General features: G+C 44.5%; 2 protein-coding genes and 1 pseudogene across 8 annotated transcripts; 2 read left to right on the forward strand and 1 right to left on the reverse strand.

Moving 5' to 3' along the window:
- Window positions 1-31,222: 31,222 nt before the first annotated feature.
- Window positions 31,223-110,078, forward strand: MPP2 (MAGUK p55 scaffold protein 2). Of its 4 annotated transcripts, none has more exons than XM_061589335.1 (13): window positions 31,223-31,317; window positions 51,752-51,859; window positions 69,275-69,393; window positions 74,105-74,257; window positions 78,990-79,139; window positions 80,993-81,220; window positions 91,990-92,121; window positions 94,661-94,766; window positions 96,491-96,559; window positions 98,202-98,363; window positions 99,502-99,704; window positions 102,013-102,141; window positions 103,249-110,078. In XM_061589335.1, exons 2-13 carry the CDS (start codon window positions 51,829-51,831, stop codon window positions 103,423-103,425), a joined length of 1,659 nt encoding a protein of 552 aa, XP_061445319.1. In that variant the 5' UTR covers window positions 31,223-31,317; window positions 51,752-51,828; the 3' UTR covers window positions 103,426-110,078. The 4 variants fall into 4 exon arrangements, with proteins under 4 accessions (XP_061445319.1, XP_061445321.1, XP_061445322.1 ...); XM_061589337.1 differs by having other exon boundaries at window positions 69,275-69,375; XM_061589338.1 differs by having other exon boundaries at window positions 102,013-102,201; window positions 103,249-103,335.
- On the reverse strand, window positions 95,933-96,051 carry LOC133368174 (5S ribosomal RNA; annotated as a pseudogene).
- Window positions 110,079-116,436: 6,358 nt separating the features above from the next.
- LOC133366613 (all-trans-retinol 13,14-reductase-like) lies at window positions 116,437-138,571 on the forward strand. 4 transcript variants are annotated; one of them, XM_061589894.1, is made up of 11 exons: window positions 116,438-116,835; window positions 120,788-120,970; window positions 123,754-123,983; window positions 126,678-126,873; window positions 129,589-129,786; window positions 130,955-131,077; window positions 131,468-131,606; window positions 133,013-133,122; window positions 134,708-134,874; window positions 136,962-137,121; window positions 137,513-138,571. In XM_061589894.1, the coding sequence occupies exons 1-11, from the start codon at window positions 116,667-116,669 to the stop codon at window positions 137,656-137,658; spliced, it is 1,821 nt and encodes a 606-aa protein (XP_061445878.1). In that variant the 5' UTR covers window positions 116,438-116,666; the 3' UTR covers window positions 137,659-138,571. The 4 variants fall into 4 exon arrangements, with proteins under 4 accessions (XP_061445880.1, XP_061445881.1, XP_061445878.1 ...); XM_061589895.1 differs by having other exon boundaries at window positions 138,347-138,571; XM_061589896.1 differs by lacking the exon at window positions 134,708-134,874 and having other exon boundaries at window positions 116,437-116,835; window positions 136,966-137,121.
- Window positions 138,572-144,179: the final 5,608 nt, after the last annotated feature.

The raw sequence follows: 144,179 nt of genomic DNA on the forward strand, positions 1-144,179 counted from the left end.
CAAGTGGAGGGGCATCTGGAGGGCCCCTAAATTGTGGGTATTTGTGGCCATCCGTCTTGAAGAGTAACTGCCTATCTGTGCACTGCAGACATAAACTGTGTAGAAGTGATGCTGGGCAAACTCAGGAGGAAAAAGAAAAACAAATGTTATTGCAGCCCTGGGCTCCTACTGGGAGAAAGGGCGGGGTATAAATCTAACAAATAAATAATATGGAATGTAAGACTATTGCAAGAGATTACTGTGTAAGCCTCTAAGTACTAACTTGTACCTCTCCTCTGCTTTGTTTTATCTGGATTTTTAATGTTCATCTATATCTAGTGTTTGCTAATAATAACAGTTCTTTTAAAAAACACTTCCTTCCTTCCCTCCTTCCTTCTTTCCTTCCTTCCTATGAGCAAGCCAGAAAGGAAGATTTGGAAATCCCCTTGAAAGTCTTATTGTTCTATTATGGTAATTTTTAAAAAAGAAAAGGTACCGAATATTGAGAAGAACCCATTTGTGATAAATTACATGAAATCCATTAAATTATAAACTGAGAATTTGAAGACTTTAAGACTTGAGAAGGGTTGGGAAAGGGCAGGATACGCTAGAATTAAACACTTCCCCCTCACCCCAAGAATCAAGAGGTTAGGCATTATAATAAAATGTGGGAAATTCTGGGTAGTGCTCATTCAATATTTCCAAATAATAATTTTGTGGGGACAGGAGGGTAATTTTGATATTAAGACTACTTTTTCAACATAAAAAGCATGTAAAAAGTAGAAAATTTGGGATGGGTGGGCAATAATCGCCTGGAGGAGGGGTGGGCATATTCAGGGAAGTGGACCCATGGAGAGAATATTGTTGGCGCCCACATCCAACTATAAAACTGGCATTGATAGAAACACACTCTCCAGTTTCTGTTAATAGGTATTTAATAGGGCCAGTGTACCTATTCTCTCCTGCTGTGTATCTAATCTGTATTTTGGGTCTGGAATATTTCCTCCCAATGTGCTGATCTGGATGGCTAAGCTGAGCATCATGTTTTATGCTTCAGTACCAGAACCCACTGTGAACTGAAATTTGGAAAATGTGAGATATGGTGACATGGTTTTATTGACTAATTCAAATGCAAAATTCCCTAATTCTTACTTGCTCTTGCTGTTGTTTGTGTGCATCTGTCTTGGGTCTGAGGTCATAATTAGATGAGTTACTTCCCTTCGCCCCAACCTATTCTGACTCCAGTTGCATGTGATTTAATGTTGAATATTTCTTGGCCTGTGTGTAATAGCATTAGTATCTCTTGGACTCTGTGTTCTTTGCTCTTTGAGTATGTGTGAGTGACTGTATTACATGTACACAGTGTGACGATGTGCACAAGCACAATATTAGTGTTTACTTTCAGATCTCAAGAAGGTACATAGAAAGCTCCCTTATACTGAGTCAAACCAATGGCCCATCTAGCTCAAGATCATCTACACAGACTGGCAGCAGCTCCCTGAGGCAGGGTGGGCACCAGACTGCAGCAGGCCTTTGGGAACCAGACTTTAGCGGGCCCCTGGTGCCCTGTCATGCGTGTATGCACACTTAAATACACCCGGTTGCACCACATCTTGTGTTGCTGCATCAGTGTGCTTGCCTGTCATCACCCCCACCGCCTTCTAGGGTGATGGGAGACATGCGTGTGGCTACACAAGAGGTGGCATGACCAGATGTATTTAAGCATGTGCTGGCTGTGCACACGTGTTGCAGTGGTATTGCCTGGGAGAGTGGAGCTCCCATTCCCCGATCTGTGCCACAGTCCAGTCGTGATATGCAATCACACCCTGTAACCCGTTGCTGGTGGGGATCACAGAGCGTGAACTCCACCCTCCCAGCCCCAGCAACAGGGGCCCTTGGTCAGCCGCAGGAGCTCTGGGCCAGCTGCGGGAGCCCTCGGCCAGTGCCTGACCTGGCCGCCTGCTGGTACCAGGCCTGCTGTGGAGTTTCAGGCAGGAAGTGTTTCCCAGCCCTACCTGCTGGGGATTTAATGTGGGACCTTCTGCATGCAAGGTGGACACTCTCGCACCAAGCTACAACATTCTACTAAGGAGGAAACAGGGACATGGCAGGACAATTTCTGGAGAAGAAACAGTGATGGAAAGATGGGTTCTCCCTCCCCCAAATTAAGTTTTAAAGATTCCTAGAACAAAAATCCCAGCACCTATTTGTCTGAAATTTGGCTGGATTTCTATCTATAAGTGTGTATATATATTCAAAAAGGCATTCCCCATCTTAGGGCCAAACTCGATGTGATATGATAACCACCTTTCACCCCCTTCATGTGCAAATCATGCAGCAATAGTGGAAAGGAGGAAGAGGGAATGGCCACATTCAGGGAGGTGGGCCCACTGAGAGAATCTTGCCTCCCAACCCGAATCGAGCATTGACAACACCACGATCTCCAGTTTTTCTTAATAGGTATTTAATAGGGCCAGTGTACCCATTTTGTCCCACTGTGTGCCTAATCTGTATCTTTTGCGTGGAACATATCCTCCCAGTGTGCTGATTTGGATGGCTGAACACCACCTTTTATGCTTTACTACTGGAATCCATTGTGAATTGAAATTTGGAAAATGACAGATTTCAGAGGCATGGTTTTCTCGACTAATACAAATACAGAGGTTTCATGATTGATGTGACAGGTAGCTACGATTACCAAAACTGTCCTAGCTTTCTCAGATGCCCCCTTCATGACTAGAGGTGGACAGATTGGTCTATTTCCAGTCTGTCAACTTCCCGGGTGCTCATCTTTAAATTTGTCCCATCCTGTTTCTGTTCTAATATGAACATTTTCTTTTCAAATTCATAATCAAATATGTATTTTATCTCAATGTATACATGTTCTGCCTTCCCTGTTGAAAGCAGTATGCCTCTGAATACCAGTTGCTAAGAATGACAAATGGGAAGAGGGCTGTTGTGCAGTACTCAGGTCCTGCTTGAGGGCTTCCCATCGGCATCAGGTTGGCTACCTTGAGGACAGGATGCTGGACTAGATGGACCTTTGGCCTGATCCAGCAAGGCTTGTCTTATGTTATAAACATATTATATTTCTCTGCAATAGCTCCCCATATTTGGAACGGCCTCCCCAGGGAGGCATGCTTTCCGCCTACTTTACTATACTGTTTGCACCACCAGGTAAAAATGTTTTCATTCTCCTGTGCTTATGGGCCAGTCTAATTATACTGTTGTTACAGTTACTCAATCTGGGCTTTAGCATATTTTTTTAACCAGTATTATGTATTGTTTTCTATGTTTTAACATGTTTTATTGTATGCTGTATATTGTCAATTGCTTCGAGACTCTTTGTTTAATAAAGCAATATAAAAGATGAATAAATCAAATCAAACCTGTTATCCTAAAGTACACCTTTTTAGCACATTTTGGGTAAAGTATTTTTTTGGGGGGTACCTAAAGGAAGGCACCCCACACAACCAAATGAGGGTTGAGCATTTTCAGGAATCCTGGCTGAATGTTTGGGTGGAGGCAGGAACCTGGGGAGGGGGGATGGAATGAAGTGTCTGGCGGTAGCTGTCGTGGGGTAGGGGTGGGGAGGTGCTGCTTATCTGGCTTCCCAATGCTGGAGTCACTGCTGATTACCAAGAGGGGGAGGTGAAAGGCAGCAAAGAGGTTGCCATGGTGCGGGCACAGCAGCAAAATCAATTACACACTCCTGACACTGCACCCATGCTGCGGCAACCTCCCTGGTGCCTTGCCCCTCTCCCTCTTGGTAACTGGCAGAGTGTTGGGAAGCCATTATGGTAACCACTGCCGCCTGATTCCACACTGCCTCACTGACTGCTGCAGGCTGGTTGGAATCCAGAAGGACAGAATTCCACAGTGCGTCATTTCGCTGTAGAATCCACTTGCCATTACTAACATTTCCCCACTGATTTCAGTGGGGCTGCAATCCTAATCCCGCTTACCTGGAAGTAAGCTCCAGTGAATTCGATAGGCATGGTTAGGATTGCGCTGCAATTTGACTTTTTGCCAAGTGTGTCCTCAAACCTAGAGCGTGCTTTGATTTAGTGTATTGGGAGTTTGGAGACGGCAGTTGCTCAGTGATAAGGAAAAGGCGCTCTTACTTGTGACTGGTCCAGTGGGTGGCACTGACTGTCAACTTCCTCTTAAACTTAGCACTGCTGACTTTGTAAAACTCAGCAAGAAGGACAATTTGGGCAAAACTAGAATTACTGGACTCTGCTTGTGATTGGCTCTGCCTCCTCCTGTGATTGGATCTGGCCCCACCCACTGCTGAGCTCCCATTCCACAATCTGTGGCAGCTTTGGCTCCCAACCCTGCCACAGATCACAGAGAGGGAGCTCCCAGGCACCCCCCTACAACCGTGCAGGTGCCAGCCTGCACGGGCCGCTTACGTCTCCTGTTGGGGTGACTGCTGGCCGTGCATGTATGCCATCAATGAAGATGGCGGCAGAGGCATTAGCCCCTTAGGGAAGCCTCAGTCCCAACAGGTGCCAGCCACCACTGCACTCTGTATAGTCTCAAAGGTACTTTTCTCCTACATTCCAGGTCTCAGCATCAGTATTAGAATGACATTCCTGGGCTGTCATGATGCCATCTTGGCACCAATTAACATTGGGGGGAAGGGAGGAAGTAAGGACAGCTTGGTTATAACACAGAAGAAAAGGATGTAGAGTTGTGGGAGTGAAAACTCCTCTTATTGTGAAGAGCTGCTGGACTGTGGATGGAAATTAGGAGACTACTGTGTGGAAGGGAACAGAATTACATGTTCTTTGGAGGTACTGGAGGTGGAGTCAGGTAACCACTTAAGCATTGCTAAAAGAAAAGGAAGAAGTCAAAAGAGAATACAGATTTGCATAAAATTTGCATATGCTAAATTATAAGCAAATATAATGTATTTATAAATACATTAATAGATGCAAACAGAAATAATTTTTATAATTTAGAAATTAAATTGATTGAGCAGTACATATATGTCTTAAATATAATTTAAATAGAAATATACAGTAAGGGGTTACAGCCAACTGTGTTCTACTTAGAGTAGACCCATTGAGATTGGACTACTGCAATGCACTCTATGTGGGGCTGCCTTTGAAGACAATTCGGAAACTACAGCTAGTGTAAAACGCAGCAGCCAGACTGCTGATGAGGACCAGACGGTCCACACATATAACACCTGTTCTGGTGCGTTTGCACTGGCTACCTATGTGTTTCCGGGCTAGATTCAAAGTGCTAGTTTTGACTTATAAAGCCTTACACGGTGCGGGACCACAATACCTTGCGGAACGCCTCTCCCGCTATGTACCTACCCGCTCACTACATTCAACATCTAAGGCCCTCCTCTGAGTCCCATCCCATAGGGAAGCTCGGAGGGCTGTTACTAGATCCAGGGCCTTTTCAGTGGTGGCCCCCGAATTATGGAACAGTCTTCCCGATGAGGTGCGCCTGGCGCCTACTCTTCTATCTTTTCGGCGCCAGGTTAAAACCTTTTTATTCTCCCAGGCATTTTAATGTTTAATGTTAAGTTAATTTTATACCAAGTTGTTAAATGCTCAAGCTGTATGTTTTTAGTGATTTTATCTGATTTATATTTTACTGTATTGTATTTTATTCCTTGCTGTGAACCGCCCAGAGAGCCATAGGCTAAGGGCGGTATAGAAATGGAAATAAATAAATAAATAAATAAATAAATAAATTGAAATTAATGGATCTAATGCCCATTAATTCCAGTGGGCCCACTCTGAGTAGGACTAGCTTTGGATACAACCCAATGCATCTCGCCATAGTGGGTAAAACTAACTGCGCACCTGCTCAGTTTGCTCCCCAGGTGCTCACTGTTGATGGACAATGCCAAGGCTCCTCCTCTCCCTTCTGATGGCATTTGATCTTTAAACTGTCCTTGGCCTGGACAACTGTTCAAATGGAGCACTCTTGTAAAGAGAGGACTGGACTGCCCCCATGTGGAGTTTGTGCATAAATGCAAGGGGGGGGCCTTTAATCTGAGTGGGAAACATATGATCACTCTGTAAACCCAGCATCCTACTTCTACAGGTATTGGCGGTAGACAAGAAGGAAAATTTTGTTTGCACTGTAATGTGACCCAATCAAATTCATGCTTATCCCAAACAATAGGCAAGCTGAAATGCTTCCCAAAGCAATGTGCATGCTGAATACAGCTACCCTTTGAAGTTTGTACTTTTTCAGATCTTACAACCAAGCACTGTGTATAAAAATGTGTGTCTTAAGAGGAATTGTGCATACAAAAATACATTATATTCAGGGGAGTGGCTTGCAAAATGTGTCTGTTAGAAGTGCTCACTAACATACTGATGAACTTTTATAAAGACTTTTTAAAAAAAATGCAAGTGGGTGTGCAAATGTGGCAAAGTAAAGTTAAGGTTGGAAAAATGAGAAATTGAGAGAAAATGGAAGTTGACCAATTCATCTATGCATAGCTGAATGTGGGGAGGTTACCACTGTTCAGTAATAAAGGAGAAAAAACTCTATCTATATCCAGTTGGATACCCTGGATTGTATCCCCCTAGGTTTTCTTCAGAATAGAAGCACTGAAATTAATGGACCTATGTTAATCATGTCCATTAATTCCAACAGATGCAACCCTCTATTCTTAATTGGTTTGTTTCTGTTGAACCTTTTGGCCATTAATTCACTTGACTGATCATGGGCTAGTCAACTTCTAAATGCCATGGCATACATGCAATTCAATTCATTTCTCATTTAAAGATGAACCTACCTGATTTGCACTTTCCAAAATGGAAACTCATTTGTCCTTTGGAATCCCCATTTCTCTGATGGGAAAAATGAGAAACTGGGAGAAATCAAATTGACATATTTGCCCTCCCTGCATGCAATATATGTGTGTGTGACTTTCCTTGTAGTACATAACTTGCCTCTAGCTATCTTCTTGCACATGTGTTCATTCCTTGTTTTTATACTTTTGGCACATTTGAGCTTATAAAAGTGTGTCGACCCCACCATTGTCCAGCAGCCCATGGTGTTTGGGGACCACACTCCACCCCTATCACTACCTGATTCATGCACAGGAGTGTCCTTAATTTCATCTGTTGTAAGGCCCATTTAAGGTGGGTGGAGAAAGCTTTTGGGGGTGGAGAAAGCAGGTGATATAAAATGTTCCTAACTGCACTTCAGACACAGGAGAGTGAAGAACCTGTCCAGACCAGCCAGTTTCTGGTGTCTCTGCACTGCAATCTTGGGCTTAAGGTAAAAAAAAAAGGCATTGGGGAAAGGAACTTGGTGCAGGTTCTGGAGAAGATTCCAGCTCTCTTCTCTGGGCTTGGTAGAGATCCCACATCTGCGATCACCTCTGTTGTGTCCTCCATACCCAAAGGAGGAAATCCTAGAGTAGGGGTGGGGAACTGGTGGCCCTCAGGTTTCCATCAGCCCTGTGTAGCATGGCTAATAGTCAGGTGTGGTGGGAGTTGTAGTCCAGCAGTATGTGGCGGGCCATGGACTGCTCATCCCTGCTTAGAGGATTGTCATGTGGGATAATGGGGACATTTGGTGAACCTACCAGATTCACACTTTCCAAAACCGCATGCAAACTGAAACACAGCCATCTTTCAAAGTTCGGCTCAGGGTAGGCCCAGAATTGGATACATACAACTTAATATCTGCATTTCTCTGCAATTCTTAATGCAATTCTCCAGCCAAGTAATGTACAAAAATGCATATACTAGGATGAAGTGTGCATACATATGCATGCATTAGTGAAAGTGACATGTAAAAATCCATTATGTTAGGGGAAACTGCTTTGCAAAGATGTATATATTTGAAGACATTTGCATTAAAATGCTGATGAATTATCATGAGGACTTTTTTTTTTTAATTGCAAGCTGATGTGGAGAACTGGAGATTATAAACATGAGAAACCAAAATGGATGGTTTGGCCATCCCTAATAGTTAAATGCTGCCTGCCTGTTTGGGGGTGGTGTGGGGGACAAGCATAAATCCAGGTGGGAGGAAAAATGGATTGAAGGAGCTGGAAATTGAGAAGAGAAAGAAAGACATATAGAGATAAAAAGGTTAGCGAGAACCATCTCATCATCCGGGCAGATCATTTTCTGGTTCATGCCAAGAGGCTGTTTTTAAGTGTGTCCAGGAATGGAAGTGAGCGATGTTCATAGAAAACACCAGAGAACTCCAAGATTTAAACCTAGATGCAACTGGATACGAGTTTCCTCAACCCAACCCCCCCAAAACCCCAAAGGTAGCAACAAAGGAAGGCTTCCTGCTTTAACTCCTGTTTCATAGGAAACATAGGAACCCTGCTGATGAAAATTCCAAAGCAAATGTAGCCTGTTATCCATAGCTCAAATTGGAAAGGGCTGTAGCTGGGAGAAAGCAACTAATGACAGCCCTGCAGTGCAGTTCAAACTGAATATTGTGGGCCATCCTTCTCTATGGCCATTTAGAAAAAAACCAGTCCCCGTTCCCGGTCCATTCTTCTTAGTGTGGCTGGAATGGAGGCCTTGATGTTTGCAGCTCATGGGTTGTATTAAACTAAGTCCTACTTAGAGTAGACCCATTGAAACTAATGAACCTAAATTAGTTAGGTCTATTAACTTCAGTGAGTATACTCTGTGATGGACTAGCACTGACTGAATACCATCTCATGTACAGCAAAAGCTCCTTGCTACACATATGTGTGCGTGACAGAGAGAGAGAGAGAAGGTGTCTGTGTATGTACATAATACATTTTATGGTGAGCTGCTCACAAATGTGCACATTGAGGAATGCATGTTTGAAAGCACTGTGCTTTGGAATCTTCGTATATATTTACAAAGCACATACATAATGGAGATGCTGCTTATCTATGTGATTGTTTTGCATGTGCTGAGAAATTTTGATAAACGAGTGTACTTTCAAGCAGGACCAAAACAAGCTGCTTGAATGTCAGAACCTGCTCTAAAAGACAGCACGTAGGATTTTTAATTGTAAGAGAAAGCAAGCTTGCCTGGGAGCGTGAGTTACACTCCAAGGAACTGGAAGCCTTGACCTGAAGTCCCATAAGGTTGGTGTTCGTTGTGAAGTTTACTCAGCATTTGCTCAGAAGCACCCATATTGTTAAATTAATCCACATATTCTGGGGCCAAGGCCTGGCAGGTTCGGGCTCCAATTAAGCCCAGTGTGAGATTTTAGATATTTTTTTTAATGTTCTCAGAGCACAAGACCCTCCTCTCCTTTTCAGAGGAGGGGTGGAAAGTTGCAGTGTATATGGAACAGGAATCTCTGCTCATCAAAGTGGCAACAAATCTTTTTAAAACTTTGATTTTCTTCTGTTTTCCTGTGATGCTCACCTCACCCAAAGTCTTTTACACTGGAGCCCCCTCTAGAGTCTGGAAGCTCATATTGCAGTGCTTCAGTGACCCATTTATTCTCTCTGATACTCTTCCCATCCTGAAGCACAAAGGTGGGGAACCTCACCCGTGGTTCTCTAGGTATTGCTGGACTTCAGCACCCATAATCCCTGATCATTGGCTGTGCTGGCTGGGGCTGAGGGAAGTTGGAGTCTAACTACATCTGGAGGGCCGCTGCAGATGAAGGTGGGTGGTCACCTGACTTACTACTGACCTCAGCTTAATCCAGAACAACCAGGTTCATCCTATAAACTTCCTTCAAGAACACTTGGTCTTTAACACCAGTTTGATATTTTACTACTGGCATACATTTTGCATATGGAGAAGTTCTGCCCTTCTTAAATAAATATACAGAAGAGCATCGTGCACAGTTCCCTCTCAATGTTGTCCCCCTTAAACAGATGAAAAGAGGAAGCTGGACCACTCTTTTGGCCTTCACCTGCTGTCTGGCTTTGCTGCTGGGCCACCTTGAGGGTGCCACACCACCTAGATTCCCTGGCTATGAAGTAAGCATAGACGTATTGGAACAATATTCGAAAGACTTGGAAACATTTCTGAATGGAGCAGAAAGGTAAGAAACATCACTGTGCAGTGCAGGGGTGGGCTACAACTCCCATCATCTCTGACCATTGGCTGTGCTGGCTGGGGCTGATGGGAGTTGGAGTCTGGCAGCATCAGGAGGGCCTTAGGTTCCCCACAGCTGCTCTAGCGCTTTAACCTTGTCAATTTGCTCGCCCTTCGTCTGAGGCTGTGACAGGATAGCCTACCTCACATATGGAAATAATTCACAGCTATTAGTATTTTATCTGGCTAAAACCTGTATTTGGTTGCCTGTAATAAACTGATGAGCTATAAAGCTATAAGACACACACCTTTAGATGCATGATGGTGCATATAGATCTGACGTTAACATAGGTTAAAAATGCTGCTAGCTCATTAAAGGTAATATTAAATATTATAAAAATGATGATGCCTGAAAACCTTTTTTTAAAAAAAGATGGGCAGGGGAAAGATGTTGGCCACAGAGTTTACCAAAACTGGTCTTGGAGGGATATTTTTGAAGTCTGAAAGCAAGTTCTATTTGTGTTAACTTGAGTGAGAATCATTATAAGGACCTTTGTCACTGGTATTACATCACACAACATAAATAGTAGTAGTAGTAGTAGTTCATTACGGTCAAAGACCAGACCAAATACACTCAGGGTCAAATAATCATAAAAATAATCACTAAAAGCCCAAACTCAGGTCTGTATTGGCAGTTGAGTTAATTGTGCTCTTCGAAGTGAAATAGCAGCAGCACAAAATCTCACTATCTTAATTGTGACCTGCGGAATTTGGTCAGATAAAAGATATCTAACATGGAAAGCAGCGTCCCTGCCTGGGAGACTTTGTGTGATCGGGGTGATCAACGTGTGTCAGAGATCATTATAAAGCACAGTCCAATAGAACATGTCCCACAGTCTCTACGGCACCCACTCCACAGGGGCATAATCGCTCGGCATAGGGGACTTTTTGAAATCTGCCATCTAAAAAGGCCGAGGGTAGTACATTAAACTTGGCGATCATGGATGCTTTCCGGAGCCTCGGGGTAGGAAGGGAAGCAAGGTAACATGCAGGGGTAAAGGGTCCAGGGCAAGGTATAACTCCAAAATTGGGCACTGGTTTAGAATGATGATTTTGGAGTTCAGCATCGAGGATTCATTGAGAGATTGCCTTCAGCGCCTTGGTATGGCCTAACAAAAGCACAGCAGTAGCCGAAAATCCTAGACTGGAAAGTTTCATAGTTAAAGTTTTCTTCCACCTTGACTGGAAGACGTCTGACAGGACAAGAGGGGCCAGACCCACAGGTAGAAACAGGAGTTTTAACCAGTACTTAAACTTAAGTGTCCCTATACAGGCCTCTATCAAGGGAAGCCCAGTTTCCAGGTGAAGGTAGGCATTAGGGACGCAGGATGGAATGCCCAAAATCGTCCTCAGGAATTTGGTTTGGATCACTTCGTATGGTGTGTATTTATCGTATACACTAATCTGGGAGCCATATGTCATTTGTGAGATAACTTTGGCAACAAAGACTTGTATGACAGAGGGAACATGTTGCCCACCTTTGGTGGAAAAAAAGGACAGGAGAGCCTTAATGTTCCTCTGTGCATTAGTAATGACAGTTTTAGTTTGTAGTTGCCATGATCCCGTAGAATGGAAAGTTACTCCCAGGTACCTAAACGATGGTACTTGTTCAATTTGGCGACCATTTAAGAGCCAGCGGAGCTTCAGCTTCTTTTTGGTAAACACCGCTACCTTCGACTTGGCCTGGTTAATTTCTAGCAGATCTTTTTGCAATAGTCACCAAGCGCCCTCAGCAGGCGACACAGGCCAACACTTGTTAGAGATAGAAGTACTGCGTCGTCAGCATACAGGAGAACTGACGGGTTTATTCGCCAGAGTGGGGTGATGGGAGGAGACCGACGTCAAGCTGCTGACCAGGGAGTTGATGTAAAAATTGAACAGGGAGAGGGCCAGGACACAGCCCTGTTTAACTCCCTTAAAAGTGGGAATAGGTCTAGTCAGGCTACCGGAGTTGTTGCATCTTATGCATAAGTGAGTATTTTCATGTAGCCGCCGAATAAGTAATAGCAGACGCCTGTCGATGTTTGTGGCCTCAAATTTTTCCCACAGCCTATCTCTGGGAATAAGATCAAAAGCTGATTTAAAATCTATGAAGGCGGCGTAAAGGGCTCCTCCCGATTTGGTTGAAGTATTTTTCCACCAAGTGTTGGAGCACCAGACAGTGATCAATAGTGGAACGCTTCGCCCTAAACCCAGCTTGTTCCTCAGCCAAGATGTTTTCATGGTCCAGCCAGCTTTGTAGTTTTTCCAATAGGTGGCTGGCATATAATTTACTGAAGATGTTTAACAAACTAATAGGTCTGTAGTTGGCGGGATCTAACAGGAACCTTTTTTGTAAATTGGGATAATAATTGCTGAGCCCCAGTCATCAGGAATATCAGTAGTGTGATCGATATACGTACATAGCACTGCTAGAACTGGTGCCCACCATTCAGTGTTTGATTTAAAAGCTTCCGGGGGGATAAAGCCCAGGAGCCTTAGCCGGCTTCAGCTTTGCAGTTAATATAGTAACTTCCTTAGTTGTAACTGGAGGCCATTCAGGAAGATCTTTTATAGAAATTTCAGCAAAATGAGGATGAATTTGGCCTCTAGCATAAATGTTATGAAAATGCAGTTCCCAGGAATACACGGGAATATAATAGTCCAGATTGGTGGAGGTTTTGGGCCAGCCCCTAGCCACCAACCTCCAAAAGGTGGCTGAGTCCTTAGATCTAGAGGCTTGTATCAGAGATTGCCAAAGCTGTTTCTGAGCCAGATTTTTTTTCATCTTAATTAAAAGTTTATATCTTCTCTTTAGATCTAAGCATTCAGTGGGTAATACTGGTAAATTCATGACTCTGTACAATCTGTATTTCATAATTAGCATTTTTTTCATGTCCATACATTCCCTGTCAAACCATGGTTTGGAATTGCACGAGCGTGGATGGAGCCTCGTCTAGAGCATAACAGATAGATAATTTTGGAGGTCCGCCAACAGGGCTTGATACGCAACGAGCAGGGATTCCGTAGTTACTGCATTCATCAAGGATTCATGATGGCAGAGGCATCGGGGAGAGTATAAAGTTCTCTTTAGATTGGTCTCTAGTTTGGTGGACCATTTAACGCGGGCAGCTCTTATTTCATATTCCTCTTCTGAAACCGGAACACAATCAGCATGAATGATTTAATTACCACAAAGAAGGGATAAAGAAAGGGGTAGGTGATCACTTTCGGTGTGATTACTTACTGTGCAAGAGGATATGGCGCTAAGCAGCTCGGGGGAGACAATAAAAACGTCTATGGAGGATGCCCCAGAGCCTGAAAAATAAGTAAATTTGCTGTAACGGTTGCCTTCCACTGATCCATTTAGCAGAACAAGGTTCAGTCTATGCAGCATTTGGAATAGGCAAAAGCCGGCATAATTGTATCCCAAGTCTTTTGATCGGCGATCTGGTAAATTTAGGGCCTCATCCGGAGCAGGTGGAATTTCATGAAAATGGGCATATAGCGCTATATCGTTTGGGCCTAGTCTGGCATTAAAATCGCCGGCGATCATTATCGCAGCTTTTGGGAATAATGATGTTAAGTTAGCAATATAGTCATCCAAATTTTGATTAATGGTTTTCACCAGTTTTTTTTTACATAGGGGAGGAAGATAGACATTAATCAATAGTAGCCAAGTCCATTTAAACTTGATAACAAGTGACATAGCTGGTCCCGGGAAAGGGGTTGGACTACTAATAGAGGCTCAGAGATTAGTGGGAACCATCACGCATAAGCCCCCTTTGGACCGCCCACCTTTATCACTCGGGGTAGCCTCCAGAGAGTAAAATGAAAAGCCATTTAATTCGGGCTCCTCTCTGGCCCAGGTCTCCTGGAAGAGAATAATGTCATATCTTTTCAGAAAGTCCAATAAAGATGGGTCCGAGGCTTTAGTCTTCCAGCCTGAGATATTCCAGGACAGTATAGATAGATGGGATGTAGAATAGGGTGAGATATGTCATGCTGGGAAAGATGGCCGCATAGCATTGGGTTGAGCTATAGTTGCGATCTTCCGGTCAAATATTTCTGGCGAAAAAGTTATTGTCTTTAAGTGTGGATCCAATTGGCTGACATTCATCACCACCGCTTTAGCAGGAATAAAAGTGGGGGCCATAGGAGCAAAAGCCTTTTGCGGTAAACCTTCTTCCCCCCCCCAAGTATCTCATGTCTGTCCAAGATGGAGTTGTACGTACTATAGATCTTGAGTAAGTTGTAGTAGGTATTAAGCACAACATAAATAAGATATAGACAGGAAACCTGCCTAAGTATTGGAGATGTTAGATCACTTTCAGATAGGGATAAGGGAGAAATGTGAGCCAATTCATTTAGAGGTGAACCTACCGAATTCACACTTTCAGAAACAACACTAGAATCAAAACTCAGCCATCCTTTGAAATTCACGTTTCTTTGAATTTTGCAAAGCAGTTTTTCAGACAGATAATGTGTAGAAAAATGCATATGCTAGGGTAAAGTGTCCATAAACATTATTATAGGAAAATTATTTTACAAAAATGTCTATCTTGGGCAAAATTATATACAAAAATGTGTATACTAGGAGAAATTTATATAAAAATGGTGCTGAATTTTCATGAGGTTTTTTTATTAATTTCAAACTCGTGGATTGGAAAAATAAGAAACTTAAATTGACAGATTCGCCTATCACTGCTTCCAGTTTATTGTTTATTGAGCATTCATCCTGATTTGTTTGTAGGGAGATTAGACAACATCAACTCTCTAATGAGCATTACTTCTGATATGTTTTCGGGGAGGATAGATAATGTTGCATCAAATGAAGTGTTATCCCACACTTTCCAGTGCATTTTCCCATCACTTTCCTAATTGCAAAAAAGTTCAGTCTTTCAGGAAAAGCAGATTTGTTGTGCAAGAGCTCCCTATCAACTATAATTGTGCAACATGAATTTGCTGGTATGTGACTGAATCCCACCTGGAAACAGCAACAGTCTGGAAGCACCCTTACTCTCTTTCCACAACAAACACCCTGCAAAACAGAGATACAACCTAACAACTTGGGGCCAGATGAGAAAATATTATAAAGATCTTTGACTGAATTCCCTGCCTCTTTACATTTTGGTTAAAAAGAAATTAGCCAGGGGTGCAATTGGGATCATCCTGGGGTTTTCCATGTGAAAGCTACTCTCCTCCCCAGCTGCTATATGCCCCACTTTAAACAACAACAACAACACAGAGCCAACATCTTGATCTGAAGGGGGGAGGAGAGAACAGCTGCTTTTACGTATTTTTATTTATTTATTTATTTAATATCCCGCCCTTCCTCCCAGTAGGAGCCCAGGGTGGCAAACAAAAACACTAAAAACACTCTAAAACATCATAAAAACAAACTTTAAAATATATTAAAACAAAACATCTTTAAAAATGTTAAAACAAAATGTCTTTAAAATATATTTTTTTTAAAAAAAAAGCTTTAAAAATGTCTTAAAAAGCAATTCCAACACAGTCGCAGACTGGGTAAGGTTTCTACTTAAAAGGCTTGTTGAAAGAGGAAGGTCTTCTGTAGGCGCCAAAAAGTTAGCAGAGATGGCGCCTGTCTAATATTTAAGGGGAGGGAATTCCAAAGGATAGGTGCCACTACACTAAAGGTCCGCTTCCTATGTTGTGCAGAATGTACTTCCTGATAAGATGGCATCTGCAGGAGGCCCTCATTTGCAAAGAGTAGTGATTGACTGGGTATCTAAGGGGTAAGATGATCTTTTAGGTATCCTGGTCTTAAGCTGTATAGGGCTTTGTACACCAAAACCCAAATCTTGAACTTAGTCCAGTATCTAATGGGCAGCCAGTACAATTCTTTCATCAGCAGGGTGACATGTTGGTGATACCCTGCCCCAGTGAGCAGTCTTGCCACTGTATTTTGAACCAGCTGCAGCTTACGGACCAACCTCAAGGGCAGCCCCACATAGAGTGCATTACAGTAATCCAGCCTGGAGGTTACCAGTGCATGGACAACAGTGGTCAGGCTATCCCTGTCCAGAAATGGCCACAGCTGTCTTACCAGCCGAAGCTGGTAAAAGGCACTCCTAGCCACTGAGGTCACCTGGGCCTCTAGTAACAAAGATGGATCCAGGAGTACCCCCTGACTAGAAACCTGCTCTTTCAGCAGGAGTACAACTCCATCCAAAGCAGGCAACTGACTAATTATCTGAACTCAGGAACCAACAACCCACAGCACCTCGATCTTGCTAGGATTCAGACTCAATTTATTGGCCCTCATCCAGCCCACTACTGAGTCCAGGGCTTGCATGGCCTCTCCCAATTCAGATGTTACAGAGAAACAGAGCTGTGTATCATCAGCATACTGCTGACACCTCGCTCCAAATCTTCTGATCTGCTCCCAGGGACTACAGTAGATATTAAACAGCAATGGGGACAAGATGGTACCCTGCAGCACCCCACAGCACAACTGCCAGGGGCTGAAAGACAATCGCCCAGTGCTATTATCTGAAAACGACCCTGGATATAGCATCGGAACGACTGTAAAACAGTGCCTCCAATACTATATATCACCAAGTCAGCCCAGAAAGATACCATGGTCAATGGTACCAAAAGCTGCTGAGAGATCAAGTAAGAAGAATAATAAAAATTAATAATAAAATTTTATTTATGAGTCGCCTATCTGGCTGTATGAACGGCCGCTCTAGGCGACGTACATAACACAGTAAAATACAATATAAAAACAATGAGGACCACAATCAATAATTAATCTAAACACCACCCTTCCAGTTAATAACAGCATTAAAAGCTAATCTACCCCGGAGATCCCGTAGGCCTGTCTGAACAGCCAGGTCTTCAAGGCCCGGCAGAAACCTATCAGGGAGGGGGCGTGGCGAAGATCGAAAGGAAGGGAATTCCAGAGGGTGGGGGCCACAATTGAAAATGCCCTCTCTCTGGTCCGCACCAGCCAAGCTATTTTAACTGGTGGGGCCGAGAGGAGGTCTTGTGTGGCTGATCTCGTTGGGCGGCATAATTGGTGATGCTGGAGGCGCTCCTTCAGATAAACTGGGCCAAAACCGTATAGGGCTTTAAAGGTCAACACCAACACCTTGAATTGGGCCCGGTAAACAACTGGCAGCCAGTGTAGATCTACTAACACCGGAGTAATATGATCACGGCGACGGCTGTTCTTAATCAAACGTGCCGCCGCATTCTGTATCAGCTGTAATTTCCGGACCATTTTCAAGGGTAACCCCACATAGAGCGCATTACAGTAGTCACACTCCCCCTGTCCTTCTCCTGATAAAGGTCATCCATCAGGGCAACCAAGGCTGATTCAGTCCCATAACCAGGCCTGAACCCAGATTGGAATGGGTCAAGATAAGCTGCTTTTAAACCAAAAATTAAAGAAATGGTAGATCTGATCACCAATCTGTACGATATGGTTTACAGTGTTGGATTTAATGCACAAGTTAAGTAAACAACAGTTTAGGGCCACAGCTTATGATGGGCCTTTAAGTTAAAATAAAAATAAAAATAGAAAGTGATAAATTTCATCACTTATTCAACAGCATCAATGACTTTGCTCTCAAAAATTCTTTCATGATTTTTGAGAGCTAAGTTGCTGATGATGTCCAATTATAAACTATGAAGTTTATCACCTTAGAATGTAAGAACATAGGAAGAGCCTGCTAGATCAGGCCCGTGGCCCATTTAGTCCCACATCCTGTTCTCACAGTGGCCAGCCAGATGCCTATGGGAACCCCGCAAGCAGGACCTAAGCCTAAGAGCACTCTCCCCTTCTGCAGTTCCCAGTAACTGGTATTTGGAAGCATACTGCTTTTGGCCATGGTGGCAGAGCATAACCATTTCTAATTTATCCCTTTCAAACTTTCTTTCTAGTATTTTAAATTGCCTCTTCCATTTAGTGAATGCTACACTGTGTGTTGCTGCTCACATTGCTGTACATTAAAGTATTCATATATACTAAGCATTAAATCATAACATATTTTCATCTAAAGATATCTCATATGCAGATAGGCTTATTGCAAGATACATGTTTCAAGTACATTGCTAGTTTTATTTGCATCCTTACCTATGTACAGGTATATATGCAAATATAAAATTTTTATTATTTTTATTTTCATTGCCCTTTCTGTTAGAATAATACACATTTTTTGTAACGCTGTGGAGCCTCTTAAATGTGACAGAGCTTAAGGCCTCTGGCCCTGCCTGCCTAAATTGGCCGCTAGTACTATACTCAGTAAGGGTTATATTTAGCTAAGTCCTACTCAGAGTAGACCCATTGGAATAAATGAACCTAAGTTATGTCTATTAACTTCCGTGGGTCACCTCTGAGCAGAACTAGCACTGGATACCATCCTAAAGGTTGATCTAATAATGTACAAAAAAGTCAGTCTAATCAGCTCTCTTTAATATACTATCTAGGATTCCATATGCAAACATACCAACGAAATTAAATAAAACCTATTAAGTCAAGGGGAACATTTAAAATGAAATCAGGCATTGAAGTAATAATTTGAAGCACACAGCCCCAAATTCCATATTTGAACTTTGATCCAATCTCCCCCGTGCTTGCTGTACATGGTTCAACCCCCATCTTCATCAGCAGTGCTGTCTCTTGGATTTGGGGATCCTCAGGCATGGCATCCTCAGTGAACCCCCTAAGGCGGAAGAGGTGGGGCATGCAAAGAGAGCATTGTCTTAGGTTGTATCTGATTTTCTTGGATACTCTGCGAAAAGTGACAGTAGTGGGTGGTGAGACCTCGTTAGGCCTTGGCAAATGCCCAACCTCGCCACCCTCTGGAGCTGGCCTTGTTCATCGGTAGCTATTAAACAGCACATAGCACTGCAATCTTTCATCTTCAATGTATATCCGTGAAGGATACTTTTATTTATCTATTTATTTATATCCCACCATTCTTCCCAGTAGGAGCCCAGGGCGACAAAGATCATAATACCATCTTCATAAGAACATAAGAAGAGCCCTGCTGAATCAGTCCAAAGGTCCATCATTCTCTTCTCACAGTGGCCAACCAGATGCAAGCACGACCTGAGTGCAACAGCATACTCCCTACCTGTGATTCTCAGTCATTGATATGCAGAAGCATACTGCCTTTGATTGTGGAGGCAGAACATAGCCATAATGGCTAGTAGCCTTATTCTCCATGAGTTTGTTCAACTCTTTTTTAAAGCCATTCAAGTTGGTGGCCTTCACTGCATGTTTTGGAAGCGAACTGGAGATTTGTTCTGATCCAGCAGAGCTGTTCTTATGTTCTATTGCAGGAATGGGCAACCTGTGGACCTCCAGAGGTTGTTGGATTTCATCATCCATCAGTCCCAGCCAACACAGCCAGTGGTCAGGTATGATGGGAGCTGAAGTCCAGCAACATCTGGAGAACCAGGTGTTCCCCATCCCTATTGTACAGAATTACTGCTGTCCAGCCATGCAAACATTCTTTTTCCATGCCAGGGTATTGGGTGATTTGTTTTGTTTCATTGCACAACTGCTGAGGATGACAAGTTGAAGCCGCCAGCTGTGTGAATGCAACAACCTTGGCAAGAATTGATTCTCTTGGCATGTTTTCTGTCTCTCTCTCTGTCCCAAAGAGAACATTCTAACCAGTCCGGATAGACTGTCTGACTGTTGCCCTGATTGACTGATGAACTGAAAAGGTATGTTGGATTCCGGGATCGGGGTTGGTATGGGTAGCAGTGAGGAGCTGGATTTTGGATCCAATGCTTAACTTATAAAACAAGACCAGAACTTCTGTTCCCTCCATTCAGGAAGCTCCTGCCCCTAGCCTTTGCATGTCTTATGGCAATTCATAATTGCCCAGTGGTGAGGGAATGGAACTCTGCACATGCTCAGAGGCACCCACTTATTTGCTTCTGGTCCACACACTGAAAGACTTGAAGCCGAGCTTTAATGCTGCTCTGAAGCCGGGGTTTAGCGGGCTTGGGTTCGCTCAAATCAAGTCCTTCCTTGCTGAATAAAGCTTTAAATCTTCTTCTATGATTAGTGTCAGGAAGATCACATATCCACTTGTCAACATGAAGAAAGATTTTTTTTAAAAGACACAGCTTTCGCCATCCCTAATATTGTGACTTGTACCTAACAGGGATGGAGGAGGAATCAGTTTTAAACTGATTTATACATGGAATTTGGCAGTTCTGAAACAACTGAGATTTGGTCACACTGGACCACCTCTTGTGCTTATATCTGAGCCGTTCATACATGCCGAACAAAGAGCCTTACTAATTATTTGTAAAGTAATATGGAAAAACATACATATATTAAATGTTTAAAATGTATAAAAGAGCCAGTCTCTGTGCTGCACTAAATTTCTGCATCATAATTTTAGAAGTGTGTTAATATATACATATTTTCATACAGTTACATGCGTTGTTGTAAGTATCTATTTATGTGCTGGTTATGTGATGGAGTGTTTATGCATACAATGTGCATTTAATAGGATTTGTATAAACAATGCTTTATTTGCGATGGTGCTCACCGGGACAGAGTATCGCCACCTCTTTTTTTTTTTACTGCCAATGGCAACCATTTTGTGCCAGCACCCATGGCATTTTTATCAAGGTATGAGTACCAGGAATTATTTTTTTTACCAAAAAAGCAATGTGTAGAATATTATGCATAAATATAACGTGTACAAAAATGCATATCATGTGCGAGAATGTTCATACTTTTAGTTTGAATTGGGTGTGAGGAACTTGCTTCTCATCAAGATCAAATAGGGAGATGGGAATTAGAAAAAAAACAGTGTGGATAAGGTTGACATTAAAAAAAGAAAATCCCATTGATAATGCTTAACTTGTACAAGGACCTCTGTTTCCTTTTGCAAGCACAACTGGCACCGGAGATTGGCATTATCGGGCCTCTGCCAAGGTCTCCATTCCTGCAGGGGCCCCACTTGAGTCCCATTATTTACTGGACCTGCTGCCCTTCCTTCTTGTTGTCACTTCCAGTTTATCTGCCCTCTTTTTGCACATCTGCAAAGCAGTGACAAGAGGGAGGCTGTGGAGCTATATCCTCCCTTTGCAATTATATGCAATTATATTGGCCCTACATCTAAGTACATTGTGGCAGCCATCTTGTCTCCCATACCAGGAAGGAATGGCTTATCATGATGTACTGCTGCTTCTGGGCATTTATAGATGTCTTTTCAACTCATTCTAGCTGCTCGTGTGTGCGGTGGGGGAAGGTAGAGACTGTTTTTAAAAAGAAAGAAAAGGGGCAATCTTTGGACTGCATCCTAAGTACTTTACTTTAAAAAAAGTCACGTTTTGCTAGAAGCATGCTGACCTTTTAGGATTTTTCTTTTAAAAGGCCCTGCATGGAACTGGGATGGAACAGGCTCATCAGTCAATATGTCAAAAAGAAAGGGGGGGTACATGAACTGGATTGAGATTGTTTCCACTGATACCGACTCTAAAGCAAAACAGTGCACAAATGGCCTCTTGGAATACTTCACCCAATTTGTGGGCAGCGAAACTGAGAACATTTCACCAAAAAATTCCAGGGGTAGGAGAAATTCTTCAACAGTTTATTGGGGAAAGGGCTCGCCATTAGCTGTGGCAGGAGCACAGCCTTTTGCTCCCCCCATATATGTGCCCCCCATTGCTGTGGCATCAGCAGTAACTGTGTTGGCAACCTGGCACCCATTTTGCATCCTCCACAATGTCATGGGGAACATTTGGCCCTTCATACATTCCTAACTACAACTCCCATCAGTCCCAGCAAACATGGCCAATGAACAGGGATTATGGGAGTTGTAGTTCAGCAACATCCAGAAGGTTAAAGGTTCCCCAGACCTGCCCTAGACCAGGCTTCATTCCATGGCACTGTGAGGTGGAAATGGTGACCACCATACAAAAAAAAAGATGGAAAATGTTTGGAGAACATTCTGCAAAAAGGCCTTCTTGGGGTGGGGTGGGGTAAGAGAAACAAACATCTCAGACGTTTCTTCAGAAAAATATCTGCTGAGAAATTGTGGCTCAGTCCTACTCTGAAGTAAGTGAACATAAAGTTGAAACCTGTATTAGTTATCCTGGGATGAAAAAGGTGAGATGATTCTACCTGTTCTGCCAATGGCTGCAGTCTGTGGGCAAACGTGCACAGGACATAGGAACAGAAGAAGAGTCTTGCTGGATGAAGCCGAGGACCCATTTCTCACAGTGGCCAACCAGATACTGATGGGAAGTCAGCAAGGAGGAGCTGAGTGCAGCGGCATCCGCCCCCCTGCAGTTTCCAGCAAGTGATATTCAGAGGCCATACCGCTTCTGACAATAGAGGTGGAGGAGAGGACCAGCCTTCATCTGTCATTCTATTAGTTTTTTTTGAAAAAAATTCTGGTCCATTTGTTAACACATCCTCCCTCTGAAGCCAGTGCAGAGTATTGCAATATAAATTAATATATAAGAGAGGAGAACCTTCAGCAGTGTGTCATGAGAATGAGGGAGTATGACAATGACCTTTGGAGGATCATTGCAGGATTGCAGGATAACAATATTTACAAGTACTCAGGACCTGCAACAAAATGTTGCAGTTATGAATGCTCTGTTTAGGAGTCTTGTCTTTCCACTCTATTTCATCCCCCCATTCTCCTCTTGTTTTCTGCCCCACCCCAAAAGTCAGTCAGGATTCTGTGGCCACTGAGTATGCTCAGTCATCACTGGCATGTTGGGACTCCCTTCCCCCTTCCCCCTAAATATTTGTTGTACGTCTGCAAATCTTGGGGTCCTTCAACCCTCTAATGCCTCCTTCTTTGGCAGTGCTGTTTTGGCTACATAAGCAATGACACCAAAGATTTGGAATGGTATATATGAAACTCCTTTATCACAGGTCATACTAATTGTCCATCTAGCCCAGTATTGTCTGCTCTGACTGACAGCAACTCTTCAGGCACCTCAGGCAGAGAAGGGTCTTTGCCATCACTGGTTACCTGACCCTTCTGACTGCAAATGCCAGGGACTGCAGTCAGGACCTTCCTAGAATCATAGAATGGTATAGTTGGAAGGGGCCTATAAGGCCATCAAGTCCAACCCCCTGCTCAATGCAGGAATCCAAATGAAAGCATACTTGACAGGCGGCTGTCCAGCTGCCTCTTGAATGCCTCCAGTGTTGTAGAGCCAACCACCTCCCTAGGTAATTGGTTCCATTGTTGTACTGCTCTAACAGTTAGGAAGTTTTTTCTAATGTTCAGCTGAAATCTGGCTTCCTGTAACCTGAGCACATTATTCTGTGTCCTGCACTCTGAAATCATCAAGAAGAGATCCTGGCCCTCTTCTGTGTGACAACCTTTCATGTACTGGAAGAGTGCTATCATATCTCCTCTCAGTCTTCTCTTCTCAAGGCTAAACATGCCCAGTTCTTTCAGCCTCTCCTCATAGGGCTTTGTTTCCAGTCCCCTGATCATCCTCGTTGCCCTCCTCTGAACCCTTTCCAGTTTGTCTGCATCCTCCTTAAAGTGTGGTGTCCAGAACTGGATGTAGTACTCAAGATGAGGCCTAACCACGTGATTTGGAAACCTGTTAATGCAGCCTAAAATAGCATTTGCCTTTTTTGCAGTCTCATTGCAGTGTTGGCTCATATTCGGCTTGAGATCAACTACAATTCCAAGATCCTTCTCGCATGTAATATTACTGAGCCAAGCATCCCCCATCTTTATAACTGTGCATTTGATTTCTTTTTCTTAGGTGTAGAGCATTGCACTTATCCCTGTTGAATTTCATTCTGTTGTTTTCAGCCCAATGTTCCAGCCTATCAATATCACTTTGAATTTTGTTTCTGTCCTCCAAGGTATTAGTTATCCTTCCCAATTTTGTATCATCTGCAAATTTGATAAGCATTCCCTGCAACTCCTCATCCAAGTCATTAATAACAATGTTGAAGAGCACTGGGCCCAGGACCAAGCCCTGCGGTACCCCGCTCGTTACCTCCCCCCACTTTGAGAAGGAACCATGGATAAGCACTCTTTGGGTATGATTCTGTAGCCAACTGTGGATCCACCTGATGGTTGTTCTACCCAGCCCACATTTACCTAGCTTGTTAATCAGAATATCATGGGGCATTTTATAAAAAGCTGTGCTGAAGGCGAGATATATTATGTCAACAGCATTCCCACAGTCTACCAGGAGGTTACCCAACCACTATTCAAGCACAGACACCTTTCCATTCCTTTAAGTCAGCATTGATAGAAACAGCAGCAGTATAATGCCTAGCACTGAGCTATGGAAATACACAAGTATTGCTATTTTTTTTTAATCTGGGATGACACTGGACAATAAAGTTCAGAATTCAAATGAGAGTTTTTTAATGATGGAGTTGCAAACTTTACTCTTGAATTTTTGTTTAAAAATTTCAATGCACTGATATTAAATTATCTTGCCCAAGTCAATATTTCAAATGATTAAAAAAAATGAAAATAAAAATAAGAAACCCAACTCTGACAGAATTCCTGTTTGGGATCTTGGGAAATAATCAATTAGAATACTTGCAAGAAAATTCAGATTAAGAGTGTGTTTCCCCAACTCACCAGTTTGTTTCAGTTCCACTTCCCACAAATGTCCAGTAGATGGAACTAACTGATTTTTATTAAAACTTTTTCTTGTAGAAGGAAGAAATGTATGAGAAGAAATGACTGCATGGAGAGACCAGCTGCTGCAGCAGCCTTCACCAATTCGGTGCCTTCCAGATGTTGTCGGACTACAACTCCCATCATCTCCAACCATTGATCATACTGTTACTATTATTTCTTATATTCATCTGTAGCTTATCTACAAAAGCGACTTATAATTTTTAAAAAGCGTCCAATACAAAATTTGAAATGCATAAAAATAAAAATAAATAAATAAAAGAAAATTATTAACTAAAAGTGCTCATCCTACAATAACATTAAAAAGGACACATCCAACTCCACCTAGCTAAAAGATGAATACCAATTAGGAACAAAATGTCAATACAATATACTTCATCGGACTTAACGCAAAAGAGCCACTTTCTATCTCTCTTAAGCAGGGATACTTGAGGAATTCGATTTTTTGTGATCCATGCCTCCCAAACAAAGGTGTGGATCAGAATTCAGTTACAACTGACTTTCATACTTCCTGAATGTTCTAATGCTATAATTCATTCAAAAATATATTAAAATGCATTTTTGAAGCACATTGTAAGAAATGTTTGGAAATGCATATTTTGAGAAAGTTGTGTTTAGAAATGTGTATTTTAGGAGAAAATATGTTTAAAATGCACATTGGAATGTGAATTTTCATGCAGAAATTGCAGATTAATGCAGAAATGGGACGGAACAGACTTCTGCATGAGCTGATGTGAAAATAACATGTGGCTATATCCAACATTAATTATACTCAAAGAATACCCATTGAAATGATTTGCGTAAAGGCAAGTTTGTTGTTGTTATCTGCCTTCAAATTGATTATGACTTATGGCGACCCCATGAATCAGTGACCTCCAATAGCATCTGTTATAAACCGCCCGGTTCGGATCTTGTAAGGTCAGGTCTGTGGCTTCCTTTATGGAATCAGTCCATCTCTTGTTTGGCCTTCCTCTTTTTCTAGTCCCTTCTGTTTTCCCCAGCATCATTATCTTTTCTAGTCAATCATGTCTTCTCATTATGTGTCCACGTATAAGCCACGTATAAGGCACATATAAGCCACTTAATATTTTTTTAAATCTCTAAGTGATACACAACAAACCTATCTCCATTAATTTCAGTGGATCTACTCTGAGTGGAACCTAGTTGGAGACACAACTCATGGACTGGAAACAGACTGAGCTGTGTCACAGGGCTGGATGGCAAATGGCCCTGTTTTTTTACAAGACTGGACCAAATGGTCCTTTGATAGGTGCTTGAAGGAGAGCAGTTGCAAGGAACTGGGCCGTCTCCCTTTAGGGTGGATGTGGGGAACCTTTGGCCCTCCAGATGTTGCTGAACTGCAACTCCCATTGACCCCGGCAAGAATAGCCAATGGCCTGGGATGATGGGAATTGTAGTTCAGCAACATCTGGAGGGCCAAACTTTCCCCACCCCTGTTTTATGGGAGGTGATTCACAAATGGAATAAAACAAAATGCCTGAACTGTCAAAGGCCAGGGTAAAGAGATGCATCTTCTCTGTTGTCCAGGAGGAGTAGATATTCTTTGACTGGGCTTCTTTTTTAGCTTTGTTTATTATCCTGATTTATTTCCATTTGGAGGTGGGTAAGTTCTGGATCTCCCTTTCTATGGGAGCCCACGTAGTCCTAGCTCTGATGTTCTTCCAGCATCAAGTAAAGACCTTTTTCTTTCTATAGGCATTTGGCCTGTCAAGCAGGGCCAGCACCAGGCATGCCAGGACCCTTGGGCACCACCCTGCCCTGGCCCCTGGCACATGCAAGTACACATGCATGGTCCACCTACCTACCTTTCCCTTGGTGAATGCTGCCCACACTGTGCGCGCATGCCTGCCATCAACCAAGATGGTGGCTGAGGCTTCCCTAAGGGGCTGATGTCTTTGCCACCATCTTGGTTGATAGCACACATGCATGCTACACGTGCGCATCCCTGCCATCAACCAAGATGGCTGCAGGGCCATCAGTTCCTTAGGGAAACCTTGGCTGCCAACTTGGTTGATGGCAGGCTTGCATGAGCAGTGCGACCAACATTTACGTCAAGGGAGAGGTAGGTGGGGCATGCAGGCAGGTGTCGCGGCCCTGTGTGGCAGTAGCGGGGCGTGCCTGGGAGCACCCTCTCATGATCTGTGGCAGGGTCAGGAGCCGATGCTGCTGAGAATTATGGAACGGAGTGCTACCCACCCACCCTAAGGAGGGGACCCTTGGGACCCAGGGGCCCTCAGCAAGGGCCCAACCTGGCTGCTCTCTGGTGCTGACCCTGCTGCCAAGCCAATGTGCTGCCAAGCCAATTTATCTGCTGCTGTTGGGAGTTGGAGTTCAGCAACATCTGTAGGGTCAATGGTTTCCCACACCTTCTTTAAGGAATGTTCTTCCTAGGGAGGCATTTGAATTTAACAATATTTTAGTGTTAGAATTATTTTTTTAAAGTCATTGCTATATTGATTTTAAAAATCTTTTGGTATTTTTTTATTTTTTGGGGGGAGGGGAGGGTAAGACATCCTGGATTTTTTTTTATATTGAAGGGAGGAATGGGATATAAATTAATAAAATAAATAACTACAACTCCTGCTGGCGGTGCCTAATAGATCTCTCAACTGGCTGCTTTCCAGGGCTGTGTCTAAAAAAGGTGAACTACATTGCTGTCATAGTGGGCATGTTGGGAAAGTGATCTCTTCATGATGTTCTGCCACTTCCCTTTCCCCTGATGCTTTGGTGAACCAGAGTTTTCCAAAGAAGCCATCGCCATTTCTGGAGACTCCTTTCTCTCTTCCTCAGTTCATTATGGAACAATCAGATAATTAGAATTGAGCTGAAATGAAAACTGTATTCTGTCTGTTTTATTTTCCCCTGAAATTAGATTTAATCCTAGGGAGGGGCCACAGCTCAGTGGCAGAGCATCTGCTTTGCACGCAGAAGGTCCCTGGCAGCTGCTAGCTGCATGTCCGTGAGACAGTGGAATCCACTCTGGGTCTTAGTCCAAACATTCATGGAGCTGTCCATGGTGCTTCAGCGCTTCTTGAAAGCTCGGATTAAAACCCAAAGCAGATTTCACTGCCCGACTGACATGAAACCACCAGCCGCCACTCGTCCCAGGTTCAATCCCCGGCGTCTCCAGGTAGAGCTGGGGAATGTCCCCTGCCTGAAATCCTGGAAAGCCACTGCCAGTCAGTGTCAACAATACTAAGTTAGATGGACCAACGGTGTTCCTATGGGTTCCTATGCATCTTACTTTCAGGTAAGTGTAGATAGCAAGAACAGGGAACCTGTGGCCCTCCAGACGCTGTTGGACTCTAACTCCCATCAGCTCCACCCAGCACGGCCAATGGTTACGTCAGCAGCCGCAGCTGTGAAAAAGACTTATTCCATGTTAGGAAAGGGACTGAAAATAAAACTGCCGGACAAATCTGTGGTGTGGCTGCATTTGGAATAGGCTGTGTACAATTCTGATCACCTCACCTCACAAAGGATATCGTAGAGCTGGGAAAGTTTCCAAAAAGGGCAACGAAAACAACCAAGAGGCTGCAACCATTTCCCTATGAGGGAAGGTTACATTTGGGCCTTTTTCATTTAGGAAAAAAAGCAAGCAAGGGAAGGGGGAGAGATGTGTTAGAGGTGTATAAAATCATGCATGGTGTGGAGAAAGTGGATAGGGAGAGAAAAAAGATAATCGCAGATCGTGGGGCTGTCCGACACAGCTGAACGTTGGAAGATTCAGTAATGAAAAAGAAAGGACTTTTTCACACAACCCATACTTCTTCACACAACGGGACATAGCTCAGTTGGCAGAGCATCTGTTTTGCACACAGAAGGTCCCAAGTTCAATTCCCGGCACCTCCAGGTAGGACTGGGAGAGAATCCTGCCAGAGAGCCACTGCCAGTCAGTGCAGATAACCCTGAACTAAATGAACCGTTGGTTCATCTCACTTGGTGTAAGGCAGCATCCTCTGTTCCTGTGTTCCTAACCCATACTTAAACTGTGGGATTCCCTACCACAAGATGTAGAGATGGCCACCAATATGGATGGCTTTCAAAGAGGACTAGAGAAACTCACGGATGAAAGGGCTATCAATGGTTCTCCACCATGAGGGTTACGTTCCATCTCCACTGTTGGAGGCAGTATGCCTCTGGCTGAACACCAGTTGCTGGGAATCACAAGTGGGGAAGACCACTGATGCACTCAGGTCCTCCCATCAACTCCAGCCGGCACGAAACAGAAGCAGAGATAGTTGGACCAGATTGGTGTGGATAACTCATCTGGGAACAACCCATGAAATATCTGATGGGAGAAAGGAGCTGGGGCTTATGCCACTAGCCCCCTTCATGCTCTGCCTCTGAACTCAGCAAGCTGGCTGGCTCTTCTGCACACCATTGGTATTCTGTGGTCTCCGTACAGAAGAGCTGGTCAGTGCCTGGAGGCCAGAGGGCACAGCCAGCAGGCACAGGAGGGATTTTACGTCTTCAACAGAGGGCTGGGTGGGATTGGGATTGGATCTGCTGTCCCTGGTCCTGATCTCCCAACAAAGCCTATGCATGGGTTCTGCGTACACAACAGGGAAGCCTGCCTTTTGTAGGCACTTCTCAGTTTGTTCATGCAAAGGTTTTGCCCAGAACTTTGGGTGACCATCTGAAGGTCAGAAGCAGGGACAGTTGGTGCAATTCCCCTCCCCCCGCCTTCATTAACCACAGATTCCAGCATCTAAGCAGAACCACAGCACACAGGCCTTTGCTTTTAATCCCTGCTAGTGTTACTTTGCATCCTCCTTCTATCAAGAGTATATAACGCAGACCTATCATTGCAACAACACCGTTGAGAGAGCTAAAGAAGAACAGCCCATGTTTGCTTGAGTCCAAGTGTTTGCTTAAGCCTGCACTCCTATGCATTTTTGGGGGAGCTGGCCCTATTGAACACAGTGGAATTTACTTCCAAGTAAGCACACATTGGCTGCACAGGTGGTAAAGCACCCTCAATGTTGCAGTATCCATCTATGTTTAGAAAGACAACTAAAAGGCCACAACGTTGCGAAGAGGATCGTCAACCCAAAAGACCACTCCAGAGCTGTCCGTGGCATAATGGAGGATGCAGAACCTGCGCTTGAGCAGTCACATCAGAAATAAAGCGGTGCCATACTTCAGTGAAATTGTTGGTTGACTGAGTGTTATTTAATGCTCTTAGCTCTTTGGTAACCTTTTCTATAAGTGCTACTGTCCAGACCTGCTGCCTCCAAGTGTCCAGGTTCAAATTGTCCACTTTTCCAGGTCTGGGAGATAATTAATCTTGCCACCACCAATATAAAAGTGATCAGCTCCTTGTGCAGCAGATCCTTCTGATACCTAATGAACAAGGTTGACACAGCTAACTGAGGTGTACAATGTACAGTTTTGACTTTTTTTAAAAAATAAAAAGGCTGACAGATTCCATCTGTTTTATTGTTAGCAAGGATTGATTTCTAAAAAGAGCACTGTTAGATCTCAAGAAGAGGAACCACCATTTCTCCAGCAGCATTCATCTTTTTCTGTGCATTTCAGTTGCTGACCCACAGGCAGCCATTCAACAGATGATGTTTACCTGTTTGTAGAGGCAGCTTCACCTGTTGAGTTTTTGCCTGTCACAGACCTCTTAAAGAAGCAGGAGATTTGGCAAGAGGAAAAAGTGGCATGCCCCCACCTATAGTGCCAACCATACATTCTCTTATGCCTTCACTCCAGGTGCATGCATGTGTGTCGGAGGCTGTAATTATGCACCTGTGAGAAAAATGCATCATCTCATGCTCAGAAGCACTTCACATGTACCAAGGCTGAGCTCCAGTGGCTTAGTTAGGTAATTTTAAATTCTGGTGTTGATGATATTTCCAGAGGAGAGGGGTACTCTTTAGACTTGTGAATTACTTCAAAATCTGATCAAGCCAGCCCTGCTGCATTGGGGGCCCTTTCTCCTCATTCTGCTAATTGGAGTCTGGGACTTTTGTCCCCAAGTCCTGCCCTAGGGTGACTATTTTACACATCACCAAAAAAGAGGGCACAGGTTTGCATAGAATATGCCTATCCCAATGTATAAGTTTAGATGCAAATCTAGCAAGAAACACCATCAATCCCTCTCACCACTCAGCCAGTGTGGTACAGTGGTCAGAGTGTCGGACTGGAGCCTGAAAGAGCAGGGTTCAAATCCCTACTCGGCCATAAAGTTCCCTGGGTGACCTTGGGCCAGTCAGTGTCATTCAGCCTAACCTACCTCACAGGCTTGTTGTGAGGATAAAATTGGGAAGGAGAGAATCATCTTTGCACACCACCTTGGTGGAATAGAAATGCAACATAACATATCGTGTCCTCATATTCACTTTTGATAGAAGGGGGTGTGTGTGCAAAGTAACACTAGCAGGGATTAAAAGCGACGGCCAAGGTGCTATAGTCCTGCTTAGATGCTAAAATCTGTAGTGGGGCCCAGCGAATCCAGTTTGTAGAAGCGTTGCCCCTTTAAGCCCCCCCCCCGGCCGATCCGAGCCGGTTCTGAGGCGAGCCAAGCCAAACCTCAGCGCCAGAGCCGCGAATCTGTGAGCGGCTTCGGAGATCAGCAGCGCTCAAGAGCTCATTGCACCCAGCCTCGCGCTCCGCTCGCCAGCGTGTTTGCACTGAAGCAGGTGAGTGAGGGGCTGCTGCCTTTCTTGTCTCCGTCGCAGCCATTCATGCCTTTCCTACCACTTCATGCGTGTGTGTGTGTGAGCGCGCGTGCACAGAAAAACCGCGAGTTTCCAGGGTTGTTTCTTTTGCTGCTTAGAGACCGCCGCCGCCGCTGCCTCCTCCTCCTCCTGCTATTCACGGTCTGGTCATTTCAGCGCTGATTTCCTCCCCTCCACCGGGCAGAGCTTTTCAGTGATTATCGTTTTAGTTAATGACGTTTCCTTAGCCTGGACTGGTTCTCTCGTGATGGAGGATTTGGTTATTCTTGCCTTTCTTCCTCCTCCTCGGATCGTAACACGTTCACTCTCTGTGGATCCTCCTCGGGCTTATGACGAAGATCCCTATCTTTATTTTTAAAACAAAAAGTAGCTCGCTCTCGCTCTCTTGTCAGCCCACCCCACCCCACCCCCTATTCCTCCCCCCGGGCTGCATAAATCCTTCCATTCCCTCTCTCTTTCTTCTTTTGCAATCGGTATATTTGCTAAGGGCCCCTTTCCTCTTCATCGCCCCCTGCTTTTGATGATCGCTGTACGTGTAGATTCGAGGTTGCCACACACAAACACACGCGCTCTCTTCGTGAAAGGGGGGGGGTGATGCCTGGATGCTATTGACGACTCTGAAGAAATTTTCTTGCCCGCCTCTCTAGCCCCGTCGGAGTGTTTTGCAACACAGTCCTCCACACCTCTGTACTCAGAAGTAAATCTGAGGATTTAATGGGTCTTACTCGCAGGAAGAGTATTGCACCTTCAGTTTCTGATTCTATCTTGCCCCTAAATCAAGTTGAAAAGGGTGCTTTTGTTGAGTGAAGCTTGAAGGATGGGGGGGGGTTGCTCCAAAGGGTCTTCAGAATTTTCCCCGCCCCACATATTTTAACTGTTGCAACCTGTATTTAAGCTGGTTTATTCCAGGACACTCTAGTCCAATGAACAAAATGGATGGGCTCACCCTAGAACATCATCGCTCTCTATTTTATTCCACAGTATGACAGATATATTATAGCAAGACATCTGCACCTTCTGATCTGAATGACACAAGAGTACCCCTCTTCTCCTACTGTTTTGGCAGCAGGGAGGGGGATGTATCACCCCACCCATTCCTGCCTGGTTGGCTTAGAGTTGTGCATGCTTGAAAACTAAAGAATCTGAAAATCTGCACACTAAACCAGACAGATATTAAATCTTATTTTTCAAAGTCATAGGGCTGTATCCAATGCTAGTCATACTCAGAGTAGACTCACTGAAATTAATGGACATGGCTAATTTAGGTCATTCACTTTCAATGGGTCTACTACTCTGAACAGAAGTTAGTTGGAGACAGCTCATAGTTTCTCTTGGAGACTGGAGGGTGAAGAGATGCTGGTTTTTTTGAAAAATAAGCAGCACTTGAGAGCCATAATGCCTAAACGTGGGGGTCACTTGCTCCTTTTCATTTTTAATCCCACCCTTATCCATGACATTTAGGGTGGCACATATGCTCCTCTCCTCCCCATTTTATCATCACAACAACCCTGAGAGGTTGGTGAGGCTGAGAGTGTGTGACTGGCGCAATGTCACCGTGAGCATCGTGGCTGAACAGAGATTTGAACCTGGGTCCTTCTAGCCCTAGACTGTCACTCAAACCACTATGTTGCCCTGATTCTCACTGGTGAGAGTGTCATCACCATGCTGGCGTTCTGTTTCCCTCTGGGCCTGTGATCTTTCCGGACAGAGATGGGGAACCTGGAGCCCTTTAGATGTCATTAGAGTCCAACTCCCATCAGCCCCAGCCTGGTTGGGATGATGGGAGCTGCAGTCCAGCAACATTTGGAGGGCTGCAGGTTCTCCGTTCCTGTTTAGCCTTCTTTAGATATACCTATCTAACAACATCCCTGACAAAAAATAAGAGATTGCTGACATCTGTGTGAGCCTGGCATGCCTCGGGGAACTCGATGCAGGAGAGGCAAAGCGGGAATTATGGCAGGTGCCGCCTTTTTCACACCTGAAACTCTAGGACAGGAGTGAGGAAGCTTAGGCCTGGGAACCAAATGTGGCCCTGCAGATCTCTCTGTCTGGCCCTTGGGACTCTCCCCAGGCCATACCCCTTACTGACCCTGCTTTGCACCCTGTTTTATCCTGGCAGAAATGTGCTCTTGAACTCTGGCAAGGCCTCTTGCTTGTCTGGATGGTGGATAAAGAGGGGTGTGGGAGTGTGTGTGGAAATCAGCCTACCGTACAAGGTGAACTTTAGATTCATTGCCCCGCCCATTTTTGCTTCTGGCCCCACCCACCACTGGCATTTGGGCCCTGGAAGGATGCCCAGAAGGGAGTGTGGCCCTTGGGCTGAAAGTGGCTCCTCACTCCTGCACCTGTCAAAATGTTCTCTTCTGCACAAATGTTAATGTTACTCATGGCCTAGCCCCTGTTGCAGTCTAGATGCGCACCTTCTACCCTTTGAGGAAGCTGATTAGTATTAACACTGGAGTCACTGGGAACCAGCCCCAGGATTTTGTATTTTGTTCGGTCAGATTTTTAATATGGTAGAAAAGAAAGTACCCTTTGGCTTGGCATGTGGGTAGAAAATCTGAGACTTAGAACCTCTCATTTTAAAAATTATTACTTAAATCATAATAGTACATATACTTTTATGTTTCATATATATTGCACAAAAACACTTTACCAAAATGTTTATATTCTGGTGGTGAAATAGATTGTGCGGGGTGTGGGGAGCACAGATTCTCCTAACTTAGCATTTTCTCGCACATTCAAGTTTATATTCTCATTTCAGTTCCAAGGTTTCCAGTTATGGACGTGATTCAATTTAGAGGGGGTTTGGGGGGGATGGGAGAAGATGAGGTTGTAAGCCAACACTTAAAAGTTGTCCAGAAGACAAGAGGGCTTTAGGTTTAGGAATTTTGTTTGTAACTTTTTTTTAAAAAAAAGCATCCCTTCCCAAAATGTGGAAACTCAAACTTGAATTGTATGTGAAATTTTGTATCAGCTGTACTGTGTTCATCTTCAAAATGGCTCTTTGTGATACATTTCTGTGGTTTAAAAAAACCCACGGACAATAAGGGAGCATTTGTGTGTTTTCTATGAAAACAAAGAGCCATAAACATTGAGCTTCAAGCCAGTGGATTGTAGCAGGGTCTTACATAATGAGAAATGTGGTGATAGGCTCCTAGGCTGGCAGCACAGAGCAGCTCAGTGGCCTGCTCTCTCCCTTCCCTTCCCCTCCATGGCAGGTCCCAGCTTGTCACGTGAACACATGGCCATATAATCCAGAAGTCGTGATGCTTCTGCTGTTTGAATTCTTTCAGCTGCTAAATGAAAGCTAGAGGAGATTGCTGAGTGAGTGGGTAGGGTTGTATGTGTCTGTCTCAGTGAGTGAGTGAGCTGTTGCAGTATGAGTCTGATGCTTTCCAAAAGCATGCACTCCATAGTAGCAGGCAGAAATACACATGCAGTGGTGGTTGGTGACTAGAGATGGGGGAGCAATTCAATTCAGTTCACATTTAAAGCTGAATCTATCAAATTCACACTTTCCAAAACAATATGAGAACTTAAAAACAAACATCCTTTGAAATTCGCATGTATCCGAATTTTGTGATGCAGTTGTCCAACAAAAGGATGTATACAAAAATGTATATATTAGGGGAAAGTGCATAAAATGAATATATTAGTTAAAATTACATACAAAATGCATTCTATTAGGAGACATTAGTCAAAACATCACACCAAAATGTGTTTATTAGGAGAAATTTGCATTAAAATGCTGGAAAAATTCATGAGGCTTATCTTTTTAAAAAAATTCAAATTGCTGCAGAGATGAACTGAATTTAAGAATTTAAGAAACAGAACCAAAATTGTGAGAGCCTTCTGTTTCTGTTGGTGACCATTGGAACTGGGAGGGTGGAAGGTAGAGAGCCCAAGAGGAGGTGGAGCCAGAGCCAATGACAGGAAGAGCTAACTAATTAGCTAACTAATCCTCCTTGTTTAGTTCTGCAAGGACAACACTGAGGCTAAGGAGGAGGAAGCTAACATAGTGTCACCCCTGGACTGCTTGTAAATAAGAAGGCAACCAAGTGGGGCTGGCTGCGAGCAGACTGAGGTTGGCGGGACAGTGCCCCAGTAGCCCTAATGGATAAGCCTCCACTACACACACATGCACTTTCTGATTTTCCTTGCTGTCCTCCTGTCCCCTAAACCTCATCCAGCCATCCATTCTGCTCAGATGCACCCAGCGCAAACACCTGGTCTAATTCAACTTTCTTAACAATCCTTCTCTCCAATGGCAACATTTCATCAACTCTGCTTTGGAGCTACCATATAGTGTCAGAAAGATTTTAGATAATGCCTTATACTAAAGGAAATGGAGGGGTTTTTAGAGTGTGTGACACCCCTCTTTAGCTGTCTTGCTTGTAAGGTTGATAAGCCTAGAACCTGAAGGAAACTCCTGCGATGCCACAATGGTGCCGGGGGACTCCACAACTCACAGAATTGCCCCTTCCATGCAACTCAAGAACAAAGGAGTCTCTTGACACCCAGACCTGGCATGTAGGGGTTAAAAGATCTGTCAGTTTTGGTTCTCTCAGTTTCGGATTTTTCCAATCTTAAATTCAGTTCTCCACATTTCTGCAGCAATCTGTGTGTTTTTAAAAAAATCTCATGAAAATTCTCCAGCATTTTAGTGTGAATATCTCCTAATAAATACATTTTTGTAGGCATTTTTGCCTAATGTTTTTGGCAAAAGCTTTGCAAGCAATTTCTCATTATACAATGCATTTTTGTATGTTTGTTCACGCGTATATTTATTTTTTTGCACACTTTCCCCTAATATATGCATTTTTGCAAACATTGGTTGGCGAACTGTATTGCAAAATTCAAAGAAGAGAGAATTTCAAAGGATGGATGTGTTTCAGTTCTCATATTGTTTCGGAAAGTGCAAGTTTGTGAACTGAATCAAATTTCTCACCCACCTATACTGACATGCAAATGTTTCCTTGGCTTGTTAGCTCATAAGACTCCTGTTTCCCTGTCTGCAATCTTTCCTGTCCCTTGGCCCTATGTGAGATTTTCCCCTCACTTCTTCTTGTCTGCTTTCTTTTATAGCCAAGATTCCACTCATGACTATGTGCTGAGGTCCTTTCATTTCAGGAGGAATTGCATCTGCCTAGTCTGTCTTTAGCTAGCCTGTTTTTCAGCTGGCCTCCGTGCCTGCTTAGCACCCCTCTGTCTCTCTCCATCTCCACACATCCATCTCAACAATATATAGCTTCTCTCCTTAGGTGAGAATTGGGGAACCTTGGACCTGGGAACTGAATGTGTCCCCTCAGACCTCTCTGTCTTGGGGGGTTGCATATCCCTAATTGAATTGGCTGGCAATAGTATTCAGGAAATGTGAATCAGGGTCCTGCCTTGGAATCTGTTGGTTTTGTTTAGCCTGTGAAGAGGTGAACAAGGAGGTAATATAACAGCCTCTGGGCCTGTGCAGAATACTACCAAGTAATTACAGACCACACTGCATACACCTGCGAATAGTTGTCCTGCCCGAATCCGCTGAAGTCAGCCCCTTTCTTTAGTAGGGACTTATTAAATGAGAGCATTTCTTTGTACCAAATAGACTGCTTTTACTGTTGTAATAGATTTGTAAGGTCCATATTTCATGCTCAATGGTAGCTTCAAATCTGTCGTTTCCCATTCACACAAGCAGGTGTTCCTCTGGGAAGGATTAGTGTCACTGTTTCCTTGTGGCCCTGCCCTGTAATTTTACATTTTTACTCCCTCCAGGTTGCTCAGTTACTGGACATGTGCAAATATTTTTGACCTGCGCAGTATTTCCACTCCCTCCTGCCCCCACCGCTTCCTGAAGTTTGGTGGTTGAAAAGACAATAACTCACAGGCACCTAGTTCTTTCACCACTGCCCCTTGCATTTTCTGAGTTAATTTTGGCCCGCTGGAAAGACAAATCAATATAATATTGATATTTGAAAGAAAATATTAAAGATATTGATATCAATATATTTGGCTTTTTTTAAAAATCCACTTTAGAATTTTTAGAAAAAAAATCAGAAACCAGACATGGAAAGAAGTTACTTCAAAATTATCTCTGCTAAAATCCAATGGCAATTTGTATCACTAGTTATAAGGTGTGAAGGCAGTTTGATGGGGGAGAAAGGAAGGAAAGAAGGGAGGGCTGCAGCAAACTGTGAAGGGGAAAGGAAAGAGCAGTTGAAAGTTGTTGGATTAACCACCAGAAACAAAATGGAATTCATGGGAGAGTTAGTGGGCAAAGAAAGGAGAGTAGCTGAAAGTGACGATTCACCTGCCCACTAAAAACCATCAAAGCAAATTGTCTGCAAAGATGTGTGGAGCGGAGTGGAGCCATATTGTTCTAAACTTTTTGTATTATCAGCAGATTGGGGTAGTACAGATTTACAGGGGGGAAACTGCATGATAGCTTCTGTTTGCCAGTAACATCATGTGAACCATGCAAATTAAAAGGAGACATGAGTAGCACCAAACACACTGTAAACCACCATGTAGATGAGCCCTAGGTTTAATAGGTTTCAGTTCAGAGCCCTTCATGAATCAGCTTACAGATTATACAGGGTTCAGCTTGATTACTAAAAAAACCTAGACATGACTACACTGCACTAAGATGTTGTTGCAGCAACTAGACACACCTCCTCACTAACCTTAAGGAAGGATGAGTGGGCACCCTACAGGCATGAACTGAATGTCACTGAGGGGTGTGTGCATGCAGATGAGCGCTCCTTCTCAGAAGAATAGTGAGAGCCCAGTGAGATTGCTGGCACCACCTCCTACGAGTCTGGGGAGAGGGCAGAGACTTTTATTTGTTTTATTTGTTAACGCGACGTATAAATCCTGGAACAGGAATAATACTCTGCTGTTGTTTAAGGGGGGGGGGGAAATGTGATGTTCCTATATTAATGTATATATGGTAAGTGTTGTTGTTTTAGAAGATACATGGTAAGTGGAGTGAAAGGGGGGGAGTGAATGGGCAGTAGAATGCGAGATGATTGGCTGAGTGTTTAAAATGGCTGAATGTATAAAAGGAAGAGTGAGAGTGGAATCTGGGGGGGAGAAGAGAACTGAGTGGATTGCTTGGTGGGGTTTGAGAGAGTTGTTTGCCAGGAGAGAGTGGAGAAGGAGGGAGGTGGAGTTCGGATTAGTATTGAGTAAAACCATATGCTTATGTGCCTTAAGAAGAAATCTTGTTAATCTTGTTAGCTTTGTTATCTGTAATAAATACTTAATTTGGTTTACCAAAGGCCTGATCCTTGGCTGGGGTTTCACAGACCAGAAGGGAGGGTAAGGTAATGACCAAGGCTGAAGGGGAACTGTAACAAATGGTGGCAGCGGTGAAGAGAATAACAATACCAGTATTCAGAGTCTCTGGGAATACTAGTATTGGGACGTTACTGGTGGTTGCCTAGCAGGGGGATCTGTTGAGATCTGTGCTAGAGCGGATAGGTAAACCATAAGAGAGTGCAGTCCGGACTGGTGGAGTCCCTGGTGGTGCCTAGAGACAGGCAGTAACCACGAGCAGGTAGGAACCTGACAGGGAGAGCCAGGGAAGGACGCATCACATGTGGTGGCAGTAGCGGTGGGATACGAACCAAAGAGAGTCCCAAACACAGGTGTTGGCTGTAGCAGTGAGATACGAATACTGGAGAATCCCTAGCAGTGGTGTGGCAAACAGAAATAACAAAACAAGATTACTTGTGAGAGTGACTGGCAAAGAGTGTGTGGCAAAGAGTGAGTGAACTCAAACACCATGGCTGAATATATAAAAATGAAAAGAGAGGAGCTGGTGGAGAAGTGCATAACATTCAATTTACCTCACGAGGGTAAAGGGGTAGATGAATTGAGGGTAGCACTTATAGGATTTGCAACTGCCCAGCAAAAACAACCTGTCAGGGAAGAGACCCCAGAAGGATATTTAAGCAATCCCGCTTATATAGAGTACTTGAGAGAGAAGTTAAGATGGGAGGCTGAGGAAAAAGACAAGCAGAGGGAGTTGGAAGCTGAGAGATTGAAGATGGAAGCTGAGAGATTGAGGATGGAAGCTGAGGAAAAAGACAAGCAGAGGGAGTTGGAAGCTGAGAGAATGAGATTGGGGTTTGAGGAGAGGGAGAAGCAACGAGCATTGGATGCTGAATTACAAGTAGAAAAGTTAAAATTTGATAGAGAGAAATTTCACTCTGAGGAGACAAGGAAAGACAGAGATGGAGCAAAAATAAAAATTACTCCAAAGGACTTTGCTGTCTATGAGCCTGGTCAAGATCCTCAAATTTACCTCAGCACCTTTGAAAAAGCAGCTCAGTTGTGGGGGCTACCTGAAGATAAATACATGCAGTATTTATCAAACCTGATTAAAGGGGAATTGGCTGAGGTATACCAATATTTCCCCTCAGACAGGCCCGTCACCTATGCTGAATTCAAAGAAGCAGTGTTTAAAAGATTCAGACTGGGGCCTGATTATTTTAGAAAGCTTTTCAGAAACTGCCAGATACAGACAGGGAGGTCTTTTGTGGAACTGGGAGCAAAGTTGATGGATATATTTGGAAAGTGGATGAGTAGTGCCAAAGCTCAGTCAGTGGAAGAGGTGAAAAGCCTCATGATACTGGATCAATTATACCATCAGTTACCACTGGAAATAAGGCTCCTGGTCAAAGACCGTTCCCCTACATCTGTGCAGGAGGCCGCAGAGATGGCGGATCACTTCGCCTCCAATAGAACTGGCTGGGTGGGGAAAACATCAAGAGAGTTTAAACCCAGACCATATAGTGCTGGCAGAAGGGATGTGGTACCACAGCGAGTGAGTCCTCCATTAAAATCTGAAGGGCACAGGACACCCCAGAGTGGATCTGTGTACCCTAAAAGTGAGGAGAAATTATGCTACAAATGTGGTAGACCGGGGCAGCTACGTTTTCAATGTGAGGTTGCCAACCCCATTAGTAATCCTGCTCAGACAAGGGCAGTGAAAACAGAGCCCAAGGCTTTAGAAACAGCGAAAAAGGTTCAGTTCTGCCAGATAAACTGGACAGAAGTAACAGACCTTGATTCAAGTCTGAGAGAGGAAGTGAGTGTACAAGGGGCAAATTATTGGGCATTGCTTGACACTGGTGCCGCTCAGACGTTACTGAGGCCAGATTTAATAAAATCTGAGGTAATATTACCTCAGGAAACTGTGACTATCCAAGGAGTGAGGGGTCAACCAGAAAGTTTGCCTGTGGCCCTGGTGGATATGACTTGGAGAGGCCGAGAGGGCCAATATAAAGTAGGCATTAATGCCCAGCAACAAGAACCAGTAATACTGGGAAGGGATGTAATGGGCGCCCAAAGAAAGATCTATGTAGTGACCAGACAGCAACTTGGCAGAGAAAAAGAAGCCATATTAAGGGGGGCTGAAACAAACAGGGTGGAATCTGTTAACCAGCCTCAGGTCACCATAGCAACCACTAGCAGGCCTGCTGAAGAAGACAAACTGTATCAAGTGGTCTCTGGGGAAGAAGCAGAGCAATTCAGGGAAGAGCTGCATAAAGATATAAGTTTGAAGCAGATAAAGGAACAAGCCCTGACGCAACAGATTCCTTTCACTGACAAACTGAGGAATCAAGTTGTGTGTGAGAATGGGATTTTATATAGACTGTGGTTGCCTGCTGAGAGAAAGGATGAATGTGAACTAGTGAAGCAATTGATAGTACCTAGCAAATACAGAACCAGATTGCTAGAGGTAGCCCACGATGTCCCATGTGCAGGACATCTGGGAATAAAAAAGACCAAGAGGAGATTGGCTGCACATTATTATTGGCCAAATATCTCCAAGGATGTAAAACAACATTGTCTATCTTGTGGAATATGCCAAAAGGTGGGAAAGAGTGGAGTAAAGACCAAGGCACCCTTAAAGCCCCTTCCTATAATTGGACAACCCTTTTATAGAGTGGGTATAGATTTGGTGGGCCCTTTTTCCAAACCCACAAGGCATGGCAAGAAATATCTAGTGGTGGTGGTGGATTTTGCCACCAGGTACCCAGACGCAGAAGCACTGAGATCTGTAGAAGCCCCTGTAGTGGCAGAGGCTTTATTAAAAATCTTTATGAGGCTGGGTTTCCCTCATGAAGTGCTGACAGATCAAGGCAGTGTATTCATGGGAGAAGTGATGCAATGTATGTGGAAATGTTGTGGTCTAAAACATCTAAAGACCACTACTTACCATCCCGCCACTAATGGGCTAACTGAGAGATTCAATGGAGTTTTGAAGGGCATGATAAGAAGCTATGTTCAAGATCACCCACAAGACTGGGATGAACATTTGGGATGCTTCTTATTTGCATACAGAGAAGTCCCTCAGGAGTCAACAGGCTTCTCACCCTTTGAACTAATGTTTACTAGAAAAGTGAGGGGACCTTTGGAACTGCTAAAAAATTCATGGGAAGGAACTCTGGGAGAGTACAAAACTTCTGTAGTAGATTTTATATTGGAATTCCGCAATAAATTAACATCAATGATGGAAGTAGTGAAAGAGAATTTGAGTCATGCACAGGAGAAGCAAAGTTACTGGTATGACAGAACAGCCAGAGAACGTGTGTATGATGTGGGAGATATGGTTATGGCGTTCATACCCAGGAAACATGACAAATTACAGGCTAACTGGGAAGGACCATATACCATCAGAGAAAGGCTTGACACAGTGACATATGTAATCACCACAGACCAATTAAACAAAAGCAAAGTGGTTCATGTAAATATGTTAAAGCCTTACCATACCAGGGATGCACAGGTGTTGCAAGTTACCTTATTCCCTGAGGGAAGTGGGCCTGAACTTCCAGATTTGGTACAGGAAAGCAAAGACAAAGGAGGGGTAGATCAAGTGGAATGGTCAGAGGAGGTGAAGGAGGAAGTAAAAGAAGAGATTCTGAGAGTTTTGAAAACCTATAGGAATCTCTTTAGCAACAAACCTGGCCGAACCAGTATAGTTATACATTCCATTGATACTGGAGATCATGCCCCAATCAGATCTGTGAATGGGAAAGTTTTGAATGAGATCAAAAAGGAGATGGAAGAGATGCTGGAATTAGGAGTGATCAGGGAATCCATCAGTCCCTGGGCCTCAAGTATTGTCCTGGTTCCGAAAAAAGATGGAACGACCAGGTTTTGCATTGATTATCGGCTAATCAATAAAATTACTGTCCCAGATGCGTATCCTATGCCTAGGGTAGACGCAATGTTAGAGTTATTGGGGGCAGCAACCATTATCTCTACACTAGATCTCTGTAAAGGATTTTGGCAAATGGAACTAGACGAGCAATCCAGAGCCAAAACTGCCTTCAGTACACCAGATGGGTTATATGAGTTTGTGACCTTACCCATGGGACTAAGGAACTCACCAAGTTCATTTCAGAGGCTAATCAATACTGTGTTGCGAGGCATGTCAGATTTTGCAGTGGCCTATATCGATGACGTAGCCATTTTTAGCAAGTCGGTGCCTGAGCATGTCCAACACCTGACAACAGTATTGGAGGCCTTCAGAAAAGCAGGCCTCACAATAAAAGCTAAGAAATGCCAGTTTGGACTAAAGGAAGTAATCTATTTAGGACATAAGGTGGGGAGTGGGAAAATCACCCCCTTATGGAGCAAGGTGGAGGCAATACAAGCGTGGCCGATCCCCTTAACCAAAAAACAAGTAAGGGCATTTCTGGGTGTGGCTGGATTTTATAGGAAGTTTGTGAGAAATTTTGGGGAAATAGCAACCCCCTTGCATGAATTAACAAAGAAGAAGTGTTCTGAGCGTGTGGTATGGACGGATGAATGTCAGAAGGCTTTTGATCTACTGAAGCAAGCCTTGTGCCAAGGACCCATATTAATAGCACCAGACTATGAGAAACCATTCATCGTGGCTACAGATGCGTCGGACCTCGCGCTGGGAGTCGTCTTGCTACAGGAGAGAGAAGGCACCAGACATCCAGTGGCGTACCTGAGTCGCAAGCTGACGCCGAGGGAGAAAAACTATTCGTCGGTCCAGAAGGAGTGCCTAGCGGTCGTGTGGGGACTGAACAAGTTGTGCCCATACGTGTGGGGACGAAGATTCACAGTGACTACGGATCATCGGGCCTTGTTATGGTTGCAGACTATGAAAAACCATAACACTATGCTGCAGAGGTGGTCCTGGGCCCTACAGGACTATCAAGTGGACTTCCAGTTCATCAAAGGCAAGGACAATGTACTGGCCGATGGACTTTCCAGGCAAGTGGCTGGGACTGCAGTGACGTGACCAGACAGAGGAACAAAGAAAGACATTTTCCCCATAGAGACTTTTATTTGTTAACGCGACGTATAAATCCTGGAACAGGAATAATACTCTGCTGTTGTTTAAGGGGGGGGGAAATGTGATGTTCCTATATTAATGTATATATGGTAAGTGTTGTTGTTTTAGAAGATACATGGTAAGTGGAGTGAAAGAGGGGGAGTGAATGGGCAGTAGAATGCGAGATGATTGGCTGAGTGTTTAAAATGGCTGAATGTATAAAAGGAAGAGTGAGAGTGGAATCTGGGGGGGAGAAGAGAACTGAGTGGATTGCTTGGTGGGGTTTGAGAGAGTTGTTTGTGTTGTTCAGTAAAGCAAGCTGTGAGACTCACAGACAGGGATTTTTAGTGAGAGAAGGAAACCTGCAATAAACGGGTTAAGCAGAGCAGAACAGAGCGCCAGGTTTGCCAAGGTCAGCAGCTGGTGGGCAAGTAGATAAGCAGGAACTTGCAGAAGCTCTGGTGTGGGGGAAAAGTAGTTTTGGAGTGAGAGAACTGTGTTTAGTATTTTTGTCAGTAAAGACTCTTACAAGAAACTTGCCTGGCCTGGCTCATTTACTGATCTATGCGTCCCTAGAATTTCTTCTTTGTATGATCTCTATACGCACACACCGACAGTTTGCCAGGAGAGAGTGGAGAAGGAGGGAGGTGGAGTTCGGATTAGTATTGAGTAAAACCATATGCTTATGTGCCTTAAGAAGAAATCTTGTTAATCTTGTTAGCTTTGTTATCTGTAATAAATACTTAACTTGGTTTACCAAAGGCCTGATCCTTGGCTGAGGTTTCACAGACCAGAAGGGAGGGTGAGGTAATGACCAAGGCTGAAGGGGAACTGTAACAAATGGTGGCAGCGGTGAAGAGAATAACAATACCAGTATTCAGAGTCTCTGGGAATACTAGTATTGGGACGTTACTGGTGGTTGCCTAGCAGGGGGATCTGTTGAGATCTGTGCTTGAGCGGATAGGTAAACCATAAGAGAGTGCAGTCCGGACTGGTGGAGTCCCTGGTGGTGCCTAGAGACAGGCAATAACCACGAGCAGGTAGGAACCTGACAGGGAGAGCCAGGGAAGGAGCGTCACAAGAGCCCATTGAGATTGCTGGCACCACCTCCTACGAGTCTGGGGAGAGGGCAGCTGGACCGCCTCAGTGAGATCCTCTCCAACAGGAGGAGGGGAGCTGCGTGGTGGCAATGGTGGAGCAGGCAAAGGAAGGGGGTGAAAGGTAGGAGGAGAAATATCTTCCTGGCTGGGATAGGTGTCCTCACTGGTAACTGGATCTATAGGGGCGGAACTGTCACTGGCTACAGCGTGGGAACTCACAGACTCGTGTGCACCTGAAGACACGTCACTGGTGTCTCCTTTGCACCCTAAGTCCGGCTCCTCCTCTTTGTGCACACCACCTTTTCTGCAGGACTCACGACTATAGCGGGCAGATTGCTTGACTCCTGAACCTCTTTATGTTTAGAAGGTAAAGCACTATATTGGGATGTGTTCTTTGCTTCTGTACATTTATTGAGGCTGGGAGCTGCCAATATCTGAGATGAGCTCTGCCCCTACTTTCTTTTCCTGCCCTGACAGCTTCTTTTCAATGCCAGGGTTCCTTCTTTCCCTCTCCCTCAGGAGACTGATACTGACAAAGACTTTTCTGATTCCTGAACTCCCCTCACTGCCCTGAAAGGGAATGCAAAGCCAGAAGTTCTGAAGCCCTCCCTCTCTTCCATCAATAGCTGGACTCTGCAGTCAGGGCCAGCTCCAGAGGGTGGCCAAGTTGGTGATTTGCCAGGGCTCCAAAATGAGCAGGGGTCCACAGCCATAAGACAGCTGCTCTGAACAAAGCATCCAAGAAGATCAGATGCAGCCAAAGAGAATTCTCAATTTGCATGTCCTGCCTCTTCCAGTTTAGAGGGGCTCACTGAGGATGCCATGATTGAGCCCCTCTCCCCAAATTCTGGAGCCAGATCTGCCTTCAGGCCTCACTGAACAATCTGGTCTGTGATTCCCGTAGCAAAGGGATGTGCCTGTGGTCCTGCTAAGGGCCTTCTCCACTTCCAGTGTACTGTTGTTTCCTCATTTATTGGGGGAGCTGCTGCTTATGGGAATGCTGGTTCTGTGACTGATTATTTCCCTCCATTCTGCAGATCCGGTTGAGATTTCTCTTGTGACATGTCAGTGAGGGCTGGATTACTAATGGAGCATCTTAGGGGTGACCGACCAGAGCAATTACCGTTGGTTGTAGTTTTAGTTACTTTTTAAGTATCTTGTTTAGAAAGAGAGGCTTGCAAATTCTACAGCTTCTGTTTGCTGAAACCTGGGGTCTGGAGGTAAAATGTGAAGTTCAGGAAAAGCTCATCATTACAGCCCCCCTAATGCAGAAGAATCCAAAAATGCAGACAGCAATGTTGATTGTATATAATATAAATCAGAAATTGGCAGCCTTCAGATGTTGTTGAGCTATAACCCCCATCATCTCTGACCATTGGCCATGCTGGCTAGGGCTGATGGGAGCTGAAGTGCAACAACACTGGGAGAGCCACAGATTCCCCATTCCAGATATAAATCTGAACGAGCAGTCATACAGATACCACAATACCCAACATATTAGGATTCGCTGACTGTCATAGAACGGTGAGCTGGCAAAGGATGATGTAGTGGTGGTTCAAGGGGATCACATTGCATCTGGGCAGGGCCAGATGCAAAGGTGGGTGGGGCCTGAGGGAAAAAGTGGGTGCAGCATAGACTCTTATCTATGTACAGTAGATTACATTTTAAAAAGTCAGAGGTTTCTACTTCCCACCCAGCAAAGGCATCTCCCCATCCTTAATCTTGGCAGTCAAGTGATCACAGTTCAAAGAGACAGTGGAACTAGGAAAAAACACTCAAGGAGGGGGCAGAGGGCAGGGCTAGTGAGATATGTGTCCTGGTGAGAGTGGGTGTGGCCCGGAGGAAATCCCAAGGGCCAGATAGAGAGGCCTGGAGGGCCACATTCAGCTCCCAGGCATGTGGTTCTCTGCTCCTGCTGTAGAGGTATGACTGGCACTCACACTACAATCCTTTTGGTGCCACATTGAACCCTTTTTATTTTTCTAGGCATTTCAAGTGTTGGTTATGTTGTTAGCTTGTGCTGCAGTTTTTGATTGTTTTGTTCTTCTTGTATCTTCCCTTGGTACCATTAGTTTAGTCATCCCCATTGCATACCCCCTTTGGTGTCTGAAAAATATGAAGTGGTGGTTTATAGATCTTGTAATAAAATGAATGAAATGAATGACTCCAGGTCTCCCAGTGAGCTTTATGACCAAACAAGGATCTGAACTAGTGATGAAGAAACTTAACTCTGCTTATCTTGGAACTGGACAGACTCGGAAAGAACTGAGTGATTCCCAAAAGACTTGGAAATATCTAGCTCCCCCCTTTCTAGGCCTAGCAAACAAGACACTTCTCCATTTCTTTGCTAAGGGGCAAAACCAGGTCTCGGAGAGGAATGGGGGAGAAATTCAGTCCAGTCCTGATCTTAATACAAACCTACCTAATTTGCACTTTTTGAAACAAGATGAGAACCGAAACACAGTCATCCTCTGAAATTTGCACTTCTCTGAATTTTGTGGTTTAGTTCTACAACCAAGTAACGTGTACAAATGCATATATTGGGGGAAGTGTGCATAAAATCCATATATTCAGGAAAGATAGATTCTATTACAGGTACTTGCTTGCCAAAAAGACTATCAGGCAAAACTGCATACAAAAATATGTATATTAGGAGAAATTCGCTGCTGAATTTTCAGGAGGTCTTTATTTTAAAAAAATCACAAACTGATGCAGAAATGTGGAAAACTGTGCTTAAGACTGTGAAAAGAGACAAACTGACAGATTCATATATTCCTAGTCTGATGACAAGAAAGTCCCCTGCATGGGTGGGCTTTGCCCCATAGTCCCGGTTTTCCCAGTGTCAGCTGTTCCAAGGAAGTGTGAGCCTCAAAATCTGTACTGTTCCAACTTTAATCCAAAATGGGAGAAAAATCCTGGGGGCCTCCGATGCTCATTTCTCCTGCGTGGCAAGCATTACCGAGTCCCCAAAGCTCATTTCTGGCCCTGAGCCTCAGGAACATTGGCATCTCTCATTTGAACTTGGGTATCCTTGATCTAAGTCCAACTCTGTTCCTCCTCTCCACCCTGGAGCCCTCCAGATTTAGTTGGACTACAGCTCCCCAAATCTCTGACCGCTGGCCAATTGTTTGGCTAGGGCTGATGGGAGTTGGAGTCCAGCGACATTTGGAGGGCCCCAGGTTGGGAAAGATTGCACATGATGGTAGCCTGGCTTTCTTCTGTTCATAAATAGGTGACGCTGCACAGCGCTTGAAAAGCAGCTTCACCTGCTTATGAATAGTAAATAGCATAAAACTATTTTTATGCTGGACTGTGAGCATCTGTTCTGCTCCAGCTTGAAAGAGGGAGAGGATGCAACAAAAAAAAAACCAATCCTGTGCAGGAAAAGAGGGTGGAGCAGTCTCAGCACCACCAAGAGAGAGAGGGGAAAATGGGCCAAAATGGTAAACAATGGATCAAGAGGCCCTGTTGCGGGCAAACCCTCAGAAATGGGGTCAGATGCCCTTATCTAGAGACTACATGCTGCTGCCCTCATGAGGTTCTTCATCACATTGGCAAGCAGTGACCACAACTCTGCAAATGGAATACACTGAAAGGACAGCGTCGCAAAGCAGGATCAAACTGGGGCCGGGTGGAGAGATGGCAGGAGATGAACAAATGGACTCATGTCCGTTCCCTACATGTTTGGACTACATGTTTGGACTATTAGATCTCCATAAGGTGATTGTCTCTGTTGAGATTTCCTAACGAGCCACTGACTCCTACCACTGTGGATCTTGGAAAGGTTAACTGAGGTAAAGGTTAACTTCCTTTCTGAGAGTGTTGGTCTTCAAAACATAATTGTGTCTAGTTTGCCACCCTTCCCCCAATGAATCCTAAAGACAGGTTCAGCTGCCACCATTGATTTCTTCTTTATTGCTTCACATAGGCACATTACTGTCATTCTACTGGTAATACAGAGCCAGGCAGCAAGCCGGCATCAGCAGGGCCCACCAGCATTGACTCCTTCCTTGGATCCATGGCTCTGGGATTATCAGGCAGCAGCATGCAGCCATTTTAATTTCCCACTATGCCCTGGAGTAGCATTGCTCTGGGGCATCATGGGAAATTTTAAATGGTTGTTTGCCGTTGCTGCCACCAGGTAAGCCCATGGCTAAGGCCCCACGGCCCCACCAGGGGTTCACTTTGCCCACAGCCCTCTCAAATGCCTAGAACTGGTCCTGCTAGAGTCTAGATAAAGCACTGCAGATAGGCCAGCTGTTCCAGGAGAGTCCCCATCTGTACATTTAATTCTTTTTAAGATGAGGAGCTTTTAACCGAGAAGCTTAGGCAGAAAACAGCAGGAAGTTAAAAACGCCTCTTTTGCTAATTTGCTTTATTTCCTGTTAGGATAGCAGGCTCTCCCTTGATTATGTTACCCCCACCGGAGATGTTTCCAAGACCTGAGAGCAAACTTCGTTGGCCATGCCAGTGATGGTGCCAATGACAACAATGAACCAATTGCGGATTTTGGTTTTAAAACAGAACCTTTTGGATACCTCTGATGTGTATGAGCTAGGGTCTAAATCCGATGTGTCTGCAGGAAATTAAGAGTCTCAGTGGGCAGGTTCTGCTAGCTAGGAACACAGTGAGAGAAAGGAGCCTATTGACTGCTCTCAGGAAAACTTAATCCAGTTTAGCAATCCCTAGGGAATTCACAATTTCACTGTTTTGGCACCATACATTACAAGAAGCTAAGAACGCAGAACTTTTGAATCCAGCCAGGAAGGGTTTCCTTGTACCAAATGCAACAATGATTAACAACACCTTTAAGTAGGGTCACATGCAGCCCTTGGCCTAATTGTGTGCTTGTGTGGATGGGTTGAGTGGATGGAGCCTTGAGGAGAAGAAAGACGGCATAAGGGAAAAATTGGGGAGCTCTCCGTAAGCTATCAGTTCAAACCTCTAAGCAGGAAAGGTGAAAGATGGAGGGAGGCTGAAATGGTAAGAGTGATCTGCTCCTCCTGCAACTCTCTGATAGCCAGGGAGGAAGAAGGGGAGAGAGATAAGGGAGTATCAGAAAGAAAGAAAGAAAGAAAGAAAGAAAGAAAGAAAGAAAGAAAGAAAGAAAGAAAGAAAGAAAGAAAGAAAGAAAGAAAGAAAGAAAGAAAGAAGAAAGAAAGAAAGAAAGAAAGAAAAGGGGTGGCCTTATGCCCTGCCTATCCCTGGCTTTGGCTCGCCCATCACTGACCTATGGTCGCCGATCAATTACCAGCAAGGGGAAGTGGCCCTCAAAAATGAAAGCTCAGAGCCTGGGGCTTCTGCTGGCTCTGGGCTCAGTACAATGGACCCCTGATATGAGAAATGTGATGATAACAGTTTTAGGGATGAAAAGATCTGTCAATTTCGGTTCTCTTGCTTTCTCATTTTTCCAATCTTAAATTCAGTTCTCTGCATTTCTGCATCAAATTGTGTGTTTTTTTTTAAAAAAATCTTCATTAAGATTTAATAGCATTTTAGTGCAAATTTTTACTAGTACATATTTTGGTAGGCAGTTTTGACTAATATACACATTTTTGCAGGCAATTTCTTGTCATATAATGCATTTTTTATGTTGTTTTCACTCATATACTCACTTCTAACATATGCATTTTTGTAAACATGGATTGGTTGGCAAACTGCATTGCAAAATTCAAATAAGTGAGAATTTTGAAGGATGGTTGTGTGTCAGTTCTCATGTTGTTTCAGAAAGTATGGATTTGATAGATTCAGCTTGAAATACAAACTCAATTGAATTTCTCCCCCATCCCTAGATACAGTACAGCAGACCCCCTATATAAGTGTAAAGCAGGTGTGGGAAACCTTTAGTCCTCCAGATATTGCTGAACCACAGCTCCTATCAGCCCCAGCAAGCATGGCCAAGGATGATGGGAGCTGTATGATGCAACATCTAGAAGGACAAAGATCTCCACACCTGATGCCAAATTCTACGCGTGGAGGGCCTGTTCTTGCCTTCTGCTGAACATGTGGCAGTCAGGAGCAGGGCCAGCTGGTCCAATTCTACCCCTCTTCCATGTAGTTGCTGTATGCATGAACTCAAGGTGAGAACTAGGCTGAAGGTTCCACCAAGGCAGGAGTAGCCAATGTGCCCTCCAGAAGTGGAGGACTACAACTCCCATCAGCCCTAGCTTGCACGGCTAATAACCAGGGATGGTGGGAGTTGTAGTCCAAAAGTCTGGAGGACACCATATTGTCTATCCCTGCATCAAGGACTTTTCCTTCTGATAAATGCAGAGAACTGCCTTGAGGTGCCTGCTGTTGTTTGATCTGTTTCGGCATCCAACAAAAAGAACTGTAATATACAAAAGCTCATCTTGTGAAAATTATAATAGGTTAGTGCTGTGAAGGCCAAGTCTCTTCTTTATAAACAACCAGAGCCTTGAATCATAATAGGAGTGCATTTCCATCATAGCAGCTTTCAGGTGAGAGGTCATGGGTTGCTGGTAGACTGAGATGAGTACTGCCTGCCATGGAGTAATCTTCTCTAGATCAGAGACGGCGGAAGGTAGATTGGGATTGAATGATTCGCTGTTTTTATATTGTATTATTATATTTTATCAATTGTATTCTAACAAATTTGTAAGTCGCCTAGAGTGGCCATCGGCCAGATAGGCGACAAAGAAATTAAATTTATTATTATTATTATTATTATTATTAGATCAGCAAGGGTTTCTGCCAACAAAACAACCTTTCCCCATCTAAATTAGGCTGCTGAATGGAAGAAAGTTAACCGAGAGTGGACTCTTGTGTGAAAGTCCAGTTGCAAGTCCAGTTCAGTAGTGGCCCTGGGCTCAAAGTATGCTCTGTACTTTAATTCTAACTGCACATCTTTTGCTCCCGGCTATGGTTGGTAGATCTTGGGGTTCTAGGAAAAGACAAGACAAGTGTGAAATCTGCCCACATCTGCCCTAGATCGTGCTTTATTGAATTTCTCTTCTTTTCACAGCATCACCAAGAGTACCCATCAGAAGAAGCATCAGCCACTTGTAATTCTAGTACTGCACAAACTTCCCAGCTGTTGAGATGCCTGTCGCTTCTACTGATTCTGAGACAGGTAAGGACTTGCTCCTATTTTTGCTTCCCAAAACCTACTCCACCCAAGTACAAGAAAAACTCTATTTTTTACGCTTTTTCATTTGTCTCTACAAGCATTCAGAGCTATAGCTTGAACCACATGCACAGGAACACACCTTGGAAGTCAAATCCATGTGGAAAAAGCATAGTAGGGCAGTACCTTCATTAAGCCAACCAAAAGTTTTTGATTTCTCCAGAACTCTTCATCAGGCTAGATCAGGGGTGGGGGATCTTTGGCCCTCCAGATGTTGCTGAACTACAGCTCCCATTATTCCCAGCAAGTATGGCCAATGGCCAGAGATGATGGGAATTGTAGTTCAGCAATATCTGGAAGGCCAAAGGTTTCTCACCCCTGTGCTGGATAGTAAACAGAGTAATGTGAGTCAGCAAGGCAATTGGTGGTGGTTGTTTTTTTGCTGATATTGAAACCATGGAGTTGGCATCTGATCACAGTGTTAAGATAGAATCGGGGAGGAGGTTGCAGACATTCAAATGAAGTGCTGTGTACTTTTCTTTGCCCTTGCTTTTGTTGTTGTTGAGTTGAGTGTGGGCGTTTATGAGCTTTCCCATGGTGTAATCTGATCCTGGCCTGTTCTGCTGTCTTTGTATCAGGGGTTGCTTTCCTTTTCAACAGGGCTTTGCACCAAAAGTCCTTATTATTGTCAGAGAAATACAAGCAGAACCTTAGTGAATGCTGTGGACTCTCTTAATTTCCCTCCCCTTTCTCAGAGGTGTTTTGTTTAAGGTCTCAGAGATTCATTCTGAAGAGTTTCTCATAAACCTTCTTTTGTGGTTTTCTTTTGTTGGTGCTGGTGGATTTCCACCACTTTCACCTGGAAAACCTTTAGCCTGAAGGAAGGATGTGCTCTGCCTCCCCATAGAAAAGAAACAACAGATATCCCACTTTGTACTGAAACATTATTGATTTCTTACCCAGGCAATTGATTGTTGGTAAGATATCTGTGAAGGGTGGTCCTTTAGATCAAATGGGGCATTGCCCCACCAACCTCAGTCTGCCTTCAGCCAGCCCTCACTTGCCTGTCTTTTTAGCATCCCATCCAGGCGGTGGCTCTGGCTGTCAGCTTCTTCCTCCTTCAGTCTCAATGTTGCCATTGTAGAACTCTGCAGGGGGGGGGGAGGATGGAGGCAAACCTAGAATTAGTTGGCTCTGACTCTAGCTACAGTTGGCCTGGCTTCCGCCCTCCCAGTCCCAATGGGCACCTGTCACCCCTGATAACAGTGAAGCACCTGGTTCAGCTTTCTCTATATTGGGTCATAGGTTTCCCCCCACCAGCCTGACTCTCCTGGGATAGAGTCTGGAATTGCACAGCTCCTGTTTTATCTTTTGGAGAGATTATAGGGATGTCTTTTCTTATCTAGAGATGAGCATACGAAGAGCCCTGCTGGATCCAAGCGAAGTCCTATCTAGTCCAACATCCTGTTTCCCATAGTGACCAATCGGGAGCCTGTGGGAAACCCACAAGCTGGACATGACGGCAAAGCTCCTCTCCCACTGTTGTTCCCAGCAACTGGCATCCAGAAGCATGCTGCTTCTGATCATGGAAGTATTAAACAGCCCATCGTGACTACTAGCCATTGATAGCCTTATCTTTCATGAAGCGGTCTAATCCCCTTTTAAAATCCGTCTAAGTTGGTGGACATCACCACAACTTGAGTTACCAATTTCCACAATTGTCATGGATTAGTTTCCACCATATTACCCAATGGCCCTATTAATACACAGAGACAAACCATGGTGTGTTAAGCATAAGCTTAACCATGTTTTGGGCTCATACTCTCCTCATCCTTTACACATGATGGGGAGGACATCCATTTCATCTGAATACAGGAAACTAGTTCGAACTAAGCATTGTTGGCTAATAAACCAGCATATCAAATCTTGTTATTCTGGTTGATTAATCTACTATAGTTTGATATAACCGCTATAGTTAAACTATATTTTCTTGTATTTGGATGAAATAGGAAATTGCAGTGATCAGGAGTTTTAAGTGTCCTCCTCTTGCACATGAAGGAGGGAGTAAGGTGAGGAGAAGCACATCAGCCCCAGATTTGGAGTAGCACATTCTCTTTAAGATTAATCAGGGAGGGGAAACTTGTGGACCTCCAGATGGTGTTGGACTACAACTCCCATCATCCCCGACCATTGGCCATACTGGCTGTGACTGATGGGGGTTATTGTCCAACAACATCTGGAGGGCCACAGGCTCCCCATCCCTGCACTAAACCATGGCCAAGCATTGCACCTGAATCAGGCTGTTGCTATAAAGAAAATACATTTAGAAAGATGTATTTTGAGGGGGGAAATATTCAGAAATGGCATGTTGACAAAAACATGTTCAAAATATATATTTAAATACATGTTTCATACAGATCTTTTCAAACATTGCAGATTGATGTGGAGAGAGGATGAGTAAATGTATGCAAGAATGACACAGATCAGAAATAGACTGATCCCTCCATAACTATCTTAAATGAGGTGGGAAAAGTATGTAATATCATTTTGGAAGTATTGATAGTCTATGCTCTTTGGAGGGCAATGTCTACATGTCACTGATTTCTTGCCAAGAGTTTTAGGGCTATCTACCCAGTGTCACATTTCCCAAATATTCTGACTCCAGTCTTGGCTCAAAAATGTATCAATGCATATTTTGAGAGGAACTATCTTTTAGAAATGCATAGTCAAATAACAATTTCCAGGCTGGTTTTTAAAAACATTGTCGATTAAAGCTAAAATGGAACAAAATGGACTTATGGATGAACACATGCAAAAGTGATATGGGCCAGAAACAGACTAATTCCCCCTTCTGTAGGGAAGACTCATCAGTTGCATTGACAGCATCTTCCTAAAAATGAATTAGCCTCATTGGTTTGGTAATATGTCACTGGCTTCGTGTGGGATAATTACTCTACTTTGTCTGTCCCATTAATTGCACAGTCTTCTCCCTCAGGGGTCTAGAATTTAAAATATCTGAGGTGATGTGTGCATGATGCATCTTGACTCTGTTGCCCATGCAAGTAAATCATGAGCCTAAAATGGCTGTGCGCAGCTTCAGTTCCACCCTCACCCCACGTAACTGCACATCCTGATAGTAAATGTGTTCCAGTTAAACCTATCTTAAAAGCAGAAGCAGATTCATTGTGAAGGAAACTGTTATGATGTTTTCTGGTGACACACTCAGTTTCAGAAACCTGGACTAGACAGGCTATTGTCAAGTGACTGAACAGACCAGGCAGGGGATCTTCTGCAATGTGTAATATTTGTTTGTGTGTGGAAGGAGGTGTTTCTCTGGCAGATCCTTAGCATGCAAACACTGAAGTATATATAGGGAACTGTTTAGTGACAGCAAACCCTCCTCAACTGCTCTAGGGATTTCCTGATGGGGAACTCCATAGTGCAGCCGATCCCAGTAGGGTTTGCTGTCAATGAGCCCCACTTGCAAAGTAACAATTGTTCCTTTGTAGCCACATCCTTACCTGCTGCACACCTGACATCATGATGTCAGGTGTGGGGCAGGTGTGTGTGCTTTGAGGAAAATGTCCCCATTCTTGTCTTTTTGGGACTGCTTGTTAAGTTTCTTCCCCTCTGGGAAGTTAACAGCACAATCCTATCCATTTCTACTCAGAAGTAAATCCCATTGAGGTCAATGGGCCTCACTTCCAGGTATGGATATCAGATTGCAACCTAAATCTTTGAGTAGGTGGATGATGCCTCTCCTCTCTACTGCCAAGCTAGACAAATGCACATGTATGAAAGCCAGCACTCCATGCAATGTACAGCCTCCCATTTCACATGCTGGCACAGCTCGTTTTGAATGGCTGGAAACACATAATGGAATTGTTATTATCAAGAGTATTATTTTAGCATAGCTTTTAACTCCACGAACTAACAGCCGTCTTGGCTTATCTATCAGTGGAAGATAGGCCATTAAAGGAATCCAGCTGGGTCACAAAGAGCCTTTAACAACATATATTAACAGAGGGGCTAGACACAGTAATCTTTAGCATCAGAATAGAGGGTGTTCAAGCACATCCTCAGGATGGGGAAGAAATTTGGTTCGGTTTGCAGAACATAGACGTGTATGGACCACTATGCTTGAGTGCACATGGTAGGCATTTTTAAATCTCAGGTTTAAATCTCATTGGCTAGTGGTGACTGCTGCAAGAGACAATGAAGGGAGGGGGTGTTGGAGAAATTTGGTTTGGATCACAACCTACCTATCCTGCCCCATGATTCAAACCATGCATGAATCAAAGCACAGGTATCCTTCAAAATCTGCACTTCCCCAAATTTCGTGATGTGGTTGTCCAACCCAAAGACACGCACATCAGGGGAAAGTGTGCATAAAAATGAATATATTTGTGAAAATGGCATACAAAACTGCATCGTATTAGAAAAAAACTGCTTGCAAAAACTCTTGGACAAAATTGCATACAAAAATATTTGTTAGGAGACATGAACTCTAAAATGCTGATTAATTTTTCTGAGGACTTTAAAAACAACAGTGATATGGAAGTGTGGTGAACTGATTTTGAGACTGGATAAATGAATAGCTAAGAGAAACTGAAATTGACAGATTCATCCATCCCTAGCAGATCCGTTTTCACCTGTGAAATGTTGGAGGGCATGTAAATATCTGGATAGTGTAGTGTGTGAATCTCTCAGATGACCATGTATCTTTGCTTATAAAATCTGATCCCTTCTACTTCTCGTGCCTCACAGATGCTGCTGCTTCTCATTTGGAACCCTACTGGCCCCCCTTGTAAACACAAGGCATGGATAGCCAACAGGTGGACCACAGGCCACAGTTGCCCTTCACTGTCATTTAGGAACATAGAAGTCTGATTTATACTGAGTCAGGCCATTGGTCCATTTAACTCAGTATCGTCCACACCAGGCGTGGAGAACCTCTGGCTCTCTAGATGTTGCTGAACAACAACTCCCATCAGCGCCAGCCAGCATGGCCAATGGCCAGGGATGCAGGGAGCTGTTGTTCGGCAACATCTGGAGGGCAAAGGTTCCCAACACCTGGTCTACACTGACTGGCAGCGGCTTTGCAGGGTTCCAGGTAGGAGTCTGTCTCGGCTCTACTTGGAGATGCCGGGGATTGAACCTGGGATGTTCCGCGTGCAAAGCAGATGCTCTGCCACTGAACGGTGACCCTTCCCCTCCTCTTTCGTCATCTCTACATTGCGTTTGACTGGCAAGGTATTTCATTTCCCCTGGCATGGACCCCGCCTCCAAAGGGAAATGACAAGCACGGTCCAGGAATGATCACTGTCTGCATCACAAGTAACATATGAGAGGGTGTGCTTCACTTCTTCCCCTGCCAGTGGGGAATGGGAGATTTCCCCCCTCCCTCAGGCTCCAGGGCTGATCTTCCATTTTAAGGAAGGAGGGCTACCCACTGGTATGGAAAGGGGCCCTAACTGGTTGTTCAGTTTGCAGGCTCTGGACTCGGAACTGCTGGCAGTAGATGTAGAGCTGGATCGGACTTTCTCAGAAAATGCTGTTTTGGAGAATTTTTCTTGAGAATTTTCCTTTTCAGGCTCCTACAAACTCTTGGAGAATTTTATGTTATGTTTGTTGTTACACTTGTATCCTGCTTTTCCTTTAAGGAGCTCAGGGTGGTGTACATGGTTCACTCTTTCCCCATTTTTTCCCCTCACAAGAGCCTTGCGAGGGAGGTTACGCTGGGAGCTAGCGACTGGCAAAATGCCCCCTTCCTCTCAAAATTTCTCCACCTTCACTTAAAATCTCTTTTGTTAGGTAATCTGTTCAGCAGATCAAAAAAAGCTAGTGCACTTCAGTTTCTGCCAGGCTCCACCAGTGGTGCTGTCAGGGTAGGACTTTAGGGCCGACGTTCAGGGCCCCATTCAGCAGAATGAGCAGGAGGGCCTCCAAATGCTGCAGGGTTGCCTTACTACATTTTGAAAGAAGCAGTTACCATCTAAAGAGGGGATCCCCCATAAGACCACTAAGTTCAGAATATAAAATCACCTGTTACACATTACAGACCATTCTGGTTCTATGCCAGATTCTGCACTGGTTTTGCGTTGTTTTGAGTTTACTCACATCTAGGGGTGGGCAGAATATATATTAACTGTCTTGTCTATATATATATATATAAAACTGGTGCCTCTGCAGATTATGTTTCTCCCACTGCTGAAGCACCTCAATCAGCTCTCATAGACGTGGACACAGTGTCAGTTCTGGCAGCTTGACCTGCTGGTGGATTTGGGCTCAGGGCTGCAGTCACTGTTTTGCACTCTCTTTCTCTCTTTCTCCCTCTCTCAATTTTTCTTTCATCCATCCCTGGTTTAGCGTAACCTTGGATGCAAATCTCTTTCCCCCCCCCGTTGCCACAGAAACGAGGATGTAATAGAGCAGGCGCCAGAGAAAGGGAGGAGTAAATTGGGATGGGGGAACTCGGGCAGCATTTTAAACAGATAAGAGCGCTGATGGTTTCCTGTGCAAAAAACCTGCATCAGGTGGAGCTCAGCAAGGAGGTTAGGGGAGAAGAGGGGCTCCTTGAATGGGGAAGCAGGTCATAGAAGTTACCAAGGCCTCTTTCCAAAGCCCCAATAAGGACAGTTACACAAACGATGGTCACGCTTCAGGAAAAGGGCTTGATTATAGTTTTCATTGCTGTTTATTAAATGTCAGTCCTGCCCTTCCTCCCAGAGGAGGCCAGAGCAGCAAACAACAAAACAGCAAAGCAATACAATTAAACAACACACACTTAAAAATATTTAAACCATTTACGAACACTAACAACACTTGAAAACATTTGAAAACAGCCGCATATCCTCACAACAATTAATGTCAAGGTTGCCAGGAACAGCATCTCTTAGCCATCAGATGCCTGGGTCAGCAAGAATGTTTATTTTAAAAATTCCTAATGAAGGAGATGCTCTTGGTGACATGATGATGGTTTTCAGTTTGAGCGGAAGTGCCTGGATTTTGCCTGCCTTCTCAGGATTTGCAGGAGAAGGAAGAAGAACTTGGGGTGATTGGTCAGAGGCCATGAGGAGACTGGTCTCTGCTTGGCCTAAGTGGTTTTGTCATTAGCCTCACCCCATGTCCATCAAGCCCCACCTCTGAGCCTCTGCCCCTTGAACCACTGGCGACGATGCTCCCCTGCCATGGAGGGCCCAGAGCTCAAAGGTAGAGCACCAGCTTTGCATCCAGTAGGTCTCAGGTTTAGTCCCCGGCACCTCCGGTTAAAAGGATTATGTAGCAGATGGTGGGAAAGACCTCTGCTGGAGTGGAGACCCTGGAGATTCAGCACTAGTCAGTGTAGACAATACTGGAGTAGATAGTCTGGCCTGGGATAAGGCAGCTTCCTATGAGGCTTTCTATATTGGAATCCTACCAGACCTTGCCCCAACCCCACCAGACTCAACCTTTGGAATCTCAGAGTTTTGAGTTCTCACAAACTTCCTTTGCGCAGTCATTGGACAGATGGGACAATCGTCCAAAGCAATGGTGCTGTGAGAGGGGGTGGCTCTTTTCCTTACTCCCAATGCTTCAAGCTCAGTCTATACATAATGGGAGTGAGAAGCACATTCATATGATTATCAGTAGTACAGTTGTTGTTATTATTCATTATTATTTCTTAGTCGCTTGTTACCCGAAAGTCTCCAAGTGACTTATAACATTATTAAAAACCAAAATAAATATGTCATAACAAAAAAGAAAATAATAGATCAACAACCACCCCCATACAGCCACAGATAGCTTTGGCAGCACATGAATACAAACAGCATCATTTTAGCCTCCAAATGTGTGTGGGAAAAGATAAGTCTTTACCTGGTGTTGAGAAAATGTCAGTGAAGGCCACCAGGCTGACCTCACCGGGGAGCCATTCCACAGATGGGAAGCCACGACTGAAAAGGCCCTCTCCCTTGTCACCACCCTCTGAGCCTCTCCCAGAGGGGGGACCTGGAGAAGGGCCTCAGAAGAAGTTCTTAAGGGTCCGGGTAGGTTCATATAGGGAGAAGTGTTCCAGAAGATGTTGAGGTCTTGAGCTGTAAAGAGCTTTATAGGTCCAAACCAGCACTTTGAATTGGGTTGGAAGCAAACAAGCAGCCAGTGTAACTGGAACAGGATTGGTGTTATATGATCTGTTCACGTTGAACCCATCAACCATCAGGCAGCCGCATTCTGCACTAATTGAAGCTTCCACTTATTCCACTTATTGGTGGATGGAGAAAGCAACAGGTTAAGAGAGGAGGGGTAGGAACCAACCCCATTGCTTTCTTCATCAGTGTTAAAATATATTTAGGTTGCATCAGTACCATCTGAAATTCTCCACGCTATATGTCAGGAGCAATCTTTGGGAGGGGGGATTTTGCCCAAATTTCTCCAGAGTCTCCTGAAATTTCCCGATAGTTTTTTTTTGGGGGGGGGGGGTGGAGCTCGAAAAAGACAATTTCAGAGAACTTTTGTTCAGAAATTTTGGCTCAACTCCAGCTGGGTCAGGCTTCATACATTTAAGTACCCTTTGTAATTCGTAGCTGGAAATGACATTCAGTTCATAAATACCAAGCGCAGTTTTAAAGAGACAGCATCATAGTTCTGAGGCTTAATCAATCATTCTGCAGTTTCTGGCCATTTTGTGAGAGTTTGCACCCTATAAGAGATGGGATATAAATATATTAAATAAAATTTCTACGTGCATGGGCCATACCGGAACATGGAATTCTTCTAGCTTTGGCTTCAAATTTGAACCATCTTTTTGTCTACACATTCAGGGTGGTTAAAGTCTGTTTTTAATGCACAGTAGTGAGGGTTCATGACAGCAAGGTACATCTTTGTCATGTAAGCAGGCTTGTAGCTGCTAGTCCAAATTAATTAACCTGCAAGTTTCACTTGTTGCTAATCCATATCTGCTAAACAATACAGCAGAAAACAGAATTCACAAAACCAACCTCCTTGATAAGTTTTACACTTCTTTCTCTCTCATAAACATATACACACACGAGAGAGAGAGAGAGAGAGAGAGAGAGAGAGAGAGAGTTTGTATCTTTTGCTTCTCATTGGCTGGCATTTTTGGAAGCCTCTTGGTCTCATTTGAGATGGTTAGAGAGAGGTGGGGAAGAGTATGAGCAGATCCCTGCCTCTCCTTGCCTTTGGTTCCATTACAGAACTGAGCAGAGCACAATCTAATAGGGCACTGGTACCCGGAGACTGTTGCCACAGCAGCAAGAAGAAGCTCCCTCAGCATCTTTTCAGAAGACAGCTATGAATGGCAGCCCTGTGAGCAACCTCTTTTTGCAAGAGAGACTCTTAGCTTCCTCTCAGAAATCAGAGCTTCACAGAGAAGGTAGGAGATATCCATCCTGAGACAGGGGTCCTGTGGAGAGGATGACATTGCCCACTTCCCTGAGTCCCAGATCAGGGCTGTGTCCTACATGTGTGTGAAATATTTAGCCATGTTAAATCTGTGGAAGCCGTAGGATGCTGCTTGCTGTCTACTCAGGGGTGTAAGGAACAGCAGCCAGTATTTCAAGAGAGAATTGCTAAACACCAGCCTGCATATTTCACTTTAGCAAAGATGGCAAATTTCACAGGGATGGCCATAACTGAAAAAAAGAAGTTTTATAGCATCTTAAAAGACTAACAGATCTATTGTGATACAATTTGCCCACCTGCCAACTGAGGATATACTTCATGCCTCTGTGACAAAGTGAACTCTAGTCTACAAAAGATTATGTCACTCTAAATATACAGTTTGATACTTCAGTAGCCCTCTTCAGGCGTCATGCCCCTCATGCATTGAGGGGGAGAGTGGGGCCAAGCATACAAACACTGCCGCCTCTTATGCACCGTGGTCCCTGTCCCTGTCCACATTTTGAAGTGCAAATATCAGTAGTGAGGATCCCGCTGTTCTCTGGGGTTCTGAATTGCACAGGGAGCTTACCTGAATGCAGCTGGTTTCTTGCTGTAGGCTTTTGCCTTCCGACGCATGGTGCTCCATTGCCTCTCTTGGCTTATTAAAGCATGGCAAGGGGACATGGCTGGGTGAGTCCAGGGTGTGGCCAATGCATTCTTGTAGGAGGGTGTGGCCCCAGTCAACTTGAAAGAGGTGGTGCTTTGACCACTTTTGAAAAAGCCCATCCTGGACCCATTGGTTTGTGACAAGCTGATTGAAAGGGTTGTGGCATGATAGTTGCAAGCACTCTTGGATTAAGTTGATTATCATGACCCAATTCAGTCTGGGTACAGGGACTGAATCATCCTTGGTCACCCTGATGGATGACCGTTATTGGGAGGAGGACAGGGGGAGTGTACCCCTGTTATTCTGTCTTGATCTTTCAGCGGCTTTTGATACCATGGCCAGCCTCCTGAACCGACTCAGTGAGATGGACATTGGGGGCACTATTGTACATTGGTTCCAAACCTATCTCCAGGGTCAGTTCCAGAGCATACCTTTGGGTGATGATTATCTGGCCCACTGGCACTTGTGCTGTGAGGTGTCACAGGATACCATCTTGTCCCCAATACTATTTAACATCTATATGAAGCCATTGAAGTGGTCATTAGGAGATTTTGGACAAGGTGTGATCAGTACGCTGATAATACCTAGCTCTGTTTCTCTGTAGCATCTGAATTGGGAGAGGCTGTGTAAGCCGCAGACTCAGTGGTGGCTGTGCCTAGACACGGTGGTGAGCTGGATGAGGACCAACAAATTGAGTCTGAATCCTGGCAAGACGGAGGTGCTGTGTGTATGCAGTTCCCAAGTCTGGATAATTGGCCATCTGGCAGCTTTGAATAGGATTTTTATGTTCCCTGGAGGAGTATGTTTGTAGTACTAGAGGCCCAGGTGAACTTGGTGGGTAGGAATATCTTCTACCAACTTCAGCTACTAAGGCAGCCCCACCTATTTCTGGAATGGTGCAGCCTGATCACTGTCATCCATATGCTGATAAACTCCAGATTGGTCTATTGCAATGTACTCTATGTGGGGATGTCCTGGAAGCTGCAACTAGTGCTAGCGTACACCGCATTCATGACTTTATGCTGTGAAGTGGTCAATATATTTGTTTAATAATAATAATAATAATAATAAGCAGCAGCTCAACTACTTACTGGAGCAAAATATCACCATCTTGTTACACTACTGCTGAAAAACCTGCACTGGTTGCCGATTTGCGACTGGGCTAAGTTCAAAGTGCTGATACTGGGGTGCAAAACCTTATGCAACTTGGGACCAGGATACCTAAAAGATGATCTCACCTTTATATATCCAGTCAATCATTGTGCTCTGCAGGAGAAGACCTCTTGCTGATACCATCTCATCTAAAGGTCTGTTCTATATGATATACGAAGCAGACTTTGAGTGTGATGGCACCTACCCTTTGGAGCACCATCCTGTCCTCGTGGTCAGAGGAGGGGAATAGGACCCCCTCAAGCTGAAGAGGTAGTGGCACAACAGGCTCTTCTTATGCAAGTGCTTCTGGTGGTGTACATATATCTTGGGCTGGCCCTGAGGTCAGTTCCCTCTCCAAATCCATGGCCTCATCTCCTAAAGAAGGGGAGTCTGACCCATGGTCATGTAAATACTGTGCAGCCCAGAAACCTTCTACAGTAATTTACATCATCTGTTGTCAAAATATGCAAGCCAACAAGTTATATGGGGCTCTTACAAGCTCGGCCCAGTGAAAGAGGTCTCTGTAATCTGGAAGCTTTGTGTGTGCAGTAGAGATAGGCAAGAATTTAACTAAACTTGACACTGGACTTCCCCAAAGTCCACAGGTTTGCTGTATTTCCAGGCCCATCCTGAATTCTGTGAGTTTTCCAGCTTTTCCTGACTCTGGATTTTTCAGAAAAATAAATGCATGGAATTTTGCTTTGTTAATGTGAAACTGACTAGCTTGTCTCTTTGCTTTGCTAACTTGAAACTGAGCAGCCTGTGTGTTTGCTTGGCTAATGATAAACTGCCTAGCCTGTGTCTTTGCTTTGCTAACATGAAGTTGATCATCCTGTGTCTTTGCTTTGTGATAAAGAATCTCTTGCTTTCTTCCAGGGCTGGGAGGAAGTATCCAGTACCATTCAGGAGGAGGAGGGGAAGAAGAGAGGATTAGGTGGATGGGCACTGGGCAGAGGGAAAGCCACTTTCCTTTCTGAAAGGAAAGCATTGTTAACAATATCATTATTTTGGGGGAGGGGGGAAATTCTTTGCATTCATAGATCTTTCTTTTCTTATTCTTTAGCCGAACAGCCTTTAGTCTTATGCCAAAATAGACAATGGGGATGCAGCCTCCTGGTTAAGATGTACTTATATGTGGATATCTACAATACCAATTTGAAACTTGGTTGACTCCCCCCTCGCATCCCCCCCAATGCACAGGCTGAGCATGTTTAATATGTTTAGTAAGTAACTGTGGTTTTTTTTATTAAGTTCTGGTTACTGGTGGGTACTAACATTCTTACCAAATATTGATACTCGCCATGCATCCATAGCTATTGCAGGTTGCACATTACTGTCTTGGTAGCCAGGTCTGACAGTTCAACTCTCTTAAAGTTCTTGGGAGCATGTGTTGACAACCATAAGGAAGTGGTAATTTATAGCTTGTAAATGTGAAAGGAAAAAAGGGGCTTTCTGTGCTTTAGGGAAATGTACAGTTTGAAGTTGATCTTTCAAAATGTGCCCCTGGACATTCTGGAAATGTCATTTGGCTTGTTCAGAAACATGCTTTGAATCCCTTGTTCATTTAATGCACAACTAAGTGTACCAATTTTCCTCTGTCAAATGACAGAAAGAATGGATTCCAAATCAATGGTAGCTCCTTTCTGCCAATCACAGCAGAGTCTTGGAAACTCAAACGTGGAACTGGCCTTGCATGTAAGGCTCTGAGGCCTGGTCTGCTACATGGCCAGCAGAATGCAAGGGTTATGTCCTGTGAACATAGGAAGCTGCCTTATATCGAGTCAGACCATTGGTCCATTTCACTCAGGATTGTCTACACTGATTGGCAGCAGATCTCCAGGGTTTCAGACGGGGAGTCTCTCCCAGTCATACTTGGAGATGCTGGGGATCGAACCTGGGGCCTTCTGCATGCAAAACAGATGCTCTCCCCCTGACCTATGGTCCTTCCCCCTATGGACTGTGGTGTTCAAATAGATTGTACCACATGATGGCTAGTGGGGATCACATTTTTGAATGTTCCCCATGTAAAGACAAAAAAAATAGAAAAAGCTCTTAAATAGAGACTAATGCAGTAGGTTTTTACTCTTCCAGAACCTTTCTCCCTGGCATCATAGTTTTTAATTGTAGGGAATTTTTGTAATTGAAGGGACAGCATTTTAAAAGATATCACACATCCCTGCCCTCTGAAGTGGTACGATCTACTCCAGCTCCTCCGGATTCTGCGACCCCAACCTGCTGCTTGCGTAGGCCAGGCCTGATAGTTGAGAATCCCGAAACTCCCTCAAAGGCAGGCAGAGAATACAGCAGAGGCAAAACCATGAGATGTGCAAACTGCTGGCTGCCTTTCTCTCTCCATCTGCTGTTTCCCCTCACAGTTCCTAGGGACAATTAGCCTCTATAAGGGAAAGAAAATTAGGCAGCAATGATCAGCCACCCATCTCTGGGAGAGCTTCAGAATTCCCAGCGGTTAATGCCTGGCTCACGTGTGGCTGTTTTTGTAAGCAGCCTCTCAAATGTTTGTCCCAGAGTTATCAGCCATCCTCTAGCATCCGCAGAGGACTTGCTGCTGGTTCCTCTGTTGACTGACTAACAGAGTGGAGTCTTGGTTATATCTTGCATTAATGAATTTGCCAGCTGGGAGGATGAAACAGATGTCTGTGGCTCTCTGCCAGGCCCAATCCAGGCCTACAAATGCGACTTGTTTGCTTGTGCTGCTAAGTGTGCACGTGGACTAGGCACAGTGCTGGCAGTCTTGTTTTTCCCTTCCTCTCAGGGAATGCAGATTTGAGGGGAAATGTCATTCTTCAAATGGAGCTGGCTTATGCGAAAGAAGTCAGATTGCTGCTGTCGGTGATTCAGCTGGTAAATTGATCAACAAAACTGTCAGTCGTTAGTTAAATGTTCCCCTCAAGCAGTCCATGGGCCTGAAAAGGAAGGACCTGCCACTGAATAGGCTGTATAGATATGCCAGTTTTCTCTCCCCTCGGTTAAATGTTGTGGAGATGAAGGGGCTTAAAGATGGTTTTCCCTTCCCATTTGTGTTTCAGTGTAACAGGGATAGGAAAACAAGAAGTTGCCTTGTTACCAGGTCAGACTATTTGTCCATCTAGCACAGGAATGGAGAACCTTTGGCCCTCAAGACGTTGCTGAACTACAACTCCCATCAACCCCAGCAAGAATGGTCAAGGGCCAGGGATGATGGAAGCAGGGCTGGCTCCAAAGGGCAGCCAGGTGGGGCCCTGGCCAAGGGCTCCATGGCCCACAGGGGCCCCTAAAGGGCCCCTCGTTATGGTGGTGGAGTAGAGCTCCCCTTCTGTGGCAGGCTCCCTGTCACGGATCGCAGGGAGGGAGCTGCCCGCCTGCTAGCTGGCCCACCCATGCCCACTCGCTTGCTCTCCCCTGCACCCACTCACCCTCCACCCTGCTGGCTCCCTTGTTCACCCTCTCCCCGCCTGCTTGCCCTCCCCCTGCCCTTTTGCTCGCCCACTGTCCTGCCTGCTTGCTTGCCTGCCGTCCCATCCCGTCCTGCCCCCCACCCGCTTGCTTGCTCACTCGCCATCCCGCCCGCTGGCCCAAGGGCCCCTCATTATGGTGGGGGAGTAGTGCTCCCCTTCCGCCATGGATTGCAGGGAGGGAGCTGCCTGCCCGCTTGCCGGCTGGCCCCTGCCCACTCATTCGCTCTCCCCTGCCCCACCTGCTCACCCTCCACCCCTGCCCACTCCCTGGCTTGCCCTCCCCCCACACGCTTGCCCTCCCCCACCTGCTCACTTGCTCACCCTCTCCCCCTGCTTGCTCATCTACTCCCCACTCCCTCGCTTGCCCACCGTCCCGCCACCTCACCCACCCAATCTTCCACTCCTCCGCCCACCTGGTAGGTAGGTGGGGCATGCGTGCATGCGGGTGCCAGGGCCCAGGGCAGGCTGGTGCCCAAGGGCCCCGGCATGCCTAGGGCTGGTTCTGGATGGGAGTTTTAGTTCAGCAACATCTGGATATCTGCATATCATCTGGTGCTTTCTCTGTCCCAGCACTGGTGGCCTTTGGGGAGTCGGATAGAGTTTCCTCCTTTGCTATGCCATCAGGTTGTGATTATTGCCACTAATAAGTAGATTAATCTTTCTTTATATTCCTCACTGAATCTTAATTTTAAAACATTATCCTGTAGTATATACCTGATCTTGGAACACTGCCTAAACGTGAGGTGCTTTGAATTCCTAAAGCTGCTTTGGTGGTCAAAAGGATCTATTTGTAATATTGGAAATACCTTATTTCCTTTTTAGTGGACCTCTCTGGGTTAGCGATGTACCTGGTTTTTGTGGTAATGAGAAGAAAAAGTACCTATAATGCACAATGTTTGTTTTCTTACACCAACTATCACTTAAAATAAGAGTAGGGAATCTGAGACCCAGGGGCTGAATGTGGCCCTGCAGTCCTCTCTGCCTGGCCCTTGGAATTCTCCCTGGGTCACACCCACCACTGGCCCTGCTTTATACCCCCAGTGTTTGTGCCTGGCTAACTTTTCTGGAGAGAGAGAGAGAGAGAGAGAGAGAGAGAGAGAGAGAGAGAGAGAAGTAGCCTACTGTCCCAAGCAAAAAATGTACATTAGTTGCTCAGTCCACTTTTGCCTCTGGTCCCGCCCATCACTGGCATGTGGCCCTCAGAGGATTCTCAGAAGGCAGTGTGGCCCTTGGGCTGAGAAAGGTTCCCCATCCCTGAATTAAAACAAAGTAACCCCCTGCTTGCAAGTATAAAATACATGGCAAACAAGGAAAAAAGGGACAGGGACGGAAGAGGGGAGGAAAGCAAATTCAGGCACCTGTTCTTCAAGTTAAATAGTAATTATTTTAACAATCAGCGGAAATGTACAGTTTGGGGGGCAGGAAGGTCTTCTCTGGCACCTCTTCATGTACATGGCAAGACTGTCTCCATCTTTTTGATAAGCGACACTATATGTTATGTGTGTTCCAGATAGAGTGGCCATATGTCTTATTTTAAAGAGGATATTTCTCGATTTCCCATCATCCCTCAACATTGACAATGCTGGCTGGGTCTAATGGGCTCTAAAGTCCCACAACAACCAAAGGGCCACAGGTTCCCCATCCCTGCTCTACCTGAAGGGTTATCAGAGGTCACTTCTCTGTCTGAAGGGGTGTCCAGCCCAAGTCCAGCTTACAGGCAGTGAGCCATAAGAAGGGAGAGCAGGGGCCTGGAAGTTGCTTAACGGCAGTCAGCACCTGAACAACAGGCTGAGCAGGCACACAGGGCACGTGATCACAGTCTCTCCAGCGCACAGCATGATGTATTGTGTTTCTACTTAATGGGCTTTTGGCTAGGCAAAGGAACTTTCCCCTCCTCTCCTTTCCTCTGCACCCCTTAAATCTGTTATGTGGGTTCCTCCAGCCCCCTGGAACAGATTTGGGGAGAGCGCGGGGGCACACACGGAGAGGAGAGGAAGGGGAAGTTCCATCATGGAGGTCCCAGGCTGTGGTCTGAAGGCACATAAGGCCAGCTCCCTGCTGAAGCTAAGCAGGGTCAGGTGTGGTCAGTGCCTGGATGGGAGACCACTTGGGAACCATATGTAAGCCGCCTTGGGTTTCTATCATGGAAAGAAAGGCGGGCTATAAATAAATAAATAAAACCATGCAAGTGGAAATCTTTGCACTGGCAGATCTATTTAGTTGAATACCCCCTTCCCATTTCTAAATTTGTATCTACACTTATAACTAGCATATGCCAATTTGCTACCTCTTTTGCCCTTTTGGGGGAAGTGGAAGTGATGCATTTTCTCTTTTTGGACAGTGTGTATGTGGCCACCCTAGTTCCCCTCCTCTCCTAAACCTGTTTTATTTCCCCCCCTTCTGTTTCTTCTTTGATCCTTCTTTCTGATCTCCTGCTGTGTCTGTCTGCTTGTTCTGGTAGCCTACTGCCTTTTAATTCCTCCCTGCCCCCCACTTTCCTCTGTTGGCTGAGGCTAGCGTAGGGCTGGGTGGGCCACGTGCACGCCATGTCTGTCTACAGTTTCTATCAGAGCTTGGAAAAGTTACTTTTTTGAACTACAACTCCTATCAGCCCCAGCCAGCATGGCCACTGGTTTGGGCTGATGGGAGTTGTAGTTCAAAAAAAGTAACTTTTCCAAGCTCTGGTTTCTATTATGAATAAAACCCTATGCAAATCGTCATGGTTATGATAAAAATGAATGACAATGCTGTTGTTTCTCTACACAGCCATGCAACAGGTCTTGGACAACCTCAGTGACCTCCCCAACTCGATGGGAGCCGGAGACTTGGATCTCATCTTTCTCCGTGGCCTCATGGAGAGTCCAATAGTAAGATCATTGGCTAAGGTACAGTTAAATGGGGTAGATGGGCGAGGGGCGGTAGCTGCAACAGAACCTGCATCTTCAGTTCCACTTGCTACATTGCTTGCTCCTCCTTCCCCCCTTACTTCCTCCTTACTTCCCCCCAGGCATCTGGTTGGCCACTGTGAGAACAGGATGCTGGACTAGATGGGCCACTGGCTCTTCTTATGTTCTTAAGCATCTCCTTAAAGCATTTGCCAAATAGTTTAGCTGACAACCTACTCACAGCTCCTGTCCTTCCCTTTTACCTAGAACATTTGGTTTGGATGTCTGACATCATGTTTAAAGGACCCCAGAGACTGCAGTAGGTTGACAGTAACTCTTCTATTGTCTAAAAGTGACCATGCAACAGCCCAGACTCACTAAAGCAGACCTTACATGAACCTCAGTCCTAGTTCTAGTTTCATTTTCCATGCTGTACCATATAAGGCATTGTCTGTTTATTCAGGATCCCATGTCATCACAGTTTTTATTGTAGAAGGCTTCGAATATGAAATCGCACAAGCTGTCTAAGACTGTCAAATACTAATGATCATTGCATGCTCACCATCATGTGGGGTGAGATTTTTATTTTTACTTTTTTTAAAGCCATTGTATGTCACCTGAGGACTTTTGCCTGACTCTCTGCTGTTTTGTGATTTTGTGTATTATCTGCTCTCCTGTTTCTTGTTCAGTTTCTTTGCTTTTGTTTTTGTTGTTGTTTATTGATCATGTTTATTGATTTTGTAAGCTACCTCAAACGGAGACAGAAAGGCAGGATGTAAATAGGTTTTTTATTTACTATTTTTATAACAACAGCAAAAGTTACAAATAAAATCTAAAGCAGATAAGATGGACACATACATTATGCATGTTTCCCTCCAGTTTTACAATTGTTGTAACTACCTCAAACGGAGACAGAAAGGCGGGATATAAATAGGCTTGTTATTTACTTTTTTATAAAAACAAAAAATATTACAAGTAAAGTGTAAAGCAGATAAGATGAACACATAAATACATTATCCATATTTCCCCCAGTTTTACAATGGTTTTTCAACTCATCTTTAGAGCAATGGAGGAAAGGCATAGGTTGATATATTATCCACAATTTTCTTGTTCCAGAAACTTTTATAAATAAATCTCACCTTTCAATAATTGTATTGTCTGGAATAATTCCTCCAGCTCTTGCCTGGTACATCAGTTGAAATAGCAGATCTGTTTCCCATATTTTTATGGAATGGGAGATGGGAGGTAGGTTTTTATTTTTCCAGTCTAAAATAGTTTTATTTGTATTTAATATTGGTCATCTTGTGCAACACAATTGCATGTGTTAACAAACAAATATTACCTAAAACTGTCAAGCATCAAACAATGAAATCCAATGAGCCAAGGGGTTGGACTCGATGGCCTTATAGGCCCCTTCCAATTCTACTATTCTATGACTCTATGATAAATGGGTGTCAAAAGCAGCTATCAAATATTCAGCGACTCAGAGAATACTGTAACTGGAGAGTATTTGATACCAACGTTCACCAAGCTGAATTTTCAGGGGCCGATTTTGTTTCACCTTTACTCCAACAATAGTCACCAACCTTATAAATGTTGGGAATCAGAAAAAAACACACAGATGTTTTGTTGCAATGAACTTGCAGGGTGGAGTGCTCTTCTTCAGGGTGCCAGCCAGCTGTGCCCTTTTGCAGGATACTCCATTCCATTCTCCCTATCTGTGTTTTTTCTGTTTTTCTCCTCTCAGTAGTCAGCACAGCATTCCATGTTTACTGAGGATGCTTACTCCTCATTCCTCTCCATCCCCAAATTTTCATACATATACTTCTGCAAATCTTGGAGACACCCCAAGCCTGATGATGCCTCCTCTGTGTACATAGGTTATGATCAAGGCTGCATTTCCCCGCCCCTGCTGAGGGCTTATATCCATAATAAAGAATAGCTCATGCTTTCCCCTAATTACAGGTTTGCAGAAGAGCAGTTGTGGCCAGGAAATGTTTGCCGATGCTTAGGAGTGCTCTCTTTGCCTGTCAACCTATAGGTGGGGAGAAAAATAGTTCTACCCACTCCATGGTTAATTTCAAAGGGGAATGCTGGCATTCAAGCCTGCCTAATGCTCACTTCCATTCCCCTTATCTGGAAGCCTTAGACACCTCAACTGCACTAAAGCTTATCTCGTTGAGTCAGTTGTAATGGAAGGCCACTTTGCATGCTTTCGCAAGCAGTTGCGTCACACTAATGTACATATGCCAATAGGAACATTCTAAGTTAATGAATATTGGACATATCTCTCTGTTTCCAGGGCATGACATTGACATGGATTCCTCACGCCAGAACAAATGTGAACTCCAAATCAGTTCTGAAGTTGGAGTTGCTGCCAATATTTCACTTAAAGCAAAATCCCAGGCAAAGGGTCCAGCCCAGGCAAAAACATAGATAGGAACTCTCTACATGTTCTGTTCCAAGTAACTATGTGTAAGCCAGACTCTGTTGAGGATTCCAAAGGTTCTCCCAGGGATGGGCAGAGGAAGGTGTGTGGGTTTCACAGTTGTGTGTGTGAGCACAAAAACATGCGGAGGCAGGAATTGTTGGCTACCTTTCTCCTCCCTCTATTTACCTCTGCTTATCTGTCTTTTGACAGTTAATTGCCCCTGGTTCTCTCCATTGCAACCACTAGGGAAAATTAGCCATTACAAGTAAAGATAATATAAGCAAACATTCCATGGAGAAAGACTGCCAACCACACCTGCTTCCAGGTGTGGGCAATGCCCTCTCCAGCCTTCTCTACCGGTTTCCGGCTTTGGAATTCTCAGCCATTCAGAGCCAGGCTTACACATGGTGACTTTTGACATGGGGAATGTAATGCATAGCGAGGATCTAAAACACAAACCTTTCAATTCAACAAAGTTTAAATAATAATTGCAATTATTTTAATGATTTATTTACAGTTAAATAATAATGAAAATTGCCAGCTTCTCTCTGTCTGAAATGCTTGCTTCTGTTATAGGCAAACCAGACATAACACATGAACAGGCTCTTGATGGTGGTTTTTTTTTGGCAGGGGGTGTTTTGGTTTTACTTACTGTGTGAGACAATGATCAGCAGTAGAGGAACAACAGGACCACTTAACCCCTTACCTTCTTGTCTTTTTTTAGTTCAAAAATCTATCTTCCCAAGCTAGGGATGGGCAAATCCATCATTTTTCCAATCTTAAATTCAATTCTCCTCATTTCCACATCAGTTTATGATTACTTTTTTTAAAAAAGTCCTCATTGCAATTCATCAGGGTCTTGGTGTGATTTTCTCCTAATATACTCATTTTTGTATGCAGTTCTCCCTAATATGCATATTTTTGCAAAACATATTTCTCCTAATATTTATCCTTTCCCTAATATAATACATTTTGTATCTTTTATTTTCACAAACACATGCATTATTGTACACATCACTTGGCTGGATTTTCCATTGCAAAATCCAGAGATTCAGATTGGTGTGTTTTGGTTCACCTAAAACTGTGGATTAGGTACATTTGCCCTGAAATGTGAACTGAAACATTTCCCCCCCTTCCATCTCTACCCTCAAACTGTGTTTCTCCTTGGTAAAGACAGAGGAACCCCATATCTTCCAGCCTCCAGGTGGGAAAGCAGCTTGGGGAGTGATTTTGAGCATTTTGAAATGGCAGGAAGGGAAAGGGTTAAACAGCCCCTCCATCATCCCCTATCTCTGATCCCAATCCCTGTATCCAACAGCTTCCCTGCCTTCCCCCTCCCAACTTATTTTTTTGAAAATGCAACATCTGGAGGCTTGCTTGCACATCTCCTTTGTCTTCTTTAATTCGGCCCTGAGCTAGCCACACAAACCTAATGGAAAGGATGCACATTAATTTTTCCTGGATTAAGGGATCAAAGCATACAAGAGGTAAACACATTCTCTCTTCCTGTGCATCCCTGTGTATTGAGTGGTAGGGGCTCAAGAGAACTAGAATCAGAAATTTCTCCTCCTCTTCCCCCCCCCCCAGCCAAAGATATCCCACTTTACTATTTTTACAGTACTGGCTCTGGCAGTGAAAGCGGATTCCAGAACTGACTCATATTAAGATCCCTCCCCGCTGACTGCAGCGGGCAACGCTAAGCGTCCATTTGACAATCTTATTATTTTTAGCTCCTTCTCTTTTGTGTCTGTCTCCCTTTGGACAGCCCTCCTTGAGGCTCATCCAGAGGCAGCTATTCATCCCTGTTACAGCAAAGACCTGTTTGATTTCTGGCTACGCTCCATCAAAGGCTAGATGAGGCTTTGATCGGTCTGAGCAAGTGGGCTGTGTGTTTGTAGGTGCGTGTGAGCAATGCCTCAAATAGTTTTTCTTTACACACCCTTCTCCTCCCCCCCTCCCCTTTTGGCTCTGGAAAGAGCTGGTGAGTTTTTCCCCAAGCTGGACAAGCACCCAATGGGTGATGATGCTATTTAAAGTTTGGAGATGTATATAAAACACACACACACATACAAACTTTTTGTTTTTATTTAAATTGGGGAACATGTCCTTATGTTCTTCAGGCATCAGAGAAACACGCCAGGTCGTGGTATTATCTGCTGGTCTCCAGCATCCCCTGCTTATTACTACAGCCAGCGTTGGAAAGACAAAGGGTTAGCAGGGCTTTGTTTATGTGGATGCCTCTCTAATCCTCCCTCCTTTGCCCTTTTGCCCACCCTGCAGGCTCACGAGCGACTGGAGGAGACAAAGCTGGAAGCAGTGAGGGACAACAACCTGGAGCTGGTCCAGGAGATACTCAAAGACATCACTCGCATCGCTCAGCAAGACAGCACAGCTGCGGAACTGGCTCGCATCCTTCAAGAACCTCACTTTCAGGTAGGAGGCGACTGTCTCTCAGGATCTGGGGAGGGAGATGAGAAGAGGACCGGAGTTGCTTCCAGATCTGTGTGGGGAGAGCCTATGCTGCACTGATGGCGAATCCCTGGGCTCTTTTGAAGTGTGTTTGTGTGGCCTTGGCCTTGTCAGGACAGACAATCCACATAGGACTCATTCTCATAAGGAGGTGTTAGCAGGAATCCCAGTGCAAATCAGGTGTGTGTGTGTGTGTGTGTGTGTGTGTGTGTGTGAAAGAGAGAGAGAGAGAGAGAGAGAGAATGGGGGAGAGATGCCCTTTGACGCTATATTAACAAGGGACATCTGGGGTTTGCCCTATTTGGCAGTGGAGCTTTGGGGAAATATTCTCACTTCGCAATATTGAGCTTTTTGTTTCATACCAGGCTGAGGGAGTCGCATTCAGTCAACAACATGAACAATGAGATTTATTTAGTGCTTGCCATGTATGTATATGTGTGCATGTGTGTAATGAAGACAGGCTTTATGCCATTTATACGGGCATCTGACTAACACTATTTAATTATTTGCAATACTTATTTACTTACTGCATTTGTATCTGGTCTTTCTTCCATATGGAATGCATGGTAGTACTACGGGTGAGCGAGAAATATGATTCAGTTTGCATTTCAAGCCGAATCTATCAAATCCGCACTTTCCAAACCAGTATGAGAACCAAAACACAGCCATCCTTTGGAATTTGCACTTATTTGAATTTTGCAATGCAGTTTGCCAACCAAACAACGTTTACAGAAATGCATATCTTAGGGGAAACTGTGCATAAAGATAAATATATACATGAAAAATAACTTACAAAGATGCATTATATGATGAAATGGCTTTCAAAAATGTGCACATTCGTCAAAATTGCCTACAAAAATGTGTTTATTAGGAGAAATTTGCACTATAATGCTGGAGAATTTTCATGAGGATTTTTTTTTAAAAAAATTGCAAATTGCTGCAGAAATGTGAAGAACTGAATTTAAGATGGGAAAAATGAGAATTGGAGAGAACCAAAAGTGACAGATCTTTCCATCCCTAGTTGGTACACCAGGGTTCCCAGGTAGCTCCTATCCGGGAAGTGACCAGATCAATACCTGCTTAGCTTCAGCAAATTTGCTGGATCCTGTAACTTCAGACTATGCCATATATACATGAGATTGCTATTATTTATTCTAGAGTGTATGCGTGTTTAAGGGTTGGAAAACTTTGGTAGTCAAGCATAAGGTGGCACAATGGAGGAGTTTTACTGCTTTAAAGATTTTGTCTCTTTTGTTTTAAGTGGTAAAACACTTAAGTGTTTTAAGTTGTTTAAATGTTGTCTTAAGTCTTTCTTTGGGGTGGGCAATAAATCCAGCTGTTACTGTTCCTAATCAGTTTCTGCTTCACTTTCTGTGAACAGAGAGTCTTACAGTGCTTCCCTTGTGTTGATCCAGAGGATATTGACTGCTTAGGGGTCTGCTTTGCAGCTTTTTTACTTGATATTAGGGATGAATGAATCTGTTAATTTCATTTTTCCAATCTTAAATTTAATTCTCCACATTGAAAAAAAATCCTTATGAAAAGTTTTCAGCATTGTAGACTGACTTTCTCCTAACATACACATTTTTGCATGTTATTGTCACAAATGTATGCATTTTTATATACACACTGTTTGAAGAGAACTGCATTGAAACAATTATTTATTAATTATTATTTATTTATTACATTTGTATCCTGCCTTTCCACCAAGGAACTCAAGGTGGCATACAGATATGGTTCTTCCCCCCCATTTTCTCCTCACAACAACCCTGTGAGGTAGGTTAGGCTGAGACGCAGTAACTGGCCCAAGGTCACCCAGTGAGCTCCATGGCCGAGTAGAGATTTGAACCCTGGTCTCTCAGGTCCCAGGGTAACTGTCTTTCAATTCAAAAGGTGTGCATTAGGTAGTTTCTCATTAAAAAGCAAACAATGTCAAATTTGTCCCCCATCCCTGCTTGACACTGATGTATGCTGGGGTCTTGGTTGAGCTTTGGCTCTCTTGCCCTATTGTACAGCTGCCTGGAGATGGAAGAAGTCTGTGGCTGAGGCGGTGTATACTTGAGCTAAATTAAATGAATACTTAAATGATTTAGGAGGAAATCTCTGGGTTTTTTACAAAATGAGTTTATAGTGCCTAGTCTGATTTAGAGAGCCAATGTGGTATAGTGGTTAAAGTGTTGGACTATGACCTGGTTGACCAGCGTTCGAATTCCCATACAGCCATGAAGCTCACTGGGTGACCTTGGGCCAGTCACTGCCTCTCAGCCTCAGAGGAAGGCAATGGTAAACCCCCTCTGGATACTGCTTACCATGAAAAACCCTCTTCATAGGGTCGCCATCAGTCGGAATCGACTTGAAGGCAGTCCATTTCATTTTCAGTCTGATTCATTTCCCCAGTTTTCAAAGTTCAAAGTTTACTGCTGGATTTTGTGTGTGTGTAGGGTAGGTAGGTATTGCCTGGGCTGCTCTTTGAACATGTGGACTGTAAATTCATAAAGAGCACCACAAGGAGGAGCAAACTGCAAAGAAAAGGGAGCTTTGGAGTGGGCATGGCCTTGTGCCTGGTTTCAGTCTCCAGCAGGATCTAAGCCCTCCTCAGGCTTTCTACTCATGTATAAAACTGAGCAGGGAGAGTGGAGACTATCATGCTAAGTTCTCCTTGCTGCCGCCCGCCATTGCTGTTCCATCACCCTCCGTGAGTTGGATGGCAAACCTCTGAAGCGGGGAGCCCCATGTTCTTATAGATTCTCCCTGCATGATTCAGAACCCCTTAAATACCCAGGGTTCTAAATCACACAGGGAACCTCCACGAGTAGGTTGGGGGAGGAATGGAGCTTAGCCTACTTGTCTGCACTCTTGCGTTGCTTTTACACATGAGGAAATTGCTTGGAGAGGGCGCTGTGCTACACCGAAACATGCCATTTAGCACTGCAAATTTAAAAGGAAAAGGCTGATGCTGTGACTTGGGATAGCCGCTATTGCCATTGTCAGGGCTGGCTCCATGTTTGAGGAGGCCCTCGGCAATGTTCCTTCAGTGAGTCCCCTCCTCCTTTGGAAGTCCCTGGCAGGCTTACCTGGTAGCAGTGGCTGCAGAAGCCCTCTCAGCAATGTCACTCAGTTGGGTCTAGCACCACCATTTTAATTTCCCACAATGCCTTCAAACAATAGCATCACTCTGGAGCAATGTGGGAATTTTAAGTGGCAGCTAGACCCAGCTAGCAAGTCCAGGGGTGCTGGAGCATCATGGTGGGATATTTTTTAAAGCCCCCTCCCCCCCAAAATAACAGAATTGTGCAAAGCTGATAGGGGTGTTGCAGGCTCTCTTTGGAACCCTACAAAGCTTTATAATAAGGTCTCAAGGCTCCCCTGTCTTTTTTAGAAAGACTCCTTATCATCAGATTTCAGAAGCAACATTTTAACATATTTGAAATGCTACAGAGGTTTTAGATCCCTCCCCCCCCAAAAAAAAATGCCATTCGGAAGTTGCTATTATTTCATCCATCCTCCAAAGAGTTCAAGATGACACACATGGTTTTATCCTCACAATAATCCTCTGGGCTCAGAGAGAGTGATTAGCCCATAGTCAGCCAGTGGCCTCCATGGCTGAGCAGGGATTTGAAGCCTGGTCCCCTCTCCAAATCCTAGTTTGATTGACACACTACACATATTGTAGTACATATCTAACCACTGATATATGACTTGATAGTTCACCAATATACTATGTGTGTAAGTGTGTTCTTGCTGGGCTAACTCTAGTCTGTGTTTCACATTGCTGTTGAGGAAATCACTGTGGAGGAGATCCTGTCCTGATCAAGAACACGTTAGGTAGGATCCAGACTATGCTAAAGTTCTGTCTAGAAGAAATATGTGTACATAGGTTAGTGCATTGGGCCTAAGAGTAGGGAGCACTAGCTTCAAATCACCACCCAATAACCTTGGGCTGGTCACCTCCCAGTCTAACCTACCTTAAAGAGCTCTTGTAAGGACAAAACAGGATAATTCCCTTGTATACCACCTGGAGCTTTTTGGAGGAAGGGAAGGGTAACAAAAGTAATGAATAAACAGAATATGGTGAGTATCCCATATTGTGTATGTGTACTTTCTGGGATGTATCTTGTAAGTTCATGCCAAGTATGGGAGGCCTAAGAGATATCTGGCATGCTGGTCTTTGCTACATAAGGCAAATCCTTCAGGTGGATATCTAGTATCTAGTGCATAAGAAGGGTTTTACAGGCATCTAGCTTTTCACATTATTCTCCATGTGGATGGGGAGATGAGGCTAGGATGGTGCCGCTGCCACCACCATGGGATCCTGCCAGTTGGCACTGATGTGCAGTAGGGCCACTGCGGTGGTGGTTTGTGGAATGCCCTTGCTAGCGAGGTGTGCCTTTCTCTGATCATTAACTGTCAGGAGGAACAGAAACACTTTCCTGTTTATCTAGACATTTGGCAGCTGAACTATACCATTCCTGGCAACCCTGGAATTTTTAGCTGTGAGGAGTTGTGACTGGTATTAGTTGTTCTTAATGTTATAAAATGTTTTAACTGTTTGTACTGCTGCCCTGTTGTTTGCTGTCCTGAGCAGCTCTTGGACGATTGGTGGGATAGAAATTTAACCTGTCTCTGATCTCTGCTGAGCAAGCCTTTCCATTGTCTCCTCTTCTCCACCCCCACTCGTGCTGCACCCCCTTCTCAGTCCCTCTTGGAAACCCACGATTCTGTTGCCTCCAAGAGCTACGAGACTCCACCGCCCAGCCCTGTCCTGGACCCCATGTTCAACAACCAGCCAGTCCCCCCAGATGCTGTGCGCATGGTGGGGATCCGTAAGACTGCTGGGGAGCACCTGGTGAGTAAACTCTCTCTGGCTGCCACAGTTTTGGCCACATTTTAGTTTAAAGACTGGTGTACTTAATGGACCTGTAAACCCCCCCCCCAAAAAAAATATTACCTGTCATTTACAAACAATGTACACGTAATTCTGTAAATCACCAAATGTGTGCCATCAGTGTACAGAATAACATATACTGTATATTAGGTTGCTGGTCTGAAGTGTGTTATGCTGCTCCTTTAGTTTTACATTTTTAGAAAGTTGTGTTATTTGAAAATAGTGTCATGTTACTGTTAGCTATCTTGGGAAAATGCCGTGTGTTGAAAAACAGCATACAATTTTTCTGATTAAATAAAACCTGATGATGATGTACTTTTGGTTCACTTTGGTTGGGGATGAGGACTGAGAAGCTGTTTGACATCATTTCTAAAACAGTCATTTATAAAGTGCCCAAACTTCTTTAAGAGCTGTACAAAGTTTAAAGGTAAGGTAATCCCTGCCAACAGGCTTACAATCTCAGGCCCCATCTGCACTATACATTTAAAGCAGTATTATACCAATTTGAGAGTTCTTCGGAGATCCCTGTTTTCTTTGCAAAACTACAGTTTGCAGAGTTCCTTGGGAGCCACTCTGGGAATTGTAGCTCTGTGCAGGGAATAGGAGTCTCCTAACAACTCTCAGGACCTTTAACAAACTATGTTGCTTTAAACAGTCCTGTTTAAAGTAGTACCATAGAGCTTTAAATGTATGGTGCGGGTGTGGTCTAATAGACACAGTGCAAAGGAAAAAAGGATGGAGAGAGAAGAGGAAAGAAAGCAAATTCAGGCACCAATTCTTGAAGTCACATATATCCAGAATATCTAATTGAAATCCATAAATGGGCAAAATGCCCCTAACTTGAATCAGATTTCTCAGAAAGAAGCCCTTCCCCAACAAAGGAGATATCTCTCTTATTTCTAGGCCAATTGTGATTTTTGCCAGAACAGCAGCAACAGTGTGGTAGAAGAAGACGGGAGGGGGAATGGAAAGACTGATGGGTGGGCGAGAGGGTGCTGATTTGCAGGCCGGCAGGCCTGGGTAGGAGGGGACAGAAAGGGAACGGATGACAATTCCCTTGCAGCTAATGGCAGTATGGGGGAGCAATTTTGTGTCACAATCATAGCCGGAGATGGTCGGTAGATCTCCTTCCCTGCATGCTATAGTCCCAATGAAAACGGGCCATTCCATGGCTGCTATTCGTTAAAAAACAAAAGACAAACAGTGTGCTTCTAAGGGACACATTTAGCATCATGTTTAGCTGTCCCCAAAAATTGCTCAGTTCACATAATGTATCTAGATTTTAGAATGTAGCTTTCTTTGGCACACAGTTTACATACTCCTACCAATATATGCAAATGTCAAAAGGTGGCATCTTGTCATGGCACAAATATATAGTATCCTAGAGCAGCCTTCTCCAACCTGGTGCCCTCCAGATATTTTGTACTCCAACTCTGACCAGCCTCAGCTAGCATAGCCAATGGTCAGGGAAGATGGGAGTTGTAGTTGAGAACATCTGGGGGGCTTCAGGTTAGGAAAGGCTGCCCTAGAGTGTTGTGATGTGGCTAACTGGTGGAATATTACATTCCAATAATTAACATGGCAGTACGAGGTTGCTGCCAAATGAGGGAGACACAGGAGCTACGAACGTAGATTGCTTCTGATAGGCTGGGAGAGAGAGAGAAAAATCTCCATACTCAAATACTAGCTATTCCCCATCACGAACATTTCACTGCTTTGGGGGCTTTGGCCAAAAAGCAGTGCGTACATAAACCGAACGATACCATCGCTGTCATGTATTGACACTGTGCTTTTGTTTCTTCCTCTTGCCTCAGGGTGTGACCTTCCGGGTGGAGCGCGGTGAGCTGGTCATAGCACGCATCCTGCATGGTGGCATGATTGACCAGCAGGGCCTGCTGCACGTGGGTGACATCATCAAGGAGGTGAATGGACAGGAGGTGGGCAGTGACCCACGGGCACTCCAGGAGGTCCTCAAAAATGCCAGTGGAAGTGTCGTTCTTAAGATCCTCCCCAGTTACCAGGAGCCACATCCACCTCGCCAGGTAAGAAACTCCTCCATTTAGCTAATGTTCCCCTGCCCCCAGTAAGGTCTTGCTAATTGCTCCCCTTTCCATCCCACCTTTGACTGGAACAAAGGTCAACCATGCACTCCATCTATGACTGAAAAGGCAGGTTTTTTTACACTTGATTCCTTACATTTTTTCCTTTTCTCCTTCTGTCCTTTCAAGATTCCTTCCTTTCAGAAAGATTCCCTTCCTAAAATGATGGTAATTAGGTTGTCAACTAATTAAAATAATTCATAACTTTTATATCTTTTTGCCTTTCAATGGGTTTTCCTATTATCAGAACATTAATATCTATGCCTTTTTGAGCTATTGGGGGAAGTACATGATTGCTTACAAGATGATAATAAAAGCTCTTTCTCATGGTTAAAAGGGAAGACCTTCAGTAATATTTTCTTCATCGTTCACTGTTACAGAAACACACGAAGGATGGAAATAGCCTCCAAAAATAAACAAGTGTTCTCTTAATTTGTAGACCTAGCAATTTAAATTTGGCCACCACTGGTAAATCAATAAAATATTGAGTTAATTGATCTGTTGGTTAAACCAAAGAAAGCTGGCAATGCTTTAAAAAGCCCCTTATTTGGGTAGCTAAGCCCACCATATGTTTGGCCAAATACTGATAATTATGTAGCTTGTAGGGAATTGCCAGGTAAGAAGACTCTATAAATGCAAAGCCCAGAGGCTTTTTCTATGCTCAGGACATTTGCATATGTTGCACAGATGCTCTCATGTTCATATCTGGCACTTACAGAAGAGTCATAGAGGGTCATCTGGGGAAGAACTGGCAGTCTCAACTGAGGCTCTGTCAGGCAGGCAATAGAGAGGAATGAAGCAGGAGTCCAAAGTCAGCACCTTGGTCAGTGCACTGTGGAGCCACAGACAAGACTGCACTAGCAAGCAGTGCTAGATCAGGGAGCTGGGAAGCCGAAGTGTTGCTCCAGCACTAGTCTGGAGGCTAGTGAGGGCTGAAATGGTTTTGCTTTTTAGTCATGGGGTGCAAATATCCTAGGCTATGCTGCCCTGGAGGAGCTCTGTCCCCAATTAAAGGGGCCACACTGCATCCCTGAGGCGTGTTCTCCACCGAGGCTGTGATGTCTCCTGCAGCCCCTGGGATTTGTATGTTTGATTGAAGCCAGGATCTCCAGAGCTGAGGAAGTGTCTGTGGAGGAGTCAGTGTCTGTGGATGTAAGCAAGAAAATCCCCAAGAGCACTGGGTGGACTCATGACAGACAGTTAGTATTCTTCCTTCTTCTGGAAATATCTAGCAGAGGGGTTGACGCTCTGGCTGCTTCCTGAGCTAGTCAAAGAAGAGGATTGCCCATCTTCATGACTCCCCTTTGCTGATGCATAAAGTATCTCTGTGTGTACTGGGTTATGACAGATTGCCTTGTTGAGGGACTCCTGCTGCCAGTCTCAATGGACACAGGGGAGAGGTTCCACACAATCAAAGCAAAGATGTGTTTGCATCTGAGATGCCTGCAATGACATGCCGATTCCAACACTGGGGGGAAAATCAGATGTGAATCAAAGGTACCCTATAGAAACCAGCCCCATTACAGCCACATAGAGCATATGACCCTTCTGATCCCATTCCCTGTTCCTCACATTTCTTTGAATTATGGTCTGGCAACCATGACCACATGCAACACTAATACACAGTTGGGCATTTCTCACCTGGGTATGCCCACTTAGGTGTTCCTAAACCTTTTTTAAAAAAAAATGCCTGCCATGGTTAAGACTTAACATATATATCAGAACACAGGAAGCTGCCTTGAACCAGGTCAGACTATTTGTCCATGCGGCACATTGACAGCACCTGCTACCTGGAGTTTGTCTCCCTGATCCTTTTAACTGGACATAGCAGGGACCTTTTGTATGCAAATAATGTGTTTCAGCACTAAATGATCTTGAACAGATCCAAACATTACCTCCTCTTTCTGTAAGGATCATTGCAAAGAGTGCTTGAAGTAGGGTGAGATGGGGTGAATTGCCATCTCAGTACTTTTTCAGGTGCACCTAAACCCATCTCATTTCTTTTCAATGGAGGTAATTGGATCTGGCTTAATGTGAAGCAAAACCGTCCCACTGCCCCATTCGCGGCACACTTTCAGCACTGGGTACAAGAGCTATGAAAATATGGATGCCCAATGGCTAGTGTTAGAGGTTTGGAGAAAGGAGGGGAGAAGGAAATTTGCCCAGTAACCCCAGAAAGAGCTCCATGATGAGAAGAGTCTCTACCCTCTTATATTATATTCTAAGAGCCAGGGACTCACCAAGATCTCTCTGAAAGAAAGACAAGCTTTTGGGGAGATTTCAGAATAAAGAGGACACTACAGTGAGCTAAAACAGGATAAATTTTATTGGAGACTGTCATGGCCCCGTCAGAGGACTCCTCAGATGAGAACGACTCGGGAGTAACAGCAGCAGACCCAGGAGCAGCAGAGTCAGAAGGAGGCATGGAGGAGCCTCCTGAGAATCCAGCTCCTTCTCCCCCTCAGCTGCAGAGCACCCCAGATACAGCACAGTCCCTGCAGCCAGACACAGACAGTGAACAGGATACTCCCCCCTCACCTGCAGAACGTAGACAGCAGAAGGTCAGGCAGAAGAGAGGCAGGCCTGTCTCCTGAAGGCCCAAACGCTGAGAACTCACACCTGCTGTCAACCTTGCTCTTTATAAGGCACACCTTGGCTGCAGCTTGTTGCTGACTGCAACGTCAGGCGTGGCTTGTGTGTTCCTAGTTTCCTGGCACCCTCTTTCAGACTGACCCCTTGGGACTTGATCCCGGACCTCTACTGACCTCACTTCTGGACTCCTGACTCGGCAAGTACACTTCGGACAAGCCTGGCCCTTATCAGCTCCCCTCCTCCTAGACCTGGCAGATTTATGACCAGACTGCTGGCTAAGGACTTTACTTCCCTGCCAACCACCCAGGAATTTCCAGCCCCCCACCGGCCCTGCTGACGCAGTGTAGAGCTGACAGAGACCAATCAAGATGCTCTTCACCTGTTAAGTGAAGCGTGCAGATTTTGCCTGCTGAGACATTTAATTGTGTTGCCTGTACTTCTGACTTCCATCTGAGCCCACTTCTGCAGAGATCCCAGAAAGCTATTGTTGAAAATGAGGAGTCCTGATAGATTAATCTAGGATTAGCTGTCATTGGTGTGGCATTCTGAGATGGGGGTGTAGCTTTCTCCTCCCTCCCATCTTCCTTCCAATGATGCTGATCCTTGACCCTAGTCCTCAGTAAGTACAAGGGCAATGAGTAAAGTGAATTAGTCAGAGATGTGATTTTAACTTTCTTTAAAGCCTATGACTCTTTCCAGACCGTAATAAAGGCCTCCTTTATATAAAAAAGGTAAAATTTATGACAGTTTTTATTCTAGAATAACAGGCCTAACCCATATTGCCTTAACTTCTTAAGCCTGAGGTAGAATAACATGACCCAACTTGGACTTTCAAGTTTGTGATTTGTCTGAGCTGAGTGACAAAGAAGAAACCAATGGTGGCAGATGAGGCCCAACTTTAGGGACTAATGGAGATTAAGGATGCTTGAGAAATTCAGTCTTTGCAAATTCCTTGGTCTGATTTGTACCACTTGGGCTAGTGTGCAGATTGGAACATACCTCTCCAGCAGATTTTGCACTTCTCATAATGTTTGAGACTTAATTTAAATCATTTGTGTCCCACCTTTATACTAGAAGTTGCAGTGTTGTGACATAGTTTTATGCAATTTAAACATGTCAAAATATGCATTTAAATGCATGCGGGGGGGAGATAGATAGATACAGAGAGAGAGAGAGAGAGAGATTATGCATTTTTAAATATGCACTTCAAAAGGAAACACAACTTTGAATGAATACTTATTTTGAGTCTCTCTTTAAATAGCAGTTTAATGCAGAAATGGAACAGAACAGAATTATGGATAAAAACATGTGAAAATGACCCACCAGGAATAGACAGATTTCTGCATTCTTGGCTGAGACTGAGTGCTATAACTCCTCCTCCCTTGCAAGCTCTGAATAGGAAAGAGAGGAACCTCTGCTGCATCAGCCTCTGTCAGTGTCCCTCCCCCCCTCCATTCCTCCTTTGCCAAGCTACTTTTCCGTTCTGCTCCATCACACATACCCTCTCTTTGTCTCATGCGGTGAGGTTCAAAAGTGACTTAACGCTTGGGTGCTTTGGGTAGAGTGGTGTAAGAATTAAATAAGCAGATGTCAACGCAATTATGCATAGCCCACTCATGCTCCTATGAATATGGGAAGCTGTAGGTGTGTCACACAGCCTTTTTTGGAAACCTGGTTCTGTGTGAACCCTATATCACATTTCTGCTCAGGAGTCAGAGCTCTTAGCCCAGCCATTCATCTCAGGCTTAAACCCAGTGGTGGCTGGTGGGGCAGTGAAATCCATTCTGGGTTTTAGTTTGAACTTTCAAAGACCTGTCCAAGGTGCTGATTCACCCTGAAAGTTTGAACTAAAACCCAGAGCAGATTCCACTGCCCCACTGACATGGAGCCAACAGTTGCCACTGCCTAAATCAACCTGGACTTCACACCTTGGAGAACCCTAGCACTGCATTTGGTCCATCAGAGTGCAAGAAAATTATTAGGAAAGGTCTGTTGCCTCCTAAGATCACTCCATCTCTGTTTTCCACATGAAAACATTTCCTGAGCCCTCTTTGTAATTGTGTATGGTAAACACTCAAGGAGAGGAGGGCATCAGAGGAGCACACTACCTCTGCCTTGCCTCGGTGTTGTTCTTGTTACCCTCCGTGAGTTGGAGGGCAACTGCATGAAGTGCGGAGGCTCCCCATGGAAGGTTCTAAAATGTACGTGGAGCCTCCACAAGTACAGAAGGCTCCACACAGTCACCATCAGTGTGTGTGTGTGTATGTGTGTGTGTTTTTCAGCCGAAGTCAGGCAACACTCTGTGTCCAATAACAACCAATCATAGGACAGGGTAAGAGTAAGCAAAACAAGCTCCACAATAAACAGAGAAAAAATGTGGCTTCTTTGCCCTCCATCATTTCACAGGTGAAAACAGAGACACACCTGTAACTGCAGATGCTCTGAAAACTTTGATCTTTGCAAATTCTGATATGAACTGACCTGATCTGCACTGCTTGGACTAATATGCAGGTTGGAACTCAACTATCCACCAAGTTTCACAGTTGTCGGAATGTTGCAGTGCAGTTGTTGGCAGTTTAGACATATCAAAATAGGTTTAGAAACGCACGTTTTGAGAGAAAATACACTTATGCATGTGTATGTTGAGTGCAAATACATTTAGAAATGCATATTTGGAGAGGAAATGTATTTGGAAATGCATGTTGCAAGAGGAACTATGTTTAGTGATGCATATTAAATGCTATTTTTTGTGCAGATTAATTTTAATTGCAGTTTAATGCAGAAATGGGAAGGACTAGGTCTATCGAGAGAAGTGAAAGTGACATGGACCAGAAATAAACTGATTCTCTCATTCCTACCTCTGACATTCTCATCCCAATGCCCACTAAGGCCTCCCACCGTTGTCTATGATACATGGCTGACAATTCTATTCCAGGAATGGAGAACCTCCAGCCTGCAGGCCTAGTTAGACCCTGCATGGGTCCAATTTGGCTCATAAAACTATTTTTCCCCAAACCACACCCATCTGCCCCATACCTGATAGATGTGATGTGGTGTGAGGCAGGTAAGAACATAGCTCCAAAGGAACAATTGGGAGCTTAAAGGTAGCTCCCAACTGTTCCTTTGCAAGTGGGGCTCACTCACAGTTCCCATTGGGCACTCCCTTGGGAAGCTAAGGAGGCACAGTGCTTTGCAAGCACTGACTGTCAGCTGATGCTGAGAGCCTATAAAGCCATATGCTTTATAAGTATGGGGCTTGCAAAGCACCATGTCTTTGCCCACAGCATTTTCATTTCAGTCAAAGGAAGACTGATCACCCGATATCATTGTGACATCAGGTGACTGATAGGTAGGTGGCCCCACCCACCTGTCATATTGGCCTGTGGTAGTGGTGGCGGAGATAAGGATCCATCCCATGGGCTATCCAGTTCCCCACCTCTGCTCTGTTCTATCTGATCTGTGCAGTATTTGTTCATTCTGCAGTAGTCCAATCCTTCACTGCAATAGGTCAACCTTTTAAAAAGCTGATTGTTCTTTTGGTTAAATGAAAGACAGACAATAAAACGTCATTATCCTATAGTCTCCTGTAATGCTAAACCAAAACATAGCTTAGCACGAACAAGCAAATGGTCAGGTTCCCAGTGCAAAGATTGCGGCCACTTTGCTGTTCCTCTGGCTCCACTGCTGCTGCACTGTTGTGAGCTAAGCCATTGTTTGGCGTAGCATGTCGTCCAAGCCCAGGTTTATGGTTAGTCTTGCTTCAGACAAACCATGAACTGTAACCAAGGCTAGTTCTTGGCTTACTCTTTACAGTTTGGCTTGGGGAGGCAAACCACAAACCCAGGCTCAGATGTAAGCATGGCTTAGCCCTGGGTAGCATGGCAACTGGAGGAGGAGCACTGCAGCCATAATCGTCACACTAGGAACCTGCATATTTGCACAGTTGTGCTAAGCCATGCTTTGGCTTAGTGTCCCATGTGGACTGAGCCAATATGTTACCAACTATTCCAATTATAACTTGGCAACTGCAGTGTGTAAAATGCAGTGTGTGACACCTTAGCGCTCATGCATATGTATTATCTACAGGTGCATTATGCATCCACCCATCCACTGGAAATTTAACTTCTGGATGCCACTGGAATCTTGAAGAGTGGTGACAGCTATTCATTCTAACAAAATTTAATGAGGTATCCCCCCAAAGGCAAAACACGCACATCTGTTTATCAGGAACAAGAACAGTTCCTGGTCAACATGGAGACTTGATTCTTCCTTAAAGTCTGCAGTAAATGTCAAGTGCTCTGTTCCTGCTTGCAGGCATTTGATTGGTGTATTCTCCTTTGGGAACATTCCTTGCAAACCTACCTGTGGCATCTCTCTATTGCCTAAATATGGCCCTATGTTCCCAATGTTCGGCTTCAGCATGAAATGTGAAATGCAGGAAAAAAGGGGAGATGATTTGAGACGTGCATGCGCTCCGCATGGAACGGTGGAAGATGATCTGAGGCATACATACAATGGTTGAGTGTTCCCTCGTGTGTTGGGCTGGCCCAAATGGGGATGCAGAGTAATGCCTGGTAATGCTAGAAGCATTGCAGAGAGAGAAAGGGAGAGATGGTGTAATGAGTTAGCAACAGCTAGTCCCCTGCCACAAAGCCTGTGCTGATTCCAAAGGGGAATTGTTTTCATTTGGATATAATCCTGCTCCTTTGTGGAAGCAAAGAGGATTATTTCACACCAATAAGCATAAAAAATGTATGATAGCTAAATGCAGCCTAAGAAAAAGCAGCAAAGGCTCGTGTGTGTGTGTGTGCGAGTGCTGGGGAAGAGCAAACTAGCTCAAGAGCCCAGTTTGCTTTGCAAGGGAGCCACTGAGAGTGGATACATGATGGGGAGGTTGCATTCAAGGCCAGTCTTAGCAGAGTGAGGTGGCCACCTCAGAAGGCTAATGATGGGGAGGGTAGGTGGAGAACAGCAGCAGCAGCAAGATCTTTCAGAGGGGGCAGTTGGTGTCCTGCATGTCCTGGCCTATGCCAGATTGCTGCCCTCAAGTGCATCATCACCAGCATTGAAATCCAATTCAGTTGCCAGTGGTTATAGGGGGGAAATTCATTGTTTGTTTGCATTTTAATGAGAAACCTACCTAATTTATACTTCTCAAACCAATGCATGAACTGAAACCCAGGTTTCCTTCAAAAGCTGCACTAATCCAAATTTTGCGACATAGTCCTCCAACCAAGAAATGTTTCCCAAAATTTATATATTAGGGGAAAGTGCACGTAAAAACAAATACTAGTGAAAATAACATATTTTTGGGCAATTTTGCCTAATATATACATTTTCCCAAAGCAATTTCCCCTAATATAATGCATTTTGATGTGATTTTCATTAATATACGCATTTTTATGCAAACTGTACCCTAGTATATTAAATGTTGTGCCTATTATTCATTTGGAGGACTGCATTTCAAAGGACAGCTGTGTTTCGGAGTTGCATATTGATTCAGAAAGTGTGAATTAGTTAAGGGCGCCTTTCAAAGCCATCTGAACCAAATTCCTGCCCATCCCTAATAGCCAGTGCCTCATCCATTTTCCCGATCACAGCATGTGTGAAGTACAGGCAGGTTTGACCTTTGACACCATTTCATTGTTGAAATTAAACGTGGGCCACAGGAGTAGGGATTTAACAAGAGAGGTAGAACTGGGATTCTTTTTTACCTTTGCTGCTGCATGAGTGCTGAGTCTGTGAGTTCCTTTGCAAACATCCTTCTGTGTTTTCATCTCCACAAGCATTTGGATGCGGGGTGGGGGGGGCGGAATGAGCAAAACAGTCTTGACAGACAGGCTTGGAGATGATCCGTTTCCCAGGAGACATCAGCAGTTTGTGCCTCCCGTGAATGCAAATAAAAGGAGTCTATAAGGAAGAGAGAGTGCTTTTTGCTCACTGCCTTCCACCACCAGGATTTATTGTTTGAAGATAATGGGCAAAATGGATACTGTACTAGCCATGCTCTTGCTTTCCAACAGCTTTCTGAGTTTGCCCTTGGCTGCCAGATTGCTCATTTCAGACCACAAGGAGGGTGTTGTTATTGATAATAACAATATTGTTGCATGCCACCTCAATCTCCGAGCAGGGGTTCATGCAGGGGTTCTTTCTTGGAAAGAAGGTCAGCAGAGACTGTGCTCTCTTATAGGATATATGGTTTTTATTTATACATCTATACAGCCTGAGCTTGCTATGGAGGTGTTCAGAGCATTAACAGTCCATCAGATCTTGTTCCCCAAGTCCCATAGCTTTGGAGCCCCTTCAGACACAGAGAGCAGGCCTTTCTGTGTGTCTTTCCAGCTTCAACCCAAGATGAGGCTAAAAACACAAGCCTCTCTTTGGCTCCAGAATGGGGGGGGGGTCCTCTCTCCAGGAAGAGTTCCAATAGCAACAGGATCACCTTGTGCTATATTCTTACATATACTAATGGTGGCCACTTGGCAAACCCATTAGCTCACAGGATAGTTTAACAAAGGAAACTAGTGTGACCAGTGGAGAGGGTTTCTTGCCCTGCAGATCCCAAATCAGAGACTGGAAAGGGGATTCATAGAAATCATCCATCTCAACCCTCAGTCCCATAACAATATGTTTCACTAGAAACCGTTGCTAAAGAAAATGGTGCCAGGCCTCAGTTAACCAGATTTTGAACTGTGGCTTAATCTGCAGAAAGAGGCAGGTTAATGATGCTTACCTCCATACCATCATCATCATCATCATATAATAATAATAATAATAATAATAATAATAATTTGCTGATTTCTGCAGATCAAGCTGCTGTTAGGTTTTTGTTTTATTACTCTGGGTGGAGGTGTGCAGCTGGCCCTAGGTGGGGATGCACTCTTCCAGAAGGAGCATGTTTGCAGTTTGGGAGTACTGGTGGACTCAACACAAACTAGGGATGCTCAGGTGGTGGTGGTGGCCAGAAATGCTTTTTACCTGCTTAGGTTCACAGTTGGCTTTACTAAACTATCTGGAGAGAGCAGAGCTCACCTCAGCTATCCACACACTAGTGACATCCAACTTAGACCAGTGTAGCCCAGTCTGTGTGGGGCTCCCTTTAGATACAGCTTAGAAATTTCATCTGGTACAGATGTGGCCATTGATTAGTGCCAGGCAGTCAGAGCTTATTATGCCTGTATTGTATCAGTTGCAGTGGTTGCCAATACATTTCTGGGCCCAGTTGAAAGTGCTGGATTTGAGCTTTAAAGTCCTGAATGATTTGGGACTGGGTTACTTAAAGGACCACCTGCACTCATACCAGCCTGTCTGTACCTTAAGATCTGCATCAGATGTGTTTCTTAAATGCCCACCTGCTAAGACAATTAGTCTGATAGTCCTGCAGTTGTGGTTCTCATTTTCATGTCAGGTCAAGCAAGCCTCATCTCTTGGTATTTTAAACAGGCCTTGAAGTCCTGTATCTTCTCTGATGCCTCCAGTGGCTAATATAAACTGAGTTGTGTAAATACTGCTATGCTTTGGTTTCTGGATTTTGTGGCATAAGCTGAGGGTTTTTTTGGATGTGTGTGTGTGTGCTGGCTTATGTATAGGTTTAAATCATATGGTGGTTGGGTTTTTATATATATATATATTGTAAGCCACTTCTTTTCTCATGAAAAAGGGACTGTAAATTTGTTAAATAAATAAATAAAAAGATCCTAGTCCAGTCTCTGATGGGAAAAGATGTTCCATCAGGGACTGAGAGCACCTGATACCGCAACCTCTTCATCACCCTGATGCTTCCACCTCTGCTTTCAGGGTAGGTTTGGGTATAGGTGATATGGAGGCTTGCAGGATTGGGGCAAGCACAGCTGTCAACCACACAACTGGAGACTTGAAATGGAGAGAATTGCCTTGTTGACATTTTGCTGTTATCCATATCTTTCAAATCACCTTCACTGCATCTCATATTCTCAGTTCCATGGTTTCTGATGTCACTGCCACAGTCTACCATGACCCACAAGTTTCCATCTTGGCTGCCTATTGATCCTGCCTCACTCTTTGGATTGGTCCTTTTAATTCTCCTCCCCCATTCCAAAGCCTTCCAGTTCTTCTCATGTTGCTTCCCTTCCCTTCCTTAGGTGTTTGTGAAGGCCCACTTTGACTATGACCCAGCCACTGACAATCTCATTCCATGTAAAGAAGCTGGGCTGAAGTTTATTGCCGGAGACCTTCTCCAGATTGTCAATCAGGATGACCCCAACTGGTGGCAGGTATGGAACTTGTGTCAGATAACTGAGCTGTGTGCAGGGTCAGGCTTCAGTGGTGGGAGGCAGGGGGATTCAGCATGGGTGACATTCAGGACGAGCTGTTTGCAGTTAAGAAATGTATCCATATTGTTCCACGTTCCACAGGGTTACATCTGGGAACTAAGCCAGAGTGAATAGTCAGGGAACTTTGGGTGGTCAGATGCGAGAGAGGACATGGCTCCTGCTCCTTTGATAGTTGTGTAGAAGAGGGCATTTCACCAGGTGTAGCTTGCATGACACACTTTTGTTGTTATGTGCCTTCAAGTCAATTACGACTTATGGCGACCCTATGAATCAGCCATCTCCAGTAGCATCTGTCGTAAACCACCCTGTTTAGATCTTTAAGTCCAGGTCTGCGGCTTCCTTTATGGAATCAATCCCTCTCTTGTTTGGCCTTCCTCTTTTTCCACTCCCTTCTGTTTTTCCCAGCATTATTGTCTTTTCTAGTGAATCATCTCTTCTCATTATGCATGACACACTGCACCTGCTGAAATCCCTTCTTCTACCCAACTGTTAAAGATGGAGGAGCCTTGTCTTCTCCACCCTAAGAGAAATCTGTCCTGTATTTCCTGAAAAGGGAGTAGAAGCATCATTGGCCTCTCATCACAAAGAGACAGTGGGACACCTATTTAGAGTTTTATCTTCGGTTTACAATCCAGATGATGACTGTTCCTGCGATGCTGCCCATTTAAGAAACGCACAGTATAATCCATGTCAGCTACTTACTTTGGTGACTGTGATGGAAGCCTTTTACAGAGCAGGTCGGTATGCAAACGCATGTCAGATTTTGCTCAGTTGTAGCCTGATTTGGAGTGCTGCAGTAGCATAGAGCATTTCCTAAACGATCTGCAGCTCATGGAACAGATATTACAGGGGAAACACTATGACATCTGGCCAGAAAATTCAAATCACTATACGCTAGGGGTGTGATGAGGATTCTTCAAATATTTGATCAAACTTCATAGGGAGGGATGAGGAAATTCAGGGCCCTGAAAGGAGAGAGAGAGAGAGAGAGAGAGAGAGATTTTTGCTGTTTATTGAGACGGCTGCCTGATGAACTCTACCTACCTTTTGGTAGCAGCATCTTGATATTTTTTTTAAAGCTTTCTCTCTAGTGTTTGTACTGGCAGCAATACAGGTCCGCATTCAGTAGCCATCTCCTTCTTCCACAAAGGACCCAGTTGCAGTGCCATTCCAGGGCATGGGAGGTGGAATGTGGCCCTCCTTGCTTTTTTTATGGCTGCCACTATAGTTCTCCTCCCACCCCAAATGATCTGGAACAACACTGTGTTCAGATCGTTTATGGGTAAAGGAAATGGTAGTCTGACCCGTGAATGGGACTGTGATATTTGAAGGCCATATACAGCTCAGCTATATAGCATTCATGTTCACTTCTTCTTCTTCTTCATCATCATTATTATTCATATTATTATTATTATCCCCCACCTTTCACCCTAAGGTTCCAGGTGGGTTACAACAGATTGAAATACAAAAACAATTAAACAATTACACTCAAACTGCACATGTGGATGGACAAGGAATCTGGGGGACCGGAGAAGGGATTGCTCAGAGCAGCCAGGAAAGAGCGGTTATTGCAGGGGTGGGGAAATGGTGGTCAGGCTACAATTCCTGGGACTGATAGGAGTTGGAGTCCAACAACATCTGAAGGGCCACAGGCTCCCCGCCTCTGTCTTGTTGCTGTTTGCCCAGCAATTATTTTTGGGAGCAGCCAGCCCCTGCCCCCAGCGTTCAGTACCTATTATATGTGCCCCAACCTCAGGCGCTGGGACTCTGGCTGAGGAGGGAGTTGCAAAATATCAATATTTTGAAAGGAAATATGAATAAATGAAAGAAAATACTAATATTTTGGAAGAAAATATTGATCAAGGGGAAGACATGGCTCTGCCACCTCCTCCACTGTGACTGAGGCTGGTCAGTTTTCCTGTTAGTAGAGACTGGCTGTTTTCCTTTTAGAAAGGAAAGGAGAAAAGCAGCTTTCAGTGCCCCCCCCATCCTCGGCAAGACCTGAGTCCTTAATGTGAGGGAGATTTGGCTTGCTTCCTTGCACGTGAAGCTTGGATTATTTGAGTGGAGGGGGGTGGCAGGGTGTGGGAGAGAAACCTGCACTGCTGTGCTGTGCTGTGAGTAAAATCAGTAAAAGAACTATATATCTGAGGGAATATTCAAGGAGAAAAAAATGTTCCACAAAGATGGAGAATACATGAACCATTGAAAAATCTGGAGCTAGATCCAAATTCATCAGAATTCTTGCCCATCCCTAGGCCCCACCCATCAATGGCATGTGCCCCCCCCCAGAAGGGAACATGGCCCTTGGGCTAAAAAAAAGTCTCCCCCGCCTTGGCTTTATTGCAACTCCTTTATTATGATGATTGTTGAAAATGAGCTGTGTATTTTTGTGGGGAAAATGTCTTTTCCATGATCATGAGTCCCCCACACTTAACTGCCAGCCCGGATGCTCACTAACTAGCCTATGTTGTTGCAGGCCTGCCATGTGGAAGGCGGCAGTGCGGGCCTGATCCCGAGCCAGCTTCTGGAAGAAAAACGCAAGGCATTTGTGAAACGGGACCTTGAAGTCACACCCTCATCTGGTAAAAGACACGTCCACTGTGAGAGCTTAGCGGAAGTGGGAAACAGACCAGTCTAATCTGGCAACTTTAACCAGTGCCACATGCAAGCCCATAAGGATCAGGATTTTGTGATCCATGGACACTCAGCGTGCATGCAGGGAAGGGGGAGAGATTTGATTTTGTCCACATTTTAATGAGAAACTATTTGTTTCGTACTTGTCAGACCAATGTGTGTACTGAAACACAACTCTCCTTCGAAATTCACACTTCTGTGAATTTGCAGTTCTCCAACCGAATGTGTACCAAAATGAATATATTAGGGGAAAGTGTGTACAAATTGAGTTGATTGGTGAAAATAACATACAAAATAACAACAACAAAAATATTGTTCGGGGAAATTGATTGCAAAAACCTGCATACAAACTGTGAAATCCACTCTGAGATTGGGACAACTTTTCACAAGAATTTTTTTAAAAAATTGCAAATTGTTGCAGAAATATAGAGAACTGTATTTAAGATTGGAAAATGAGAAACTAAGAGAAACCAACATTAGCAGATCTATCCATCCCTATCTGCATTGAAGGCCTGAGATGGTGGAGAGCCTTCCACCTTTTTTTCCTCTTGGAGGTTTTCCAGACTTTGTTTGGTTTCCAGTTCAGCCTTCTGATTAGTTGGGTGTCTTATATGTATATAACACTTCCTGAGTAGGTAGCCGTCGGACTTGAACATGCTGTGAGTCAAGGCTGCCTTGAACTTTTCAGCTCTACTCTGCTTGTCCCAAGAACGTAATAACTGCTAAATCACACTAACAGGCCCATCTAGCCCAGTGTTTCCACCAGCAAGCTAGCCAGGCAGACACCTGTGGTAAGCTTATCAGCAGGACGACACAGGAAGTGGAGCTGCACCGTTTTTGACAGACCTGAGGGACACAACAAAACTTAAAAGCCGTGTGCTTACCTAAGGTATACAGATGTTGCATGGCCTTACAAGTCCTCTACTGCCATTGTATGTGGGCAAACAACTGAAGTTTCATTTTGGCTACCTTTTAACATAATCACTGCTATTGTTGTTATATGCCTTCAGTTCGATTACAACTCATGGCGACCCTATGAATCTTTTTGGATATATTCATAGGGTTTTCCTGGTAAGAGGTATATTCAGAGGTGGTTTATCATTGCCTTCCTCTAAGCCTACGGCACCCGGTATTCCCAGGCAGTCTCCCATCCAAGTACTAACCAGGCCTGACCCTGCTTAGCTTCTGAGATCAGATGAGATGGGACTTGTTCAGGGTAGTACGGCTGTAGAACTTAATCACTGCTATACTTCCTGAGAAAGCCTGGTGGCTTCTGGGATGGAAAAAGGTGGGATTTGCAGCCCCAGCCCCGGGAATGCAAGTGGAAGATAATTGCTATGACTCAGCCATTCCTCCACAGGAAACTCTGTTGCAAACTGCTTTCCAGGACTCCCGGTCAGAGCTTGGAAAAGTTACTTTTTAAAACTACAATTCCCATCAGCCCCAGCCAGCATGGCCACTGGATTGGGCTGATGGGAGTTGTAGTTCAAAAAGTAACTTTTCCAAGCTCTGCTCCCGGTTATATGTAATCAGATGACCTCCCCCCAGAAATGAATGGCAGCAGAATTCTACTGGTCCTCCTCCACTCCTCTTCTTCCAGCTGCTCCTTATATGTGCGATAGCTTCCTGTCTCCCCAACTTTGTTTTGTATCTCCTCCCCCTCCCCCCACAGGTGCCTTGTGTGGGAGCCTCAGTGGGAAGAAAAAGAAAAGGATGATGTATCTGACCACAAAAAATGCAGGCAAGGGATTGCTGTAGTTCTTCACTTTTCTCTAGCTAATTGCAATGGCAGGAGCTCTTGGGAGAACTACATCTCCCGTAGTCCCTTTGCACTACAGGATGCTGTTTGCCAATATGATGGGCGGGGCGGGGAACCCTCCTTATCCCTGCATGCTTTCGCTGCTGTTTCTGTCACTGCTGACTTAAAGGAATGGAAAGGGGTTTGTGTTTGAGTGGTGGGTGTGGCAGGGACAGATTTTGGGGATGGGTGAAAGTGACAGAGATGGTCAGGGGAGAAGCAGGAATTCCTCTCTGGCTTAGGTGTTAATCCAAGCTGGAGAAGAGTTTTGGGAATCCTTTTACAAAGTGGGCATTAAAGCCCTCTGAGTTCTTTTCTGGGCCAGATTCAGAGGAACTTCATGAGCATCTCTGAAGATTACTCCCCTTGCCGAATACACAACTGGCTTCCTAGACAGGTAGATGAAAGTATTTGCAGAACTGCCAAGCAGATGGCAAGCAATGAGCACCAGGTTTCAGGAAGCTGGAGCCAGGGCAAGGAGGTACCAGGATTGACTCTGCTAACACTTAACCACTTTTTACGTTATCAACGTGAATAGAACTGATGGCAGCATTAGGTGGTATCTGTGTGGTTCAGGAGCCACAACTTTTCCTGATGCTGGCGGTGGGAGAGGCCCACAGAGAGCAGAAACCTACTTTTCTTGCTGACCATTTTTTCCTGGGAAACGTTTTCTTGAAATTGCACCCCCTTATGGTCAGAAGTATTTTATGTTTTAATTGTTCCTTAGAAGACATGAGCCCTTTTCAGGCACACACGCATGCACACACACACACACACACACACACACACACACACACACAAACATTTACTGAACATGGAAAAAGGGCTACGATTATCTGCAGGGACTTGTTCAAAATAATAATGCTTAGCATTTGCTAAAGCTGAAAATGAATTTTGAGGTGGGGTAGAGAGCTAAGCCACTTCTCCAAACCCACATTTTCTTGAAGAAATTAAAAATTATATTCAGCTTTTTTCTTCAGCATTCCCAGTTACAGATGCTTTTGGTTTTAGGGGATTTGAGGTTAGGTAAGGTAAAAAGTGCTTAGTTTGGCACACTGGAATGTAACATTGTAATCTTGAAATTATGAACTAGACTTTAAAATGTGGGTTTAAAAAGCAACGCTCAAATTTTAAAAATGAATTTTTGACCAAATTTTGATTTTTGTCCAAAATTCCACATGGTTGGATTCACATGGGCAACTCTTTGCTGGATTATGAGGCCTGACATTGAGCGTCGTAAAAAACATAAGGAGAAAGATAAGTGAGGCAAGTCAAGGGAATCTGTGGATTCCAGACCATCGAGTTATCCATGGTAGAGACTGACGGAGAAAACTGAGAGGTCCAAAAAGAAGAAGCACCGGCATGTGCAGGAGTGATCGAGGTCAAGCTCTTGGTTGTCCCAGTCCTCCCGCTCTTACAGAGCAGAGGAGTACCCTGAGGAGACTGAAGAGCAGGAGGAGGCTGCCCCGGTTTGACAAATCCCGCCTTGGCACCAAGGAATTTGTGGGTGCGACTGCACCAGCTTCAGTTGACCATGATTCCTCTGCATTATAACTGACAGTGGTTTCTTTCCCTTCCGCTTCAGAATTTGACCGACACGAACTGCTGATCTATGAAGAAGTGGCACGCATGCCTCCATTCCGCAGAAAAACCTTGGTGCTCATTGGCGCCCAGGGGGTCGGCCGGCGCAGCCTGAAGAACAAGCTTATCATGTCTGACCAATCTCAGTATGGAACCACCATCCCATGTGAGTCTTGCCAATCTTAGCAAGGGCGTAAGGGTATGGTGTATTTTATTTTTATTGTTCCACTCCACCCTGAATATGTGTGTAGGGGAAGGAGAGTTCAGCATCATAAGTTAGAAATGAATAGATTAGTCTATTTCTGAGCCATATCAATTTCACATATGTCCATTCATTTCACATGCATTATTCATAATTCTGTTCCATCCCTTTAATCATCCCCAGCAAATAGAAATTGATGGTAAGACAAATTTCCTGTTTTTCTTACATCTATATCCAGTCGTGGAACCCAAAGCATTTTATATTTATCATTTATTTATTATTACATTTACATCTCACCTTTCCTCCAAGGAGCTGAAGATGACATACATGGTTCCCTCCCTCCCCATTTTTATCCTCACAGCAACCCTGTGAGGTAGATTAGGTTGGGAGGCAGGGACGGAGCATGAGAACGTAAGAAGAGCCTGCTGGATCGGGCCAATGGCCCATCTAGTTCAGCGTCCTGTTCTCATAGTGGCCAACCAGTTGCCCATGGGAAGCCTGCGAGCAGGACCTGAGTGCAAGAGCACTGTCCCCATTTGCGGTTTCCAGCCTCATGGCTGAGTGAGGACTTGAACTCAGGTCTCCGAAGTCCTAGCCTAACACTTTAATGTGCATTTTTTTAAAAAATAAAAGAAGCTACATAAAATGTGTGTCAGTATGTTTCAAATACATTTTTTTCACAAAACATGTGAAAATACAAATTGATAAACATATTTCTAAATGTATGTTATCCCAAAATACACGTTTGAAATACACTGTGAACCAAGCATTGCATCACAAAATCTGACAAAGTGCAAAATCCTAAAGAAAATTAAGTTTTAGTCCACTTTTTAATCTGGATGGTGCAGTAGGCCAGTTCCCACCGGAATTCACAAAGACCAAATTCCTCAAGAATCCCTGGGGGTGTGAGGGGTAGACAGGGAGAATTCAGGGCAACCTCTTCAGTTCTGTTTCTTAGGAAGCTACCATTGATTTGATCCATCAGAAGGTAGCAGGGCATTACAAACTTGTTCTGACCTCACATCATCACTAGAGGGAGACGCAGACCATGTCCAGTTTCAGTTTCTGGATGATCTAGGTTTGCTCATCTCTCTTTTTGCAGACACTTCGCGGAAACCTAAGGAGCATGAGACGACTGGGCAGGTGTACTGCTTTGTGTCTAGGAGTGAGATGGAAGGAGACATCAAAGCAGGCCGCTACCTGGAGCATGGCGAATATGAGGGGAACCTCTATGGGACTAAGATTGACTCTATCCATGAAGTCGTAGAGTCGGGCAAGATGTGCATTCTGGATGTCAACCCACAGGTAGTGCTTCTTTTCTCACTCCCAAGGCTTAGGGCGAAGGGAGGATGATCCCCACTCAGCCATAAAGCTTGAGTGAGCTTGGGCCAGGCACCTGCCTCACAGGGTTTTTGTGGAGAAAAAATGGTCAAGGGGAACCAATTTTGCATCCTGAGTTTCCTAAAGAAAGAAGGGTGGGATAAAGATGAAGTAAACAAACAGAGATGCAGCTAAGAATATAACCTCCTCATCATGTAATATAAATAACTTAGGGTGCAATTCAACTCACCTTTCTGCCGTGCTAGGGTGAGTCAGATGGCATGGATCCCTGGCGGTGCCGGCAGGCTCCCAGCTCTGCCAGCCTTTGCCAGCAGTAGCCCTTTGCTGTGGCTGAGCCATGGCACTGCCAGCAGCCTGCCAGTGCCACCAGGGGTTCACTGGGGACCTACCGGGCAGACGGAGGGCCAGTAGAAGCCCTGAAAATGGAGCATTCCGGGGGGGGGAGCAGCGGGGGGGGATTTATGCAAGATCCTCCTCCAGAGCCCTCCTCTGGGTCCCGCTCCACCTGGAAACTCCATTGGCCAAAAAATTGTAATGGGCCTCTAGGGGAGCTCTTACTCCTTGGGAGGCCAATTTGCAGGAGCCAGCACTTCCTGGCCAGCTTGTGCGCACGGCTCCCAATGGAGCCAGCCTTCAGCTGGACCAGCAGCTCCTGAGCAGGATCCCACTGAGCTTTCCACCAGCTCCTCCTCCCCAGCCTCCCTTCTGCCAGCTCCCCAGCATTTGGATTGCTCTGTTAATGTCACTCATCATTCTGAAAGAAAAGGAGTTCTATTTTGTTTTATCCAAAATTCCCAATATTTCTATAGCGGCCCTGAAAGAAAAACAACAGCCCTGCCACCCAAAAAGCAACTACCATCGCCCCTTCCATTTCTCACACCACCTCCCCAATTTATTATCTACTAGGGGCTTCACCCCTGCATGATTTGTCTGCCAACTCCTCTCTCCCCTGGGATATCCTAAGACACACACACATATAGAGGGACTCACCAGGCACTCCCAAACACACACACACACACACATACACAGGCAAATCCCCAAACTGCCCTCCCAGCACTCACCACTGCCCTGTTTAGGCAGCTTACCATTCTCTTGCATTGTCGCTGCTGCCTGCTCACCCACCCCATGCTCACTCCCCTACTCCCTGCAGCTTGTCCAACCTCCCCCATGCTTGCTCACCTGCCCACCCCCTGCACTCGCCCGCCGCTCGCTCACCATCCTTGCCCCCCTCACTCCCTCATCTCGTTTGCCTGCTATCCTGTCGTTCTGCCCCACCCCCATGCATGCCGGCGTGACGGCTTACAAGAATATTAGATAGTTAGAAAGCGTAAAGTGGCAAATGTCAGGAGTGTCTATTTATTGGTAGCATTTATAGCCTGCCCTTTAGCAAAAAAGGCTCTCAGAGCAGTTTATAGAAATCAGTTCTAAGGTGGCCCCGGCTTTCAGGCTCACAGTGTAAACAGACATGACACACAAGGAAAAAGGAATGGGAGGGGAGGAGGGAAAAGGAAGCTCAAGTACAAGTTCCTAAGGTCACAGTTCTTAAATGTCAGTTGTGGTCCTGGCTGTCTTGCCCTTGATAAAGAGCAGTCCCTCCCTGGAAGCACTCTCCCTCCCTTCCCCCCCCCCAATCAGACCGAGGAACAGCTGATGACAATGTCAGGGCCAGGAGAATAAGGCAGCTCCTGCCACAGACTTCTTCCCTCAGCCAGTGATGGAAAACCAGACTGATGAACCATAAAATGGTGGGAGTACATTCAGCAGTGAACCAGCAACAAAGTGTCCATGTCAATACACTAAGGATGGGATCTGTTGGCCGGTGCCAGTTCAAAAGCATTCTGTCGACCTAACAAGCTGTTATCAACGTGAGTTCATTTTTTGTCCATAAGCCGCTACTTATACTGATCCAGGTTTTTTCCCTTTGAAAAAGATATTAATGTTAATATCAATATTTTGAAAGGAAATATTGATATTTTGAAAGAAAATATCAATAAATTGAAGGAAATATCAATAAAAATATTGATATTAATAATCAATATTTTAGATACAGATTTTTTTTTTAAAAAAATCCATTTCCGAAAACAGCTGCAGAAAATCATTACATAAAAATCTGATCTGCAACAATAGCAAATAATGGAAAATTTAGTACCAAATCCAAATTTGACAGAACATGCCCATGTTTTGTGCAGCACCTTGAACATTGCTGGTGTTTAATGGTATGCTGCTGTCATGACAGTCAACCTTTTCATCTCTCTCTTGGATGCTTGAGCAGGCTGTGAAAGTTTTAAGGACTGCTGAGTTCGTCCCCTATGTGGTGTTCATTGAAGCTCCGGATTTTGAGACTCTTCGAGCCATGAACAAAGCAGCTCTGGAGAATGGTGTGGCTACCAAACAGCTCACGGTGAGCGTCTCTCCTCTCCCACAACCTTTGCCACCAGTTCACTTGGAATGAATAGGAGAGGTGTGTACCTGGGCCTCTCCCATCTGCAATCATTGGTCTGGTCTAAGGCGCTGCTCATCAGCAGCTAGGGATGTGGGGGGAAATCATTTCAGTATGCATTTAAAGGTGCGCCTGCCTAAATTGCACTTTCTGGAACAATATGAGAACCAAAACATAGGCATCCTTTGAAATTCACACTTCTCCAAATTTTGCAATGCCATTCTCCAGCCAAGTAGAATCTCATTTCTCCCCCATCCCTAGTGTCTGCTCAGGGTCAAGTGTGCTTTCCTAGATGCTATTCACAACAATTTGAGCAAGGGAGCTCTCACAAGCAAACACCCCTGCTGAATTCTTACCCCGTCCCTAGGCTGACTATGGGAGAACATACCATACTGTGCAGGGTGTGTGTGTGTGTGGGGGGGGGATGACAGATATTTGCTATTTTTTATAATAATATCTGGGCTTCCCAATAACTCACCAATAAGGACCCTGTGCCTCATTTTAAGCCAAGGGGTGGGCTCCATGACATCTGGGAGGTTGAGACTGTTTGCTTCAGTCCTGGGGAGTAAACAATAAGTGCTGGTAACCTGCTTTTTAAGGGTAGAAACATACTTACTGTTATGCCAGTTCCAGTGCATGTCTACCTCTCTTTTCTGAAAATGGGGGCATATGACACTAGTCAAATTCTGCCCCTTTTTATTCTAAAGCCCTGGTTGGATCAGCTCAAGTGAATTTTTAAAAATTCAGCTTCAGACAGATTTTGCAACTGATTGGTAGATCAACCCATTTGCCTTCCAAGTGTGGGCAATGGAAACACTTTGCTGTAGGCTCAGGCAGAGACAGTGATTGGCTCAACACTTTGGTGTGGGAGGTCCTGAAGGATCTGAAGTCAGCAGTGGGGAAGGAAGCTCTATCCAGCCAAGGGCAGAGTCTTTTCAAAATGCAGCCAGAAAAACCATGCTAATTGCTTTTGAAGTGACTAGTGTGCCCACAGCCTTAATCTCTTCAGTTTACAGCCAAGGTTGCAATTAAGAAACTTACAGCTTGCAATTTTTCATGTCTTCCTAGGATGCTGACCTGAAGCGGACGGTTGACGAGAGCTGCCGAATCCAGCGGGGCTATGGGCACTACTTCGACCTCTGCTTAATCAACGACAACATGGAACGGACATTCCAGAAACTTCAGGAGGCCTTGGAGAAGCTGCACAGTGAACCCCAGTGGGTTCCTGTCAGCTGGGTTTACTAAAGGGGAGAGTCCTCTCTCCTCCCCCTCACCCCAACCTCAGAGCCTTGGCTTTCCCATCTCCCCATTTTTGCCAAGAAACCCAGATCCCTCACCTGCACTTCCCGGCACATTTCCTGTTTGCGATCTCTCTCCCTTTTCAACCACCCACCTAGGTAGCCCATTCAAAGCAGGTGGAACAAAGTTGGCTTTATTTGATTCTGAAAGTAAAGGTGCTTCCTCAGTCCATCCTAGAACACCTCCAGCCAACGAAGAACTGTTGTTTGCTACTGCCACAGATGCATGGATGTCCTCCTCTCTCTCCCTGCTTCCCCTTTATTGACAATGAGGAGCCCTTCAATGAAGAATTCAATATGGTGAATGGGGTTGGTAGGGGAGGGAGAATGAGCTGAGCTATCAACTACCCACAATGCCTTGCTCTGTCTGCTCCTTGTGATTGTCTTGGTTACAGACTCGTCTGCTTGTTCAGACTGGGTTGGGAGTCAGCACCTCTCCAATCACAGCTAACTCACTGCCAAAAACACTGCTTTGTAGATGGACCACAATATCGCCAAAAGAACTGCTAGCCTGGGGTGTCTCCCCACCACCACTTTGCGCACACACTGAGTACATTGCAGGAGGGGAAAATGCCTTGCCTCCCTGGAAACTAGGTCTGTACAATACCACTGCAAGATTTTGTGGGATATTAAAGGGAGCTGCATAAAAGTTTTGTGAGTGAAAAAATGTGACACAGGATAGCCTGGTGGTGGGAGCTTTGATCTGGAAAATTTAGTCCCCTGGCAGTGGCACAAACAATGATGGCCAAAACAGCTCCTTTAATCTCAGTTTTGCAGTCTGTAAAGTGGGGCTACATTTATCTATTTTGTGCTGTTTTATACCATATGGGACTGGAATCCTTTACTGCTTCTTGCCTTTGATTCTGAAATGGCTATAAAAAGCAGGTTTCAAGGGTTGCAGATATGCCACTGGTGTCACCTGGATTTCCCTCAACCTTTCCAAAGACCCCTCCCTGTCCAAGATCTTGCAGGAGCTGTTGTCAGTCCACGTAGACAGTACTGGGCAACGTGGATCCATGGTCTAACTTAGCAAAAAGCCACTTCATAAAAAGCCTTCTGTGTTCAGCTGGGATGTTTTTCCTCTCTGGCCTCTGTGAAGCTAACACAGTAGTAGGAAACCTGCATAGGGAGGCCGCTAGGGAAATCCAGGGCTGGTACCAAAAGTCAGCATCACTAGGCACCTGTCAAGGCCCACACCTTTGCAGGGGGACCACTGCCACTCTCTGGAGTGCTCCAGGCCTTGCTCTACCTGCCTTGTGGTTGTATGGATCAGGCCCAGAGGGAAAGGGCAAGTGAGTGGTCAGTGGTACCTTGGAGAGGAAGAGCAGGGGTCCAGGGTGGGTACCTTACCAAGTCCCCCTCCCCCCCCCCAAAATCCCTAGAACTGTCACTGGAGAAAACAATATAAATTATAATCTTTGCTCCAAATCCTTGCTGCTTCACCCTCCTTGTATTATTATTATTATTGTTGTTATTATTGTTATTATTATTATTATTGTTTCATCACTTTTTACAGTGTCTTACAAAATATCAAAAATCAAAATGCAAAACAACTGATCAAGCATTTAAAATCCAAACCATAGAAGTACATGAAGTCATCTGCATTTATGTGAGCCTCATGCTCCCCCCCCACCTGCGCACACACACACAATTCTTCATCCAGGGGATCCAGGCCTTTGGTTCCATTTCCCCATCTTGGCTTTCCCCACAAGGCTGCCTGTAGTTGCTTCTCTTGAGTCCCAGGGCTCTCCTTTTTCCCTGCCAGGACCAACAATCACTACCTCACAACACTACGGCAGCTGTTAACTGGCGGCATGAGCCGCTGCGGGGCTAAGGCAGAACCTTGGACTCGGGGACTTTTTTTTATTGCAGTGGTTTTCTCACATGCCCATTTTCTTTCTTTTAAAAAGCTCAACCTGATTCCATCCCACCTGCCCCGCATTTGAGATGATCACCAGAAAGATGCTGGGTCCATGGGAGGCTGGTTAGCCGGGCAAGGTGGGGTACAGCCCCACTAGTATTTTTGCTACTGCATTGCTGAAGTGTCTGCAGTATCTTTGCAAGCAAGGAGGACAGGAAGAAAACCAGAACAAATCGGTCCCGTCTCCAACTCTCCAGTGATCCCCTACCCCCCCCCCAGTCCAGTGGTTACAAGGCGCCACTGACTGGGTCTACTTTTGGCTGCTTTCATGGGGTGCATAGCGAAGGTTATCGGTGGAATGTTTTCCTTATCAGTCAGAAGAGAGGATAGCTGGATCACTAGCGCTCTTCATTGTGTTTTTAGAGGTCACTTCCAGATTACCAGTTTGGAGGGAGGTTAAATGATGTCAGCTCTTTATTGAACATTCTTTCTTGTTTGTGGGGAGGAGAGATGACGTTGCATCAATCAGTCGTTATCCCGCACTTTTCAGTGCATTTTTCTGCCGCATTCCTTATTGCAAAAAGTTTTTTTTAAAAAATGGGGGCAAGCAGGTGTGTTGCACAAGAGCTCCGAATCAGCTTTAAAATTGTGCAACCTCAATTAGCCACTAGGTGATTGCATCGCACCCAAACACAGTGACAGTCTGGAAGTGCCCAAGGTTTCCTGCCAGGTTGCCTGTGCCTTGTAACCCAGCATTAATTTCAACAACAGAGGCTTTTTAAATATAGCAATAACTCCACCTGCTGGTAATCAAGTAAACAAGCATGTTGTGCCCTTTAATGCTGCTCAAGTAACTATAAAACGCATTTGGTATTGTACAAAACTGCAGAGGGAGGGCAGTGCATTAATAATCTGTGAATGGTTGCTGCTGGGATGGATGCGTTTTAAAAGCTGCTTCCGCTTCACACCATAGGGAGGGCAGGGGCAATGCAAATGATCTGAAAGGTGCAACAGACTGTGTACGCTCTAATCCCACAGTCAGGGTCAGAAACTAGATAAAACTGTAATGTAGAAGGAGTGGCATGCAGGGCAAAGCAAACCCAAAGAACAACAATGGGATAGCACGGAGGAAACCCACTCATCCCTAGGAGGGGGGAAACACAGCTCTCAGACTCTGGAATATTGCTAAGCATGTGCAAATCTGCTCTGAAGCTGCAATCATATGCCCCAAGGATGGGGAAGCTGTTGCCCTACTGATGCTTTTGGAGCCCAACTCCCATGAGCTCTAGCCAACATAGCCAATGGTGGTGAGCAATGAGGAGAGCCAAAATCCAACAACATCTGGGGGGCTACAGGGTTCCCCATGCATGCTATACATGTTTATCTAGGTCCTCTGCTAAAATGATGGGGGGGGACATCCCTTTCAGCCAGAGATTGTGATCCACACTTCTCACAATTGTGCATCAGACTCTCCCACTGAAAGGGAGGGGTTCCTCTTTAGTGTTAGCAGAGGATGCCATGCAGGTTTGCATGGAATCCCATGCTAAAATGATGGGAAAAGTCTCCCTTTTAACAGCCCTATTGAAATCATCCCTGCTCCTGTCTGCGCCTCTGAAAACCAGAGGCTGAAGCAGGAATGCTGAGCTGCTTGAACTGAGCAGGATTTAAACAGCTGGGATTAAACCCTGGGGCTTTGGCTGCATGACCCTATTCCCTGCTGCAAAGGCAATGCAGGATTTAATCCTGTCCTCCTGCCCACCAGCTGACATGACTAGTGACATCAGCTGATGGGCAGGTGGGTGTTATTTGAGGAAAAGGGTCTCATGGCCCAAACTGGAGCCCCTGGCAGGCCAAGATTGGCCTGTGTGATGGAGGTTCCCCACTCCTAATCTAGGAGGAAGGAAGCCTGATTAAATATAGGGGGACTTACTTCTGAGTATATATATATAGGATTGTACTGTGTGGATGCAAATCTGGCAATCTAAAGTTCTGATTTGGATTTGTCCTTGTGGAAATGGTTTGATCTCTGTGATACTTCCCTCCCATACCCCAAGCACACAGTTTACTGGCTTTTCAAAGAACCAGTACTCTCTCTTTGAGACCTTAACTCACTTCTTATCAGTGGCTTCCAAATCCTTGCCACGTACTTTTTATATCCTACAAAATTGGTATGTGCATGATTTTTTAATTTCGTAAAGATAGCTAAAATAGATATGTACCTTTCTTTTTAAAAAAATAAATAATGTGTATATATAAAGAGAAAGAAAAGACTTTATAAATTGCTAGCAGTTATGGGTGCACAGAAGTGAAAAAGAGTATTATTAATTGTGGCATCCTGGTTAGAAATGTCCAAAAGAACACAGTCATATGTTGTAGCAAACTACAGTTACAAATTTTATATATATATATGTGTGTGTGTGTGTGTGTATATATATATATATAAAAGGATAGTCATTTAAGAAGTTATGCTGTTGTTTACATGGATTAAGGGGCAGAAAACTGTCCCTTTTGGAACATCCACAGTTTGCCATTCATCTGAGGTCCAGCTAATAAACACAATTAGCTATGTGTTAGCCACTCAAAATTCAAACTGGGTTTTATGGAGGGTGTTCAACATAAAGGTGCCCGTTATTACAGGCCTTGCAGTGGAAACCAGCCAAGGATTATGGTTTGCAATGGATTAATGAAATGGACAAATGTTCATGGCTGATGGCTGTAATACCCGTTGAACTTTCTGGGACTTACCTCAAAGTAGATATGTACACAGGATTGAGCTGTTAGTGGCATTAATCATGTACATTCCCACCAATGACACCTAGGTTCATTCTTGGAGCTTTTTGCTTAGATATACTTTTCTGCTGGGACTGATCTTTATTGCTGCAAATTCCCTTGCAGTGTTGTCCGGTCATCCCTTCTAGTAGTTTTGTTCTATCCACTGATTGCTCTGTCTCTGCCCGTTTCTGTGTACTTTGTCTAGACCTCCATTCCCATGTTTTCTTTTATGTACATCTCTTAGCCATTTCTTTACCTCTGGGGCAAATCTCATGTTTGGTGCTCACAGAATTGCTTTTGTACAGCTTGAGCTCCCACATGTGTGAGAATTGGTATATAGAATCAGAAAGATACAGAAGCCCATTGGCTCCAATCCTCATCCCTATGATAAGACCCACACACATGTCAGCCCCTTTGAAAGATGGGAAGGGTAGCATTACTTTGCTGTGTATGTATAGATTAGGGATGGGGTTCGCTGCCTAGTTCTGATCCACTTGTATTCCAATAGTCCGCTGTTTGATCCCGATCCACCTTTTTTCTTGTTCCCGCTTGCTTTGGCACTTGCTGATTCAATCCGCTGTTTTGCAGATAGCGACTATTGGTTTCAGTTGAAATCCAGTACTAAGTCTGATTTAGTGGATATTCTCCCCCATTGCTAGCATAGATAACTTCTTACTTTGAAATGGGATCCCTGGATCTTGATGAAAGTATCTTATGCTTTCTCCCATAAGTATTGTTTGTCTACATTTCTGTCTATATATGGAGTTAACTATGTATTATATGCAAAAACGTGTAACTGAGTCCTGAAGCTATATTTTAAAATGAAAAGCTGCTATGGGGGCGGGTAAATGTAGACTGGAGAAGCAGCAGGGGAAGAGAAGGTTGCTTCACCCTCTCCGTACCAACAATTTCCCTGCTTCAAATCATCCTCTTCCCCAGCAGCTTTTTCTACCTTGGAATCCAAAAACACATTTCCCCCAACGCTCTTGCAGTTCTGGGTGACGTGACCTGCAGGGAGACTCTCTGCATTCCAGGGGCCAAGGCAGGACCAAATGGTTGTCAGGGCTCTTTCCTCAACTTAAGCCACTCAGGTGGCTTCAGCACCCCCCTCTGCCCCCTGCTCTAGAGGGAAAGGCAGTTCTCTCATTACTACATGCCAGAAATAGCTTGGCCATTTGAATCCTTCCAAGGACTTGCCTTTCCATTCTGCTTCCATTTTCTCAACAGTATCTGAAGAGAAAGGCCGAGAATAGCAGGGATGTCCCCATTGTGTTAGCTGCACCTGCTGTAGAGCAGTTGGGCAGAGCCAAGGAGTGATTCCTGGCAAGGAACAGATTGAGCAGAGTGCCAGGGTGGTGTAGTGGTTAAAGTGTCTGACTAAGGACTGGGAGAAAAGGGTTCAAATCCCCATTTGACCATGAAGTTCACTGAGTGAGCTAGTCACCAACAATCAACCTATCCTATCTCTAAGGGATGTTGTGAGGATAATATGGAGAGGGCTCTTTGGAAGAAAGGTGGGATAGAAAGGAAGCAGAAGGCAGCTTCTGCAAGGCTAGTCAAGACTTAGTTTTTGAAGATGCTTGGCTGAGCCTTACTGGAATCACCATCTGCTGCGCAATCTGCTTCTGACAGCACCATGAGTGAGGGATAGATGAAGGCAGGGATCGGCATCTGAATGGTGTTATCACCGTTTAAAGTTTTGGGCTTAGGTTGGGCTTCTGTTGGGCTCTGCTTCAGGCTGCAAAATGTCTTGGGCCAGCACTGACCCTGTTTCATTCCTTTTCATCTCCTCCATCCCTTCTTTCTCCCTATGCCTGGTTGAGCCCCTGACTTCCCCCAGCTCATTCTGTCTCAATAATAATAATAATAATAAAAATAAAAAAATAATATCATCTGTGGGGGTTTTCTGTTTATCCTACAGGGCTGCATACATAGGTCTTACTTCCAGTATTGTGTCAACAACTACAAGGGCTAGAAATGTTATTACTTCTTTTTTAACAATATATATATATATATATATATATATATATATATAACAAAATAATTTTTGCAGCTCTAGGCATAAAGTAAATGACACATTTACAATGCAAAATGAAATCACAAGAACTGATACATCTGGAGAGCAGTCCCACTACATGGACGTGACAGTATTTAGTGGCTTTCTCTTTGCTTAATTTCTTTAAAAAAAAAACCTGTATATATTGTGCAACAGAGTCTCATACTGGAACTGCCGTCTTTTTAGTTTTTTTTGCGAGGGGGTGCCATTTCTGTTGTCTTCCCCCTTGAATAATTATTTTTTTACTGGTTTCTTTATTTTAAAAAGGCAACAGTTCAGCATGTTGTCTACTGTGTGTGCTAGAAAAGTCATCTCTCATGAGAGTGTTGTGTTATTTTTGACTAGTGCCACATTTTAGAAGGTGTTTTGTTTGAATATTTTGGTAGATTCTCTTCTACTCTTTTGGTAGATTCTTTCCCGTTGTTGTTGTTGTTCTTGTTGCTAAGTTGGGGAGAGAAATGTTGTTCAAGTTTTCCTGTTTTGAATTTATTTTTATTATAGTTAAATTATCATTATCTATTTATTTATTAATAAAGATCAATAAGAATAACCTCTTCAGATTAGGAGTATTTGGATTATCCTTTGCAGTTACTTCTGGTAAACTCAAGAGGGCGCAATAGCCAGTACCAAATGTAGGTACAAATCTGCCCAATACAAAGTTTAGATTCAAATACCTATTAACTGGGGTTGCTGTTTTGCCACAGTAGTTCCTGTGTTCATGCTCAAGTTATTACTATGCCAAGCCCCTAATATTTATAGCAGGTTGGGGTTTTTTTTGGGGGGGGAGAGACAAAGAGTCAGGGAAGGGGAGAAGTCTGAAGGAAATTTTCAGTGAGGGGAGGTAGTGTTCACCTTATTAACCAAAAGAGGTGGCCAAGAGGGTATTATGTCTTTTACTCTCCTTCATCTTTAAAAGACCCTACTTGCAGCGCTTCTAAAAGCAGGCCTGTGACCACGCAATCATAGGCATTCTAGTTAGTGTTGCAGGCAAGGAAGCCTGTGTGTCAAGACCCCTGCACTGCCACAAGTATGCATGGGGCATTTTAAAGATGTTGCAAAGCGAAAAGAAAAAAGACCCCTCCCCGGCCACCTTATACATGTAATAAGGCAAACACAAATTCCACTTTCCCACGACCCCCCCCTTGAGAAATTTCTTCAAGGTTCTCCCTCTCTCTGTGAAAGAAGCTTGTGGTGGGGGGTCAAATGCCTCTTTCTCCCAGAGCAAAGAACTTTGTGAAAACACGGGATTCAGCACAGCACTAGTTCAAGTATCCTAGTGGATGCTTCTATTTAGGAAAGTTAGCATGTTTGCATCTGGTGTTTCAGGGGACCGAATGTAAGGTTTTGGAGGGGGCACAGCTTGCTGAGCTTGTTTTCTTGTTTTCTGCTGCCGGAGGGCTGCCTTCTGGGATATTTCTTCAGGGCAGCAGCCATCACTGCTTGCATCTGCCACCAGTTGAGATATAGATATATAGTATGTATGTGCGCTGCTATTAGGAACAGGGAAGAAATTGGATTCAGTTCACACTTCAAAGTGAACCTACCTAATCTGCAGTTTCTGGAACAATACATGAAGCAAAATGCAGCCATCCTTCAAAATTTGCCCACCTCTGAATTTTGCAGTGCAATTCTCCAGCCAAGTAATGTGAACAAAAATGCATATATGAGGGTAAAGTGTTCATTAAAATGCATATATTAGTGAACACAGCATACAAAATGTGTTATGTTAGGGAACATTGCCTCGCAAAAATGTGTATATTGGGAGAAATCAGCACTCAAATGCAGATAAATTTTCACGAGGACTTTTAAAAAGGATGTGTTCTCAAACTGATACGGAAAGCGGAGAACTGAATTTAGGACTGGAAAAATAAGAAATGGAGAGAAATCGAAACTGACAGGTTCGCCTATCACTACGATGCATGTGTGCACATGGCAGGCATTTTTATTTCAGGCGTATAAAAGTGACAGTGGTGGTGGCAGCCACAGCGGCTGCTGCAACAGACAATGAGACGGGGTGCAAGTAGGGATGGGGGTACATTTGGTTCGGTTTGCCTTTTAATGCAAGCCATCCCAATTTGTACTTCCCTGAAACAATATTTGAACTGAAGCATAGCTATCCTTCAAAATCTGCACTTCCTTGCATTTTGTGGTGCAGTTGTCCAACACAAGAATGTGTACAAAAATGCATATATCAGCAGAAAGTGACCATAAAAATGCATATATTAATGAAAATAACATACAAAAACACATTGCAAAAAATCATATATTAGGCAACACTGCACACCTAATATGTAGATTAGGAGAAATGCATGCTAAAATGGTGATATATTTTCACGATCACAAACCAATGCAGAAATGGGGCCAACTGAACTTAGGATTGCTCTCTGTTTCTCATGTTATCAATAGTTGACAGATTCATCCATCTCTAGGCACACAGGGTGCTAAGCGGGTGAGATATATGGTAATACTTATGCGCTGCTCACATGTAACAAAATGTGTGCAGAGCAGGCAATAAAAAATGATTTCATACAACAACAACAGTTACTGAAACATCAAAAAGCTTAAGAAGGATCTGCTGGATCAGACCAAAATTCCATCTGGTCCAGCCTTCTGTTTCCCACAGTGACCAATCGGATACTGCCGGAACCCCACTAGCAGGGCATGAAGGCAATAGCCCTAATAAAATGATTGGTTTTAAAATCCTAGCAAGCAGCTATGATCTCAACAATGGTGCAAAAGCAGTGGGCAGAGGAGGAAAGTGACATGACAGCAGTGATTGGACAAGAGGATGAGATACACTGGGCACCAGCTTTGCATTACAAACCCAAGCCCCTGAAACTAGCAGTTCTAAACTGGAAAAAATAGGGGCTCTCATGAACACTTGGATTTAAATGCCTGAGATATTTGGAACTAACTTTGGGCTGCCCCTGCCGTTAGGCAGAAGGGGGATGCTTCCTTCAAGTGAAAGGATGCTCAAATCAACAAGAAGTGGTTGGAGGACCAAGCTACGAATGCTCTGCATCCCTTCATGCCCTTGGGCACAGTGAAGGTTGGTACCCTGTTGCTAGCACTGAAGTGAGATTCAGCAACCAACCTAGTTGGCTTCTGCATCTGGAACGAGAAGCGGCTGGGGCTTGGCACTTTGTCCTTCCTTCACCTCCAGCACCAAAACGTCTTGGGACTACTTTTGGGCTTTCTAGCAGTGCCCTAATTGGGTGCAACACCTAACTGTCATTTTGAAGAAGCTCTCTGGAAGTAGCAGTGCCCCAGAGATAACTGCTGCAGTAAAAGCCAGGGGTAAAGTATGAACTCTGCCAAACATTTACCAACTTGGGGAAGACCTGGATTTCAACAGAAATAAGGGGAAAGAGAAAAAACAGAAGAATGTTCTCTCTCTCATTTTTTAAATCTGTTTCTACCTCTTCAGCTGTTTTGTCTGGCACTGGTAAATGTCTGAATTTCCATTCTTCCTTATGTTTACACCTCTCTCTCTCTCTCTCAGCGCATGCTATTTTATACCTTTAGTCATTCTGTACATAGAGAAGTAGTTCCTTTTGAGAACTCAGATGCTGCTGTACATTTCTTCTCTGTGTAGCCACTGCTGAAACCGGCCCCTTTTGTTACATTTCTGTTAACTTGTATTAAATTTCAAAGAAAGAAAGTCCCCAACACTGTCTTCTTGTGTCTTCTTCTGGCTCCTAAGGTGGAATTCAATTGCAGTTTTGAGACATTAGGAATTCTGGGGTTTGCGATGCTTGTGGCGAGTTGGAGCCTATGTGAGATCAACTCACGTCTTTGTCCCACTCTAGGAAATGCAGTCACTACACTGAAATGAATTTCCAGAGATACATCTGTTGCCTTGCGTGTGCCTGATGCAGAGAAGGAAAAGACCGCTGCCAGAAACATCAGTAATGCCGGTCTGGCTTTGTACTCCATAGAGCAGAGGTGGGAAATCTCCTGTTCATGGTCTAATTTCATGTGGCCCTCAGTCTTGTGGGTGGCAGGAAAGTGTGTGTGTGAGAGAGGGGGGTGTCCCACCCTCTCCCACCCACTTTTGGCTCATGCCCTGCCCCTCACTGCCTTTGGTCACATCCACTACAGAGTCCACCCATCGTTGGCATGGGGCCTCTGACAGATTCACCCTCAAGAGAAAAATGTGGCCTCAACAGGGAAAAAGTTCTCCTCATCCTTGCCAAACAGATGTCAATATACATGCCCGAATAACTCCCATAAGTAGTGATGGGTGGAGACTTTCCTTGCCACTTCCCTGGGCCCAACAACAACAACAACAACAACAACAACAACAACAACAACTACAACAACAACAACTACAACTACAACTACTACAACTACTACAACTACAACTACAACTACTACAACTACAACTACAACTACAACTACAACTACTACAACTACAACTACTACAACTACAACTACAACTACAACTACTACAACTACAACTACTACAACTACTACAACTACTACAACTACAACTACTACTACAACTACTACTACAACTACTACTACAACTACTACAACTACAACTACAACTACAACTACAACCACCACCACCACCACCACCACCACCACCACCACCAACCACCACCACCAACCACCACCACCAACCACAACAACCAAACCTGCCCTTTCTCACACAGGAGGCTGGGGCAGCAAACATAGCTGTGCCTTTAAAAAAAATACAATTAAAAATAATTGTATCTAGCATTGAGTGAGTCATCCGCTCTTGTTTGGCAATATGCTGAGTTGCTTCCCCTAAAATGGGAAAGCAGCCTAGCTTCTGTCTGAGCCAAATCAACTTTGAAAATAAGATGTCCGTTCTTTCACCTTTCACCTATGTATCCTTCCAGCCTCTCCCTACCCTGTTCGCTCCATCCCACTCACTTGAAAAGCACTGCAAGAGACAATCCTCGAAATAAGAAGCATCGGACCATCTTCAGTATTGTGTCTTGAATCTACAGCAGAGTTGGGGAATCTTAGGCTTGGGGGCCTAATGTGGACCTCCAGACCTCTATGTCTGGCCCTTGGGCCTTGCCCCATGCCACATCCTCTCTCCTCAGGCCAGACACCTCATTGCCCTGCCTGACACCCTCCTCAAGTGTTTTTGCTTGGCTGGTATGTGTCATGACAATGCCGCTTGCTTTCCTGGCTGGAAGACAGAGAGTGGTGTGTGAGTGTGTGTGTGGAAACTAGCCTACTATAACTAGAAAGGTAAAATTTACATTATTGCTCCACCTATTTTTGCTTCTGGTTGTGGCCCTGCCCAACTCTGGTATGTGGCCCCTGGAGGATTGCCCAGAAGTTAATGCAGTCCTCTGGCTGATAAAGGTTCCTTGATCCTGAAAGTTGAGCAAAAAAAGCAGGACTTCTTTCTCCAGGGATGAGCAGACCCTGATTTGTACCTTCTGTGACTACTTCCGTTGCCCCCGTCCCTTTCACAAAGCACTCCTCCTGCTACCTGGTGGTGTAGTAATAAATTTTGAAGTGCAGGAGCTCATCATAACCCCCCTCCCCAACACGGATTCCAAAACTTCAGGCAGCTGTACTGATCCAATATACCACCCACACAGTGAGTGTAGCAGTACTTGGTTGTTGTTATATGCCTTCAAGTCGATTACAATTTATGGTGACCCTATGAATCAGCAACCCCCAACAGCATCTGTTATAAACCACCCTGTTCAGACCTTGTCAGTTCAGCTCTGTGGCTTCCTTTATGGAATCAATCCATCTCTCGTTTGCTCTTCCTCTTTTTCTACTCCCTTCTGTTTTCCCCAGCATTATTGTCTTTTCTAGCTGATCCTAATAATTTGGGTATTATGCTGACAGACATAGTTTAGTAGTCTGGCTTCACTCTCAGCTATCCTCTGTTCTAAATATGTCACAAACAGCAATAAAACTTGAAGGCCTCGTCATCGCCTTGTTCGCTTGCCAGAGCAAGGAGGGTCTCTCAGTTTCCCTGGTGCTCCTCCGAAGAAAGGAAGGAAGTAACGAAGCTGTGCTCCTCTCTGTTCACCCTCCCCTGAGTTGCTGCTGCTGTCACCAAGATTAGCCCAAGATTAACCCCTGGGAATTAATCCCAAGAGATCAGTTTGGGGAGGAGGAAGAATTACACAAGGCTTGATGCCTAGCTGGTCACATGGAGATTATAGTTCACTGAGTTTGCTCTGGCCTTCCAGTGTGTTCTTTGTGTATAGAACTCCCACTCATTTTGGTGTAGTTTACTCTCTCTCTCTCTCTCCCTCTCCCACTGCTACACTCGCTGTGTGGGTGGTATATTGGATCAGCACAGCTGCCTGCATTTTTGGAGTCCGTGTTGGGGGGGGGGTTATGATGAGCTCCTGCACTTCAAAATTTATTACTACACCACCAGGTAGCAGGAGGAGTGCTTTGTGAAAGGGAGGGGGGCAACGGAAGTAGTCACAGAAGGTACAAACCAGGGTCTGCTCATCCCTGGAGAAAGAACACACACACACTCGTAGCCATGTGGCTGTTGCTGGGGCTGCTGCTGCCGCCACTTGCCACCCTCATATCTGGCTTTTTGTACTTCTATCTTGTCCATGTGAGGGGGAATATCTTTAGCCCGATGGCTGTGCGCTCCCCAAAACCTCTAGTCACGGACCAGGAAGCTCGCAAAAAAGTCCTCAAGAAAGGTAAGTGAGCCTGGGTGGATCTGCGTTGGGTCGAAGCTTGATGGGGCTTTGCCCTTAGGAGTGCTACAGGCTGGTCACACACTGTCACCTGGCTGGAATGTAAGTATTAAGTTTGATTCTTATGGCCAGCACAGCTGGGTGCTCTTCTGGCTCCTGTTCAACCAGAAGACAGAAAGAAATCTCAAGATGCAGAATACAAAGCACATTGTAATGGGAAATTATGACGGATTTTATCCCCAGATTACCCCTGCTTCTGCTGCTTCTGTTATTTCCTGTGTGGAATTTTAAATTGTAAGCTCCTTGCTCAGGGAGCTCTCATACTCTGTAAAGTATTGTTGCATGCCTCCCCCAATCTCCAAGCGGTGAGATTTTGGGGGTCCCTGTGCCCATCCAGGGTTTGGTTTCCTTTCGGAAGAAGGTCAGTGGAGACTGCAGTGTCTTTATGAAATATGGTTTATTTATTTACACACATTCCAACCTGAGCTCAAGGATGGAGGGGGTTCAAGGCATCAGCAGTCCCATATCCAGCTTTTCCATCTGGGTGCAGAGGCATCCTATAGCCATGATGCAGAGAGCCAGCCTCTCTGCCTGCCTGCAGCCCCAGCGATTCTCTAGACACACTAAAACACAAAACTCTCCTGGGCTTCAGGAGGGGGGGGAAGAAGGCTCTCTAGAAGAGTTTAAATGACAAAAGGATCTCCCTGGCCCATTCACTGAGCTGGCCCATTCACTGACTGGCCCATTATCTTACCTGGCCAATCTATTTGGTTAACAAAAGACTCATTTGACCAGCAGAGAGTTCCTCATTCCAAGGCACAGGATTCCAGATCAGAGGCCGGAAAGGTGACCCACAGGAATCATCCATCCCAACCCCCATGCTCATAACAGTATACTCTCCTTGCTGGGCTCGCGTGTGTGCGTTGGTGTAGAACTTTGCACTTTCCAAACCTAAAATTGGTGGAGCGGGGTGGCCGAGGTGGTGGTCAGAACAGCGGCAGCGGCTGTGGCTTCGTCGTTGTCGTTAGCAGCAGCCTGGATAAGAATATCACCCTCCCGCCGGATGATATCTTCTGCAACCTGGAGAACGCCAAGTGGTTCTCCATCGATATCGAGTTTCTCAATGTTTGGAGGCAGTTTAATTCCCAGGTTTTCCGGGTGGCCCCTCCCTCCATCATAACCTATCTCATTTATTCCTGGGGGACCGAAGAATTTGAATGTCTGAAAAGGAAGAACCCAGCTGACTGTGAAAATGACGAGTAATTTGACTGATAACAAAGATAACAGTTGCCAGCGTTATTCTTGTTCTTGGCTTGTGGACATGTATATACAAGCATTTAAAGTAACGCTCAATAATTTGCTTTTAATAATGTTATTTGTTATTTAATTTTGAGAATTGTATTATTTTATTGATGTATTATGTTCTATTGATGTATTGTTATGTTTGTGTTTTTCGTAAGCCTCCTTGAGGGCCTTTTGGCCATAAGGTGGGGTATAAATTTAATAAATAAATAATAAAGTGCCACACACACTGATGATGACGATTTTATTTCATTTTAATTTCTTACCCACCCTTCCTCATAAGGTCCCAGGGTGAATGACAGCAATGTAAAAATATGGCATTGAAACAGTTTGAAACAAAGTACAATCACAAGAATCTTCAGCATTATGACAGAAACTTTATAATGAAGATTCCAGATGCATCCCTATGGGGAGGGAATTCCACAACTTACAGGCTGCCACAGAAAATTTCTCCTGGGCCACCACCACCCTGAACCTTTGAGGATGATTGAACTACCAAGAGGGACCACTCTGCTGATCTTAACACCTGGGAGGGTCTGTAGGGAAGGAGGTGATTTTTCAGATATTTGGAGCCTAAGATATTAGGGTTGCCATTGCCTTATTTTACAGCCCTCTGTTTGGACTGCTGTCAAAGGATAGTTTTGTCCTTGAAGGCATCCTCTTGTTGAAGGGCTGCGTGGTCCAAGTCTGGTTGAAAGACAAAGAACCCTAAGAAGCAAGACCTCAAGGTCCTTGGAATTGCTCATCAGTGGTTAGCACCTGGGCAGCAGACAGTTCATCTCATCAGAGTCTATTCCTCTCTGATGAGATGCATTTTAATTCTATTTAAATTTTCATAATTTAATTTACAGTAATAGTTCAAAATTTGCATATATACATGTGAGTTAAGCATGTGCACATCTGAGTCCTCTTTTGTCCTCTTTTTTGTCGTCAGTGGCTTACCCAAAGACTGATGACAGATCTAGGATTTAAGTCCACCCCACTGTTACTGGCAGCCAGCCAGTTCCAAGGCAGTGGTGAAGAGCTGGAACTAACCACAGCATAGGACAACATACTATACCATATCTATATTGCACATACCATATCCATATTCCCCACTCAGCCATGAAGCTCACAGACTGAACTTGGGCCAGTCACTATTACTCAGCCTACCTTACAGGGTTGTTGTGATAATAAAATGGGGAGGGGAAACCATTGTACATCACCTCAATCTTGGAGAAAAGGTGGGATGCAAAGGTAAGAAATAAATATATAAAATGGTGTGTCTGTGACCCTTAACAGCTGCAATTCCCTGGCATTTTGGAGCTTGAGTGACAATGAAAAGCCCTTCACACAAGACATTAAATCAAAAAGATGGTGGTTGATAATTGATCTCTGCTATATACAATACCTAGCATACAATTGCCATGAAACAAGAATTCAGTACTAGTGAGAGAACTACTATGACTCCTGGAACTGACATGTTCTGAAAGAAGGGGTGTTGCCCAGGATGGCCTTTGAAATGTATGACAATGAGGATGCCCTTTGCTCTCTGTCCATAGATATGAGGGTGTGCCTTGGTTGCCATAGAAACAATCTCACACAGTAGGTAAAGTTCAGAGGTACAGCTTGTGACTGTGTTTGCCTCAGGTGTGTGTGTGTATGTGTGTATGTGTTAGGGATTTGACAAACAGCTTTATTTTATTATTTCAGCATTTCACAGGATCACACTGAGGTGTCTAGCCCACCCCTGCTGGTCAACCAACCCTTCCAAGTTATAATGATGTTGTATAAACTGTGGAAAACGTAAAAATCCTGGTGGGTGTTCATCCAATCTCCATTATAACCACTCTGTCCTCTGAGAGTTACTGATGAGATTATCTACCACATTAAAAAGTTGTTTGAGTTCATTCTTTAATAGTGCAGTCCTGTGTCTGACTACTTAGAATTGTGCCTCACTGTGGGAAGGTTTAAGGAAACTGGTTATGTTTATTCTTGGGGAAGATTGAGGTGGGACCATGATAGCTTTCTTCAAATACAGGAAAGGCTCTCACACAGAAGAAGGCAAAGGCTTGTTCTCTGTTGCCCCAAAGAGCAAGACTAGATCTGATGGCCTTAAGATACAGGAGGTTAGCTGTTGGTTGAACAACAGGAGAAACTTCTTGACTATAAGAGTCATGTGACAATAGAACTAGTTGCCCAAAGAATATTGGGGTGGGCTCTCCTTTGCTGGAGGTCTGCAACAGAAGCTGGACAGCCATTTGTTAGGGATGCTTTAGCTCTGGATTTCTGCAGGAAGCTCCCTCCAAACAGTGGCTTCTAGTGGCTCCATGTCAATGGGGCAGTGAAATCTGCTCTGGGTTTTAATCCAAACTTTCAAGGACCTGTCCAAGGTGCTGAACCTATTGTGGGAGTAGATTTCACCACTTTGGACATCTCACGGAAAGTTTGGACTAAAACCCAGCATGGATTCCACTGCCCAGCTGACATGGAGCCACCAGCCACCACTGCCTCCAACTCTATGATGCTACAATATTTTTAGAGAAGGTTGTATAGTACACCATTAAACACTGTATTTTTTTTTTAAAAGGAAGGTAAGCTTGATATGGCTAAAAGCCTGGTTTCCTCCCCGAACTCGACCAGTCTTTGATTCTCTTTCTGTTCTCCTTTGCAGGTTTCTCCCAGGATAACGTGCCCCCCAACTTAGATGCTATAGTTATTGGCAGTGGCATTGGGGGCCTGTCTGTGGCAGCAGTCTTGGCAAAGGCAGGGAAACGGGTTTTGGTGTTGGAGCAGCACAGCAAGGCTGGCGGATGCTGTCACACCTTTCAAAAGAAAGGATTTGAATTTGACGTTGGTAAGGGAGTCAAACTAATGTGATCTGCTTCAAGGTTTGAGGAGTGCTCAGCTTTAATTATAGATATCCATATAGTTATATGAGAGATTATCTGATTTTATATTATATATATAGATGTATCAAGCTAAGTCGTACTCAGAGAAGACCCACTGAAATAAATGAACCTAAATTAGTTATGCTTATTAATTTCAGTGGATTTACTCTGAGGAGGACTAACACTGGATTCAATCCATAATAAATATTTCTATGTTTATTATACAGCCATGAGAGTGGCTGTATACTATAGCCAGCGGGGATTCTTCACATTCCACAATGTTAAATTGAAAATACCCCCCATGCCATTCTGAGGCTTCCCATAAGCTCATTTCAAAACAAAACCTTACAAAACATATAGTCCTGAACTCAGAAACGCTTGCTTAACAGCCCTGTCAATTTTCATGGCGATACACAAAACAATCACAGAGAGTAGACAGTTCAAAGTGTAAAAAGAGGGGGGAAACCCTCAGAGCCCTTTTGGACTTTTTTCTCTGAGAGTTCTCTTAATCTGTTGAAATTCATTAAAAATCATCCATATTCACAGAGTACCTGTAATACTAATACTGACCTTGCCCCATACTCTGACCTTCATCTTCTGCAGTTGAAAAGTTGAAAAAATGCCTGGTTGATTTTTAATTAATTTAATAAATTTTGGCTGGAACCCAATGGTAACGTGGACCATGCTCAGTAAGAACTGTCAGAGTTCTAACAGCCTCACAGCTGCTGAGCTTAGTTAATTAGGGGGCCACACCCACACCAGACTTTGATTCATGAGAGACAGTCATGGCTTCCCTCAAAGAATCCTGGGAAGTGTAGTTTGTGAAGTGTGCTAAGAGACTCCTATTCCCCTGAGAGAATGGTTTAACAGTCAGTCAGCCACTCTGATTGAAAGTCTGTGAGGGAAACAGGGCATCTCCTAGCAACTCTCAGCACCCTTCACTAACTACACTTCCCAGGATTCTTTGAGAGAAGCCATGACTGTCCAAAGTGAAATAAAGGCCTGGTGTGGATGTGGTCAGGGACAGCTTTGGTTTAAATTTGGTAGGAGGCTGCATGTGTCTGCTGTAGAATAAAAAGGTGGGGGAAAGCCTGAAAAAGAATGATTCTGTTTACAATGTTTTCCTTTTGGAAAGGAAAGGGGCTTCCCTTCTGCCCAGTGCCCACCCACCCAATCTCCTCCCCTCCCACTCCCTGCCCTTCCCCTGGGTCAGTGTTGGACTACAACCTGGGAGACCAGGGTTCAAATCCCCACACAACCATGAAGCTGACTGGGTGACCTTGAGCAAGTCACTGCCTCTCAGCCTCAGAGGAAGGCAATGGTGAAATCACCTCTGAATACCGTTTACCATGAAAACCCTATTCAAAGGGTCGCCATAGGTGGGGAATGACTTGAAGGCAGTCCATTTCCATTTTCAAACATGATTGCATAGAAATAAATCCCATTGAACTAAAAAAATATGCAAATGATCAAACCCACCCTCCCTTCTCCTCCCTCCTATCCCCTCCTCTTGCCCCTTCCCTCCCCCTTCCTTTGCCCCTCACTCCCCATCCCCTTCCAATCCCCTCTTTCCCCTTCCCCTTCCCCCTCCTCCCCTCCCCCTCCCGTTCCTCCTCCCCATGGTCAGTTTTACCTATCTTAAACATGATTGCATGGAAGTAAATACCATTGAACTCTATAGGTATGCAAATGATCGAACCTGCCCTCCCCTCCCTCTTCCTTTGCCCCCCTCCAATATGCTCCTTCCCACTCCCACTCCTCCCCCACCCATGGTCAGTTTTTCCTATCCTAACCAAGATTGCATAGGAGTAAATCCCATTGAAAATAAGCATGCAAATGATCAGACCTGCTTTTCCCCTCTCCTCTCCCTTCCTCCTCCCCTGCCCACTCCAGCCCTCCCTCCCCCCCTGGTCAGTTTTACCTATCCTAAGCATGATTGCACGGGAGTAAATCGCACTGAATTTAAGAAACATGCAAATGATCAAACCTGTCCTTCTCCTCCCCTCCCCATCCTGCCTGATCCCCTCCCAGTCCTCCCCTCTGCATTTCCTCCCCTCTGCATTTCCTCCCCTCCCTCCTCCTCCTCTCCCCATCCTGTGTGGTCAGTTTCACCTATCCTAAGCATGATTGCACCAGAGTAAATCGCACTGAATTTAAGAAACATGCAAATGATCAAACCTGTCCTTCTCCTCCCCTCCCCATCCTGCCTGCTCCCCTCCCAGTCCTCCCCTCTGCATTTCCTCCCCTCCCTCCTCCTCCTCTCCCCATCCTCTGTGGTCAGTTTCACCTATCCTAAGCATGATTGCACCGGAGTAAATCCCATTGAACTCAATAAGCATGCAAATGATCCATCCATTCTCAGCAAACTTGCACAGGATCCCATTTCTTACCTCCTAGATTAAAAAGCAGGGAAATTAACTCATAGGAAAAAAACCAAATGTGAATTTGGTAGGTTCACCTTTAAATGCAGACTGAATCTAATTTCTGCCCCATCCCTAAAAGCAACCCAAATGTAAAGTGGGGAAACTTGTGGGCTGCTCTGTACTTGCACTTTGCATGCTTTGATGCTTCCAATCCAACAAGGTGTCAGTGTTTTCTCTTAACTCTTTGTTGCATTAGAGGACTTCATGAATGAGCAAAAAGGTCTAACCATAGGCAAAAAGAAAGGCTCACCATCTACTTTGCTTCTCCCTCTCTTGAAAACGTCCCCACTTTCTTTTACTCCAGGTTTTTTCCTCACCCTTTTTAGGCATCCACTATGTAGGGCAAATGCATGAGAATGGCATGATGCGGGTGATCATGGACCAGCTCACCAATGGGCAACTTGACTGGGTTCGTTTGAAGGATCCCTACGACATGATAAGCATTGGAAACAAGGACTACCAAATCGTCTCTGGCAAGAGAGCGTTTGTGGAGGAGTTGGAAAGGCAGTTCACAGAAGAGAAAGAGGCTATCAAAGAGTTCATGAGGCTATCCAAGGTGTGTGAGAGAGAGGGAGGGAGTGCGTGCTGTATGGCTATGCTTGAGTGAGACACCTGAATGCACTGGGGCCCAGAAGAGGAAGACCACTGCAGACCAACTGCTTTCTTGGAAGAGGGAGTCAGATTAGATGACACCTGGGTGTATCTTTCGATGGATTCTATATTGTTTGGAAACTGGTTACTTTTATGCCACTGTTCTTCAACCTTGCATCCCCAGATGATATTGGACCACAGCCCCCATCACCTCTGACCATTGGCTACACTGACTGTGGATGATGGAAGGTAGAGTTTAACAACATCTGGGGACCCAAGGTTGAAGAGCTCTGCTATGCCAATAGTGCAGTTAGGCAATTTGAGACTATGGACTTGAGGGGCTCTTTAGATGATTTCTTCACTTACTTCAAAATATGATGAGCGAATACTGCTAGATTTGAGGACCTTCTGAGGACCCTGATTATCCATTTTATTTATTGTTTATAATACTGCTTTTCTGCCAGTGCACTCAAGACAGTTCAGAACTTGTCATTTAGCACTACAGGAATACCCCGCATTAACGTACACAATGGGTCCAGAGTGAGTACGTAAACCGAAAATGTACTTAAAGTGAAGCACTACTTTTTTTCACTTAGCGATGCATGTAGTTTTATAGCTAAGTTTTTTCTGAGTGATTAAGTGTGTGGGACTGAATTTTTCTTCATTCCCTTCCTCTTTCTGAGTGTGTGGAACCGATTATTTCCTTTTCCGTTGTTCCCTTCCCTCTCTCACTGTTCTACTTTGTCTGGGGTGCTTGTTGGTGTTTTTTTTTTTTACCCTTCCCACCTCCTGAGCCCCTGTGTTGGGGGCTCCGGTGGCTGCCGTTCCCCCATTTGGGCTCAGACGTCTCTCGTGAGATGAGCCGCAGCGGTGACCTTCCCGTTACAGCCCTTTCACCACCTTGCTGCCAGCTTCCAGGCAGCGGTGACGTTGGTATTTTTAGCAAGTGAGCCTGCGGCTGTGACTCCCTTTTGCTCTTTATCGCATTTTCGCCTCATTGCCGCCAGCTCAGTTTTCCCAGGCGCTGGCTTGTACTCCCGCAGTGGTGAAACCTCCCCTGCAGCCCCCTTTTAAAGTTTTCTGCGGCAAGACCGCAGCTCGCTACTGTGACTGTTTGGAGTACGCAGAGGATGTTCTTTAACTGCCATTGCTCCTTCCCCTTCCCCTTCCCCCCCCCACCATTTTTGAACTTTTTTGTAGTTGGAAACTGATCGGGCGGTGGCGTCATGCCGTTAAGTGTCCGTTCTTGCAAAGCGTGCGTATGTAAACAGGGGAATGGTGCTACTGTAAATATGTCCATACTCGCGAGTGTCCGTAAAATGAAGGTCTGTATAGCGGGGTATTCCTGTATGTATTTAATTATTTGGCACATTTATTTCTTCTACCCTGGAACTTTTGGAGGGCTCTACATTGGGAAAAAGCTGGGCTGCACTAACTGGCAGCAAGGCTCCAGGGTTTCAGAAGGGGATTTCCCAGACCTGCCACATCTTTCTCAATATTAGGCAGCTTCCTAGTTCCAATGGCTCCCCACACACAACCTCCATTAGCCTGGCTGATACTATCATTGACTCCTCCTATCCCAGAACTGCCTCCATCATCAGTGGCCATTCATCCTGGCTGCAGCAGAAGCAGTGGTGAGGCAGTTATACCCCCTCTGTAGAATTGCCTAAGATTAACGGCCATTTGGCTTTTCCTCTGCCAATGTTGTCTCATGCACTAGCCATAGTAACTGAATCTGCTTATTTTCATCTTCTCTAATTGCTCCCTTTCCCCTTTCTGATTGAAGGTACCAGGCCTTGGTCTGAGCGCATATGGTAACTGAAGCTAAGTAAGTCTGGGCCTAGTGAGTGCCTAAATGGGAAACCACAGAGAAACCTCACATATGGTGCCAAGTTCCAGGGTAGAAGCCCCAGCCAGCATGGCCAATGGTCAGGGATGATGGGGATTGTAGTCCAACAACATCTGGAGGGCACCAGGTTGGGGAAGCCTGATGTAGGCAATACTGGGCTAGGCAGACCAATGGGATGACACCGTATGAGGCAGCTTCCTATGTCCTAGATGACAGACAACTGGATAAAAGAAATGCACATGTAAGTGAAGAGCAATGGTGCCTTTCCCACATCAACTTTTTAATGACTGTCTCCAGTCTTGTATTTCCCAGTTTTGCTGGGATTATTCAGCCAACCTCCCCCCCAATCCTTCTTGGTCCAATGGCTTCAACATATGCATGGACGTCTCCCGAGACACCATTCCGTTGTTTTCAACGGAGTACACTGATCCGCACACTTCCTATTGCACACACAATATTGTTCAATTCTTGTTTAAGGGAACAGGGACTCCTGCAGCCCATCGTACTCTGTATGATCACAGGGCCAGAGTCAAAAGAGACCAGATTTCCGGTGAGTGACATCTTTACAGGATGCATTTTAAAATTTATTTCCAATAAAAAGATGTCCCTGTTTCTCAAACCATCCTCCTCCTGAATCAGACCAAAACAGCACAGTTCATTTGATGATTGTACAGTCCCATCTCACTGTAAAAGAATCGCAGGCAGCAGCCTGAGCAAGCAGCAGGCTCAAAATCCATCTTGGCTCAGTTGCATCGGCAACCTTTTTTTCCCTATAATTAATGACAGGTTTTCTCATTCTCATGCCCAAAGATTGCTGCAAAGCATGCGCCTTGGGTGAGCATCCTGAAGATGATCCCCATGTGGCTGTCCATGTTCTTGATCCAATGGGGCCTCCTTCACTGGCTCTCACCTGTGTTCAGAATGGCATCTTCCAGCCACAGCAAAGTCATAGAGCCACTGACCACCAACAAGGACCTGCGAGCCCTCTTCAGCTACTTCTTCTATGGTGAGGGGAAGGATTAGGGTGGGCTTCCTTGGTGATTGATTTTTCTTTGAGTTGCCTAGTTTTTAATAGCCTCACTATTCTGCTTTGCCTGGGTTTGCATCATATACTTCCCTGGAAAATTTGGCTCATTAATTTATGGAACTGAGCTAAATAACACCTGATGGAAACAACACAATAATCATGGCTTTTAAAACATTATGGAAAAAGGAAATACCTCCCCTCTCCCATGTCAATTTACATTGGGGGCCAAAAAAAAAAAAAAGCTGGCACGAATGGGATTTTTTCCCCTAATATAAATTGCAATGTCCCAGGCAATGGTCTGAACGGACATGAGGCCATCACCTTGCTGAAGCTAAGCAGGTCTGATTAGTGCCTGAATGGGAGACCACATAAGAACCACATGTGTGCTGCTTTGGGTTCCATGATGAAAGAAAGGCAGAGTAAACATGTAAGAAAGAATAACAATAACAATGTGCTGCTTTTATGAAAACAATCCCCCCCACACATACACCTTGCTTTTTTTTAAAAAAAGCCACAATATGATTGTTTATTATGTCATTCATGTCGCATCTAGTTTAGACCTGAGACTCTGGCTGGGTACATACCATATATTTACAGCACATTTAAAGCACATGGTTTCCCCAAAAGAATCCTGGTAACTGTCGTCTGATGAGGGTGCTGTGAACTGTAGCTCTTTGAGTGGTAAACTACAGTTCCCAGGTTTCTTTGTGGAGACATCATGTGCTTTCAACGTGTTTTAAAGGTATGGTGGGTATACAGCCACTGTTGTTGCTCTTTCTGTCTCTTGGGCTCGCTGCCCCTGCAGGAGGGGGTGTGCAAAAAATCTGGATAAATCCCAAAACAGTAACTTAAAAGAGGGCCACTTTGGACAGATTCGGGGCTTGCCTGAGCCAAAGCCAAATCTCTCCATAGTGCTCCAAACAAAACTGGGGGCAACTGAAGCCAATCTTGCCTCCCCCCACCCCACTACTCTGCACACATCTTCATTTTATGTTACTTATTGGAGATGGATGGGACCGGCAAGAGGGCCTGTTTTGGGACATAACTGGCTGTGGGCTTCATGGAGGGCTTTGATGCTTCTATGAAGAAATTGGTGAATCTAAGGATTCTGAGGCTCATGAGAGTGTTCCTGAATCCAAGATCTCTACAAACCCTTCTGGCTTCACAGCATGAAGTAGGTCATCTTGGCCATCCAGCATATATTAGGTGATGTATTCTTGGTAGGGGGAGGCATTATGACAGCAATAGAGTCTGAGGCTTGTGGGTCACGGCAGACAACAATACCCCTTCTGATTGGTCAAGTCTAAGTATGGGGGAGAAATTTGATTCAGTTTGCATTTAAAGCCAAATCTATCAAATTTGCACTTTCTGAAACAATACTGAGAACCGAAACACAACCACCTTCGAAATTCACACTTATCTGAATTGTGCGATGCAGTTCTCCAGCCAAACAATGTTTACAAAAATGCATACATTTAGGGGGAAAGGTGCACAAAAATGAATATATTAGCGAAAATAACAAAAGTGTTAGGAGACATTGCTTGCGAAAATGTGTACATTAGTCAAAACTGCATAGAAAAATGTGCTTACTAGGAGAAATTTGCACTAAAATAATTAAGAATTTTCATGAGGATTTTTTTTATAAAAAATGGCAAAAATTCACAGAAATGAAGAGAACTGAATTTAAGATTGGAAAAATGAGGAACTGAGAGAAATGAAATTGACAGATCCTTCCATCCCTAGTCAAGGCTATGGAGGGTTAGGTCTAAAATGGATCTTTCTTTCTTTCTTTCTTTCTTTCTTTCTTTCTTTCTTTCTTTCTTTCTTTCTTTCTTTCTTTCTTTCTTTCTTTCTTTCTTTCTTTCTTTCTTTCTTTCTTTCTTTCTTTCTTTCTATATTGGTACTAAACTCACAATATGTGGTAAAAATCCCACAAAACAAATTCAATTTAATTTCAAGTAGGGATAGACAAATCTGTCTGCTTTCTCTCTGTTTCCCATCTTTCCTGTCATAAATTCAGTTCTGCACATCCCTATAGCAATTTGTCAGCATTTTAGTACAAATTGCTCCAACATGAGTGCACTTTTGATTAATGTACACATCATTTTTGCAAGCAGTTGGATTTTCCCCTAATATGATGCATTTTTGTAAGTTAGTTTCACAAATATATGCACTTTGTGTTCCCTTCCCCCTAATATGATGCATTGTAATTCATATGTAATTAATTAATAATTAAATAAATTGTTCATTTAATGCATTGCCGCCCTTGGCTCTTTTTGGGAGAAAGGACAGGATAGAAATTTAATAATACATAAAATAATTTTTTGTGCACGTTGACTAGCTGGAGAACTCCACAGCAAAATTCAGAGAATTTTGAATTTCTAAGAAGGGCTGTGTTTCAGTTCAAGTACTGCTTTGGGAAGTGCAAATTACAAACAAAATACACAAAATCCACTTTCTCCTCCATCTCTAATTGGGAGTTCTTCAGCATCTGTCTGCAACATAGGATGCCTTCACCATGTGCTACAGTGGTTGGCTGGCCATGGCATGCAAGCTCTCCACACAATGGGAGCAGGTGCCAGCTTGAACTCCCTCTACTGTTGCTAGTTAGATAATCAGCAATGGCCTTTTTGTCTTTACATCTCTCTTACCACCTTCTCAATCTCTAATCCCCCCCCCGCCACACATTCTCAGGAGTTGCTCCAAAGGACTCTAGTTTCCTCCTGAATGCTCTGCTGATCCATCACTATAAGTGTGGGGCCTGGTACCCAAGAGGGGGTACTAGCGAGATTGCTTTCCACATCATCCCCGTCATTGAGCAATCTGGAGGTACCGTGTTAATGAGGGCCTGTGTGAGGCAGATCTTGCTCTCGGAGAGTGGCGTGGCCATCGGTGAGTCCCAAGGAGGATTTGGAAATAACTTCATTCCCTCCCTCATCTCACAGAGATCAGTTTCCCTAGAGCTAGGATCTACGATGTGGTGCCCTTGTGCACCACCACACCTTCAGATACTCCCTGAAGTATCTTGGCACCTGCCAAGGCCTCCTGGCCCTCCCATTTATTTATTTAAAAATTAGAATGTTTTGGTTTTGTTGTTGTTTGGTTGAAGGGGTACCACATTGGGGGGGCTGCTTTTTGTCTGTTTAATTTGTTTTCAGCTGTGTAGGGGTTGTATCCATGGCTAGTCCTACTCAGAGGAGACCCACTGACATTATTTAACATGACTATCTTAGGTTCAATAATTTTAATGGGTCTACTCTGATTAGCATTGGTACAACCCTAGGTGCTGTGTGTGTGTGTAAGTTCTGAGCATCACCAGTCACCCCCCCCCGGTGAAATGGGTGTTTTGTGGTGCCCACAACTGGTCCTTAGATTTCCAAATGTGCCCCCAGGCCTCCAAAGGTTGGTAACCCCCTGCCCAGAAAGCAGAATATTACCAGCCCTACAGGGAACAGTTGTACCCACAAGACACCCTCCAATGAATAACACAATGAATAGGGAGGTACATATGATTTTTCAAATTATAATTTGTATATAAAAAGTTATTTCCCTTCATGCGGTCCAAAAATGGGGGGCAGGGTGAGCTACTTGTCTGGAGTGTGCTGGCTCCCCCCATTCCCACACTTGACATTGCCAATGCTAGAGGGAGCATAGCTAGATGAGCCAGAAGCCAGCCATTAGGCCAGATCTATGGAGGGCTGCTTATTGTTGTCAAGTAACTGTAGGTTGGAGCTATAAGTAGGATCCAAAGAATTGGCAATCTGTAGCAGAGCACATGGAAAACACAGGAGAAGAAAAGTCAGGCATAGCTTTCTAACATAATATTCAGGACTGAGGCTGCCAGACTATAAACAGGGCTCCCAGTCAAAAGGAAGGCTATATTGGCATCCAGTTGGGGAACAGGCATGTTGCTTCCCAGATCTTCAATAGTGGCTGACAAGTTGACATCTCCGGCCCGTGCTCAGCAGGGCCCTGGGTTCTGATCTCATGAGAGCTTGCATAGATATGTTCCATGATCAGTGCCCTAGTCTTGACCTTTCTGTGTGGTCTTCTCTTTCAGGGGTGTCTGTGCAGAAAGGAAGTAAGGAAGAAGTGGAAGTGTATGCTCCCGTGGTGATCTCAGATGCTGGCATATTCAACACTATGGGGAAGCTGTTGCCTCCAGGGATCAGAAGCAAACCAGGTAAATCGGATATTGCTATCTCTTCTCAGTGAGATCATTACCCCCTAGGTTGGTCACATGGGCCAGAGATATTGCTGGGAGGCACCCAGTGTAATTCTATCCCCAAAGCTAAGCAGGCCAGGAGCACTCTTAGAACTTTACAAATTAGGATCTCCTCCTGATTCCTCCTTGTGGCCTCCTAAGGAACAAATTATACCAGCTAAAAAGTGGCACAGTGTTCTCTTTCATGAGAAAGGAGTACTAGAGAAAGTACTTCCTATAAGTGACTGCCTGAAATCTGTAATTCTCCCCCTTTGATGTGTGTGTCAGTGGATTGGCATGCTGAATCTGTGATTTGCTGCGTTTCTAGTCCCTTTCCCTTTCAGCCATGTGATTCTATGATCCACTCAGAGATCCAGTCCCTCCTTGACATGGTCCAGCACAGCATGGGTTCCTTCCTAGTCTTTGTCGGACTGCGAAGGACTAAAGAAGAGCTTGGCATCAAATCAAACAACTACTGGATTTATCTACACAATGACCTGGACGCCATGTAAGTAGGACCTCTGAAAAAACTTAGCTCTAGAACCTTTTTTTCCCCCCTTCAATATGCTAAGGTTCAAGAGGTACACCTTTGGGTGAAATATAGCGAGAGGACAGCACTTGTCTTCTGCTCTTGAACCAAAGCTTGACCCTTCCTAAACAAGGGGGGGGGGAAATCACACAATGAAATACATATGCTTTGAGGTGTTTACGTGAAGGAATCATTTGCAGTGATTCATTTGCAGTGAAAAGAGCAGACCAGAAACTGGAAGGAGACCTTTTTATCCCTCTGTTTGGCCTTACCCTCCATCAAACCTACAAGTGCTCTTTAGGAGCTGTCTCTATGGACTTGTAGGGAAGAGATTTGCAGGACGGGTGGAATGAAGTCAAGGGCAATCGGAGAAATGAAAAATGTAATCTCTCCCCGTGGTGGCCATCTGCATGCACTCATGTTGAGCCACCTTTGTATTAGGGGGGTTGTAAGGGAGCCCCCAACAGTTTCAGCAAGGGCAGGGGTCTTTACTGTTGATACTTTTCTGATCCAACCAACCCTTCAATTTGTTTGATTTTCTGAGCACTCTCTTTTTTTGGTGGGCATTATGTAAAGTTTCCAGTGGGACCCTGTCATAATGTCCCAGGCTATGGTCTGAAGGCTGAAGCAAAGCGGGGTCAGGTGTGGTCAGTGCCTGGATGGGAGACCGCCTGGGAACCATATGTAAGCCACCTTGGGTTTCAATCATGAAAAGAAAGGTGGAGTAGAAATGTAATAAATAATTGGCTTTTGCACAGTGGAGGCTGGTGACTCTGTCAGTGGGGCAGTGAATCCACTCCAGGGTTTAGTCCGAACCTGGAGCAGATTCACTGCTCCACTGACATTGGAGCCGCCATCCTTCACACAGCTTTTTCATGAAGCCTCACTTTCCATCTGAATAGGGTTAATAGGTAGCAGTTGTAGCTTAGTTTTGTTTACCTGAACTAAATTTTGATAGAAAGAGGAAAGGTTAGGGTGAGATCAAAACTGGATTAGTTTTTCAGTGTACTGTCATTTCCATAAGGGGGGGAGGGGTGGACTGAATATTTGAATAATTGAAAATGTTGATGTCTTATGTATGTATTGTATAATTTTGAAATTAATAACATATTTCTTAAAAAAGTATTTAAAAATATGGTTTCCCATCTGAGCTGGATATTTCCCCCCATGCTTTATTGCAGGCAGAAGAAATGTAGCAGATTTTGTCTTTTCACTTCTTATGAGCATGAACCGCCAAAGTCACTCCACTGCTGTTGTTTTTTAGGGAAGAAATGCAGGTGCAGCTCTGCCTTGGTGGGTTTATCGCCCTGGCTAAGACTCTTATGCCCCTATTACTGCTGCCTTCTGTAGAAGAACCTCCCATGTCCCTCTTTTTTCATTTGCAGGAACACAAAATATGCCACCCTGCTGAGAGAAGAAGTGAGCACCAATCTCCCTATGATGTTCATCACCTTCCCGTCTGCCAAGGATCCCACATATCAAGAGAGGCACCCTGGTACTATATCTTTCTTTTTCTGTTGGAAAAAAAAAGTGTCGAACGTGGGACAGGATACAGGATTAAAAATGTATGTGGAGAAAGGAGGAAAGAGACAGGATTTTTCTCTCCCTCCCCCCTGCCGCCCTGTGCAATCAATCAATTGATCACCCTGTGCAATTGATCAATGGCAGACCAGTGGTAGCTGGTGGCCCCATGTCAGTGGAATCTGGAGCTTTCAAGCAGCTGTCCAAGGTGCTGGAGCTGCCTCAGTGATATCAAGCCAGCCGTCGCCACTGCAGCAGACAAAATTCTTCATGCAATGAATATGGACTTTTCTGTGCAAGATGTGGTGATGGTCACTTGCTTACTAGTCTTATATAAGTGATTAGGCAAATTGAGGAAACAGGTCTGAAATGATATTAGACATGAAAGTAAAATAGATTAACCAGAATCAGATGAATAGTAATTTCTAGGGGAGGACAGCAGGAGACAGCAAGTACCTTCAGGGGGAGAGTTGTTGTTCAGGGGAACAGCACATCCTTTGCATGCAAAAGGTCCTAAATTCAGTCCCTAGCATCTCCAGGTAAGGTGGGGAAAGACCACTACCTACTGGTGGGCTGCTGCCAGACAGTGCACACAATACTTTGATTCTGCATAAGGAAGCTATAGATACTTCTATGCTCTGTGCCCTCCTCATGAGCTTCCCAGATGCATCTGATTGGCCATTGTGAGAAACAGAGTGCTGGACTAGCTTAAAAAGCTCTTTCAAAGGTCCACCACCTCCTGAGAGAGTCTCTGCCACTATCAAGCAGCTTGCCCTGTTAGGAGGTTCTTCCTAATGTTTTGCTGAAATTGCCATGCTTCTAATTTGAATATCTTAGTTTGGTTCCTACCCATTAGAACAGGGATGAAGAACTGGATCTGATCAGTGGGCCACAACTTTATATCCCCTACCCTTGTGGACCAATTTTTTACAGGTGGGCAAGGGCTTCTGTAACAATGAGACTTCAAAAGACCAAACAATCAGCTGATTGTCGGTTCTTGTGACGCCCCATAATGCTTCATGAGAAATGAAAGTGCCTGTAAACCCACTTTTGGCTGAGTCACACCTTTACCTGCCTCACACCTGGCATCAGATATGATAGCAAGTGGCTGTGGCTTGGCTGAAAAAGCCTTGTGGGCCAAATGGGGAGGTCTGGTGGGCCTAACTAGGCCCATGGGATGGAGATTCCCCAACCCTGACCTGAAGCAAGGGTGAGGAACCTGTGGCCCTCCAGATGTAGTTGGACTGCAGCTCCCATCATCCTCAGCAACTGGCCATGCTGGCTGGGGCTGATGGGAGTTGGAGTCCAACAACAGCTAGACAGCCAGAGGTTCTCCACCCCTGCTCTAAAGCAAAATAAATTACATTAGAACTGTCGTCTATGTGATATTGTGGAGGTTTGATGGAGTGAGATGGGATGAAGGGAAACTAAGAAATGCAGTCAGGAGCAGAGAGGAAAAGAGTGTTGCTAGGGGGAGACAAATCAACAGAGATTTTGTCCATAGGTATCTATATACACACTGTAATCAATCTTCCTTTCCATCCTCAATGGCATCGTAGGTCATTCTTGCATGACCTTGCTCACCATGGCTCGCTATGAGTGGTTTGAGGAGTGGTCAGGAGGCCGTGTGAGGAACAGAGGCCCTGACTATGAGGGCTTTAAGATGGAAATTGCCCAGAAACTCCTAGATATAGCTTTGGTGAAGTTTCCTCAACTCTGTGACAAGGTAATGCCTAGAGCCTAGAGCTTTCTGACCCCTCTAAGGAGGAATGCATGTGATCAAAGAATCCATGCAGGTTTCATTACCAGTTTAGTGTTCCATGTGGGTCTTATAGGGATGGAGGAGAAATGTGATTCAGTTTGCATTTAAAGGTGAACATACCTAATTCACTCTTTATGAAACAATGCCCAAACTGAAATCCAGCCACCCTTTGAAATTCGCACTTCTTTGAATGTTGCAATGCAGTTCTCCAGTCAAATAATATTTACAAAAATGCATATTCTAGATATACTAGGTTAAAGTTTGCGTATAGGTGCCTGTTCGTGAAAATGACATAGAAAAATGCACTATATTAGGGAAATTGTTTTACAGAAATGTGTATATTAGGCAAAACTGCATACAAAACTTGCACTAAAATGCTGATGAATTTTCAGGAGGGTTTTTTTTAAAAAACACAATAATTGTAAGGTGGTGTGAAAATGTGAAGAATTGGAATTAAGATGGGAAAAATGAGAAACTGAAAGTGACAGATTTGCCCATTCCTAGTCTTCAGTCATTTGCATTCAAAACCACAAGGTAGAAAATGCCTCTCCCGCCATATTTTCTCAGAGCAGTCTCGCTCCTGCAGCTTCTGCAGGTTCCCCATCCCTGGGCTGTACCCTTCCTTTGCCAGCAACTTGCCTCCTCACTGCCTGTCCCTGAAGGTGCTTTTCTTCTCAAGCAAGCGGTGTATCTTAAAGTGCACTCATCTTCAGGAGAAAAGCACTTGGTAGGGGTGGAGGGCCCAGGGAGGGAAGCAGCAGATGCAGGGAAGGCTCATTCCTCTCACTGGTGCACCCCTTTTTCTCTAAAAACAAAATCTCAGGCCTCCATTCCTGCATTATTCATAGCTGGGGCAAGTCTGAGGTCTCAAACCAGGGGAGTTTCTAGTGTTGTACCTCCTCTTCCACCAGTCCTTCTGTTTCCATGGCAAGGCTGGTAGACTGAGGTCTATGCTTTGAGGGCACCATCAAGGCTGCATTATCAACCTGCCATTCACTGTTCATCAGGCCCTAATAAAGTCTTAGCACTTGTACCTTGGTCTGAGCACCTTGTTCCTTGTGTATAGGGATGGAGGAGAAATTCTAAACCATTCACATTTAAAGGCAAACTTACCTAATTTGCACTTGCCAAAAGTACCAAAACTCAGCCATCCTTTGAAATTTGCACTGATCTGAATTTTGCAATGCACTTCTCAAGCCAACTGATGTGGACAAAAATGCATAGAGTAAAGTGTAGCTATACATGTATACATTTGTGAAAATAGCATACATAAATGCATTATATTAGTGGAAATTTGCACTAAATGCAACAGAGCTTTTTTAAAAAAATGTTTTTAAAGATGTTTTGTTTTAATGTATTTTAAAGTCTGTTTTTATGATGTTTTAAAGTGTTTTTATGATGTTTTAAAGTGTTTTTAGTGCTTTTGTTTGCCACCCTGGGGTCCTGCTGGGAGGAAGGGCGGGTATATTAGGCAAAATTGCATATAAAAATGTGTATGGTAGGAAGATGCACAAAGATGCTAATGAAGTTTCTTTTCTTTTTTTAAATCACAAACTAATATGGATATGTGGAGAACTGAACTTAAACTTAAGCTTCTGCATGTCTGCTTTTTGATACCGTCAAACACTCATTACTGCCCATCCGGTTCTGTCACATACTGACCACCGCTGCATGCCAGCTGTCAAACATTGTTCCATTCTGGCTGCTTTGTAGAAGTGACTGTCAAATGCAGGGTGTCAAATTACACATTACCTGTCAGATAATGACAAATGATGGCTGGTATTGCAAAATCTCTGGCTGTTAAAATGCTGATGCTGGGAACTAAGCAGCCAGCAAATATTTTTACAGCCAGAGAATATTTGTCATTTAAAAAATTCATAAGGAAGCAGGTTTAGGACAATGAAGGGGGGTCTTGAGAGAAATGCCAAAGGGTTTGTGCCCCCGCAGTGTTATCTATAGAAATTGGTTGGGTTCAGAAACTTGTTCTTATTTGGAAAAGTAAATCTTTTTCCTTTCATTTCTTTTATTTACATTTTGCTGTTGCTTCCTAGATAGAATTTGTAGAAACGGCTTCCCCACTCAGCAACCAGCACTACTTAGCTGCCCCTCTGGGTGAAATGTGTGGTGTGGAGCATGATGTAGGCCACTTTGACCCACAGGTAGTGGCCACCATGAGGGCACAGACCCCCATCCAAAATCTCTATTTAACAGGTCAGTGGCTTCTTTTTCACTCCCTTCCCCTCTCCTGTATGCTTTTAGTAGGTCAGGTATGGGGAACCTTTGTTTGGTACTATGTTTAGTAGATCAGGTGTGGGGAACCTCCAGTCATCCCTGCCATGGTCATTGGCCATGTTTGCTGAGGCTGATGGGAGTTCAGCAACTTCTAGAGGATCAAAGGTTCCCCACCCCTGTAGCGGATACAGCAGGGAAAAAGGAGGCTTTATTCTGATTCCTGTCTCATGTGCCTGCTTCAGTGTGAACAGTACAGGGGTTCAGGAGCCTTAAGGACTTCAGCAAGCCTTGATCAAACTGAAGCAAGTGTCTGTGGGCTCACAGCATGGAGCTTTCTCTGAGATGTGCCTTTTCATCCTCACAATTTTAGGTCAAGATGTCTTCAGCTGTGGCCTAGCAGGGGCTTTGCATGGGGGCTTGATTTGCGCCTCAGCTGTGCTCAGGCGCATTGTTTACATAGATCTGGTGCTGCTGAAGAAGAAGCTGAAGAGACAATATCTCAAGAAAGAGGTCTAGTGCTGTCAGCCTCTCAGAAAGGAAGGGGTTGGTTCATGCCTTTTTAAAGCCTGACTTGGAATCCAGGTGAGGTGAGGATAAATAATAGCCTTTTCCTGAATGATCCTGCCTTACCAGTACAATCTTCCTCCAATGCCTTTCTCTCAGTCCTGTTATTAGAGGCAATCCATAACATTTTCCACTGTTGTACCCCATCTTTGGACTGCTTCTCAGGTAGGCTTCCTTGGAACAGGACCGGCCCAACATTTTGCTGCCTGGTATGAAGGACAAGATGATGCCCACACACCCACACCCTCCCTTCCCCCCTCTCTCTCTGTGTACAGACGCTGACAGGACTGTCAGTTGGCTCTTGCTTCAACACAGATGACAATACAGTATCCTCCTCTACACCTGAGGGCAGTGGACTCACTTAGATGTTGCAGACCAGGCTGCATGGTACACACAGCTAGGGTTGCCAGGTTCAGGGCCTGAGACTGTTCCTGGCAACCAAGAGGTCTTCTGTATCTTTAAAAGATGTGCAGGGTGTAGGGAGAATTCCACCTTGTGGTTTTTCTCATTACAGTATTGCAAGAACACCTGCACTTGGCTGACTTTCTATTCTTCTAAAGATACAGGATCAGCTCTGAACCTGGCAACCCTACACACAGCTCTGTTCTTCAACAGCTCACCAATTCTCCTTCCTCCTCAGAATCTACTGCCTGAGGTCATTGCCTCAGTCTGCCTCATAGTTGGGCCGGCCTTACCTTGGGAGTGAACTTGTGACTTTTGGATGTCAGCTGAAGCCCTTCTTATTTTCCTTTTGTGAGATGCTGAGTAAACACACTGTTTTAATCTGGCTGATGTGTCTTGTTTCCCCACCCCACCCCACCCCGATGCTACAATTTTATGCTATTTAATAAAGTTTTATGCCGTTCTTTTGTGTGCTGCTATGATTCCAGTGTTATGTTAGCTACTCTGGAAGTTACAACCTAAAGAGGAGGATGTGTATCTCTTAATTAAATCATTAAATAAGGCTGCACTCCTAATCCTACTTACCTGGGAAGAATCCTCGCTGATTTCAATAGGATTTACTTCTGAGTAGACATGGTTAGGATTGCTGTATAAATAAATGCATCTGTTGACTCCATATCCTTTTGTGTTGCATTTTGACAATGAAACTATTATTATACAGCCACAAGAGTGGCTGAATTCCAGAGCCAGCATGGATTTTTCACATTCAACAATGTTAAATTGAAAATACCCCCATGCCATTCTGCTGCTTCCCATAAACTCATTTCAAAACAAAACCTTACAAAACTTATAGTCCTGAACTCAGAAATGCTTGCTTAACAACCCTTTAAATTTTCATGGCAATACACAAAACAGTCAGAGAGAATAGAGAGTTCAAAGTCTAAAAAGAGAGGAAAAAATCCCACAACCCTTTTTGACTTTTTTCTGTCAGAGTTCTCATAATTTGTTGAAATTCATTAAAAAGCAGCCATGTTCACAGAGTACCTGTAATCCTACTACTGACCTTGCCCCATACTGTCACCTTCATCTTCTGCAGTTTAAAAGTTTAAAAAAATGCCTGGCTGATTTTTAATTAATTTAATAAATTTTGCCTTGAATGCAATGATAGTATCGGGCATGCTCAGTAAGAACCAACTATCAGTGTTCTAAAAGCCAGACTCACATCTGCTTGGCTTGGCTAATCAGGGGGCCACACCCACACCAGACTTTGTTTTCACTTGAGACAGTCATGGCTTCCCCCAGAGAATCCTGGGAAGTGTAGTTTGTGAAGGGTGCTGAGAGTAGACTCCTATTCCACTGACAGAGCTCTAGTGGGCAGACTGGTTTAACAATCAGCCACTCTGGCTTAAGCTCTGAGAGGGGAACAGGGCATCATCTCCTAGCAACTCTCAGCACCCTTCACTAACTACACTTCCCAGGATTCTTTGAGAGAAGCTATGACTGTCCAAAGTGAAATAAAGGTCTGGTGTGGATATGGCCAGGGACAGCTTTGGTTTAAATTTGGGTGGGAGGCTACATGTGCCTGCGGTAAAATAAAAAGATAGGGGAAACGCTGAAAAGCAATGATACTGTTCACAGTGGTTTCCTTTTGGAAAGGAAAGGAACTTCCTCTGTACCCAGTGCCCACCCACTCAATCTCCTCCCCTCCTCTCCCCGCCCCTCCCCGCCCCCAGGTCAGTGTTGGATTACGACCTGGGAGACCAGGGTTCGAATCCCCACACAGCCATGAAGCTCACTTTGGGCCAGTCACTGCCTCTCAGCCTCAGAGGAAGGCAACGGTGAAATCACCTCTGAATACCGTTTACCATGAAAACCCTATTTGGGATCGACTTGAAGACAGTCCATTTCCATTTTCAAACATGATTGCACAGAAATAAATCCCACTGAACTCAAAAAGTATGCAAATGATCAAACCCACCCTCCCTTCTCCTATCCCCTCCCTCTTGCCCCTTCCCTCCCCCTTCCTTTGCCCCTCCCTTTGTCCCTTCCTCCCCATCCCCATCCCCTTCCAATCCCCTCTTTCCCCTTCCCCTTCCCCCTCCCCCTCCCCTTCTTCCTCCCCATGGTCAGTTTTACCTATCTTAAGCATGATTGCACGGGAGTAAATACCATTGAACTCTATAAGCATACAAATGATCAAACGTCCCCTCCCCTCCCCCTTCCTTTGCCCCCCTCCAATATGCTCCTTCCCCCTCCCCCTCTGCCTCCCCCATGGTCAGTTTTTCCTATCCTAACCATGATTGCATAGGAGTAAATCCCAATGAACTCAATAAGCATGCAAATGATCAGACCAGCCTTTCCCCTCCTTCCCCTCTCCTCTCCCCTCCTACTCCCCTCCGCTCTTCCTTCTGCCTTCTGCCCTGCCCACTCCAGCCCTCCCTCCCTCCAATGTTACCAAATTCTTGCAAGCTACACATCAAATGGATTGGACTGTGAAAGACCAACCCAAATTGTGTTTGCATTTTGACAAATTTGTAGGGCAGTACAGTATTTCAGAGAGGAGGTCATGTCTCCTGCTCCCCTGGTGCATTCACTATAGCCGCCCAATTTCCCTGCTTTTTAAAGTTTGATAGAGATATCTGTGGGCTATAGGTACATTCTTAAACCGCAAGGTTTTTTGCCTATGCATGAATAATGTTTGGTTTCACAACTAACCTCAGTAGTAAGATAAATCGCAATAGTTCTTTGACAGAGGGGCTACTGAGGGTATATGATCATCCATGGCAGAAGTAGGACTTGAACCCAGATTTAAGGCCAGGGCACTAACCTACTGAACCATAGATTCTATTTAGCTCTTTTGTAGCCTGTTTGTTTATGAACAGGATTGGAAAACAGAGCACTTCCATTCCTTAAGTCATTCATTTATGAGTGTAAACTCCTTGATTGTTGGCCTCCTTCAGAGATGAAGGAGTAGGATTTGCCAATCACAGGGCTTTCGGCAACCTGGACTCAAAGTGGGTGAGCCCTGTTCATATGGCCCTGTTCAACCTGATTTGCCTTCAATGATGACTGACTCTGGGTTTGAAGGTGCCCTTGGCAAAGTGCTCTTTAGTGCCCCCTGTGACGCCCTTCCCTGGCTCTCCCTGTCAGGTTCCTACCTGCTCGTGGTTACTGCCTGTCTCTAGGCACCACCAGGGACTCCACCAGTCCGGACTGTCCTTTCTTATGGTTTCTCTCCCCGCTCTAGCACAGATCTCAACAGATCCCCCTGCTAGGCAGCACCACCAGTCACGTCCTATAACCAGTAGTCCCAGAGACTCTGCCTGAGTCTCTCTATCTGGTTACCTCTGTGACTGAGTGCTAAAGCTGTCCCAATCCCTTTGATTTACTCAGACTGCTTATAATTCTGGTTTGCTCTGAATACTTGTGGTGTTATTCTTCCCTTCCCCGCTGCCACCATTTGTCACTCTTCAGCCTTGGTGTTTACCTCACCCTCCCTTCTGGTCTGTGAAACCCCAGCCAAGGATCAGGCCTTTGGTAAACCAAATAAGTATTTTATTATATAACAGAGATAACAAGATTTCTTTAAAAGGCACTTAAGCATATGGTTACATCTATTCCTGAGGTACTGGTCTTAGTATTAATCCGAACTCCACCCTCTCCTCTCAAAACCCACCAAAACAACCCTCTCAAGTCCACCAACGTCCACCAACATCCACACACGTCCACACCACATCCACCCAGATTTACCTGACATTCTTCCTTTTATACGGTCAGCCATTTTAAACATTCAGCCAATCATCCAGCATTCTACTGCCCATTCACTCCCCCTCCTCTTTCACTCCACTTACCATGTATCTTCTAAACAAACAGCACTTACCCTATTTACACTAATACAGGAACATCACACACCCCTCTTACATTGATGTGCCCCCCAGGCTTACCTGGCTGTGGTGGCAGCAGCAGCACTCCAACAGTGGCTGGCAGCTTGCCATTTTAATTTCCCATGATGCTGGCAGCTGCCATTTTAACTTTCCATGATGCCCTGGAACACCTGTCACAGTGTCCCTCTAGGAAATTGTGGGAAGTTAAAATGGAGAGTCACCAACCTAACCTCCCAGCATGAAGAATCAAGGGCAAGTATCAGCATTGGTACTGGTGGGCCCAGTTGAAGAATTAGGGACTCAGTAACTTCCTCAGATGCCAAGTACTAATGTCAGGTCTGCCTTCAATTTATGAGGTTGAAACCTTGTATTATTAAGACTTTAGTTTGTCTTCTGATATATGTATAAGCTCAGCAGACATCCCACATATGCACACATACAAACACACACAAATTGAGGTTCTGGATCACACACTTTATTTATTTATTTATTATTTTATTTATAACCTGCCCTTCCTTCCAGCAGGAGCCCAGGGCGGCAAACAGAAACACTAAAAACACTTTAAAATGTCATAAAAAGACCTTAAAATACATTAAAACAAAACAACATTAAAAACATTTAAAAAAAACTTTAAAAACATCTTTTTAAGAAGGGGTTAAAGACATATTAAAAGACATATTAAAAGCAGTTCTGACACAGACGCAGACTGGGATATGTCTCAACTTAAAAGGCATGTTGGAAGAGGAAAGTCTTCAAAAGGCGCCGAAAAGATAGCAGAGATGGCGCCTGCCTAATATTTAAGGGGAGGGAATTCCACAAGGTAGGTGCCGCCACACTAAAGGTCTGTTTCCTATGTTGTACAGAACGAACCTCCTGATATGATGGTATCTGCAGAAGGCCCTCACCTGTAGAGCGCAGGGATCGGCTGGGTATATAATGGGTAAGACGGTCTTTCAGGTATCCTGGCCCAGAGCTGTATAGGGCTTTGTACACCAAAACTAGAACCTTGAACTTGGCCTGGTAGCGATTGGGCAGCCAGTGCAGTTGTTTCAGCAGCAGGGTGACATGTTGGCGATACCCTGCCCCAGTGAGCAGTCTCGCCGCTGCATTTTGCACTAGCTGCAGCTTCCAGACCAACCTCAAGGGTAGACCACATAGAGCGCATTACAGTAATCTAGCCTAGAGGTTACCAGTGCGTGGACAACAGTGGTCAGACTTTAGTCAGTCATGAAGCACCGTCGTGACATTTGTCTACCAGGAACGACACTGGTTTTCCAGCATGGCAGTATCAGGTGCCAGCCACAGAGTCCTCTTGGAAACTAGCCAAATGTGGTTAACGATGGGTTGTTTCCAGTTCCACAGTCCAAAGAGCAACGAATGCTGGCTGTGAAGGCAGGAAGAAAAGGCCTCTGAGCGAAAGCAAATGTGGCAGACCCAGAGAGCAGGCCCAAGAATTCAGTGCAGCTGAAAACACAGGAGATGGGAAGTGAGCCTGGGGAGGGTGGGAGCTGCTGTTGGGAGAGGTGCCAGCCAAACTTTGAAGAAGGGGCCATTGCATATGCTTTGCATGCAAAATATCCTGGTTTCGATCCTTGGGATCTATGGGAAGGGCTGAGAAAGTGTCCTGTTGGAAACCCTGGAGAGCTGCTGCCAGTTGGTGCAGCCACTACTGAGCTAGATGGAACACTGGAATAACACTGTGTAAAAGGCAGTGTCTCTGCCTCTAGGTGCAGAGCCTATGGACAGTGGCGTCACTAGGGTTGGTGTCACCTGGTGCGGTAACTCATGGTGTCACCCCCATGGACCTCCTCCCGTATCAGACCATACAGAATCCTTAGTAATGTTTTTTGTACTAATGTTACTCGTAAATCGTAATTCCCATTTATCACTGAATGTAATGGCAATAGTAGTGACATAAACAACTAGCAAAATTAAAATTACACCTTTAAATTACAATATCATACGCACAGCTCAAATTCTTGCTCTTATTACTAATGGGAGTTAATTATCTTGCATATGCCCATAGTAAATTTTCAGATACTTTCAGACCCTCAGCAATTTTCAAGTGGTCTATGTAGAAGAAAGGTTTGGGAACCCCTGGAATAAGACACCTGCTTATGTCCCTATGCTGCTCTCTCCCCTCATTGAGGTGCCTGGGATGCATGCGTGTGGACACACCTCCTTACA

Source organism: Rhineura floridana, chromosome 11 (genome assembly GCF_030035675.1).
Source record: "Rhineura floridana isolate rRhiFlo1 chromosome 11, rRhiFlo1.hap2, whole genome shotgun sequence".
Lineage (NCBI taxonomy): Eukaryota > Metazoa > Chordata > Lepidosauria > Squamata > Rhineuridae > Rhineura > Rhineura floridana.

Excerpts from the sequence above, each read along its gene's own strand:
- MPP2 (XM_061589335.1), top strand. The coding sequence starts at position 51,829 with ATGCCTGTCGCTTCTACTGATTCTGAGACAG. Across the intron at positions 94,767-96,490 it reads TGAAGTCACACCCTCATCTG|GTGCCTTGTGTGGGAGCCTC; the intron begins GTAAAAGACACG and ends CTCCCCCCACAG. Across the intron at positions 102,142-103,248 it reads TGGCTACCAAACAGCTCACG|GATGCTGACCTGAAGCGGAC; the intron begins GTGAGCGTCTCT and ends ATGTCTTCCTAG.
- LOC133366613 (XM_061589894.1), top strand. The coding sequence starts at position 116,667 with ATGTGGCTGTTGCTGGGGCTGCTGCTGCCGCCACTTGCCACCCTCATA. Across the intron at positions 116,836-120,787 it reads CAAAAAAGTCCTCAAGAAAG|GTTTCTCCCAGGATAACGTG; the intron begins GTAAGTGAGCCT and ends TCTCCTTTGCAG. Across the intron at positions 120,971-123,753 it reads AGGATTTGAATTTGACGTTG|GCATCCACTATGTAGGGCAA; the intron begins GTAAGGGAGTCA and ends CACCCTTTTTAG.